General features: G+C 44.5%; 2 protein-coding genes and 1 long non-coding RNA gene across 4 annotated transcripts; 2 read left to right on the top strand and 1 right to left on the bottom strand.

The window, feature by feature from the left end:
- Positions 1-30,862: 30,862 nt before the first annotated feature.
- Positions 30,863-73,885, top strand: Xpot (exportin for tRNA). Of its 2 annotated transcripts, XM_041667689.1 has the most exons (26): positions 30,863-31,255; positions 34,808-34,941; positions 39,634-39,716; positions 41,443-41,499; positions 41,942-42,011; positions 42,866-43,084; positions 44,577-44,761; positions 44,860-45,028; positions 47,274-47,312; positions 47,433-47,510; positions 48,678-48,716; positions 49,442-49,504; positions 50,916-51,040; positions 51,588-51,732; positions 51,967-52,086; positions 52,337-52,431; positions 53,080-53,149; positions 53,892-54,130; positions 54,978-55,263; positions 57,083-57,272; positions 58,343-58,459; positions 58,611-58,726; positions 60,201-60,248; positions 66,176-66,247; positions 68,830-68,886; positions 71,101-73,885. In XM_041667689.1, the coding sequence occupies exons 2-26, from the start codon at positions 34,882-34,884 to the stop codon at positions 71,125-71,127; spliced, it is 2,769 nt and encodes a 922-aa protein (XP_041523623.1). In that variant the 5' UTR covers positions 30,863-31,255; positions 34,808-34,881; the 3' UTR covers positions 71,128-73,885. The 2 variants fall into 2 exon arrangements, with proteins under 2 accessions (XP_041523623.1, XP_041523615.1); XM_041667681.1 differs by having other exon boundaries at positions 30,864-31,255; positions 47,274-47,510.
- LOC121458417 lies at positions 60,254-70,357 on the bottom strand. Its single transcript, XR_005975839.1, has 3 exons — positions 70,296-70,357; positions 68,965-69,030; positions 60,254-60,372 (listed from the first exon to the last, which is right to left on the bottom strand). It is a non-coding gene; the product is annotated as an uncharacterized LOC121458417 (long non-coding RNA).
- A 961-nt stretch (positions 73,886-74,846) lies between the features above and the next one.
- Tbk1 (TANK binding kinase 1) lies at positions 74,847-114,554 on the top strand. The gene is made up of 21 exons (XM_041673278.1): positions 74,847-74,944; positions 77,982-78,097; positions 82,420-82,560; positions 85,721-85,850; positions 89,127-89,308; positions 91,386-91,546; positions 94,906-95,016; positions 97,140-97,319; positions 99,079-99,275; positions 101,006-101,064; positions 101,410-101,501; positions 104,041-104,142; positions 105,792-105,870; positions 107,827-107,948; positions 108,043-108,119; positions 108,743-108,782; positions 109,468-109,569; positions 109,679-109,775; positions 110,238-110,344; positions 110,532-110,603; positions 113,766-114,554. Exons 2-21 carry the CDS (start codon positions 78,011-78,013, stop codon positions 113,815-113,817), a joined length of 2,190 nt encoding a protein of 729 aa, XP_041529212.1. The 5' UTR covers positions 74,847-74,944; positions 77,982-78,010; the 3' UTR covers positions 113,818-114,554.
- Positions 114,555-143,317: the final 28,763 nt, after the last annotated feature.

Raw genomic sequence — 143,317 nt, 5'->3', positions numbered from 1 at the left:
AAAGAACAAGGAAGAAGGAAGCTTCTGTATTTTTGTCTCTTTGTCCTTGCTCTCTGCAGTAAGTCCATCTCTCCTGTTCATGAGGCATTCCTTCACTGGTGTTAGACCTTGCTTGGGGATCTCAGTGTACACTGAAGTACAGCAGCTCTCTGGGTCTCATCAGCGACTGCTGAGACATTCAGGTTCCTATACAGAAGAACTGCGTGTGCTTGTACTTCCCATCAGAAGAACACATGTGTAGGACAAGCTGGACCTCTGCTTGTGAGCCATTAATATAAATAGCCCTTAATATGTATGTTTGTGCATTCGTGGATGTAGGCTGTGTGTCTGTATGTGTGCCTGTGTGCATGTATGTGTGTCTCTCTGTGTGTGCACAGGTATTATTTCCAGTAGTTCGGTTCCTTGGCAAACACTGACTAAACTTGGCAATTTGGTCTACTCTTAGTTTTCTTTGAACCACATTCTGTCACTGACAGCTCACCAATTGGAAAAACTGTCTGACCAGTGAACTCTGTTGCCCTGTTGTCTCCTCGGGTGTCTTTGCCTTCTTTCTTCTTGCTGTGATAGAAAACTGACGAAAAATGTCTTCAGAAATGCAGACATTTCTTTCGTCTTGCAGATTAATGTCCACCATGAAGGGAAGCCAGGGCGGAAACTCAGAAAGCAACCTGGAGGCAGGAACAGAAGCAGAGGTCATGGCAGAGGTCATGGAGGAACACTGCATACTGGATTGCTCCTCATGGCCTACCCAGCTTGCTTTTTTCTACCACCCAAAGTGATCAGTGCTTGGTGGCCCTGCACACAGAGGGCCATCCTTCCCAAATCAAGCCCTGATACAGAAAACATGCCACCTATTTGCCTTCAGGCCACTCTGATGAAGGCATTTTCTCCACAATGGTTACCCTTCCCAACTGACCTTCTTTGTATCAAGTTGAAGACAATGAAAGAGAGAGAGAGAGAGAAAGGGGGGTGGGAGGGAGGGAGGAAGGGAGGAAGGAAGGAAAGAAGGATATAGGGAAAGAGATGCACGGAACCATGCCATTTTTTAAAAATATGAATGCTGGGTTTCCACTTTAGGTCCCTGTGCTTTCTCAGCAGGTAGCACACTGATGGCCATCTCCCTATCTTCGATCTGTGTTGTTTTCAGGGTCCACCACCATGCACAGGGACAGTGATGTAAGCATTCCCACTGCTGTCCATAGTAATGGAATGGATGTGTAGGCTGATTCCTGTGTGAACAATTTTAACAGTGTTGTCCTTTGTCCATGAACCTTCCATTTCTACATCAACTGACTTTCCTTGTCGTTTTAGCTCCATGGTATGATTCCTGCTGTCTTACCCATTGCAGACATTTCCCCAAGAATTTCTGTAGAGGAGATAAGGTCCACTGTGGAGAGCAGGGATAAGGCATGTAGCAGAATCGATGACTGTTTGAATGACTGTATCTGTGTATTTTCCTGCTGATGTGCTTTTAAGTTGATGCTCTCATCTGGATTCCTCCCTGTGCATGGCTGGTGTGCAGCTGTGTGGCTAGTTCCTTCCATGTGACCTGTGTTGGCCTTGTGTGTGTGTGTGTGTGTGTGAGAGAGAGAGAGAGAGAGAGAGAGAGAGAGAGAGAGAGAGAGAGAGAGACTTTGCTGAATTGCTTACTAGCTCTAAAAATGTTCTGTCAATTCCTCAGAATTTTCCTACACATATTGATTGGTCATTATGGTAGTTTGATAGAAATGGGCACCCACAGGGTGTGGCATTGTTAGGAGTTGTGGCTTTGTTGGAACAGGTGTGGCCTTGTTGAAAGATGTGTGTCAGTGTGGAGGTGAGCTTTGAGGACTTTGTTGCTAAAATTACACAAGTGTGTAACACACCATTGTGATGGAGGAAGGTCATTGGCTAATAAAGGAACTGCCCTGGCCCATTTTATTGGTTAGAAGATAGGTGGGAGGAGAAAACAGAACATGATACTGGGAGGAAGAGGAAGTGAGCTCAGAGACTTGACAGCTCTCCTCTAGGGAGCAGACGCCTGAGAGAGACGCCATGCCCCGCTCCCGGGATGAAGCTCCGACCCAGGATGGACATAGGCTAGAATCTTCCCGGTAAGACTGGTTCTCACAGATTATTAGAGATGGGTTGATCGGGATGTGAGAATTAGCCTGTAAGTGCTAGAGCTAAAGGGCCAAGCAGTGATTAAAAGGATATAGTGTCCGTGTAATTATTTCGGGGCATAGGCTAGCCGAGCAGGTGGCTGGGGTGCTGGGAACGCAGCCCCGCCGCCCCCATTACTACACCATTGCTTATGTCACCTGCTTATCAAGATGTGGAACTCTCAGCTCCTTCTGCAGCACGATGTCTGCCTGCATGCTGCCATTGCCACCCACCATGATGATAAGGGACTAAACTTCCAAAGTGCAAGCCAGCTCCAGATAAATGTTTTCTTCTGAGTGTTGCTGTGGCCATGGTGTCTCTTCACAGCAACAACAACCCTGACAAAGACAGTGAAGGATGAGTTCACTTGTTCGCTCTGCCCGTGTGTAGGGAGAACAACTAGACCACTGCCGTCAATCACTTCTGGCTACTGTGCCTCTCTGTCCTCTGTGCTGGACAGTCATCCATTGTTCTACAGGGAAGCCTGTCTCCAACTGCAGCCTTAGTGGGCCTTCCCTCAGGCTGGCTAGTGCATCCTTGGGTAACTGAGTCGTGAGAGACCCTGGCCATGCCAGCTCTGTGACTAGATGATATCGACAGCTCACTTCTTCTTGAAGAGACCTGGACAAGCCTGATGTATATAACCTTTCACCAAGTCACATGCCTAGGTGGCCAGTGATGTGGAGTGTGTGTGCGCATGGATGTGTGTCTGTGCCTGTACGTGTGTGTGTGTGTGTGTGTGTGTGTGTGTGTGCAGATGTGTTCATGTGTGTCTGTCTCCTGATGAGAGCCCAGATGAGCTGCTCTACACCCTGAAAGGGCCCTGCCTCCACTCAGTGCCCTCTAAGTGGTCGAAGGCTCTCACATGCCCAGCATGAGGCCCACAGTGAGCCATTTGTGATGCTGATCTCTACTGGTGTCCTGTGGAGGGTTTGTCTGTGCACAGTGAACAGTGAGACTGCATCCAATCCATTGCCCACAGGCTAACGTGAACAATGTCCATGGGCTCCACCTTGTCATTTGTTGATGCCTCCAGAATTGTGGAAAGCCTTGAAATTCTTTATAAAAATGATGTTTAAACATGTTGGGGGGGGGTGCGACATTGTCACAAGGTGCGCTGAGTGTGTACGCACAGCTCAGGGTTCAGGGTTGGTGAAAACGATGAGCACCATTACAGTTAAGATGACGTCACCCTTCTCTGCATGGCCCTGCTGTCTGTTAGGACAATAGTAGCCCAGGGAGAAGGGGAAACTATGTCTGTGACCCCTAGTGTGTCAGAGCTCAGAAATTATGTTCCTAACTGTTAGGGGCACCACTGAGCACAGGACTGCCCATTCACACTTGTATCCTTTTTCTTGCCACTAGATTTTGTAGTGATATTTTCTTTGTGTTTTAACAAACAAAGCTTCCTAGAAGATCAGACTGCAGTGCTAAGCCACTAGAGGCCAAGGAATGGTAGCACACTCCTTTACTCCCAGGACTCTGGAGACAGACACAGAGGGATCTCTGTTGGTTCAAGGCCACCCTGGGCTACACGTGATTATCTGTCTAAAAGAGAAACAGAGCTGACATTAAGGCAATCCCAGCACTTGGGTTCCCATGCCTTTAATCCCAGCACTAGGGAGGTGGACTGGCGGAGACAGGAGTGATATGGCTGGGCAGAAATAGGAATATAAGGCAGGAGGAGACAGGAACTCAGTGCCGTCTGAAGCCGTCTGAAGCAGTCTGAGGTCAGTCTGAGGACAGGATCACCCTCTTGGCATGAGCAGTGGTAGAGGTAAGAACCCTCTGGTGGTTGGCCGCTCTGCTTCTCTGATCTTCAGCATCAACCCCTATACCTGACTCTGAGTTCTGATTGTTAAGATCAACTGGAGTCTGTGCTCCAGCAGTCACTTGTCCATTTTCTGCCACACCCGCGGATTGATTTTCCCTGTTGCCAGGATGGCCTGCCAGGGTCCTCCTCCCAGGACTGACCTGTTCGGCTCTGGGCTGTACTTATAAGTTGACCCGAGTAGACTGTATCACATTGGGGAATAGATATCCTGTCCCAGAACCCATGACTTAAAATGAGGAAGAAAATTTTTATTAATAATAAACATTAAACAACAATATAACAATGAAAAGTTATCCAAAATTAACAAAGAGTTAAACGAAACTGTCATGGACATTTTCCCTATATAGAGGAGCAGAGCTTCTGCGTGCAGGTGGAACTCCGTAGGTAATTTGCTTCTCTAAATACACATCATCATCAGGCAGTGGGACAACAGGCACAGCTGCAGGTGTGTGCCCTGCCGCTACGATATGGATGATGACATCTACTGAATCAGCTCGTGTGTGTTTAAGCTGCTCTGGTCCATCCTCGGGCAGAGTTGGTCCCCCTACTGCCGAATCTGCGATCTCAGTGTCCTCTTTGTGTGTCAGGTCTCCCCGTGGCCCTGCCACAGAAGGTGGTGTAGGTGGTGTAGGACGCAGCTTCTCTTGGATCTCTGTGGCATGTGGCATCGGGGCTAATAATTTTTCTGCCCTGCAGAACCTGCAATCTAAGGACAGAAAGAGATGGACCATTAGTGGAGTCAGCCTAGAAGCTTCCAGGATGGGGTGACCTTCCCAGAGGTGGCCTTGCGGGTCACACAAGGCCTGATCATGCCAGAGAATCCCCACTCCCCTCTCCCTACAAAAATACGTATATCTGACTGCTGTCCTGTAGATGCTTTGGACTTTGTTTTTATTTTCTCTTTGGCAGCCCACGACTAAGCTCCCAAATAAATACACGGAGATGTAGTACTTCTCATGAATGGACGGCCTTAGTGTAGCTTGTGTCCATTCGGCTTTCCTAACTTAAATTATCCTGTCTAAACGTTTTCCCTCTGGGCATTTTACCTTTATTTATTCAATATATCCTTCTTTTTTCATTACTTCGTGGATGGCTCTATTCCTGTGTGACTGAGCAGTTGTGTGGCTGTGTGACTGTGTAACTATGTGGCTGTGTGGCTGTTTGACTGTGTGACTGTGTGGTTGTGTGACTGTGTGACTGTGTGACTGTGTGACTGTGTGGTTGTGTGACTGTGTAGCCGTGTGGTTGTGTGGCTGTGTGACTGTGTGGCTGTGTAGCTGTGTGGCTGTGTAGCCGTGTGGTTGTGTGACTGTGTGGTTGTGTGACTGTGTAGCTGTGTGACTGTGTAGCTGTGTGGCTGTGTGGTTGGCTCCTGGCCTCCTTTTCTCCTCCTCCTTTTCATTTTCTCACTCCTTGCTCTCCTCCCTAGTTTTCTTATCTCTTCTCTCTTCCCACCAGCCCCACCAATTTCTCTCTGCTTACCATTGAGCTTCTTATTAGATCAATCAGGTGTTTCAGGCAGGCAAGGTAACAAGGCTTTATAGAGTTAAACAGATGCAACATAAAAGATAGAAACCACATCTTGGCATCATTAAACAAATTCTACAGCATAAACGAATGTAACACATCTTAAACTAATATTCCACAACAGTGTTCAACTCTACATCCAGGTCAAGGCTTCTGCAGAATTCCCTGGTGGAACCCAACACTGAAACTTCCTCCAGCCTTCCGAGGTACCTACTTCTGGCCTCCTCATCGTCCACAAGCATTCGCTTGGACTCCTGAGCCTCCAGCTGTGACAAGAGCTTCAGGATCTCTACTTGGTAGAACTTAAGAGGCAAGTTCCAACACAGGAAGTCCACAAGGGTCTTCAGGGTCACCTGATCCGGAGCCACCCGAAAATCCTGTGGCATTTTGTGTATCCAATGGATCAGAAAGAGTAGAATGTCTCTGTAGGAAAGAGCGGGTTAGCAGGAAGTAGAGTCAGAAGCCCAGCTGGCCTCCCTTCACCAGCACAGGAGCGGTCCCTCAGATGAGGAAAAGGCTCCTCCCCCCATGTGCTTCTGGTTCTAGGAGTGAGGACTCTGTGGAGAGGGCCCCAGACACTTGCTGTGCCTTGGAAGACAGAAGGGCTAACTGGACTGCACTGTGGTGGGGATGGATTCCCCTCGGGCCCTTGAGCTCTGGCCTTCCTTCTGCTCCTCAGAACCAAGGCTATCACTGAAGATCTCGGTTTCTCCACCTGCACATGAAGTCTCTGGTACCATTTTTTATGGGGATCCCGAGAGGAAGGTGACCAATAACGGCTTAGTCCCCAAGCCGAGCCAACCCTGACCTCCCGCTCTGCAGCTGGGCCCTTACCTCCCTTGTCACCCAAAGCCCACTCACCTCTTTCTGTAATAATTCTTCAGAGAGACAACCTGGAAAGGTTCATACCTGTGGCATTTTATGAGGGTGTCACTGCTAATGTCATAATTCCCCAACCCACCCAGAGATCTAAAGGGAGCTCTTAAATCCCGTATAGGAATAGAAGCTAGGGAGTGGGTTGGAGTGCAGGGGGCTCTTTCTACTCTTCTGACTTCCATGCTGAGGGCCTGGGAATGTGCCTCTGGTCACAGACCTTTAAGGTCATGAACTCAATGGCTGGATTCCAAGCTGCCCCTTTTCAGGGTTCTTGGGTTTATAGGGTTTCCTTGGGCCCCTGCAGGGATCCTTTCTGGCTCCATTTTTCCCATATAACCTTATCCCGTAGAGCCTTCTTTGCAAATGGGAAAAAAAGCCTTTGCTCAAGGCGTAAGAAAGAGTAGTGTTTGACACTACTCGGGTAAATATCACAAACTCGATTCCTCTCCTTGCCCTCAATCTATGCCATGTTAGTCAGAAGCGGCAGGCAGGAGAATAACTCTACCAGGACACAGTTGTACTTTTCCTGGAGAACACACAGCCCTGGAGAAGAGCAGTGTCCTCCTATAACCAAACCAAGAGTTGAGGGGGTCAGAACTCAGGTGTAGTCACTCACAGAATCACGTTGGTTATCAATTCCAGCACCTCCCGGGTGGAGGCAAAAACAGGATACACAGCAAGGAAAGCACTGATGAAATCATACTTCCCTTTTTCAGAGCTTTCGGGAGGTAGGACACGACTTTCTTTATAAAGTCTGGATGTCTGTAGTCATATTTCAGCGGTTTAAATAGGCGGTCCAGGTCCTCTTGACCCTGAGGAAGGACCAAGAAAGGAAGGAGCTCTAAATGTGGAAACTCTGACAGGCAGCAACAACCCATCACCACACACTGAGAAGAAAAGTGGGCGTAAAGAATGTTCCCCAGTGTTCTCACAGGATCACACCCCAAGCAGGATTGCAGTGGATTAGGGGGACCAGAAAGGACTCCTGCTCCAGGCTGGCCTGTCTTACCGGGCTTTTCCTGGTCGAAGATGACCAGACGTGTGTGAGAAGACACACCAAACGTCCCCAAAGTTGGCCAAGGTGACCATCTTTTCTGCGGCCTAAGCCATGAGATTTCCTAGAGCAGGAAAACATCCTCACTCATCGAGTGTCTCAGGACAAGTGACTCAGCCTCAACTGTGAGGCATCTACCAGTCTCTGGTTACCTGGCAACCCCAATGCCAGGTTACATCTGGACCATTGTGAGGAAAGTGAGGTCACTTTCTGGACCCCTCCAGCCTGAGCCTCCTGCACACAGGCTTTCTCTAGAACTGGCCAGGGCTGCCAGCTGCTCTCCTTCTGCCTTGGCGTGTGTACAGTGTGTCACAGAGACATTCAATGCTCGTAGCTCCTAGTTGTTGGAACTCTTTGGGGAAGGATTAAGATGTGTGGTTTTGTTGGACTAAGTGTATCACTGGGAGTAATCCCTGAGGTTTCAAAAGCCCATTCAAAACAAGACACGCCATAGACCAACTTGATAATCCAATGAGTTTCCCAAGATCAGTTCCAAGAGCACGGGTGAAGGGTTACAGGAGCAGGGACCCCTTGAAGGCAGCCGAGTCACTGCATAGCCCATCACCGACTGGGTGCTGACTCTCAAAAGCTGCAACTGTGGTGGTCTTAGTGCACCTGCACACGGCCAGCCAGGGCAGGGTCGCTTTGCCACCAAATTGGAAACTCTAAAAGAAATGGACAATTTTCTTCATAGATATCACTTACCAAAGTTAAATCAAGATCAGATACATGATTTAAATAGCCCTATAACCCCTAGAGATATAGAAGCAGTCACTAGAAAACTTCTGACCAAAAAAAAGCCCAGAGTCAGATGGTATTAGCATAGAATTCTATGAAACTTTTAAAGAGGAGTTAATGCCAATATCCCTCAAATTATTCCACAAAATAGAAACAGAAGGAACACTTCCCGATTCATTTCATGAGGATACAGTTTCTCTGATACCCAAACCACATAAAGACTCAACAAAGAGAATTACAGACCAATTTCTCTCACGACCATCGATGCAAAAATAGTCAATAAAATACTTGTAAACTGAATCCAAGAACACATCAAAAACATCATCCACCATGATAAAGCAGACTGCATCCCAGAGATACATAGATGGTTCAATAGACAAAAAGCAGTATATGTAATCAACTATGCAAAAAAAAAAACCACTGGGAAAAAACTCACAGGATTATCTCATTAGTAAAGGCCTTTGGCAAAAATTCAACACTCATTCATGATAAAAGTATTGAAGAGAGTAGGGATACAAGGGATATACCTAAACATAATAACGGCGGTTTACAGCCAGTCTATAAACTTCAACATCAAATATAAGTCTCCATCATCAGATTAAATGGAGAGAAATCCAAAGCAATTCCACTGAAATCGGGAACAGGACTGGGTTATCCGTTCCCTCCATATGCATTCAAAATAGTACTTGAAGTTCTAGCTAGAGCAATAGAAACACTGAAGGAGGTAAGGGGTATACAAATTAGAAAGGAAGAATCAAAGTATCGTTATTTGAAGATGATATGATAGTATACATAAGTTATCCTAAAATAGTTACCAGGGAACTCCTATTGCTGATAAAAACTTTCACAAATGTGTCCGGAACCAAGATTAGCTAACGGCTAAGGACATGTCAATAGGACAAACAACAGCCTACAGAATGAGAAAGAGCTTCACCAGACAAGACCAGGCTAAATGTCTCAAATGTGGCAGGATCTCTCAGCATAGCGCTAACAAGAAGCATGAAGTAAACAAACTACCTGCACATCAGGAAATTTAAAAAAAGAACAGAAAATCAGTGGGTGATTATAAGTTATAATGGAAATCCTGAGGAAAGGATACTTCTTTTAAAGAAAAAAATCCTCCTCCCATGCTCGTGTTTTCCAATTCATTACCTTTCCACACTACAGGGAAGCTGGCAGGAGACTGCTCTCCTCACCCTGGGTTTCCAGGTGAGTCCCAGAGGGTGCTGCAGACACCACATACTGAGCAGGATCCTTCCAAACAAAATCATCACAAGAGCTCCTCCCAGTCCCTGGTGCCCAGCATCTGAGGCCAAGCCGCTCAAGCAAGGGCAGCATGGTGGCTGTGCCCTCCCACTCCTCGCGGGCTGGAGTGAGGCCACTGTTACCTCCATCGCGGCAGCGACCCAAGGCCATGACCTCTTCAGGAATCTGGGGTTCTAAGCATCTGATGCCACTTAGAGCAGGTCAAAGGTCTTGCTGTGGAGCAGGTCAAAGGAAGGCAAAGAAGAGATGGAAGACATTGCAATATAGATTTTGTTGTTGTCTCACAGAGGGGTAACAGGGCACGCTTAGACTGACTTGGCCTTAAAAAGAAAATTGTAACTTTAATTATCCCTCTTTTCTAACTGCCTTTTGCCTTTGGGCTTTTTACCTTTTTTTATTAAATTTATCCTCCTTTCGTACTTCCGTAGATGGCTGTGTGGCTAGCCCCTGGCATCCGCCTCTCCTCCTTTTCCTTTTCCTGCTTCTTGCTCTCTTCCCTGATTTTCTCCTCTTGTTATCTCTTCTCAACAGCCACACCTATTTCTCCCTCGTGCCTACCTTTTGGCCTTTCAGATTTTTATTAGATCAATCAGGCGTTCGAGGCAGACAAAGTAACACAGCTTTACAGAATTAAGCAAATGCAACATGAAAGAATGCAACCCATCTTTGCATCATTAAACAAACGTTCCATGGCATAAACAAATATGACACACCTTAAACTAATACTGCACAACAGTGTCCAACTCTGCTCCCAGGTCAAGGCTTCTGGAGAATTCTCTACTGGAACTCATCACTGAAACTACCTCCTATCTTCCCCATGCACCTACCTCTGGCCTCCTCAGCCCCTTCATGCGTTTCCTGGGACTCCTGCTCCTCCAGCTGGGATATCAGCTTCTGGATGTGGAGGTGGAGGTTGGAAAACGGGATGCTGTGCCACAGGTAGACCAAAAGCTTCGTCAGGATGACGTGGTCTGGAGAGTTCCTAATATCTTGTGGCATTTTTTTGCATCCAGAGTGCCAGAACGAATTGTATGGTGCTGCGGAAGGGGCAGGTCGGTGGGAACTAGAGTGGAAGCCTGGCCGCCCTTCACCAGCACAGCTGTGGTCCCTCAGATGAGGAAAAGGCTCCTCCAAATCCAGGGTCTGTGTGGATGCTCATAGCTCCTGTTATCACCAAAGGCCATGCTCCCTACCTGGAAGATGTCCTGGAAAGCGGGTCAGAAGCCACACTCACCAGTCCTTCACACTGCACATGTGTCTGTCATCAGGAGCTCCGCCATGATCAAGATGTCCCTATGAGCAGGACCCCTGTGGTGGCCACTGGTCATAGAGAATTCTATGGCTGCTGGCCTTGTGAAGGCAGAACTCGTTGTCAGGCCTGGCAAGGACTACTTACCTTCCCACGCTGGAGCAGAACAATGTTAATGTAAGGTCAAATGTAAGTTATAAATCCCTCCACGAGATGGGAAGATAATGCTGGATTCTTGGATCAGGAGATGGGACCAGCATGAGAAGCCTGGATGGAGGAGGCAATGAATGTAAAGATACAGGAGTCATCAGATCGGCCATAGGGCATGTCAGACAGGAGAAGAAGACTCCTCGTAATGATGAAGCCACCATTCTCTTCTGCCACACCCTTCAGCAGTGGCCCAGGACAGAAAACCCTTTCCAGGGCCACCTCACACTTCTCTAGGTTGATCCATGCCAGAAACCTTGAGCGCAAGGTCTTTCCCACTCACGGCTGGCAATAAACCAGAGTTTATACTCTGATCTGCAGGAGACATTTTTTCCTGGTCTTACTTCTTCTAGACCTCTGACCCAGTGACACAGCCATTTCTCCTGATTCATACCCAGGTCAGCTCCTCAGGACAGACCTCCCCTCTCTTCAGGTCCTCTCATTTCCTCCTCTCCACCTCCCTTCCTGCTGTTCCTCCCCTGTTATCTCCCTTCTGCCATCTCCACTGGCTTTGTGGTTCCTGCAGTTCTTCCCAAAGATAGACAGAAAGCAGTTTGGAGGTGATGGAGGCATCACAGAGGAGTGAGGCCTGAGACCTGTGTGCGAGTCTGTCCTGCTGAGAGAGGCAGCCCTTTTAGATGCTGTGGAAGCCTGGCCCCACAGGAACCATGAAACAAGTGAGGTGGACCTTCGTTGGGCTGATGCTACTTACGACTTCGTAGGGATGTCCAACAACATACAGGGGCGGCTGTGAAGTGAAGCACTGGGAAGATGGTAGCTGAGATGCTACAGCTGGAGGGTAGATACTAGAACCTGTAGCCCTGATATACCGCTGCACAGGACACAGAATTCTAATCTGAATTCTTCCTGTTACACACCAAGACAGTATTTCAAATGGGCCATTACACTTTCCCCAACTAAAACCCCAAAGAATAACGAAAGTGCCTCTCTTAGTGACTCTGACAGACAGGACTTACAGGCCTGCCCTTTTCTTCTGCCACACCCTAACTTCGTAGGTAAGGATAGGATGCTACTCCCAAGGCAGCATCCCACTTGTGTGCCTTGACACATGCTAGGAATCACCAGAGCAGGCCCTCTCCTCCAAATTGCTGGCTCTTCCTAGCCCCCTCCCAATATGCACATCAGGGGAGGTTTGTTCCTCCTCTAGCTTGTCCAGGGCCCCTGTCACAGGTCAACACACCCATCTCTTTTGTGTTACTTTGTAGATAGGAAATTCCTCAAGACAGACTGTATTTCTTACTCTACACCAACTCCCATTTCCCCTTTCCTGTCTTGAACCTGTTTCTCAATAAGTCCCGTTTATCTACTTTCTCCCACCCACCCTCAGAGGACTTACAGAGGTCTTGCTGTCCTTTCCAAAATACACTCACAGAATAAGTGTTGGAATGGTTATAATGACCAAGAAGATGAGCAGCCTAGATTGGGACAGAGGCATTCCTGTTTGTAGAGGCAGCTGTTTAACATGCAGTGTGAGTGGTCCTACCAGCACAACCAAAGCTAGGGAGGTAGAGGGTCACTGGGTGGATGTCCCATATGACCATCTGTTTGTACAGCAACAGTGCTGGAGCTGGAATAACCTGAAGGAGATGCACACTCGTAACCCAGACGCAATAGCTGGAGGATGGATGCAGGAGCCTGTTGCCCTGGTTAGAGGGAGCAGGCATGCTGGAGATCTGTCTGGGCTCCCTTCTGTGGCAGTCACTCCTCACTAGGGCTGGAATTCTATTGGGCCATTTCAATTTCGACACTTCAAAGAGAAGGAAACTTGAAAGCACCTCTGTTAGTGACTTTGACAGATAAATGTTCAGTGCCATGGTTCTCCTGATTCCTCTATTCTCAGCCAAACTCTGCTCCCTTCGTTGCTACTCTGGGTCCCCATGCTGTGCTATCTTCTTTAACTCCAAATTCCAGGCAAGTACATGAACAGAGAGCTGTGGAATTGTGACATCTATTGTGCTAGACATCTTAAATTCTGTGCCCTCTGAGTGGGTATAACTTGTCATTTTAAATGATATTAAAGTAACATATTGAAAAGACAATGCAGGAATTCATCTGGGTGACCAAACCAACTGTGCTCCTTGTAGGACTCCATTATCCTCTCTTGATGTGGGATTGCCCTCTGTATGCTGTGATTACCATTAATGAATAAAGAAACTGCTTTGGACCTATAGCAGGGCAGAACAGAGGTAGGCGGGGAAAACTAAACTGAATGCTGGGAGGAAGAAGGCAGAGTCAGGGAGAAGCCATAGAGCCACCTGAGACAGACGTGCTGAAACTTTGCTGGTAGGCCATGACCTCGTGATGATGCACAGATTAATGGAGATGGGTTAAATTAAGATGTAAGAGTTAGCCAAAAAGAAGCTAGAACTGATGGGCCAAGCAGCAATTTAATTAATACAGTTTCTGTGTGGTTATTTCAAGAGTCTGGGCGGCTAGGAAACTAACAAGTAGCCTCTTACTACTAATTGGTTCACCAACATGGTCAACTAAAATCCACTTAAAACCTGAGAGAGCCTGAAAAGTAGGCAAAAAAAGAACAGAGTTTAGCACAGTTTCTTGGTAGCCACAATTTTTTTTTTCTAGATGGGCTTGTGGTGAGCAGGGTTGTTGCAGCTACTTTAAGAGGTGTGTAAAAACTGTGTGGCTTCTTTAAAAAAAACAAAGCAGCAGCTTCCTGGCTTGCCAGCACAACCAGGTCTAACTCTTTCTCAGGAGGTCCAGCTATGGAGCATTTAAATAGGTTCTGTGAGCAGCATGTTACAAACTCCTTAATGGCTCGACATAGACCTGCTGCATACTTGGAACTGGGACAGTGTGCACAGATTGCAGAGGCATTGAACATAGCTTCATCATGCTGGACTGGGTGGAGCAATCAGGCCCTAGCCACACCATTTAGCATTTTTTAAAAAAGCATTTCTGACCAAAAAATGATTACACATACACAATAGGACAGATTCAGACATAAAAGAACTCTAAATGAGTCACAGTGTTGGGTGAATATACATAGGCTTCGGAGAGAGGAAAAAAAGAGTACAGAGAGTTATAAAAAGAAATAAATGGTGGGGCAGTGGTGGTGCACTCCTTTAATCCCAGCACTCGGGAGGCAGAGGCAGGCGGATCTCTGTGAGTTCGAGGCCAGCTTGGTCTACAAGAGCTAGTTCCAGGACAGAAACCAAAAAGCTACAGAGAAACCTTGTCTCAAAAATCAAAAAAAGAAAGAAAGAAAGAAAGAAAAGGTTTTAAAAATAAACAAAACAAAGTCTTGAAAGAGACAGTACAGTCATAGATTAAAGGAGTAAAGATAATAAAATAAATATTAAAAAGTAATAGAATAAAACAATAATAAGCCACATAAAGATAGAAAATACCCAAAGTATTTCTGGATTCTGTATATTATTGTGGTTTCTTTGAATTTTTTGACTGCAGAGGGACATTTGGTTCTGGGGATTGCTAAACTAAACCAACTTATATACCTTAAAGGTATCTTGATTTCAAAATATGAATCTAAGGATATGTTGCTTTGGAAAAGAGGTTCTTCTTTTGTTTCCACAGAAGATGAGAACCTGAGGAATCCTTCCAGACTAATGTGATTGATGGACCAAAACCCCCTGAAAGGTTGCCAAGAATACCCCCAAAAATACTTCACCCCCAAAAAAGCAGGAAGCAGTTTAGAAAGAACTACGTCCATATTCTGAAATATTGTTTATAAATGTTTCCTCACATTTAAAGGGGGATATGCTATCAAGGTTTGCATTGGTATAGATCTTGGTTTATTGATACAAATTTAAAGTCAATTCTGTTATATGTATATTTCTGACCTTGGTTAAAGTATTGTGTGTGCAGCTCTTTTAAAATGTAATGTAATAGGCAATCAACTATAATAGTCAAATGTGTAGTCATGTTAGTTTTCATATATATATATATGAAATATATATATATATATATATATATTTCAGTTGATAGGGATGCTTCAAACCTTTCAGAGTCCTTTGGAATATGGCATTTAAAATATTTAAGAACTTAGGCCTTTTCATGACAATGAGACACATCTGCTCCTAGCAGCACCTATTATTTCAAGAGGAAGACAGGCATTGAAGAGGCTCCTTGTGAACTTTGCTAGCCATTTGGGCATGAAACTGTTCTTGCCTGAACTGCTTAATGGGTTACTATATGAACTGGACATGCAGGACCCACAGAAAAATGACTGCTAAACTTGTCTAAAGGAAAAACAGTCCTTCAGGGTTCCTACTTCATCAAAGATTCTGCCAGAGGATACAGAAAAAAAAGCAACTGAAGAACTGTCAATTGAGGCAAAATATTTTTTCAAATATCCCGCTTCATGGAAAAGTCTGCCAGATGCTATGTGTCTGTAGGCTAAAGATAGATGCCCCAATGTTATAGAAGAACTTTGGGTGACTATCGAGGCAGCAAGATGTCTCTGTCAACTCTAGAAACTCTAGAGTTTTAGAAGTTGCTTACAGTGCACTTCCTGCTAACTGAGGCAATAATTATCCTTCTGGGGTCTTTAATAAAGTTAAAAATTAGATAGTTATAATTTTCCATAGTTATGATAAAAGATAAAGTAGATATAAATATTGTAACTGTAATCTTGCTTGATAATAGTTTTGTATATGTAATTTTACTATGTTAAAGTTAGAATCTTCCTTATTTGGACAGAAAAGGGAATATGGTACGAGAAGTCCTTCTGTATATGTGCTGCTTTTATTGGTTAATGAATAAAGAGGCTTCTTGGACCTAAGACAGGGCAGAATAGAGAAAGGCGGGAATTCCAAGCAGAGATAGAAGAGAAAAGAAGGCAGGGTCAGGGAGATGTCATGTAGCTGCCAAAGGAGACAGACACCAGAACTTTATCCAGTAAGCCACAGCCTTGTGGCAATACACAGAAAAATAAAAATGGGTTAATTTAAGATATAAGAGTTAATTATGAAAAAGTCTAAGCTAATAGAGAAAGCAAAGTTGTAATCCATATAGTTTCTGTGTTATTATTCGGGTCTGAGTGGCCAGGAAGCAAACGAGCAGTCTCCTTCTAGAAGCAAACCTTAATCCAAGGATGCAAAGCCAGTAAACTGGAAATGATCTTTTCCAATCTCACCAACTATAGCAAGGGACCTCAAGTGTTTCAGTAGCTCATGAAACCGAGGGAAAGGAAGCTGTCGAACTCTTTTCATAAAAGGAGTATTACCCTAAAATTTTAACTATATAAGACAGTTTTAAAAGATCCTACTTTCTGACAATATCCCTGAGTGACAGAGTGGAAAATTATGAATGAGAGTAATAGATAGCACACATCAATTTCAGCACCATTTTAATAAGATCAACTTCATGATGGTGTCTCTAACCAGGAACACTGAAGATTCATCCACGTACAAAATTGTAAAAGAACATAACATACATACAACATTGAGGTAAATCCTATAATCAGACTTCAAAGGAATGAAATGCCTTTTTCAGAAAAAAAAACCAACTTGAAACTAGAGAAAATGTTACTATAAACTTGCAAGTTCAACAAACACAAGAATCACATTTTGTTTCCTACAGTCATGAGCAAGAAGGGACGAAGCCTTTGTATAATGGGAAGTAGATGTCAAATTCAATGGATTGAGAAGTGAAATACAGCAGATAAATATGACCAAAGTAGAGTATAGGCAGATATCAAAGTCATGGCCAAATTCCTTATTTATACAGTTAATGTATTCCACTAAATATGTAAAATACACAAGAACACAGCCAAAAATGACAAAGAAAACAATTTGATAAAAGGAAAATAAGTTGAAATGAAGAAAAAGGATGAACAGGAAAAATTAACAATTAAAAATTTAAAAAAACATTCTGCAGGTCACAGAAGATAAATAAATGATACCAGGAAATTGATCAAAACATGTCTAACACCAAAAATTCATCAAAAGGATAAAAATTGATATACACCCTTTAATAATAAAGCTAAACTGGTCTCAGTTCACTAATTAATGACTATCAGACTAAGTGAGAGAACAGGATTCTGTAACATGAGGGGGCCTGCTTGTTGGGGTTTCTGTCCCGCCTGGTACCCCACAGCCGGCAAGCCCCAAAGGAAGCCACACGGAGATCTCCATAAGTTATAAAGCTGATTGGCCCGTTAGCTCAGGCTTCTTAGTAGCTTTATCACTATATTAACCCATTATTCTGATCTATGTTAGCCATGTGGCTCAGTACCTTTCTCCACTGGGAAGATTACATGTTGCTCCTTCAGTGGTCTGGACTGGACTGGGAGGAATGGGCTTCCTCCTTTTCAGCATTCTCCTGTTCTCCTTGCCCTGCCTCTACTTCTTGCCTGGTTGACCCGCCTATCCTTCCTGCCTGGCCAATCAGTGTTTTATTAAAATACATGATTGACAGAATATAGACAATTCTCCTGCACCAGGATTCATCTTTTTGCTTCCTCCAAGAAACATGTCTAATCAAGAGAAATAGACAAACCCTTAGGGTTAACGATGAGAAAAAGTACCCCAAGCAAATGGAGCCAGGAAACAAACAGATGTAGCTATTTTATCATCTGACAAAACAGATTTCAAACTAAAACTAATCAGAAGAGATAAAGAAGGCCACATCATATCTAACATACCAAGCAGGATACTGCAATTCTAAACCCATCCACCAAATACAGGTATCCCCACCTTCATAAAACAAACACTATTAAATGTAAAGCTACAGATTAGCCCAATACAGTGATAGTGGGAGGCGTCAATAATGCACCCTCATCTACAAGCAGGTCATGCAGACAAATACACACAGAGGCACTGGAGTTAAATAACATTATAAACCAAATGGACCTAACAGACATCTACAGAACAGTCCAAACTTTGAAGAATGCACATTCCTCTCACAACTCGTTGTACTTTGTGTAATATAGAGCACGCAGTAGGACACAAAGCAAGCCTTAGAGAATATAGGAAAACAGGTAACAGCCCATGTTCTAGATCACCACGAAATAAAGCGGGGCATCAAGAGTGAGGGAAATGCAGAAAGTAGTCTAAACACAGTACCGAGTGAACAGGATTCCACACTGACTGCCTTAGGACCGGGCTTGCTGACTGGTGAGCCCCAAGGATCCTCTCATCTCTGTTTCCTACCCACCACCACGTCCAGCTTTTCTTTGATGTAATGTGGGTTCTGGGAATCAAACTTGGATCCTCATGTTTGCATGGCAGGTATTTTACCAACTGAGCTACCTCCTTAGACCCCAGTTATCAGGATAAATCGAAACATCTTGATAATTATTTCCCATGGTCTATACAGTGGATAAACAACTCCAGAATGAAGGCCGTGTGTGCACCTCTTCTGGACCTTCGAAGCCACCCAGCTGATCAATTTCAACAACTGCAGAGAGGCTGGGATGGCGCCAGGCCAGGCGCAAATCATCTGAGAGCATCTGTAGCCCCTTCAGCACCTGACTCAGCCCTCTGTGACCGTTTGGAAACTCAGTGGGACTTACAAATAAAGCACACGTGAAATACTACCTCCAGCTTGTGTTTCATATCTAGCTGAGTCCCAGTTAACAACAAGCCTTTATTCTGGCTCCCCCGGTGAAACAGGAAGAATTTAAGCAGTAAAAATCCCTCATGTGCCATAAGTGTCAGAGATTACTCATGATTCTTAGAAAGACTAAATGCAGCTAAGAACCTCGTTGTCCCGGTCTCTCTGCCCGGTGATCGTGTCGTCTGTTTGGAGAGAGGGGCCAACCTATATGGTAATGCTCCGCACTGCACTCACAGGATTCCCCCTGAACCTGTGGTCACACAGAAATTTATTACAGATTGCAGTGGGATCTCCCAGTGTCTCCTGACGAAAACATCAACTAGTGACCTTGTGTGTCTCGCTTCCCTCCCTGAGGAGTTAACACATAGTGTTGTAGATAAGAAGACCATGTAGACTTACACATGTGGTTTTATTTAAATAGTACTTGTGATCTATAGTAAGATATACTAATGGATTAAAAATGTTTGATAGTTTTTAATACCACTCTAGATTTAATTTACAACAGCACCGGTAATACTGAAGATAACAGATACTCTTCTTTATAAAACAAAAAAGCTCCTTTCTACTCTGACTTACACACTCCCTCCAGACATTAATGGATTCAAAAGTATTTTACATACTTCAGTTGCCAAGATTACACCACATTCACGCCCCTTGTCCTCCTCATAACGATTTTAATGTGTTAAGAATATACAGGGATGAAAGCATCCATCTTCTAACAGTGTCTTAGTGAATAAAATCTAAGTACTGAAGCTCTGGGTTTGTACAATCATTTATTTGCCTTCTGCAGTGCACTGATTTGCAGACTCAGGCATCTTCCACCCAGCACCGACCCATGCATTTGTGTATCCATGCACACATCTGTCCACAACCATGCACACCTCCATCAGCCCACGCCACAAACCATCCATCCCCCATCCATCCACCCACACACCTATCTACCCATCCCCCTAACTCTCCATCCTCTTCACTGTCTCCCCAACCACCTACTCATTTATCCACATACCCAACTGTCCATCTGCCCACTCACCTCCCAGCCACCCCTCCATCTGTCCATCTGCCCACTCACCTCCCCAGCCACACCTCCATCTGTCCATCTGCCCACTCACCTCCCAGCCACCCCTCCATCTTTACATCTGCCTAAGAATATACCATGAGAATAAAGCATGCCAGATACTCAGCTAACACACGTGGAACACCAAAACTGGGAATGATTTGAGACAACCTCAAAGTCAGGAGCTGTAATCTTAGCATGAAATTTATGGGCATTAAATATGCTATTAAATTCCGTTCTCCATTCGCTTTAGTAAATGCTTTTTTTTTAAAGATTTATTTATTATGTACACAGTGTTCAGCCTCCATGCCTGAAGGCCAGAAGAGGGCGCCAGATCTCATTACAGATGATTGAGAGCCACCATGTGGTTGCTGGGAATTGAACTCAGGACCTCCGGAAGAGCAGTCAGTGCCCTTAACCACTGAGCCATCTCTCCAGCCCCTAGTAAATGCTTTTAAAACTGAAAACCAAATACTTAAAATTCGTCTTTGTTCTGTTTGTAATATATTGTATTAGAATCAAGTTGGATGTAAATTTTAGACTAGATCAATTTTGCCGAAAAGATACCCTAAAGGTAATCTAAATTGGATTTTATCCATTTTCCATTCTTTTCAAGCTTACATAATGCATTGAACAAAACCTTTCTCACTAGCTATAAAAAAAAACCAAACTAAAACTAACTTGTTGATGGACAACCAACAACTGATAAGCTCATGAACATTTGTGAATCATGCCCTAAAAACAACAGGTGTTCAGTAAATGTTTCAATAAATCAACATTTGAGAGATTACTTTCACTGTGCAATCTTGCCACAGTTTAGATAATATGTGTTGGCAATTCAAGTTATAGGATGGGCCAAATAGTTTTGATGTGCCTGTAAAGCATCTTTGTCTCTATCTGTCTCCTTCTGGAGTTGGTGGTGTTTCTCTCATTCCTTCTCAGTGTTTGCTCAAGGTGTCCTCGGTATTTAGTAGGTGAGAACTTCAGCTACTATAAGACTTTAAGACAATCCTAGCTGGGCTATGGTGGCGCACGCCTTTAATCCCAGCACTCAGGAGGCAGAGGCAGGTGGATCTCTGTGAGTTCGAGACCAGCCTGGTCTACAGAGCTAGTTTCAGGACAGGCTCCAAAGCCACAGAGAAACCCTGTTTCAAAAAACCAAAAAAAAAAGAAAAAAAGACAATCCTGAAGCCATTTTTGACAATTCCGAATCCTCTCAGCCTCTGTGCCATAGTGCTTCCCCTCCTCCCCTGGGAACCAAGGACCTAACAGCTACACTCGCACGTACTCAGTTCCTGAACAATTACCCATAACCCATATACGTATGTTTTGGTTCGGTCCCCTGGGAAACAGGGTCAAAATGACCTCTTACCTCATCTGATCTGGCAACAGCTCTCCAGTCAATTATTGGTAATAGCCCTTTTGAATAAGCCAATCAGAATAGTCAAAGAACAACCTCCCTTGCTTCTGTGGCCCCTTTAAAAGTAGACTACCAGCTATTCGAGGTCTCTCAGCTTCCCGAATGCTGGGGGACCCTGTCATGACAGAATTAATAAAATCCTCATGCTTTTGCATTGGCTGTGGTGTGTGAGGTAGTCTCTGGGGGCGACTCCTCCTCGGTGTTTGGACGCTAGAGTCCAACACAGCAAAGCCCAGCTGTCCTAAAGTTATGTTGAGAGAGGACATCACAAGTGGAGTGTGAATTTCCCTCATGAGTTCATGTGTGTTCATCAAGGAGTTTGTGTCCCAAAACACCTACATTCAAATTTACCTTTGGATGAAATTCAAATGAAGATATGCTTAACCCACCCTCCTTGATGCATGGTTAAACATAAGTACATTCACTAAACAGGCTCGGTGTCTGTGCATAGCATTATCAACCCTGTGATGGAACGGAAATCACGGAGTCTGTGACTTGTATATGAAGATTCACCTTCTCCTCCACTGGACTCCATCAATTATATTTGGTCTCTGATTAGAGTGAATGATGGTTTGTAATTTTGTCAGTGATTTTAATGACAGTCAGAAGAAGTATGGTTACTCTAGTCATCAAATTCACATCAAATGTTCCCCATTCAATATTCTATAATGAACATTATGTGAAGGGTACAAATAAATATTTCCTTTGGCACATATTGCAATCCCATCAAGGCCAGGCCCCTCCCATTAGGACATCCAACCACCAGGTACCACCCACAGAATACTCTAATTGCCCTAATGGCTAAACCCATCCCCCACCGAACAGAGTAAAAGTTCACCCAAGTTCAGGACTTGAAATCTCCACCCTGGAAAAATGGGCTCCCTCCTCCAGAAACTGTCCAAGCCCTGTCTTCTGCTCAGTTCTGTTGTTTCTCGCCCAAGCTGAGGCAGCCACCTTCCTACCTGGCTCCCAATAAATCTCTTGTGTGAGGTTTGTTGTGCAGTATAACTTTGGGGTGCTCCTAGGCTCACAACTGCCAGGATGTCTTTCTCTTCAGCACTGTAACACTTATATTGGTTCCATGATTTGGATAAGTTCTCCTGATGCCTGTGTTTCCCCTTGGGGCCTCACACTGGGACCCTTTCCCTCATCTCCAGTCCACTCTCAGAAGGCTTGCTTTCTGGCTCAGGGATCACTCTGCACCCCATCCACCAGCAGCAATTAGGAAGTTTCCCCTTTGCCTGGTGTAAACGTTTCCCTGAGTCTGACGAAGTGACTGCTGAGGGTCTGGCACACCCTGCTATTCTTGGATGCAGAGGTACCCCCAGAGATGGCCTTGAAGGCTCCAGGTGGCCCTCTTGACCTGACCATATCCCCCCACCCTTGGCGGTATAATCCTGCAGGTTCTTTAGGCCAAGCTGGGCTACTGCTCCCCTTTTTGCCCTCCTCTCCCACATTCCCATTGGAGCTGCCTGTAACACACAGGTCCCGAGACTTTTGTGACTCTATTCTCCAACCCTTACCTGTGGATGAGACCCCACCCACCCAACCAACCAAATGGAGGTCACTTTCTGTCCTCACCTTGATCCCAGGGGCTGAGTTTGGCAAGGCTAAGCCCGTGACTCTCATCTCTAAGCCATCTTTATTCTCAGCTTACTATGATTTGGTTATGCAAGGATTCAGATGTCTTTTAAGTGTGAGTGGTGCCTTTTTTAGGGTTTCTATTGATGTGAAGAGACACCATGACCATGGCAACTCATATAAAGGAAAACCTTTAATTGAGGGGCAGCTCATAGTCTTAGATGTATGGTCCATTTTCATGGTGGTACATGATGGCATGCAGGAAGACATGATGGGACATGATGGGACATGATGGCATGCGGGAAGGCATGATGGGACATGATGGGACATGATGGCATGCGGGAAGGCATGATGGGACATGGTGGGACATGATGGCATGCGGGAAGGCATGATGGGACATGGTGGGACATGATGGCATGCGGGAAGGCATGATGCTGGAGAGACAGCTGAGGGTTTTATACCTAGCAGGCAACAGTAAATGAACTGAGACACTGGGTGTGGCTTGAGCATATACGAGACCTCAAAGCCCACCTCCAAAGTAACAAGCTTTCTCCAACAAGGTCACACCCACTCCAACAAAGCCACACCTCCTGATAGTGCCATTCCTTTGGGGCAATTTCCTTTAAAACCCCCACAGGTGGCATTACACTGTTCCTCTCTGCTGTCCCCTTTCAACTAAAAGCTGGCTCTGGAGCTGGGATGTGACTCCTCCTCCTCTAGACCCAAGCATGCTTGTTTAAGGATTTCCTCCAAAATTTCTGTCCCATATTAGGCGAGCCACCTGCCTATGTGACAGAAAAAGGAGCAAAACAAAAAAAGGGACAAAATATTCACAAAGGAGGCTGTTGCTGTTCATCTCATACTCTTCTGCAGTTGGTTCAAGTCTTTAAAACTTTTGCTAAGGTATAAACCTGAATGCAAGATTTGTAAGCATATTGGGTATGATTAAAAAAACTATAAAATCTGGGTCCCAGCAGCTTTATTACAGGCCAAACTGGTCCTAGAACCCCAGAGAAGACACTGCCCACTGCCTGCTAGACCTTTAATGTAGGGTTAAGACAGCCCCTTTAGGGGGCGGGGTTGGCCTCGGGCGAATGCCTGCCAATAAATGGGCGCACAGAGAGGCGGCTTGGCCCTTTTTTTTCCTCCCTACCTCCTGTACTACGCTGGAACTTCGGTTCTGTAAGTTTATCATTAAAGTGGTAAATATTCTTTGATATCTGCATTGCATTTATTTTGCGCGGATACACTTTAAGTTCTGTCCAACAACCACAAACTGCACCCCAACCCCTTGGCTCCATATCCTGACCTAATAATACTTTGGGGGAAGTTTCTGGCTTTACCAGAAACCAGGCAGGATCTAGGAACCACAGGCAGCACCTCCTCTCTTGGGCTCCAAATCCAGGCCTACAAATTCAGAAGCAGACTTTAGCTTTACCAAAGCAAAAGCTTGAACTAGGGACGCCAACCCCAGCAGCCAGACTGGAGGCCAGATTGGTCATAGAGACCCCAGAGGTCAGACCATCTAGGAACCTCAGACTGGACCCTCTCCTCTTGGCTCCATATCCTGATCTACAACTCTGGAAGAAGACTTTGGCTTTACAGAGGCCAGAAGACCAGAGAGAAAGGAGAATCAAGGAACATGTTACATGGGTGATGTAACAAAGACAAATGCAGGAATCAGCACCTACATCTATAATCACCCCAAATCCAGGAGAAGAACACAATAGCAGAAAGGGCAATATGGCATCAACAGAGCTGAACCATCCTACAACAGCAATATCTGAACAATCCAACACAGCTAAACCACAAATCACAGCCCTCAAAGTAGCTTATTGGAGAGATGGCTCAGCGGTTAAGAGCACTGACTGCTCTTCCAGAGGTCCTGAGTTCAATCCCCAGCAACCACATGATTGATGGTTCACAACCATCTATAATAGGATCTGGTGCCCTCTTCTGGCAGAACACTGTATACTTAATAAATACTTAATAAAATCTTTAAAAAGGGGGGGGGAAGCAACATCAAAAAAGGAGAAAAAGAAGAAGGAGGAGGAGGAGGAGGAAAAGGAGGAGGAGGAGAAGAAAAGGAGGAAAACATGCATATAAAGGTAAAAGAGGGTAGGGTTAGTCAAGCTCAGGTGTGCTCTGTGTGGCAAACACCTGTAGAGTCTGCTGCAGAACACTGCACACATTGCCCGTGCATGCCCTCATCTGGATTACCTATGTCTCAAAACGACTACTGTCCTTGTTTTCAGTCCATTTTCTTAACTTCCAACACGACAATCAATGTTAAAATCCAGCCATATTCAAACTTAACATGAAATCTTGGTACATTTCTTCCCTCCCGCCAAGCAAAATCGAGTTTTTCTCATGTTGTTTTAATTCAGACTATTATGAAGGTAGCCTGTAAGGCCTCTCTCTACTCCTCAGGGAGGTGTTTTCTGCCTTTTAGCCAGCTGAGGGCAGCACAAATACTCGGAGGCTGGATCAGGGAAGAAAACACTGCCACATCTCTTGGGGGTTACTAGGTCCCCCGAAAGTAGAAGAGAACCCTTGTCTCTGAGGGTTCTCGTGGTTGACCAAACTAAGGCCCAGCACCACCTCAGCCCCAGCAGACACCCTCGCTTCTGCTTCCCTGGCCACCCATACACACTCTGGTTAAGATGAGCTCTCCTTTCCAGAGCCAACAGCACAGCTCTCAGAGCCAGCTCTGCAGTCCTCCCATGACAAGTGAGCCCCATGCCAGCATCTCCTGGTGTAGAGAGACCAAGAGATAATCTCAGAACTAACACCACGGCAGCTGTTAATCTTGCCTCCAGTCTGTGGTGTGGTCCCTCTGAGTCTCTGTACCAAATGAGATGTTCTCTCACAAAACAAAACAAAATAAAATAAAAAAATCAATCCAAAAGTCCAGAACTAACTGTAGGAAATCAGACTACCAAGTGTTAAAACTGTGGAAATGGGTAACTACTGAGGGACACAAATACACAAAAGAAAATCAAATGACACAGAATAACCCCAAGGACAAGCATAAGAAAGCAAAATGAGGCATGTGACTGAAGAAAACAGTGGAACAGACAAAAAGATACGCCTAAAATCATGGTGCCAGAAATAATGAGAAAGAGAAATTCATGGGTGAAAGAAATAGTTAAAAGAGCCATTGAAGCCGGGCAGTGGTGGCGCACGCCTTTAATCCCAGCACTCTGGAGGCAGAGGCAGGCGGATTTCTGTGAGTTCGAGGCCAGCCTGGTCTACAAGAGCTAGTTCCAGGACAGGCTCTAAAACTACAGGGAAACCCTGTCTCGAAAAACAAAACAAAAGAGCCCTGTCTCAAAAAACAAAACAAAACAAAAGAGCTGTTGAAAGAAATGTATAAGAAAACTGGCCATTGAGTGGGTGTGGTGGCTAATCTTGGCTGTCAACTAATCTAGAATCAATTGAAACTCAAGCAGCCTGGGGGGATTTTCCTTATTGGATCTTCTGAGGTTGGGAAGACCCACACAAAATCTGGGCCACACCTTTTGATGGCAGCCCTCATAAAAGCAGTTGGAAAAAGGAAGTTTTTGCTTTTTTGCCTGCTTGCCCTCACTATTGCTAGTAAGTTAATTTATCCTGTTGCTAAACGTTCCTTCTATAGGGCTGGAGAAATGGCTCAGTGGTTAAGAGCACTGACTGCTCTTCCAGAGGTCCTGAGTTCAATTCCCAGCAACCACATGGTGGGTGGCTCACAACCATCTGTAATGAGATCTGGCGTCCCCTTCTGGCACACGGGCACACACGGAAGGAATGCTGTACACATAATAAATAAATCTTAAAAAAAAATTCCTTCTATAGTATTAGAACCTACCTCTTTGGGATTCCTGTATGGATGGAAAACCAGCAGCTCTCTGGGAATTCCCAGGGATTTCAGCACCAGGTCAGGACTGCTGAGACATCCACCTACTGAATTCCTGGCCTTCCTATAGGAGACAGCCATCATTGGACTACCTGGACCACAGCCTAGAAGCCACTCGAGTAAATCCCCTCTACACACCTACATTTTATACACACATAGTGTGTTTCCATCCTATCACCTCTATTCCTTTAGAGACACATAGGATCCTCTCTAGTTGGAGACCTTCCAACATGTCCTTAGTTACTCTGAAATAATGAGTTTAGCAATCTGGAAGGGGATTTTGCAGTTCCACTTGAACTATCAGAAAGGACCGATGTTACTAAATAAATTTAATTGTAGATAAGCTATAGACAAGTACTGTATAATGCTTACTAAAGTTCCCACAAAAATGAGTTTGTAAGTGAAAGAGCAAATGTAGTCACAATAGACTGAATTTTTAAAAATAGGTAGTGGCCAGGTGGTGGCGGCGCACACCTTTAACCCCAGCACTTGGGAGGCAGACAGGCAGATCTATGTGAGTTCCAGGCCAGCCTGGTCTACAAAGCAAATTCCAGGACAGGCTCCACAGCTACTGAGAAACCCTGTCTTGAAAAACCAACAACCAACAAACAAACCAACAACAAAAAGAATGAGGCAGTGAAATCTGCTCTGCAGTCACTCACATTAGGCTTAGCGCTAGGTAAGTTGTTTTACAGCTAAAGCAACAATTCACTTAACAACACATTTGTACTGGAATAAGGGGCTGGCACAGTGCTAGACTCAGGACACACTGAAACAGACAGGAAAGCAAAGCCAAGCCTGGCATTTTAAGACATAAAAAAAAATTAATTCGTGGGGGGAGGGGTGCCATATGTGTGGACACAAGCAGTGGCCATTGGTTTTGAATCTCCCTGAAGTTGAAGTCACAAGGGGTTGTGAGTCACCTGACATGGGTGCCGGGAATCAAATTCAGGCCTTCTGGAAGAGTAATACGACCTTTTTTCTTCTTTTTTTTTTGATTTTTTGAGATAAACTCTGTATTGCCTTGACTGTCCTGGATCTTAGACCATGCTGCCTCTACCTCCCACGTGCTAGAATTAAAGGTGTGAGTCACCACCACCATCTACCCCCACCTGTAGTATGAATTTCTAATTGTTTCTCCACCTTGCCAGCCTCAGTGAGGCCTGACATTTCAAACAGTTCAAGGCTATAAAAGAAATGCTGTATCTCAAACCGGTCAGCTGTTGTATAGGAATATCCTCTTGGGGCAAACAGTGGCGTCCTTGCAAAAGGTCATAGCAGGTAAGGCCTGGAGACTCCCATACCCAGCCAGTCCTTACCACCTGTTGCAAGCACCTCTGTTAGAACTGCACCTGACCTAGGGGCGGCAGTCCATTTTTGTGGCTACCTCCAGAGAAGCCATCATCCCGGATAGGTAAAGACTTTCGGTGCAGTCTTTTTTAGGGGAGAGGAACACCCTCATTCTAGTAAGTTATCCTTCACTCATGCTCTGTAAGTAAGCCCAATAAACTCACTGGTTCCCAGAGCGAACTCTGGTGGGATCTAGGTGGGCTTGTCCTTAGACTCTTAAGAAGATGGGGTAGACTCTGCTTAACACTCCCCCAGGAAAGAATTTTAGTGACTTCAATAAATAAATGCAGCTGTTAAACGGTTACATCAATTTTATTCTTCTCTTTCCATTCCCCTCCTTACTCCATTCCCAAGTTTTATAAGCTTTTCCGTGATACTAGGGCAGTGGTTCTCTACCTTCCTCATGTTGTGGTGACCCCAAAGTTATTTTCATTGTTCACTTCCCAAGTCTAATTTTGCTACTGTTATGAATTGTAATGTAAATAACTGTGTTTTCCAAAGGTCTTAGGGGACTCCTTTGAAATGGTCATCCAACCCCCCTTCCCAAAGGGGTCATGATCCACCGGTTAAGAACCACATGCTGGGCTGGAGAGATGGCTCAGTGGTTAAGAGCATTGCCTGTTCTTCCAAAGGTCCTGAGTTCAATTCCCAGCAACCACATGGTGGCTCACAACCATCTGTAATGAGGTCTGGTGCCCTCTTCTGGCCTGCAGACATACACACAGAATATTGTATTCATGATAAATAAATATAAGAATTTTTTTAAAAAAAAAAACCTTAATGAATTTTAAGAACCCCTGTGCTAGGGATTGACCTTAGGGTGGTGGATCTGAGGCAAGCACACTGTCACTGAGCTGTATCTCCAGACTTCTTTATTTCCTTTTTAAGATGGGTATAGCTATTTTGTCCTGGCTGGCCTTGAATTTGAGATCCTCCTGCCTTAGCTTCCCAAGCAGCTTGGATCACTGGCTTGCAGTACAAGGCAGATCTGCCTGTCCTTCATCCAGCCTATATTTAGGTTACTGAATAATGAGATATTAACTCTAAATGTTGAGCTAGATTTAGTGATGCACACCTTTGATTTCAGCACTCGGGAGGCAGAGGTAGGCAGATCTCTGTGAGTTCCAGGACAGCCTGGTCTACAGAGTGAGTTCCAGGACAGCCAGAGTTACATAGTGAAACACTGTCTTTAAAAAACAAAATCTAGGCTGGGTGGTGGTGGCGCACGCCTTTAATCCCAGCACTCGGGAGGCAGAGGCAGGCGGATCTCTGTAAATTCGAGGCCAGCCTGGTCTACAAGAGCTAGTTCCAGGACAGGCACCAAAAACTACAGAGAAACCCTGTCTTGAAAAAACAAAAAAAAAACAAAAAACAAAAAAACCCCTACATGTTGACATCACTGTGTTGCTTCCTCTGGGATTAACATCTTTCAATACAGACACAAGGTATTAAAGGGGAGTTGAAACATTCCATCCAGTAAACTCTAAGCTCAGGAAGTGAACAACTCAAAGGTTTCAATGTGTCTTTAAGTCATCTGTTCCTGTAAGTAAACTAAAAGTAAAAGTCACCGGTTCCCCAAGCTAGACTTTTCCCTGTATCCCATCTGAGGTGAGGAATGTTTGCTCCCGTGTCCCCACGAACAGTGCCACAGAAGCTATGTCTAACACATGTACTAACAATCCTTACAATAGCCAGACCTGGTGGCTTCTTGGAACCCCAGCACTCTGGAGCTAGAGGCAAGAGATTCATCTCAGGTGAGAAGGCAGCAAGCTTCAGGCTAACCAGAGCTACATAGTGACCAACTGTCTCTAAATAAAGAAAGACAAACCAAACTGAGATGGACTTAGTAACACACCTGAAGCCAACAATAATGGAGGATCAGGCTTCGGATTCAGATCCAAGCAGCTGGAGTTGCTCCCACAAAGTAACAGTAACTTGGGGTCAAATAAAAAAAGTAACATTTTGAGACAAGCACAGAACCTAAGCACTAGACTTCTTAGGAATACTTTCTGTTTCCTTTTTTTTTTTTTTCTTTCCTGAGACACGGTTTCCTCTGTAGCTTTGGAGCCTGTCCTGGAACTAGCTCTTGTAAACCAGGCTGGCCTCGAACTCACAGAGATCCGCCTGCCTCTGCCTCCCGAGTACTGGGATTAAATGCATGCGCCACCACCACCCAGTTTGTTTTTGTTTTCTCGGTATAATCCTGGCCAGGTTGGATTTGAACTCACAGAGATCTCTCTGCCTCCCAAGTGCTGGGATTAAAGGTGTGAGCCTCCATCACCGAAATGCTTTCCTTTTTTTTATTTTTTATTTTATTTTTTATTTTTTTGGTTTTTCGAGACAGGGTTTCTCTGTGGTTTTGGAGCCTGTCCTGGAACTAGCTCTTGTAGACCAGGCTGGTCTCGAACTCACAGAAATCCGCCTGCCTCTGCCTCCCGAGTGCTGGGATTAAAGGCGTGCGCCACCACCGCCCGGCGAAATGCTTTCCTTTTTGAGGGCAAGATTAGAAACACATAAGCGTGGTGACTCAGGCCTTTAATTCCAGGGATTTAGGAATTTGAGGGTGGTGAATTGCTAGAGTTTAGGCTAGCCCAGGTTAAATTAAAAAAACAAACAAAAAACCAAACCGAGTGACCAGCCTGGGCTAGAGTGTGATCCTGAGTCAAAAGCATAACCAGTAAGTTAAAATAAAGTGAATTTTAAAAAGTTGTCAGCCCTCAACAGATCCTCAAACTTCTGGACTCTGGACAACCCAGGTCACGGAACTGAACAACTGACTCAACACGTGGTTTAAACCACATCCACTCTCCGATCTCGGGAGCTCAGTACTCTAAGCCGTCCACCACCTGACCAGTCCTTTCTGGAAGACATCGAGCGTCCTTCTGGCCGCTGCTCAGGCAGGTCCCAACGAGGCCGGTCATTAAACAACCGAGAGGACCTCAGTAACCTGCGCCGAGGACGGCCGGATGCGCTCTCCCGACATGCACCACAGCCCCGCCGACCACGCCCCCACCCCACCCCCTGCGAGCTCCAGGGAGCACGTGCGCGGTCCGCCGCCTGGAAGCGACCCTTGCGCGCGCGTTGCATGCTGGGAGTTGTAGTCCCCGGGGTCCCAGCCCGCGGGCGGCCGGCTTGCTTGCTCCATGAGGCTGCTGCTGGCGCCGGTCCGCGCGGCACGACGCGGGGGGCGTGCCTCGCGCTGACTCAGCGGCGGCGTTAGCGGGCCCCTGCGCAGTTTTCCTTCCAAGGCCGCCAACCCCGCCCGCCGGCTTGCCAACCTGCCCGCCCCGCTCCGCGCCACGCAGGAGAAGGCGCCCGGGGACGCCGAGCGAGCGCCGAGAGGAGCGCGGCCCGGGCCAGCTCCGGCGCTAGCGCTGCGGCTCGTAGTGGAGGACTACAGCGACAAGGACGAGGGCCCGCTCGCCGTCCTCCCTGCGTGCGCCGCCGCTCCTTGCGGCTGGCCGGCCCTCGGGAGTGCCGGCGAGGAAGAGATATTGGAGTGATGGTGACTGGAGGCTGGGGGCGGAGGGCCGGGGACCCTGCGTGACCGGACGGGCCGGGCTTGGGGTTGGGGGCCAGAGGTGGCGGCCACGTCCCGAGTGAGTGGCTGCCGGTTGCCGGGTGTTTCATCACCCGAGTGGCCACGAGGCTTCGCCCAGGGAGGGATGGGGCAAAGGATAGGGGCGAGGCCGGCCTCGGAGGCTGCCCCCCGACCCCGGGATTCATGTTACTTTCGGAGTGTGTTTCAGCTGTGGAGACCTCAAGTTGATACGCTCCCCGCCCCAGGACAAATAAGAGGAAAAAAGTGTTATTTCTGCGTAGTAATTTGCCAGCACGGACAGCCCTTTTCCCCCTCTTTGCTTCTTTACAGTCCTGCAGCAGTGGAGAAGCGTGATGTTTTCCTGTAACCTGAAAAACGAGTACTTTTTGAAAGCCTTAATTAGTTGTTACTGGGGGAAGTTACGTTGTATTGAAGCGACTTGTCAACTTGATGTAAAAAGGCTGGAAAGATTAAGTCAGTCTCAAACACGCTTAAGTAGGTGTGGAGGAATTTTCCACATTGTTTGATTCTTGACGGCTAAGGAAAAATTATGGCTTCATAGTTTAAGTGTATTTCTCGCGCCCCCCCCCCCACCTTTGCAGGTCGTATAAAATGTTACCATATTGTAACAGTGTTTAAGTCTGTAAGGCTCTGTGGGTCAGAATACTAAGCGTCCTCTCCCGGGCTTTATTAGGAAGCTGTTACGCTTTAGCACTAAGGGTAGCTTTTCAGTGCTTTGTTCACAGATTGGTGAACATTTTATTTTGATCACCCTAGTGCTTTTCCTGAACGTGTTAGATGGCGAGGGTTTGTGAGGGATTCCCTCTCTGTGGACAACTGTAACACGTTTGCTTAGGGTTTTTCTGTTGATCATGTGTTTCCGTGGGGCCTCTTTTTTTTTTTTGTTCTCTCTCTTGTCAAGATTAGACTGAAATGGCAGTTTTTCCCAAAGCAGTGGATAATTGAAAGGAACTTTTAGAAGGTTTCTCAATCGGGTTCATAGCAATTTTTAAACTAACTTTTCTCTCTGAGCATTTATAAGAGGAATAATACTTTACTTTTCCTGGTGGAACAATTTTGCTTTCCCATCTCTTCAAAATACCATTCTAGTTTAAGAATGCTTCCACTAGTTCATCCTGTGTGCCTGCCTCTGAATTTATAAGATTTGGAGGCATGCTTTGCCTACACCGTAGTCTTTAGGACTTTGCCTCTTTTCCTCTGATAGAAAGGAATGAATACTTCTGTTTTCTGTGTGGCCTCAATTTTTGTTTTGTTTTTGAGACAAAAATCTCACTGTAACTCTAGCTAGCCAGATAATCTGTATGTAGATACACCAGGCTAGCTTTGAAGTCTCAGAGATCCTGTGCCTCTACACCCCCCTCCCCCCACCCCCCAGCAATGAGATTAGAAGGTATGTGCTACCTTGACTTTTTTGTCGTTGTTGTCCGGTTTGGTTTGGCTTAGCTTTTTTTTTTTTTTTTTTTTTTTTTGAGATAGTTTCTCAGGTTGGTTGCCTTGGGACTCGCTCTGTAGACCAGTCTGGTCTTGAACTCACCCAAGATCTGCCTGCCTCTCCAGTGCTGGGATTAAAGCCGTGAGCTACCACCACCCCAGCTAGTTTTTGTTTTTTAATGACAAGAATTGGAATATAAATCTACGGCTTCAAATTTACATTTATGTATTTACCTTGTATGTATGTATACAGGTGTGTATGCGTGCTTACACAGGGAGGAGTCAGTTCTCTTCTTTCACCACGTGGATCTAGGGAACCATCGAGCCATTTCCCTGCTTCAAATTCAGAACTTTTAAAACCCAAACCCTGCATTTTTAAATTCCAGGAGCACAGTGATGCATATTTCACAGTCCTTGTTTTTGACCGTCAATGAGAGAAAACTAGCTGACAGTCGCAACATAGCAGAGTTTGTAAGGGGGATCTCATCCAGTTTGGTAGGGTCAGCGCATGGGCGATCTGTAAGTTGCCATGTGAAGGCCTTGCAGGGTTTTACCACGAGGCTGGAAAGAGCAAGTGCACACAAAGATGAGTACAAGGCCACTTGAGAGCCGGCAGTACGGTGTCGTATTCTGCAGCATGGTAGGCTTGGTTGTTCAGAAGTGTTTGGATCTAATCCTGTGGACAGTTGGGTTTAGATCACCTTGCTGTGGTCTGCTGGCTGGCTGTGAGTGGTGAGAGAAGAGGCTGGCCTTTCTTCCCAAGGCTCTCAGGATCTTCTATTCTGATTTTGATTCCAAAAATACCACGGAAAACAGGAATGTATAGGGACCCTGCACCCTGGCTTTGATGTTACTAAAGGGCTGCACAGGACGCCCGTTCATCTCTTGGTCTTTTTAAGTTCTAGTTAGCTGTAATAATTTAAAAATAGATGAATAAAAAACCTTTATAGCTTTGGAATAGTAATGTAAGGCCCAATTTCCCTACCTTCACAGTGTTCTAGAAAATGTAATTTGTGTGTTTGATGTGTCTGTATGTGCTTATAAGTGTGCAGTTGGAAGCCAATATCAATATCAGGTGGCTTCCCCCTTAATTTTCACAACATACTTATTTTTTGACAATTTCACAAATGTCCATACTGCCTTCTATTTCTCTGTCTCCCACCCTTGTAAACACTCCCATCACACCTTTTTTTGAGGCAGGGTCTTACTGAACCTGGAGTTCAGTAGTTTGACTTGAGTAGCTGGCCAGACAGCTTTGAGGATCTGCCTGGTATTTTTCCCCACCTCTCTAACTCTGCCACACCTAGCTTTTACCTAGGTTCTGGGGAGTCACTTTATCCAGGTTAGGGAGCACTTTTCCATCCGCGAGAGCATAGTGTTCGCATGGCTTTAAGTTTGTTCCGTGTGCATAGAGAAAAGCATCTTGTGTATCAGAGAACTGTCTTTGGGGGCTTCCCAGGTTCTAGTTTGAGAATACTAGATTTTTGTATTGTGAAGTAGATTGCTTTCCAGGGATTTAGGGGAGAGGAAAGCAGGTGTGGGCCCGGGGAGGGGGGGGTGCGTTCTAAAGTGAGGGAGGTCATTTACGAAGTATTTCTAGCATTGGCTGGCAAGAGCAGAGACCTGTGAAAGGCAGAATTAAGTCATTGTTCAATGTTAAATAACTGGTTTTTCGCTCTTGAGCCCTTTCTTGTAACTTCTCTAGCCCTACTTGTAGACAGTCCAGTAAGGGCTTTAAACTCTGCGGCCTGCCATCCTAATTGTTTTAAGAGATGTCTTATGATCATATCTGAGAGTAGGGAACCTCTCCTTTCCCCAGGCACAATGTGGGGCAGACAGCCCAGCACTGCACGCATCCTTTCTTGGCTGGCGAGCTTTGCAGGTAGTAGCACCTGAGAGCCTTAATGGCGTGCTTGTTATACTCCCCAAAATTAGCCCCTGGTGGTGCCGAGGGTCGGGCCTGCTCTGGTCTGGTGAGATGTAGGCTCCCTTGACTCTTCAGAGCTGTGTCTTTTCAGCCACTTCTTACATCCCAGGTAACCATCTTTTGTTTTCTGTGTGCAGACGATTGTGGATTCTTCTGTGGGATTAGAAGCCACGTCAATTGTGATTGGAAAACTCCAGGAATAACGGCAGACATGGATGAACAGGCTCTTTTAGGGCTAAATCCAAATGCTGATTCCGACTTTAGACAGAGGGTAAGTCCGTCGATTTAGTTGTTCTTCAGAGCATGCTACACAAATGTGCATTGGAGGACTTAAACAGAAAACACATCTGACCTGAGTGAGCCTTAATACATCTTGACAGATTTGAGGTGAGTGTGTGCTGATATTGAAACATCAGGTGTTGTGATTGATTTCTGTTGAATTGGCTGAACCAGCATGTTGAAACCTGACGTGTGAAGGCAGGTCCTTGTGCAACACCCGGCCTTTCTTTTGTTGTAAAGCCATAAGGCAATTAGTTACAAGGGCAGAGAACTCTTGCCATCTCCTAGTGCACATAAGGCAATTAGTTACAAGGGCAGAGAACTCTTGCAGTCTCCTAGTGCACACTCACAATTAGTTACGAGGGCAGAGAACTCTTGCCATCTCCTAGTGCACATAAGCCAATTAGTTACAAGGGCAGAGAACTCTTGCAGTCTCCTAGTGCACACTCACAATTAGTTACAAGGGCAGAGAACTCTTGCCATCTCCTAGTGCATACTCACTACTTTCCCATTGCTGGCCCGGATTGTAAGTTGCTTTTCCTGTGTTGGGGACAGCTGCCTCCTTGCTGTGTAGTCGTTGCATACTGGAAACAAGCAGTTTTGATATGCCACATCTTAAGTGATATGAACCGATTTTGTAACAGGAAATCCACTAGGAAGGAGATGCTGGCATACTTGGTAAATGTAAACAATTAACCCTAATGTAGCCGGTGAGTCTCATAAGGACTTCAGCTGAGTGATGAAAGAAGACACTGAAGAACAAGCCTTTAATTAGTGCTTAGAGACGCGAGTGCTCTGAAGTTTAGGAGCAGAGGAAGGAGGGGTTTTTCTTTCTTCTTACTCCGAGTAGCAAAGAAGAGAGCTTGCTGTAAGTGAGCTAAAAGTTAACCTCACCTAGCATTACAGCTGTATTTGTTTTGCTTTTAAGTAGTAGAAACTTCTTTTAAAGTGGTTTTAAAAAGAGAACAAACCTCCTAAGCAGTTTCTGATGATATGATCTATGTCTCTGCTGATAGATAAGTAACTAACCCTTCAAGTATGGCAAATAATGGGAATCTAGATGTGAGTATCTCAGAAACCTAGAAGTCCAGGCTTTTTATATATAAATGGTTTTGTTTTCATAGGGATTTAAACCATCTGCTTTCAGAGGAGCTGAAACATTGCAGTCTGACCTTTAGCCTACTTTGATGTTGCAAGCTGATTATAATTAAAAGCTTTTGGCTGTTTTATATGTATTGGGTGATTGGGGGTTTGTTTGTGGTTTGTTTTAATAATATTTTTATTGATTATTTGGAAATTTCACATCATGAACTCCCAGCAGTCCTCTCAGGTCTGCCCCGCAAAACCACCTCCCTGCAAAAAAAAAAAGGGGGGGGGGGGAGTCCAATTTGTGTTGCCCATATACTCACTGGAACATGGTCAAGCTCCCCGTAGCCAGCCCCTGAGAGAAAATTTGTCCTTACCCACCAGTACCCACTCCAAACGCTGTCAACTGTGAAAAGCTACACTTTAGCATCCTTATCGTGATTTTTTTTTTTTTTTTTTTTGGTTTTTTTTCGAGACAGGGTTTCTCTGTGGTTTTGGAGCCTGTCCTGGAACTAGCTCTTGTAGACCAGGCTGGCCTCGAACTCCCAGAGATCCGCCTGCCTCTGCCTCCCGAGTGCTGGGATTAAAGATGTGCGCCACCACCGCCCGACGATTTTTTTTTTTTATTGATTGGTTAAGAATTTCACATCAAGGAGAGAGGCAGGGAGGGGAGCAGAGAAAATGTAGAGCTCAATAAATATCAATAAAAAAAAATAAAGGACGAGGGCACTGTGAAAAAGAAATTTCACATCATGCACCCCAGTCCCTTCATATCTGCCGTTCACCCCTGCAGTGCCCACAAAAGAAAACTAAAAGAAATTTTTAATTAATTGAAAGCAAACAAACGCACCTGTGTCTTTCCCGCCTCTGCATCACCTCCCCATTCACCTTAGTGGCGTTGGGAGCCGCCCGTCACATGTGCCGTGCACGTCGTGAAGTCTCCTCCTTTGTCCAAGCAGCTCTACGGCAAGTGTAGCTTTTGGTGGCTTCCTGTCTAGGCTGTTACCTGGGAATTGAGCCTAAGCAAGGACTCTACTGCTGAGTTTTACTCTAGTTTTTTGTTTTATGAGAACAACTTTCACTAAACCCCAGAGGTTTTAGCGGAGCTGTCTTGCAAGCACCGTTCAGTTTGTTTCTGGCAGCATCTTCCTGTGTCCCCTGGCCTGGCGCGGTACTCACCGCGAACTGTCAGCCGTCTCTTCTTCGTGTCCGCTGGAGTCGCTGCAGCAGTCCACCGCCACTGGCCTTTCTTCAGAGCAGCTGTTACTGTGCCCCTGGCATATGTGTCAGTGTGGGGACAACTTTGTGGAAAATGTCTGTCTTCCCACTTTTCTGTGGGTTCCAGGATCGTCTCCAATCACAGACAGGAAGCACTTTTCACCTGCTGAGCAGTCTCCCCGTCCCTTTTCTCTGCTTTCATTTGTTTGTTGGACTTGTTGGACTGGGGATGGGCAGAGTCGGGGGTTAGTTTTTTCATGTATTTATTTGGTGGGCTGAGAGCTTTGTGAACCTGCCATGGTGTGCGTGTTCGTGTTCAGGGGACAACTTGAAGAAGTCTGCTTCTGCTTCCTCTACCATGTGGGCTCTAGGAATCAAAATTCATGCACTGAGCTATCTTGCTAGCTCTGTTATTTTTGTTTTGTTTGAGACTGAAGACAGGATGTAGGCCAAGCAAGCTCTGGATTAGCCATGTTGAGGACGGCATTGCATTTCTGATTTCCTCTTTCAGCCTCCTGTGTTCTGGAATTGTAGGTGTGCACCGCGTGTCTGACACTTTCTGTTGGATGTTTTGTTGTTTGTGTTAGGCAAAAACTGACGCTGCCCAGGATAGTCGCCAACTTTTGGCAAACCTACATTGATTTTTGAGTCCTGGGATTGTAGGCATACGTACGTCAGCATGTCGAGTTCCTATCCTTATTTTTTAATATATTCTTTTTTAATTCTGTTAGTTTTGTTTGTTCTCGTTTTTGGAGACAGTTTCTCTGTGTGACCCTGCCTGTTCTGGAACTCACTGTAGACCAGACTGGCCTTGAACACATAGATACACCTGCCTCTGCTTCCCAGGTGCAGGAATTAAAGGAGTGTGCCACCTCCTGGATTCTGTTAATTTTTAAATTCCAATAGTCAACATTTTAAAAAATAACTGTGCAGGTGTGTGTGTTGTGGGGCAGGGGAGTGATTATCGTGGCACTTGCATGGAGTCTGTTCTTTTCCTGAGTTCCAGGAATTGAACTCAGGTGCCTTTTTCCTGCTGAGCCATCTTAACATCTTACCAGAGACCAAAATGGAAAGAGTTCTAGTTATTCCCTCCCTCTTCCCAGGCTCAGACACCCAATTTAGCTTAAAACCTTTTGTTGAATTTATTTTGAGACAGGGTCTCACTTATCTCCCCCCCACCCCCAGCCTCAAAAGGTAGCTGAAAATGACCTTGAACTTTGGTACCACTAAGACAAACACCGCCCCACCTCATTTCTGTTGTGCCTAGGATTTATCCTGGGGCTCCTAGCTAGCCAAGAACTCTACCTTCTGAGCTGTGTGCCTAGCCCTTGCTGTTGTTAAAAAAAATAATATATTAGCCGGGCGGTGGTGGCGCACGTCTTTAATCCCAGCACTCGGGAGGCAGAGGCAGGCGGATCTCTGTGAGTTCGAGACCAGCCTGGTCTACAAGAGCTAGTTCCAGGACAGGCTCCAAAACCACATAGAAACCTTGTCTCGAAAAATCAAAAAAAAAAAAAAATATATTAATGAGGGTTTTAGCCGATGAGCCCCGCCCCTTACTTGTGAGTGAAATAATAGCAGCAGTGTAATGATGCCATTTGCCCTGTGTCCTAGCTCCTGAAATGTTCACAGTGGTAGTCATAGGTTTTGTAGAAACTCTGACATTGCCAAGGATTTTAGGGTCACCCAAGACTGCTCTTCACTGCAGTTGTGGCTCCAGACCATCTGTACTGCTGCTGAATCAAGGACTACCAAGTTTCTCACAGATTTGATAATTGGCTATAGGAAGGCAATGTACTTAATAGTGTCAGTTTGATATAATTCATACAACTCAGAAACAGGCAAATGGAAGAGTTGCCTAGAAGGGTCAAGGGTTTCCGTACCTTCGTGTCTCCTTCCAGCACCAGGAAGTATTCACCAGCTTAGAAGGTAGAGATTTTAAAAGAGGTTGGCACCTCCCTCCCCTCTCACCCATCCTAGATTAGTCGTTGGCCAGAAAGTTTTGTGTTTTATTTTGTTTAGCATTTATTCATCCTGGGAGGCCATGTGTGCTCTGTGCACCCTTCAGAGACCCTCTTATGACTGTGTATACCTTGACAGTGTTGCATTTGGTGAACCCTTGGGCTTTTCTTCTGTCTTCTTCATTGCACCATCTCCTTTACCATAAGGAAATTGTTTTAAGTGTCTGTTAAATGGTCACTGATCTATTTTGGGGGAACCATCTGGACTTTGCACATATTCAGAAGCCTGATTGGATGTTTTTGCTGACGTATTAAACCCAAATCGTTGTTGATCATTGGTTTACCCTGCCCTTTGTTTAGTATGCATAGGGCATCTGAATTCAGAATGAACCGTGTTGCTTTGTTTTGCAATCTTTCAGGCCCTGGCTTATTTTGAGCAGTTAAAGATTTCCCCGGATGCTTGGCAGGTGTGCGCAGAGGCTCTGGCACAGAAGACGCACAGGTAAAGACGGAGTCTCCATGTTGTCTAGAAGCATTGATGTTTCCAGAAAGTGAGACATTTTAGTTTTTCCTTTGGGAAGTATTTTCACAAAACATTTTGTGATTTGCCTTTTAGAAAAACTATTAGTAGCATGAAAAGAGAAAAATAGGAAACCAATTTTTGAGCCAATTCAGAATTGATTTTTCAGTAAAACTATCCTTTTTTTAAATTTTATTTATTTTTATTTTATTGGTGTTTTCCTTGTATGTGTGCGTGAGGAGTTAGAGACAGTTGTGAGCTGCTATGTGGGTGCCGGGAACTGAACCCAGGTCCTCTGTAAGAGCAGTCAGTGCTCTTAACTGCTGAACCATCTCTTCAGCCCAAACTATCCTTTTCTTTATATGTATTGTGCACTGGTATAGGTTACACTGAACTTGTTCTTATCTTACTGTTTGTTGGAAGTTGGTGAAGGAGGTGACCATTAGTGATATATATCTTATTCAAAAGCTTTCACTTAGAGTATATCACTCTTCAGTTACTATCCCTTGTCTAGACCAAGGTCTTGTTGATGACTTCCATAGTCCACCCTGTGTGCTTCCAGCAGACCTCTGAGGAGAAGTCAGGAAGGGTCAGGAAGGGTGAAAGTGGGTCTTACAGTATTTCCCTCCAGCTCTGTATTGCTGTTGACCGAGGCCACATACCACGCTGAAAAGGCTTGCCCCTGCGGTGTGACTTTGCCGTAGTCTCTCTGAAGCAGCAGGCGCAGTTTCATGGAAATAGGAACGTGTATACCCATTTCATCATTAGTTAAGTTAGCTTCTTAGGAAGGACGGAAAATGGGCATAGTGAAGCTTGTGGAAAACAGTGAGCTCGCAGAGCACAGGCAGCTCGCTGATGGGAGCAGCCGCGCGGGTCTTTAGTGACGCCTCTGGCGGGAGCTGCTGGTGTGCTGGCCCCAATCCTGTTTGGCTGCAGCCTGGTTGCGTTTACTGGGACTGTTTTTCCTGAACACCTTAGGGTGTCCTCACACACAGCCTGCCTCACTCACCATCTGTCTGGACTCCTAAGGAATTCTGTTAGAATTGTAGGCTATGTTACCCCTAGAGGGAGTTAGAAATAGGTAGTGGACTGCTGTTGGGTCCTCCTCCCATCCTACAAAGGTGGGTTTCTTTATCCTTTAGTTCTTGTGTGAACTTTGAGGTGACCTGAGTCCCTCTACCCTCTTTATTTTGTATTTGCCTATAAGAGAATCAGACTAATAATGCTTAAGTTTCAAGTAAGCCATGCCTGGCATCTTTGGTTTGGTCAGCCTTTGTTGCTGTTTGTCAGCAACTTCCTGACCATTATCAAATACAGCACAGAGGTTGTTCCAGGGACCTTGACTCCATATTAGCATTGGGGCAGGGGCCTCTACGAGCACTGTGTTTAGGGTAGGGTGTGTATTAGAGCACATGGTCGTGTTGTTTAGAAAATGGAACAGACTGCCACATGTTGGGAATTGTATTTAGAGCTCTCTTAACCCTTTAAATCCAGGATTTGGGCCTATGGCTGATTGGTAAAGCCTTTGCCTGGAATTCATGAGGCCCTGAGTTAGGTACCTAGTACAATAGTAAAAATAAGTAAAATAGAATTGATAAATAGAAAGCCAGGCAAGCAGCCTCGCTTTAAAAACTTCACGGTTGTTACTAGCATTTTGCCATTGTTTTCCCTGATTTATTTTCTGATTATCTATTTTTTTCTTTTACAGTGATGATCACATAAAGTTTTTCTGCTTCCAAGTATTAGAACATCAAGTTAAATACAAGTACGTCTTTCCATTGTTTTTAATCTCCAAGATTTGTTGGAACAGGCGTGTCTAATTTTTCTGTTCTTGAGGAAATCAAAATATATATAGATAGTAAACGATCAGTGTAGTCATTATATCTGGGCTGTGAATGTGTTTTCATTTATTTAGACCGAGCTAGCTAGTCTACAAGCTTATTCTGTAGACCACAGACTTCGGTGCATGGTTGTTTAAGAAATCACATAACTGTCATCTGTTTGAGCGTGAACTGAGCTGCAGATCTGAGCTCGCTGACTGGCCTGTCTGGCAGGCTTGTCTGTGCATTCTTCACAACTGTGCTAATGGACTTTGCCATGCATTTTAGGAAACCAGGTGCCGGAATGCTGTAAAATTCCCTTTTGATAGATGAATTTGCATTCAAAGCCACAGACGGCAATGTAGTCACTGTTTATCTCTTTACCAGGTACTCAGAACTCAGCACAGCTCAGCAGCAGCTGATCAGGGAGACGCTCCTGTCATGGCTTCAGGCTCAGGTAATCCGTTCATTTCATTCTATTGTCGCTAGAGTATTTTCCTTTAAGATCCAGCCAAAGAAAAACAACTGGATATTTTTCTTAGAAATTTTATGATCTGGGTGGCGGTGGTGGTGCACGCCTTTAATCCCTGCACTCGAGAGGCAGGGGCAGGGAGATCTCTGAGTTTGAGTCCAGCCTGGTCCACAGAGTTAATTCCAGGACAGCTAGGGCTACACAGAGAAACCCTGTCTTGAAAAACAAAAGGCAAAAAGAGAAAAAGAAATGAACTGTTAAAATTCTGTTCATGGAGCTTAGTAAAGGAGATCTCTTGGTCCATCCCTGTATCTCAGTACTCAGGAAGCAGAGGCAGGAAGATTGGTGTTTTGAAGCCAGCCTGGAGTTTGAACAAGTTAAAGGCCAACTTGAGCTGCATAGGAGACCTTGTCACATAAAAATAAGGCATTGGCTGGGCCTGGCGCCTCAAACCTTTGATCCCACACAGGCAGGAAGTTGAGTGGATCCCTTCGACTGAGGCCAACCTGGGCTACAAAAGACCCTGACTCAGAACAGGCATGCTCTCCCATCCCTGGTGGTACTGGGGGTTAAGAAAGGCCTGGGTAGAATCCTTAAATGGCATACAGTTTTATCCCCAACACTGAGAGAAATATAAATTCGTAGAGGCAGCCATTATTCACTTGCTCATCATGTGACTGGTTACTTGCACGGATGGGTAATTTTGCAGTTTGCTGTGTTGCCGCTAATCTGGGCAATATTGAAGTTTAATTGGGTTTTTGCCAACTAATGGTAAATAGAAAAACTAGTGTGCTTTTGAATAGTTTGGATTTAATTTCATGGATATTTCTCTTTGCCAGATGCTGAATCCCCAACCAGAGAAGACCTTTATACGAAACAAAGCAGCCCAAGTCTTCGCCTTGCTTTTTGTTACAGAGTATCTCACTAAATGGCCCAAGTTTTTTTTTGACATTCTCTCAGTCGTGGACCTAAACCCAAGGGGCGTGGATCTGTACCTGCGCATCCTCATGGCCATTGATTCGGAGTTGGTGGACCGTGATGTAGTTCACACGTCAGAGGCAAGTAACTTCAGGCTGACTGGTTCTTAGTGTGTGCTTTGTAGGGGAACAAGCATATGATGAGAGGACAGAGAGTCTTATATTGTTTCATTTGTAGGAAACAAGCATATGATGAGAGGACAGAGAGTCTTACATTGTTTCGTTTGCTTCCCCGCCCCCTACAAGATGAGGTTTCTCTGCTTAGCTCCGACTGTCCTGGAACTCGGAACTCGCAGAGATCTGCCTGCCTCTGCCTCCCAAGAGCTGGATTAAAGGCCTGCATCACCATGCCCGGCTGGCTCTTTTGCCTGTTCTTTGTGTGTGTGTGTGGGGGGGGGGCGGGGTTCAAGACAAGGTTTTGCTGTAGCTTTGGAGCCTGTCCTGGAACTAGCTCTTGTAGCCCAGGCTGGCCTCGAACTCACAGAGATCTGTCTGCCTCTGCCTCCCGAGTGCTGAGATTAAAGGCGTGTGCCACCACTGCCCAGCACTTTTGCCTGTTCTTAAATTACAAATGTACCTCACATCTTGAATTTGCTGACAATGAAATTTAACCCCTCCCACCACCGAAATTAGAACATTCCATTATTTTTAAAACTAAGCCACTGTTGTCACCAGTGAAGTACGTGTTTGTTTTCTCATAGTTCCTGTGAAATGTCATCCATTCTGAGTGCTTCTGAACAAGTGTAAAGGCTTATGAGTGTAGATGTCGGGGCCACGCCAGTCGTGTGCCCAAGCCCTCCATCTGGGTTTATGCGTCTAGACATCTCCTTTGCCTTTTGTTTCTTTGCTTGTTGTTAAGTAGTGCTAGTAATGTATTGGAGTGTTTCATCACTGACGAATAGTCTTTATAGCTGAGGCACAGCCTTAATCAAGCTGTATCCTACAGTAAGTAATAGGAAGCACTGGTTATGGGGTGCAGGAGGCCCGGGGTTTGATCTCTACCACTTCAGTATAGAAGTGCTTAATAAAGAGTGTGGGAAGTTAACTGGCTGTCTCTAGCACTTGGAAATGGGGTTAGGAGGCCTCAAGTTTAAAACCATCCTGAGTTACTTATGAGAACTTTGTCTCATTAAAAAAAAACACAACAGAACCTGGAAACAATAAAGCTGTATTTTAAATTGAAAAAAAAAAACACAACAGAAACACCACTGGAAATAGCTCTAAATGTTTATAATATTTTAAAACTATAACTACTGTACATATAAGTCGTTTTTTCTAAATGTTTAAGAATCATTTTTGTCTAATATTTGGAGATAATTTCACATGCTTAAGATTTCTAAGCAATGCTTATTTATAGTTTTATTTAATGAATTAAGTCTGGCACCAAGGAATAGAACGGAAAAAGGAAACACAAAGAATCACAGGATGTAATTTTAGAGCAGATAAATAGGAAGCCATGGTCAGGACTGTTAACAAGCCTGGAGGTTTCATGTAGAGGAAATTACTGTGTGCAACTGAACTTGGACGTCTAGCTCTGTCTCACAATCTTCCTTGTCTTTTGTGTTTTTTTTAGGAGGCTCGCAGGAATACTCTGATAAAAGATACCATGAGAGAACAGTGCATTCCAAATCTGGTGGAGTCGTGGTACCAGATTCTACACAATTACCAGTATACCAATTCAGAAGTGCTGTGCCAGTGCCTTGAAGTAGTTGGGGCTTACGTCTCTTGGATAGACTTATCCCTCATAGCCAATGATAGGTGCGTACACCTGTAATTCCTAAACTAAAGATTGGAGAGTTGGTGTCTAAAACTTGTGAGCTGAAAATGCTATAAAATCTTTATCCCCCCGTCACTAGGTTTATAAATATGCTGCTGAGTCACATGTCCGTAGAAGTTCTGCGGGAGGAGGCCTGCGACTGTTTATTTGAGATCGTGAATAAAGGGATGGACCCTGTGGAGAAGATGAAGCTGGTAGAGTCCTTGTGTCGAGTCCTGCAGACTGCCGGGTTTTTCAGCATTGACCAGGTCAGTGGATTTCTTCCCTCTGAATTTTGAGGGATGTCCTTGAACTAATAGTAAACCACTATATTCTGAGAGTTCCAATATTGTGTGATGTTTTCGCTCTTTTGACTTTTTGGAGGGGCCCACCACCCAACTCCTAAATAAATCACACATGGAGGCTTATTAGTTATGAATGCTCAGCCTGTCCTGGCTAATTTCTTGTCAGCTTTCCTTATTTTTATTATCCCGGCTACCTTTTGTCTCTGGGCTTTTATCTTTATTTCTGTATATCTTATTTTCCTTCTTACTCCATGGCTGTCTGGGTTGCTGGCCCCTGATCTCCTCCTCTCCTTGTTCTCTTGCTCTTCTTCCTCCTTTCTCCTGTTTATACACTCTGCCTGCCAGTCCTACCTGTCCTTGCTTCTGCCACGATACCGACTGTTCATCTCTTGATTAGGACCATCGGGTGTTTTAGATAGCTTCACAGAGTTAAACAAATGCAGCATAAATAAAAGTCACACACCTGAAAACAATATTCCCCAACCCCCCCCCCCCCCAACTAATATCTGTGGCATTTTCTTTGCACATTTGGTTACACCCATTCTGACACTTAACAGTCAGAGTGGTGTGTGCACTTTGCAAGTTTACAGTGTTGATCGTGCCCTGAGTAGCAAATCCACCATTTACATTACAGAACATTTGACCTTTGACCCAGGTTAGTCCTAGTAACCATAAAAGCTTCATTTTCATCATTGACTTGAATTTTAATGTAATTTTTCACATTTTATGTGTATGTGTGTTTTATCTACATGGCTGTGCTTGCATCATTTGTATGCCTGGTGCCCAAGGACACCAGAAGAGGGGATCAGAGCCTCTGGGACTGGGGTTAAGGTGGTTTTAGGCTGCCCTGTGGGTGTAGGTGCTCAGGAAGAGCAAAAGCTCTGAGCCCTTTCTCCCACTCGTTTGAGACTGATGGGTCTCAGTGTGGTGAGGTAGTCATTTAGATAATATGAAGACTTTTTGTTCGTGTGTGTGTGTGTGTGTGTGTGTGTGTGTGTGGTAGAAATGGAGGCAAGGCGTGGTACTAGCACTGTCGCCGAGCCCCGCCGAGCCTGTGGCAGCACTTCAGATTTAGCTACGGCTGTGTGTGCTCCAGTGCTAGAGTGCACATGGGCACCTACCAGGTGGGTCCGAGGATGGACCTCGGGTTGTCAGGCTTGGTGGCAGTCCTGCCAGGCCCTAAGATGTCTTGTATTGGTGATAATGTCAGTAATATGGTTCTTGTAGATTCCTTCTTCGTGCACCAAAGGTTTGGTTACCTTCTTCTGCCTTACTTAGTGTCTAGGTCTTTTAAGAAGAGGAAATCTAAAATAGTGAAAGTCGAGCCTTTGTCTGTGGGAGAGGAGCTCATGGATAACTAATAATCGGGAAGGCTATAGCATTGGCAGTGACTCAGGCGGGCCGCTCTGATAGCAGCCCGTGTCTTCGTAGGGACGTAGAGGCCGAAGTCAGAAAGTTGGGAAACGACTGTTTTCAGCCATTCCTCAGGCAGTGCAGCAGCACCGACGTCACAGAACGGCGCCTCCTGCGCTGGACAGTTAGGAAAGGCAGCTCGGAAACGTCTCTTTTACTTAAGGTCTTTCTTGTTTTCCTCCCTCCCTTCCTCCCTCCCTTTTTGGGTAATACTCACAGCACTGTCCTCATTAGAATAGCAGTTATAGGCATGGTTGAGAACACTGGCTGCTTCTCCAGCGTCTGAAACTGCAGTTCCTGAACTCCAGTGCCCTCTTCTGGCCTCCGAGCACTAGACACATATGTGGCACAGATATGTGTGCAAAACACCATGCGAAATATTTCTTTAACCAAAAAACAACATAGTTGCTTTTAGAGTACTATATTGGCTAATAATGGTAGCAGAAAAATTCATATTCTGATCATTTTACTGTCATAATGACAGAATTGATAGCTGTTGTCTTAACATTGAGCCCTGGGGGCCAGCAAAATGCTCAGCAGATAAAATCCCTTACCTTGAGGTCCTTACGACCGGAGTTTCATTCCTGAAAGCCCTGGTGGAAGGGGAAGACTGGCTCCTGAAAATGGCGCCCACACACGCCCACGCTAACCCCTCCCTGTCATAACCGATTACATAGTATTTTTTTTTTTTAAGATTGAGCCTTGTGATTGGCACTACATTCTTGCTAAAGTTCAAGGGCTTTCCTCTTCCCCAAGGTAGGTGGTTATAATTGTGGTCTTTGCTTACTGCTCATAGGAAGAAGATTTGGACTTCGTGGCCAGGTTTTCTAAGCTGGTAAATGGAATGGGACAGTCCTTAATAGTTAGCTGGACTAAATTAATTAAGAATGGGGCTGTCAAGAATGCTCAAGAGGCACTCGAAGCTATCGAGACAAAAGTTCCACTTATGTTACAGCTGCTAGTTCATGAGGATGATGATATCTCCTCCAACATTATTGGGTTTTGTTACGATTATCTGCATATTTTGAAACAGGTGAGTCATCATGTTCATTTTGTCTAGTAGATATTTAAAGAGCTGTTAAAAATGGAGAATAAGAAAAAGAAAACAATCTCATATTCCATGTTCCAAGACAGAGAGATATATAGATATATACTGTTACTTATTTACTGGCTTTCTTCTTTGTAGTTTTTATTTATTTATTTATTTTACGTAAAAAATATAGACAAAATGTGAGTAAGTTCTGAAATACACTAACCTGGACTTGGTGAGCCATACTTATGATCCCAGCACTTAGAATGGGGAAAGGGTTCAGGCCATCGTCTGCGTCACAGCAGGTTCAAGACTAGCCACAAGCAACCTGAGACCCTTGCCTCAGAAGATACAATACATTCATGAGGCATAAATGTGGTCTGGGATTACTCTTGTTTTCTGTGTGTTCCTTTAAACCTGTGTGTTTCTGAACACAGCAACAACTTGTTAAACTCATTGCTGACAGCTGCTTCCCAGTAACAACACAAAGTGTGATGGTGAAGGTTCCCGTAGTGCAGTGTGCGGTGTTCTGAAGACTAGTTGCTTCTCATTATGACATTAAATGAAAGATCATTCCTGTTTTTGTTAGTTTTTATCAATTATATTTAATTATATCGAGGCTTTCTTCATTCTTAGATATGTAATTTTGTATGCAGAAGGTTTTTAGGGTTGCAGGAGCTATGATCATTGTTTTAAGAAACTAAGCATGGTCAAGCATGTCTTTAATCTCAGTTGTCGGTGGGGCAGAGGCAAATCTCTGAGTTTCAGGCCAGCGTGGTCTGTATAGTGAGTTCCAGGCTAACCATAGCTACATACTTAGACCCTGCCTCAAAACAGCAAAAACATCCTTTACTGCCTTAGAGCTTAATTCTTTTCTAAATACAGGATAAACAATTTAATCAGTCAGATCAATCAAGTTATTTACTAGACATGATATTATTACATCTGAAGTTAGGAATTGACTGGTTGCTATCAAACTACTCAGCAAGAATTTGTGTGTTTTATTTTTTTATGCTGGAGATTAGACCCAGGGGTGCTGGGGAAATTTCTACCCTGTCATTGTACCACCAGCTCCTTTGTGTGTTGTTTTAGAAGATACTGATTGCTTAGAAAAAAATTGATAAGCAAGTATAACATTAAAAATAAATTATTGTTTATTTTTATTTTAAGCTTTCAGTGCTCTCAGATCAGCAAAAAGCTAATATAGAGGTAAGTGGCTTCTTTAAACCGATGATTGATTTTTCTTCCCCCAAATCAGTGCCTTTACTGGGGTTCTTCACCAGACTGTGGGTGAGGGGGTTTCTTAAGTGAGCAGAGACAGCTCCAAGGCAGCTGCATCCTTGAGAGCCCACCCAGCTTTGGGTGCTAACTCCTCTGCACAGTGTATTGGATAATCTTTTCCCAGCAGTCCTTCATGAGTGGATAGCCCTGGGGGGCGGGGCTTAGTGAATTTGTTGAGTTTTAGGGACTTGTGATTTGTTTGTTTCCTGAGTATCGGGTAGCCTTCCTCCATGAAGGACTGTTTTAACTCAGGTTTGTACCCACCACTCCGCCCTTGCCATCCTACCACCTCCTCCTCATGAGATTCCCTGAGCCTTGGAGTGAGTAGTATAGATGCCCATCTAAAGCAGATCAATCTGATCAATTCTTTTTTTTAAATTTATTTTTATTATTTTATGTGTATTGGCGTTTTGCCCGCATGTATATGTCTGTGTGAGGATGTCAGATCTTGTAATTACAGACAGTTGCAAGCTGCCATGCAAGTGCTGGGATTTGAACCCAGGTCCTCTGGAAGGGCAAGTCAGTGCTCTTTAACCGCGGAGCCATCTCTCCAGCACTGACCTGATCAATTCTTTGTCTGAAGCCTACTTTGAAATGTAGCTCAACTTTTAGATTAAAAAGAACAATTAACAAATGTTTCCTTTTTAATTTAGGCAATCATGTTGGCCGTTATGAAAAAATTGACTTATGATGAAGAATATAACTTTGAAAATGAAGTAAGTAATTTTACATCAAAGAACTGGTTTTAATTTTATTGTTTGTTTGCATTAAATTAGTATTTTATATTTTAGTTTGAGACCCTTTTAAAATGAGAAATAGTGTTTTAAATCAATCTTGTTTTTACTGATGTATATTAATGTCAGTTTGGGGTAACACTCATGGAAACCTGAAACCTTCACTATAAGAGGTTGGAGAGGCAACTGGTTTGGTCAAGTGCTTGCTGTGTAAGCATTAACATTAGGATTGATGGTTGTAGACAGCTGGATTTGGTAGTGCCTGCTTGTAATTCAGAGCTAGGAAGGTGGGAAGGTAGACCTCGGGGACTCCCTTGTGCATTTGCAGCCAGCCTTGCCTAGGCGTTGAGTCCCGTGTCTTAATGACGAAGATGGATAGCTTCTGAAGGCAGTACCTGAGGTTGACCTCTTGTCTGCTCATAAGCTCTCGTACATACAGAATCTTGTAAACTGGCCTTGGTGGCCTATGCCTGAAACCCTTGCAGTTGGCAGCCTTAGGCAAGAAGATTGCCATAACTGTTGAGCCAGCCTGGGCTACATACTGGGTTACAAAGTGAGACCTTGTCTCAAAAGAAACAGAAGGGAGAGGCAGGCGGATCTCGAGGCCAGCCTGGTCTACAAGAGCTAGTTCTGGGACGGGCACCAAAGCTACAGAGAAACCCTGTCTCGAAAAACAAAAACAAAAAAAAAACAACAGAAGGGAACCTGGGATATAGCTCAGTGGGATAGCCTTTGCTTGCTGCGTGCAGGCCCTAGATTATATCTATAGCAGTCCAAAGAAAGAAAAATAATATTTATTAACATTGAGCTTACACCTGACATATTATTGATGATCTTCTCTCATGGTGCTGGGTGAGGCTCAGTCTGGAGGGGTGAGGGTGAAACTCAGCTCATCTAAGTGTCCGGAGTCACAGGACTGCTTCCCGTGTGTCCTGGACACTGGGGCCTGAGTTGCTGAGGTGTGTGCTGTGGAAGGATAATAGAGATGATAACCAGCACACTGGCCCCAGTCCTCACACTGTTTGCACGTAGGGCCCATGCTGGCTGTGTTCTCAGCCCTGTCCCCTCCTTAGACTGTGTGTGACCCAGGCCTTTGTTAGGATTGCAGGTTAGTGAGCAGGAAGGGATGTGCTACTGAGCATTTGTGATTTTTCTATCCAAAGATAAAAGATAGGAGTTAACTGATCGTTTATGTAAATTTATTGGTTGTTCTTTTGAGGGTAGGCCAGGGTGTTGCATTGGAGGTCCGAGGACTGCCTTGGTCGGTTCCTCCTCCCTCTCCTGGCTGCAGGTAAGGAGAGCAGCTGTCAGCTCTGGCGTCAGTGTTCCTAACCTGCGCCATCTTGATGCTGCACTTAAACCATTAAGACCAAGCTTTTAACTTGTGTTGTAGGGTGAAGATGAAGCCATGTTTGTAGAGTACAGAAAACAGCTGAAGTTGCTGTTGGACAGGCTCGCTCAGGTGTCCCCGGAGCTAGTGCTGGCTTCCGTTCGCAGAGTGTTGAGTGCCACACTGCAGTAAGTTCTGCTGTTAGAGTAAGGCTCCTCTTGTGTGGGGGTGGTGTGCAGCAAATGAGTCACGCAGCGTCCATCGCGCCTTATGTCCCTGCAGTTTGTTTTGCTCCGTAGTTTACTTGTGTCTACCTCTGGCATAAATTTACATTGCTTGACAAAAAGGGTTTGACTTTTTAACTCATTCAGGACATTTCTAAGAATGGTTTTTAGTAGCTCGTCCGTTTAGTATACTTATGAAACTGCAATACACGCAGTCAATGTACTTCAGCCATCTTTCCCCCCCACACACAATGTTACTTCCCGCTGGGTTGGTAGCCAGTGGGTTTCATTACGGATGGTTACAGGAGTGGACAACCCACCAGTGGGTTTCATTACGGATGGTTACAGGAGTGGACAGCCCACCAGTGGGTTTCATTACGGATGGTTACAGGAGTGGACAACCCACCAGTGGCTGTACCACTGAAACGGTTCTGGTGGTGCGTTCCTGTCCTGAGTATCAGGAGTTATCTAAAGTTTATGTCAGATGTCACATACTTCTGTGCCTTGGTAGGAATTGGCAGACTACACGCTTCATGGAGGTTGAAGTGGCAGTAAGATTGCTGTACATGTTGGCAGAAGCTCTCCCAGTGTCACATGGTGCTCACTTCTCAGGTGACGTTTCAAAAGCTAGTGCTTTGCAGGACATGATGCGAACGGTAGGTACACCAAGGGTCCTTTACTGTGAAAGATGTGCTCTGTGTGTTGTGCTGTGGGCTCGTGGGTTCTTAGTTGTAGGCACACCAAGGGTCCTTTACTGTGACCTGATGTGCTCTGTGTGTTGTGTTGTGGGCTCTTGGGTTCTTAATCGTTAGAGCTTGGTGTGTTTTTATGGAGGGAATTATGGATGTTTCAGTAAACAAAAATGGGTCTCTTCATTTTTCCCTTTCCAGTTGGTGACATCTGGTGTCAGCTCCTATCAGCACACGTCCGTGACTCTGGAGTTCTTTGAAACTGTTGTTCGATATGAGAAGTTTTTCACTGTTGAACCTCAGCACATTCCGTGTGTACTAGTAAGTGTGTTTCACTCAGTTTTTGATGATCAGATAGTGTTCTGTCCTTGTTCTCTAACTTTTCTCAGAGTCAGAAGTTTAAAGTTGGGTGACAGTTTATGTAAGTCCAGTGCTTAGGAGCTGTGTGTGATGTGCCATTCCTCCTTACTCCTGGCCCCACCCAGAACTACAACTGGGTGTGAGCAGAAATGCAGTATTGACAATGAAATGCTTGAATCAGAACAGAAACGATCACTGTCTCTTTCTTCAGATGGCTTTCTTAGACCACAGGGGTCTGTGGCATTCCAGTGCTAAAGTCCGGAGCAGAACTGCCTACCTGTTTTCTAGATTTGTCAAGTCTCTCAAGTAAGTATTGGCTTTCAGCGCTCTTGTGGAGTGTGTACTTGGGGGCTGCTGGGGAAGAGGTGGTTCCTCCTGCACCGGCTTCTTTCCCTGCTGACTGACCAGTTACTGTAGTCAGCCTTGTTTGCATATTTTTATGCGACTTCATGTATTGGTATATTGTTTTATAGGTTCTATGCATTGAGTGTGTGATGTGTAAGGGATACAGCCTTCCCACTATGGGATCAAGGTATCACCCTCAAGCCATCATGTTTGCAAGGCACATGCATTTCATTGCTGTGCCATCCCCCTAGGCTAGCGTTTCTGTTTATTTGTTTGGTCCCAGAGAGTCTCTGTCTACCTACCACGTACTGGGAGTATAGGCTTGCAACGTGATGCCCATCTTGCACGTACATTTTTAACCTAATCTGCTATCTGTAGTACCTTTATAAGTACTTTTCTTTTAATGTGAAAAGTACTTAAGTAGCATTCTCTTGGCAATACTTCACTACAGAGCAGGTGAACTTTTTAAATTGCTCATATGCTAATTTTAGTAATCAGATTGGCTAACATAAAACTGAGCCTTGGTCCCTTCTCTTTTAAAAGGAGGGTTGATATTTTAGCAGCTCGTGAGCACATTACTTACCTTGTTTTCTTCTTGATTTCATTCAGTAAACAAATGAACCCTTTCATTGAGGATATTTTGAATAGAATACAAGATCTATTAACTCTTTCTCCACCTGTAAGTATCTGCTGGGTGTCTTCCCCAGGTATCAACAATACCTATGCCTCTCGGGCCCCAATTGTGTTTAACTAGTGTGTGGGGGGGGTGGTGCGTGTGCACAGTTTATTTGGATCTGTTCACCAAGGTTGTTTTGATGACAAGCATATCAGTAATAGAAGGACTTTACAGTGTGAAGTATGTTCTAATTTCTCTGTAGTGTTAAATGTAGCTGAAATTTAATGGAAGAGAAGAAACTCACCTTGTAGATTAGTCTGTGATGACATCGTACTTGTCATTGTCGGGGCCACTTAACACTAAAGTTCTTGTCTCAGACTGGAGTCAGTGTCACTTCACTAAAAGGACTTAAGTTGAGATAGTTTATAAGTACATTCTGATATACATGTATATTTTGTTTTGGTGGGTTGGTTTGTGTGTGTGTATATGTGTGTGTGTGTGTGTGTGTGTGTGTGTGTACACACACACACACACATATTTTTTGAAACAAGGCTTTTCTGTGTAACAAGCCCTGGCTGTCCTAGAACTCACATTGTAGAGCAGGCTGACCTTGAGGTCCTCCTGCCTCTGCCTCCCCTGCACTGGGATTAAAGGCATGTGCCACCACCATCTGTCTTTATGAATGCTTGGTATATGAGCCAATGTGGTAGATTATATTTCCTCTCTCTCTTGTGCTTATTCTTTATTAAGTTAAATGAGAGGCACTAAAATGTAAACATGCAGATAAGACAAAATTCCCTTCCAGGAGAATGGTTACCAGTCCTTGCTGAGCAGTGACGACCAACTCTTCATTTACGAAGCAGCGGGCGCACTGATTGTTAGCAGTGACTACCCAGCAGAGAACAAGCGGGCCTTAATGAAGGACCTCTTGACGCCGCTGATGGAGAGGTTCAAGGTTCTCTTGGAAAAACTGATGATGGCGCAAGATGAAGAGAGGCAAGCGTCTCTTGCAGATAGTCTCAGCCATGCAGTGGGATTTGCCAGGTGAGCCCAAATGCAATTAAAATTAAAAAATGTGTGTCTGCATAGGCAGAGCCTCTGCTGTGGGTCTTTTTAGCATGGACACACTAAACTGTTTTCGAAGCTGAATTCCTCTGGTTGTCTAAACCCTTGTCTCTCCAGTAAGTTAAGCTGTAGCTAGCAAAGAGGCTAGGTCATTTGCTAGCTGTGTGTTTACCAGGAAGACTATCACTAACACTCCTGCTTCTGACTTCAGTGTAAATCAGTCTTGTTTTTCAGGAGGTTAGCCTAAGTGTCTGTGTAAAATAGCATATGGCGACATTGTGGTTTAGTATTGGTCTCCTCAAGACAAGGTCCTGAGACTGCTTGGATGTTACACTGTGTCCCAAAGACCACCACGCAGCCATTTACTTCTTTTCTGTATTGAAATGATTGCTAATAAAGTTATATTACACCATACACTTCAGTGCAGGAACCAGGCCTCGGGTGATAGGAATCACCTGACCATGAATGGGAGGGATTAGGTTGGTTCCTAAATTTAGTGAGTACTGCATACAGATTACCTAATGGCTTAGTCATAGTAAATACATTTTTTTCCTGAAGATATCAGGATTTTAGAGAAGCAGATAGACTCAGATTGTGTTAACTACTTCTTACTTGTTTAATTTATTTCACATTTGTTCTGTGATGACATCTGGAAGCATCATTTTCCCACAGCCATTAACTAAGGAGGGAAGTTAATATTGATGTAGGAAATAATTGCTGCCTTAGTGTTTGTTGACAATTTGCCATCTGTTGCGCATTGTATCTTTAATACTCTGAACTTTAAAGAAGAAAACTAAACTTGACTGTCTGGGTTTTGGTCACATAGTCGAACCAGCAAGGCTTTCAGCAACAAGCAGACTGTGAAGCAGTGCGGCTGCTCCGAGGTTTATCTGGACTGTCTCCAGACGTTCTTGCCGGCCCTCAGCTGCCCTTTACAGAAGGACACTCTGAGGAGCGGGGTTCGCACTTTCCTTCATCGCATGATCATTTGCCTGGAGGAGGAGGTTCTTCCGTTCATCCCGTCTGCCTCAGAGCACATGCTCAAAGACTGTGAAGCAAAAGACCTCCAGGAGCTCATTCCACTCATCAACCAGATTACGGCCAAGTTCAAGGTACCGAACCCTGAGAGTCCTAGGACTCTGGTGACGGACGCATCCTCTGCAGACCTAAACTAGACGTGCGCATCTGGGTGTGGTGGAGGTGGGGTTGGCCTCCACCACATTTCACAGTGTTTGTTAATACACGGTCTGTTACTAAGCTTGGATCGGAGCTCATTGATAGGGTTGCCTGGCTGTCCGGTAGGCCCCGGTGGGCCTCCCCATTTTCGGTGCACACAGCCATTCCCAGCTTCTCATTACAGAAGACTGGGATTCAGACTCAGGTCCTCAACTGTGTGTAGGAAGTTCTTTGCAGGCCAAGCCCTCCTCAGCCCCACCTTTGCCTTGTAAATAACCCTGAGTTACCTGGTTACTTTGGTCATGGAGTGTCTAACATTCTGAATAACCTACTGTCTGCCCCACAGGTAAGGCGAGGGAGATTTCTAAGTTGAAAAAAGTAATTTTTTTATGTGTATGAGTGTGTTGCCTGCATGCTTGTAAGTGCACCGTGTGCATGACTGGTCTAAAGGATCACCTGGAACTGGAGGTACAGGACATGGAGTTGGCATGCCTCCATGTGGGTGCTGGGAAAAGGACCTAGGTCCTTTGCAAAAGCAGCAAGATGGCTTAATCACTAAGCCACCTCTACGGCCTCCAAGTAGATGTTTTAATACAAACATTAATCACTGTAGTGGGAGAAAAGTACCAGGGAAAGCAGGTGAACCTGGTTCTGAGTCTGGCTGTGAACACGTGGCACCGGAACAAGAAAGAGTCTAGAAGTAATCCAGGGAATTAAAATAGGCATGAACTGGTTAGGGAGAAAGGCCAGCACTTGCACAAGGCTTTCTGAGTTCAAACTCTGCCCTGAATGATTTTGGATGTCGCTTTATATTCCTCATTTTATGTATTTTTATATGATAAAAATTCTGCCTTACAGAAGAGGAAACTGGGGCCTAGATAGGTTAAGGAACTTAACTAATGGAAGTCACATATGTTAGTTTAATTACAAAGATAAGGCTTTGAATTTTATTTTAGAATTTTTTCCCTTAGAAACTTAAATCTTAAAATATTTCTTGGCCAACTTTGATCATGATCACTTGTTATTTTATTTCAATTTTTTTCATTTTTCATGGATGCACATGCATGCCAAAGCATGGAGATCAGTTTTTTCTTTCCATCTTTTCATGGTTTCTGGGGGCTGAACGCAGGTCACTAGGCTTGCACAGTAAGTAACTTTACCTGCTGAACCATCTTGCTGACTGACCCACAACCAAAATTCTAAGATAGAAGTTGAACTTTTTTGGTTTTTGGAGACAGGGTTTCTCTGTGTTAGCATTGTAGCCTGTCCTGGAACTTGCTCTATAGACCAAGCTGGCCTGGAACTCCACCTGCCTCTGCCTCCCAAGTGCTGGGATTAAAGACCATCACCACAGCCAAGCAAGTTGAACTTAAGATTCGCTTTTATGTGTATGGTGTGTGGCCGGAACACGTGCTGTGCACCATATGCATGCACTGCCTGGAGAATCCAGAAGAGGGCGTCAGAGTCCTTGGAACAGAAGTTACTGATGGTTGCATTGCCATGTGTATGCTGGGAACGTAATCCAGGTCCTCTAGAAGAGCAGCCAGTGCTCGTAACCCCTGGGCAATCTCTTCAGCCCCGTGCATGTTGAATTTAATCTTGAGTCTTTGGGTAGTGTATCTGTTTTAAATTTGCTAGGTTGTAAATTCCCTCCCTAGAGAGCACAGAAAGACTTTTTAACACACTCTTTCTGAAGCCTCGCGGTACTGTTTTTCATCACTTCCAGGGTGCAGTAACAGATGTTCTTTTTTCCAGATTCAGGTGTCCCCATTTTTACAGCAGATGTTCATGCCCCTGCTTCATGCCATTTTTGAAGTGCTGCTACGACCAGCAGAAGACAACGACCAGTCAGCTGCGCTGGAGAAGCAGATGCTGAGGAGGAGTTACTTCGCCTTCCTGCAAACAGTCACTGGCAGCGGAATGAGCGAAGTGATTGCCAATCAAGGTAGGGATGCACGCCATGCCTCGTGTCTGCTGAGGTCCCTGTCACAGTTGTGCACCCTGTGGTCAACGTGAGTGGAAGTAAACACCAAACTGTGATGAGGGTGTGGTCTGGTGGCCCTATGGTTGTCCAGCACTTTAAGAATAGAAATGAGTTGCATGCATGTAAAGCACCTTACAAGTAGTTTGTATTCAGTTTCTCTTGAATTGCTGGTGAGCAGCGTAGTGAGCATGTACCAAAATTGCCTGACACTTGAGTCTTCCTGGCTAGTTGGCCATCTTATAACTGAAAGTAGAACTAGCCAACCATAGTGGTTGTTATTGCACTTATCTGGGGGACTGAGGCAGGACAGTGAAGTGCACAGTATCGGGGCCAGCCTCACCAACTAGAGCCAGCCCTTTTCTTTACAAGGGAAGAGGAGTAACCTGGGCATAGTGAGTGTCTTCACTACTCTATTAGCGAAGACACTAATTACTAATCGGTTACACTGTGATGAGACACCGTGGCAAAGACAACTTAAAATAAAGACCTTATTGTTGCTTACAGTTTTGAAGGGTAAGTCCATGGCAGTCATGGCGGGGGCACGACAGCAGGCACGGTGCTGGAGAGCAGCTGAGAGAACAGGCACAAGGCAGAGAGAGCTGACTGAGAATACGGGGAGCTTTGGAAACCTCAAACCCAACCAGTAACTCCCTTCTACCAACAAGGCCATGCTTCCTAATTCTTCCTAAACAGTCCACCAGCTGGGGACCAGGCTTTCAAATATATGAGTCTAGGGGTCCATTCTCATTCAAACCACCACATAGAGCCTTTAATTCCAGTATTGGTGTGGCACAGGCAGGCAGACATCTATGAGTTCGAGGCCAGCCTGGTCTATTCAGCAAGGTTCAAGATAAACAAATGGATGAATAAATAAAATTCAGCAGAGCAGGATATTAAAGGAGTCCTCGGTGCTTAGCATTTAGGTGGTTGGTTAATAAAAGAGGTGAAGACATTTTATCACTGCTGTAATGTGCTTTGATTAGTGTGTATTTTGAAATGCGTGCTTCAGGTTGTTTTTTCTTTTCTTCCAGGTGCAGAGAATGTAGAACGTGTGCTGGTTACTGTTATTCAAGGAGCCGTTGAGTATCCAGATCCGATTGCACAGAAGACATGTTTTATCATTCTCTCAAAGCTGGTGGAGCTCTGGGGTGAGATGAAGTTTTGTTTTCATTTTGTGGAGATTTTATCCTGACCTCCCTCCACCCCCAGCCTTGGACTCAAACCCAAGGCCTCTTTTCCTTTATGTGGACTGAGTGACTTTCTTTTTAAACAAGGTGAAAATTTGGATTCTCTTGGCAGGAGGCAAAGATGGACCAGTGGGATTTGCTGACTTTGTTTATAAGCACATTGTCCCTGCGTGTTTCCTGGCCCCTCTAAAGCAGACCTTTGACCTGGCTGATGCGCAGACCGTGTTGGTAAGCACCTAAGTCTGTCTACCATGCACAGATCTTGTAGAAGCTTCTCTAATGACAGGCTGATTTTTTTTGGTTTTTTTTTTTTTTGTTTTTCAAGACAGGGTTTCTCTGTGGTTTTGGAGCCTGTCCTGGAACTAGCACTTGTAGACCGGGCTGGCCTCGAACACACAGAGATCCACCTGCCTCTGCCTTCCGAGTGCTGGGATTAAAGGCGTGCGCCACCAACACGCGTGTCTTTATGGATTGTTTTTATATATCCATAATGACTTCAAATTAGGATTCATTGAGTTATTTGTTCTGGAGACAGAACAAGGATGTCACACATTTGGTCGGTCATCCCTCCTCTTTGTCGTTTCCCCCTTTTCTTTATCTTTCTCACTCTCTCCTTTCTTTCCTCTTCCCTCTTCAGTTTTCTGTCTTTTCCTTCCTCCTCACTTGGGTTTTGCTGTGTAGCCGTAGCTGGCCAGGATCTCACTGTGTACACCAGACTTCCCTTAAACATGTAGCCAATCCTCATGCCCTACTCTGGGGCTTCCCCTGTGATTAAGAGTATTAATAAACAATTTTCTTTTTGTGTGATGGGTCCCAGATACCATCATCTGTAGGGTTAAGCTAGCCCCTTTAGGGGGCGCCACCAACAAACAGCCAAAAGCTGTGTTAAACTCTGTTTTTTTTCTGTGATAAAAATTAAGCTCTCTCAGGTTTTACGTGGAGTTCATTAGCACGTTGGGTGCCACCCGGCCGCCGCACAGCTAGCTTTACCCGAAATAATTACACGGAAACTGTGTTCTTTTAAACATCGCTTGGCCCACTAGCTCTAGTCTCTTAACCCATTTCTAATAATCTATGTAGCACCACGAGGTGCGCTTACCAGGAAAGATTTCGCATGTCTGACCTGGTGGCTGGCTGCATTGCATCTGCCCAGGAGAGAGCTGCATGGTGTCTCTGAGCTCACTTCCTCTTTCTCCCAGCATTCTGTTCTGTTTACTCCTCCCACCTATGTTTTAACCTATGAGGGCCAAGCAGTTTCTTTTTGCTTAACCAATGAAATCAACAGATTGCTATATGACACTCCCACATCAGTCATCGGAGCACTTCGTGTGAGAGTTCTTTCCTCACCTCTCATTGGTTTATTAAAAGCCATACTACATTAGGGCTGCACTTTGTATTTTTTTCCTTTTTCTTTTCATGTCTATGGGTGTTTGCTTCCATGTATGTCTACATGCCGTGTGCTTGCCTGGTGCCTCCCGAGGCCAGAGAGGGAGTCAGATCCCCTGGGACTAGAGTCACAGTTGCCTGTGAGCCACTGTGTGGGTGCTGGTTCTCAGGAAGAGCAGCCCCGAGTCCTCCCTGCAGTCTCCAGTGATTTGTGTTTTGCTTTCTTCTGTGCAGATTTTCCTTGCGGTAGCTTGGAGGTGGGAGGGTTTGTAATGAAGAACTGCCCATATTAAAATCTGAAGCTTGTTTTTTGCAGGCGCTTTCTGAGTGTGCTGTGACTCTGAAAACAATTCATCTCAAACGGGTAAGGTTCACAGTCCTTGCTCCTTCCCTCAGTTTATCCCGTATTTGCTCTGCTTTCCGTTGGCTCTGACTTATGCTTGAAAGCTGTGTTTTCTGAAAGGTGACTTCAGGACTGATTGTTGTGGCTGTGGAAGGGAATGAGTGAAAGTAGCAGTGACTGTTGCTGCCTTCACATTGTGGGTCACAAGATAATTTCAGTATTCAATTTGTACAGCCAGATGTCTGTGCCCTGTTTGTTCTGGGTCTGTGTGTATATGTGCAGGCCAGATGTGCCTGTGGGGGAGAAGTCTTGTGCCAGCCAGAGGTCAGCCTCAGGTGTACTGGATCTGGGGCTCCTTGCTGGACTAAGCTGGCAGGGCATTCCAGGGAACCGTGGTTTCTGCCTCCCTAGCACAGGAGTTAGAAGCATCCCTTAGCATGTGGGCTTTTGTAATTAAGGTAGGTGTTGGGGTGCTTAGCCAACTGAGTTATTACTCTAGCCTTTAATGTACACATGTGTGTATGTGTCTATATGTATATATGAACATATGTATATATTTGGTTCAAGATGAGGTTTCTCTGTGTAACAATCCTGGCTGTTCTGGAATTCGATTTGTACACCAGGTTGGCCTTGAACTCACAGAGATCCTCCTGCCTCGGCCTCCCATGTGCTAGGATTAAAGGCCTGCACCACCACGCCTGGCTAATGGATTTATTTTTTATTTGCTAATTTACTGTTTTATTGGTTTGTTGAGACAGGATTTCATACTGTGGCCCAAGCAATTCTTTTGCCTCAGCCTCTCACATTTACAGATAGGATTAGAGACTTCTGTTACTTGTAAATACCAAGTTCTTTCTGGGCAGTCTCATTTTATGTATAGTTTATAACTAACTTTAGGTATTTTCAGATAACTTGAATTAGTTCCCAACATTTAAAAATAAGTACCTTTTTTTCTTTTTCAAAAATTCCTGTTTTCTTCTTCTGACCCAGCACAGACCTGCGTTTCCTGAGCTGCAGTTAACTGCAGAGTAGCTCATTCCCTGTTTCCGTAAAAGAACGAGACAGCAGCACTTTCGCTTCTCTGAGCTTGAGTCTTTTTCTTCTAGTGGAAGGCTGGCGGTTCTCAGTCCCACAGCGTGCGCCACCATGCATGGCACCTGTGCTTCCCTAGGTAGGGTCAGGGCTGCTGTTTGCACGGAAAAGGGCGTAGGATGAATCCCCTGCTGCGGAATATTATTGAACTGTGTAAAGGTGTGTTAAGTTGTTTCTGGCTTTTGTCAGCGATGAAAAGATGTGGTACATTTGTTTGATTAAATAAAATTAACCTGGGTTCAGGAGGTTGAGCAACAACTAACTGACAGAAGAGGTAACAAGGGTTCTTTAGTGGGGGCTAAGCAGAAGGATGGCCCATTTTTAGGGAGAGGAAGATGCCAGGGGCCAGCCACACAACCAGTCACAGAGGAAAAAGGAAAGAAAAGTATAGAGAATGAAGAAAGGTAAAAGCACAGACACAAAAGATAGATGGAATAGAAATAAGCTGGATAGAAATAAGCAAGCTAAGGCCAGACATTTATAAGTAAGACTAGGCTTCTGTGTGTTTATTTGGAAGCTGGATGCGGGCCCCCAAAGAGTTTGGAAACACACAGACACCCTACAATTTCCGCTATTTATGGCGCTAAGAATCAAGGGAAAACAATGTATAAATAACATTCAGTAGTTTAAATAGGCATTTTAATGGGTATATAAAATAGTAGAGGATTCAGACTGCCTAGCTGAACAGTAAGCATGCCATAGAAAGAGGTGTAGTGTTTCTGCTAGGTCTTGGACAGATGTGCGTTGGTTGGACTGACTTTCTGGACAGAGCATGGTGTGTGAGGACAACAGGTGTCCATGATGGATCTGGTGGAAGACTGGACTTAGCCCTTCCCAATTATGCATATAGGCAGAAGCAATAGCTTAAAAATGCAATGGGGATAAATGTTAGAAGCTGTGTTGTTGAATTGAATGGCCGGGTGGTTGTGGTGTGGGTAGCTGGGTAGGAGAGACGGTCAGGAAACTGTTGGGAGTACGAGCGATATATGCTTAGAACTAAATGCTGACTTTGGCATCCTTACCGTTAGTCTGTCAGAATCTATAAGATCAGGAACAAAAGAACTTTGCCTAAAGCAGCAGCAAAGAAATACCCAGAAAAAGAGGCAGCTTCAACAGGCAGAGTACGTGCTGTCCTGCAGAGGACTGTATCCCTTCACTCATGTGGGAAGGCCCTCGAGTGGGCTGTACCTCTAGCTCAAGGGATCCAGTGTCTCTAGACACACACACTCATTCAGTCACTGAAAACACACACACATAATCAAAAATAACTTAAAAATGAGAGTGCTACCTGTGGGTTTCACCACAGTTAGGCTGTTGTGAAAGGTAAGGGCAGAGAGTCATGATGGGAGACGCTTGAGAGTTGGGACGAGGGACGAGAAGCAGTGTAAAATGGTGATCTGAAGCAGTGCTTTCAATCCATATTAGTAAAAGTTCTAATTCAAACACTTTTGCTTGGTTCTGCTTCCTGGTTTTGTGGCGAGAGGACTTCTTTTTTGGATTCAGTCTATTTGGTGTTCTGCACGCTTCTTGTATCTTCATAGGCATATCTTTCTTTAGGTAGGGAAAGTTGTCTTCTATGATTTTGTTAAATAAAGTTTCTGTGCCTTTGAGTTGAATTTCTTCTTCTGTACCTATTATTCTTAGATTTGGTCTTTTCATGGTGTCCCATATTTCCTGGATATTTTGGGTTAAGCTTTTATTAGATTTAATGTTTTCTTTAACTGATGAGTCTATGTCCTCTGTTGTATCTTGAGATTCTCTTGTCCATTTCTTGTATTCTGCTGTTCATGCTTGTGTTTGTGGTTCCTGATCTTTTTCTCATGATTTCTGTTTCTATAATTCCTTCAGCTTGTGTTCTCTTTATTGTTTCTATTTCAATTTTGAAGTCCTGAATAGTTTCTTTTATATGTTTGATTTCTTTTTCTTGGTTTTCTTTAAGTGATTTGCTGATACCTTCCAATTCTTTGTCTTTCCCTCAAATTCTTTAAGGGAATTTCTCTTTTCATCTTTAAGAATTTCAAACATTCTTCTGAAGTTATTTTTTAGGTCATTTTGTTCTGGTTCATCCATATTTGGTTGTTCAGGTCTTGCTGTTGTAGGGTCTTTAGGTTTTACTGGTGTTGTGTTGCTCTTTGTGGTGTAGTGTGTGATCTTACCTTTTCTACTCATCTTTTCCTCTAATAGGTGTGGTTGAGATTCTGAATGTTAAATAATCTTCTAGGTGCCAGTGAATCCAAAGCTCAGATGGTTGTTCCTCGTGGTACAGTGTCACAGTTCTAGTTACCCCGTTGGTTACTCTTGTTCCTGGAGATAGCTCAGCGCTCCTGTGCCTTGCTTTGCTTCTTGCAGTTTGCTGTCTCAATACTACTTTGGCCTAGGTTGCTGGCTTTGCCCTGATTCTGTAAATCCTGGTCTGGATCCCCTCCTGCAGAAGTCCCTGGCTTGGAGTTGAACCTGTTCTGGTGGAGATCGCTGGCTCAGTCCTGATCCACCAGTGTCCTGGGACTGGATTGGCTTCCAGGACTGGATTTGCTCTTGGCTTCTGCTCCTGGTGGAGCTTGTTTCCTCAGGCCCTCTCTGTCTTAGGTAGCTGGTTCTGAGCCTCTCCTGTGGAATTTGTTGCCCAAGATGGAGTTCCTTGCCTTGGGGCAGATGTGGCCTAGGTTACTAGCTTTGATCTGTGTCTGTAAATCCTGGTCTGGATTCCCCTCCTGCAGAAGTCCCTGGTTTGGAGTTGGGCCTGGAAAGGTTTCTGGCTCTGGTCTACTGCCTCAGAGGTCCCAGGCTCACTACACCCGGACCCACAGAGGACCTGCTTACTCCCTCAGAGGTCCCAGACTCACACTCAGACCTGCAGAGGTTCCAGGTTCCTGCCTATTCCCTTTGATGTCCCAGACCAATGCCCGGACACTTGTTTCTGGTTTTGAATATTAGAATACAATCTACTTTTCCAAATACCCTTGTTTTGTGTTTTAAAAAGAAGTTAATTTATTTCTCTCTCCTTGTCTTCTCTCTCTCTCTCTCTCTCTCTCTCTCTCTCGTGCGCACAATACAGGCGTATGGGAATGGCAGTCAGTGTGTTGGAAATAAGCAGAATGGGTAGACTAACGGAAAGGTGTGAGACGCCAACTGAGAAACCCTTCAGAACCAATGTAGTGTTCATTCCCCACAGCTGACAGATTCTCTCTGAGGGGTCGGGAAGTTGAGACCTGGCCCATTTAGGTCGAGGGCCAGGAGTCAGAGCAGACAGGAAAGGAGAAGGACTGGTAAGCAGAGGAGAGGACAGTGGAGGAAAGCGGCCTCACTCTGCAGCCAGGCTGGCACCATACTCAGAGCAGTCCTTGCGCTCGAGCCTCCCCAGGGCTAGCTGTGAACCACTGCTTTTGTTTAGTGATTTACTTCCAGGTTGGAACCATCTATTTACTAAAGCCCTTAAAAGTTATCAAATGCAGGCCAGGGAAGATGGCTCAGCCATCGGACGCTTACTGTGCAAGTGCAAGGACCTGTGTTTAGGTCTTCGGCACCCACAAAATAACCAGGCATGGCTATGCACATCTGTAATCTCGGGGCGGGGGTGGGGGATGTAGACAGGTGGATCACCTCTGGAGTTTACTCCCAAATTGGCCAACTCCAGATTCAATGAGCAACCCTGTCTGAGAAATAAGGCAGAGAGCAGTGTATAAAGACAGCCAGCACCAGTCTCTGGCCTCCAAGTGGTCACGCACAAGTTATCAAAAGCCAGGAAATTAATTGCGCTTCTTTTCCTAAGTGTTGGATTTGTTCAATATTTTTTATGGCTTAATCTCAAAAATTCATTGCTAGGCGGTGTAGAGAGGGGCTGCAGGCCAGCCTGCTTTTTGTCCTGCCCAGCTCCTGCACGGCTAGCTTTACACCCGAAATAACAACACACAAATTGTATTCATTTAAACACTGCGTGGCCCATTAGCTCTAGTCTCTTACTGGCTAACTCTCATATCTTGCTTTAACCCAAATCTAATAATCTGTGTAGCACCACGAGGTGGTTGCTTACCAGGAAGATTCTAGTGTACGTCCATCTTAGGCTGGAGCTTCATCACATCTGGCTCAGAGAGGAGAGGCATGGCGATAGCCTAACTCTCTCCCAGCATTCTGTTCTGTTTACTCTGCCTACCTAATTTCCTGTCCTATCAAGGGCCAAGGCAGTTTCTTTATTAACCAATGAAATCAACTCAAAACAGAAGACCATCCCACATCAAGGGGGAAGCGATTTTCAAAGTGTCTCCTGGATTCCTTGGTTGTAGTTGGAAGCGGGTAGGGCCCAGAGATTGGCGGGGTCCTCTTGCTCCACTGAGTTTACCAAGGCTGACTTCAGAAGGTTCACATGTGGGTGTGCTAGGAAATGGTCACCTGACAGCAGTGGCTTCCTCTTCCCTGCTGTGTTGGGGAAGGAAAGTGAACTGCACTGCTTTTAGAACATCAGTTTTTTCTGGCACCACCTCAGCCTTCCCTCCATGCCCTCATGATCTGTGTTCTGTTCACTGGCAGATTGATAGTATTGCCCTTTGCTGTGGTTCTTCAGTGCTCAGATGTGGCTGTATACAATCTTTGTTGTATATTATGTATTACATAATATATTGTTTGTATATAATGTGCACAGATATTTTTATGGGTCATCAAATCTATCCAGTAACTTAATTTTTCAGATGGAGAACTGGGGACTTAGAGCAGTTAGTTTAAGTTGGCATAGAGTCAGGTTTCAAATGAAGACAGTCTGATCTAGAGCCTGTGTTCTTTCCCTAATACTGTACCGCCTTTGGGTGGGAGTGCTGATCTAATCTCTTCGTGTTATTAGTGCCCAGTTGTCTTTTCATCTGCAGGGCCCTGAATGTGTGCAGTACCTTCAACAAGAGTACCTGCCCTCCTTACAGGTCTCTCCAGAAATAATTCAGGTAAGAGCTCCCCTAACAGATTTCACTGGGAATTTTATTAAATAAATGTGAGTGTATACTTCAAATCTAAATTTTAATTCAAAAAAGTCAGATAGTTATTCGGGAAGTTAGGGTGCATTTAACTTATTTTGCTGTCAGTAGCCTAGAATCTAAAGTAATCCATGAAACTGAATGAGAACAATTTTATGTGTTCATTCTCACTGATCTCCAATACAATTTACCTTCCTACCATTCAGTGACAGGCCACAATAATAGTAACATTGTCTGTAACCACACCTAATAGAAAGCACATTTGTATGTCAGAAATACCGTCCACCTCCCCTGAGGCCTCTGTTTCGGGCCTCTGGCTCAACAGCTGAGCTAGAGTGACTGGTCCACAAGCCCAGGTGTCCTGCTGCTGCCACTCCCGCCGTGCTGGGGTTCCAGGGACATGCCACCATTGGGTTCTGAGGTTCAGTCTCTGGTGCTTCCCAGATGAGGAATCCCCCAACCTGATGTCACATATATTTTCATGGCATATTGGTTGGAAATACTTAGAAATAATTATTTGTGGGTCGGGCAGTCGTAGTGCACACCCTTAATCCCAGCACTTGGGAGACAGAGGCAGGTGGATCTATGTGAGTCCAAGGCCAGCCCAGTCTACAAAGCAAGTTCCAGGACAGCTAAGACTTTTACACAGAGAAACCCTGACTCGAAAAATGGGGGGAAAGGGAAATATTTGTGTGTGTGTCTCTATTTTGAAATTATGAGTATTTGAGTAGTGCTGCTTATGTTGTTACCTAGGAAGATACCAAGTTTTGTTAAAATCCGAGTTCATGGGGCTCGGTGTAGCTCACAACCACCTGTAAGTCCAGTTCCAGGGGCTCCAGTGCCCCCTTCTAGCCTCTAAGGGCTTGGGGTGCACATAAACTCATGCAAGCCCATATACATAAGAACAAATAGAGCCTTTTAAAAACCAAAGCTCATTACACTTCCTTTCTTTTCCAATTCTGAAGTATTGTGTGCTTTTGAGGGTGGGAGGAATGTTCAGGCAGGCAAGGGAGCCCTGCATGCAGTTCTGCCATTTAAGAGATTAGGGCAGGGTCTGGATTGGAACCTGCGTGATTTTAAGTGAGTCCGGCCCAGCTGGGGCTGCCGAGTGACAAGCAAACCGAAGAAGAAAGAAGACGTGCTATCGCTTGCCAGCAGTGATCATAGCGTATGAAGAAGACGTGCTATAGATTGCCAGCAGTGATCATAGCGTATGAAGAAGACGTGCTATAGATTGCCAGCAGTGATCATAGCATATGAAGACATGCTATCACTTGCCAGCAGTGATCACAGCACATAAAGACTTTGTTCTGGCAAGCATGTACTTCAGTGGTAGTACGTTTGCTTGCCTATCATGTTCAAGACCTTGGGTTCAAAGGGAAATGAAAGTGGCAAAGAAAAAAGAAAGAGGTAACAAGGAAGGGGAAAAAAAACAAAAGAACTTTTGCCCAGGTTTGTCTCAAGGTTTTGTTTTTTTGGGATTTTTGTTGTTGTTGTTGGGTTTTTTTACTTTATTTATTTATTTATTGGTTTTTCAAGACAGGGTTTCTCTGTGCCTTTGGAACCTGTCCTGGAACTAGCTCTTATAGACCAGGCTGGCCTTGAACTCACAGAAATCCACCTGCCTCTGCCTCCCGAGTGCTGGGGTTAAGGGTGCTCCACCACTGCCCGGCTTTGTGTCAAGTTTTTGATGTTTAAGTCTGAGGTTGTGTTTTGAGGTGGGCGGCTAGAACGTTACTGTGTACTTTGACATTTGACAAAGTGTAACAGCACATACGTTGTTCAGCAGCTTCCCACACTTCTTGTGCTGTGGTACATGCAACCAGTGAAGCTTTTTCAAGTTTTATTTTATTGCTTTAAGACAGTGCATAGAGTGTACCTACTGTGTGGTATTGTTAATTAAAGAATAGTGTTGTTTATACAGCATTAGATAGGCCTCTAGAAAATTCATTTTACATCATTTAGATTTGTTTTTTGTCTTTTGATTTTGATGTATTACAGCTCATGAAAATCAAGTCAAACCAATTCTCACTACCAAAGGTTACATAAGGGATTTTCAAATATTACACCCAGACAAGTTGCTCTTTCATTTTCTCTGAGTCATCAGGGCAAAAGAAATCAAAACCAGTGTATTATCTCAGACTTGGTAGGTTGGTCGCCAGCAGACGAAACAGCCGAACCCCTAAAGTAGTAAGATTCACCAAATCAGAAAGCTTAATGGCAGCTGTAGGGCCAGAAAGACAGTGTTGAGTGGGCACAGGGTGAGAAGAGCTGTGAGATCTGCCGCATGCAGGTCTGCGCCATACTGTGCATGGTGAGCTGTGTTTATTCCCACAGTTTAAAACAAGAGGCTTATTATGAATTAATTAATAATTTGAGTTATACCTACTGTGCTGTATTGTTAAGTAAGGAATAATGTTGTGTTTATACAGCATTAGATAGATCTCTAGAAAATTTATTGAACTATATTATATATCATGTTGAATTATATCATAGCTTGAATTAAAGAGATTTTCCTATTTCTCTTCCCTTTCTTTCCCCACCTCCCCCAGGAGTTCTGTCAAGCTCTTCAGCAGCCTGATGCTAAAGTTTTTAAAAATTACCTAAAGGTGGGTATTTGGGGAATGTCCCTGTCTTTACTCAGTGAGGTGACGTTAGAGGGTATATAGTCTGACAAACTCACTCACCTTGGCATCGCTTTGCCCTAAGAAGATGGAATTGCAGAAGTTTTTGTGACTCTCCTTTGAGCTAAACTGTTGGAAAAAAGATATTTGAAATGAGATATTTGCACCAATTGTCTAAACATCCTGAACATATTGGAATGCAAATGCCAGAGTTTGGGTTTTCTTGTTTTATACTTTTATGATGTCATTAAACGGGTACTAGAGGATGGGAAGAACAAGAAGTTTTGAGAGACACTTTCATATTAAGTTGAAAGGACCTAAAAATACAAAAGCAGATGTATAAATTATTTAATTTCATTTTGAAACATTTGAATGTATAGCAAACAAAAGATACCCCTTGGATATAACCAGCAAGGCTGTTTTTTACATTCAAAAGTTTTAAATATTATAAGTAAATAAACTTAAACACCTCAGTTGGTACTGATACCAGTGATCCCTGCACTTGGAAGATGGAGGTAGGAGGATAACAATTAATGGTCAGCCTCTGCTACCTAGTGAGACCCTGCCTAATAGAACACTTGGAGATTCCTTCCTCATACTTAAAAAGACTGTACCAGCACAGATGACTTTTCCCTGCCCAAGGGACTCAATCACAGTCTGCTGGAGCCAGAACTGTTTCTGCTTTGTAGCAAAGCCCTGTATACTACATTTCTGGCTAACAAGTTACAAGTGAGTGGCTCCCTGGCTCAAGTTAGTAGAATTCTTAAATCGAGAGCTGGAGATACAGGTGGAGCACTTGCCTAACATGTACAAGACCCTGGGTACAATTTCTAACATCAAAAAACATAACATAAACTAAACTAAAGAGAATTTATGTCAAAAGCATTTGCTATCTTTTTTGATTCTGACATCATCCCTTGTCAGTTATCAGCATAAAGGGATTTTTTTTTTTTTTAATTTTCTTTTTGGGAGGAAAAAAGGAAAGTGCCTGTGAAAATGACTGGATCTGACTTGGTTGGTAGCAGGAAGTCCTGGGGCCCCGTGGAAGGCTCGTGCTTGGGTTCCTTGGTTCTTATGTGCTGGCTGGCTGACTCGGCTTCTCAGTGGCAGAGAGCGGTGTCTCGGTGCTAGCATTTTCTTCTGACTGGAAACAATCTCTGTGTCCTTTCTCCTTATGATTCCTCCCTGTTCTTTTGGATGGCTTCTGCTATCTCAGTGTTCCTTTCCTTGGTATAGCTTGGCTGATCTATCAAGTATTTCTTCGTACAGTGTTCTTACTGGAAATGCTGTTTACTAAGACAAGTTCATGCTTCTTATCTGGGGTTTCCGTGTTCTGATGGCAGATCATGTTTCTATTTCTCTTGTTAGAATCATCTTTGCTGTTCCCGGCTTACCTTTACCATGCTCTGTTCTGGCCATTCTGGTGACGTGACAGATACCATGGCCAAAGGTTCATCCCAGCTTACAGGTCACAGTCCTCATGAGCATGCTCTGGACAGCAATTTGAAGCCACAACCACCTAAGAGCACTGCTTGCTGGCTCGTCACAGGCTAAAAGTAGCTAGTTTTCTTACACAGTCCAAGGCCGCCTACTAAGAGAATGGTGTTGCCCACAGTTGGCTGGTCCAGCCTCTTTTAATTAACAGTCAAGACACTGTCCCACAGGCCAGATTGATGTGGGAAGTTCCTCAATTGAGACTCCTTCACTGGGGGCCCAAGGCTATGTCATCTTGACAGTAAAAGCTAAGACAGTCTTCTTGGAAGGCTTTTTTCTGCTCATTCAGGGTCGTTCTTAGCACTTTTTGGTTTTGGTTTATTTTGAGACAGGATCTCTATTATGTAGCCCAGGCTAGCTTGGAATTCACTGTCTCTTGCTTTGGCCTCCCAACTCTTGGGACTCTTAGGTGTGAGTTACCATGCCCACCCTTCCTCTCACCTAACTTGTCAGGTGAACCCAGACATCTAGGTCTTAGGAATATGAAGTCTTTTAAGGCTTAGGATTTCTGTCTTGTCTTTGACTTTTTTCTTCCTTAAATTTAACTTTCCACTGTTAATTTTACCAGTAAATAAAAAGCTGCCAAAACCTATATCTTGTTGCTCATAGCAGTGTTGTTTTTTTACCAAGCGGGGACTGGCATTCAGAGACCTGAAAGAGCTATCTTGCCTGACACTTGTGCTGTTTTTCAACACTGTTTTGCAGGTGTTCTTCCAGAGAGCAAAGCCCTGAGGACTGGATTCCCTGTCCTGTGTCATGACCAGGAGTCCCAGCTAATAATTTATAAAGAAGCCGTTTTTGTGTGCCATTCACATCCGTCTTTTAACATCGTTTAGAGTGTACTGCTGTGATGTGGGACTTATGTAAATGGGTGTAATTTTTCCCTAAATGCAGGTATGTGGCAATTGCCTGCATGCCAGTTTAAACTGTTTATAAGACATAGCTTTATCCTAGTACCTTAATTTTTTCTTTATATGAAACTCTAAAGTTCTTTATAAAAAAAACTATAGCAGTGGGAAACTGACTCTAACAATTGAATGTAAAGTTGGAAATGTTCAGTTTTATGTGTGCAGACACAAACTATGGGGTAACAATCAAAACGTAATTTTTTTCTGTAGATAGCCATTACATTTCTTTATAAACTGTTTCAATGCCAGTGGGTGTTCTATAAGAGAATGGGTTCCTAAATTAGTTGGTTTAAAAGTAGGTGCTGGTGTTACACATTTTTTATAAAAAATAAATTTTACATAGTGAAATATACCAAGTCTTTTCCAGAATTATTATAAATAGCCTCATTTTCCCAGCATAATCTCTCTGATTTCCCACCTAAAGGTTTGCAGACATGAATGTGGACGCCTTATTTCATTGACTGTATCCTTAAAGGTCACTCAACGGAAGTCTGTTAAGTTAGTCTTTTAAATGCACTAGAAACAGGCTCTGTGAATCTATGATAGGATTATAAATCCCAATGTTTTTCTATGATATTAGGTATTCATAGAGCATAATAAGTACACTTGGATTTTTGTTTGTTTGTTTGTTTGTTTGTTTGTTTTTGCCTTGAGACAGGGTCTCACTATATAGACCAGACTGGCTTCAAATTCAGAGATCTGCCTGTCTCTGCCTCCTAGCTGCTGGGATTAAAGGTGTGAACCACCAGGTCTGACCACTTGTGTGTTTGATTTTGTAGTCAGTTACTGCTTGATTACTACAAGTACTGCTGTGTGCTACAGGAGAAGGAGGGCTGGAACAGAGGGACAGGACTGCAGACACTGAAGGCCTGGGTCTCACTCCCAAGCATGGAGAGTCCTGGGTGCCCTCCTCAGCACTGCATAAAAGTAAAGGAGCATCTGAGGAGCAGGCCGTCCTCAGATGCATCGTGAGTTTGAGGCCAACCTAGGCCACATGAGAACCTGCCTAAAATTGTAGTAAACAGAAGCCTGCTGGCTTTGAGAGGGAGTTGTGAGTGCATTTCTTAGTGGCAGAATGCTCGCTTGAGGATCCAGTACCACAGAACAGGGAAGAAACAAAAAGATTTCAGGAGGGATTTGTGACCATAGATTCCCTAAAATCTTTTTAAAATGTGTGAGTGTGTGTGTGATATTCAGTGTGTTTTCATCTGTATGGGGTGGGTGGGGGTTGATAAGAACCCTCTTTATTGAGAGCATCTTCCACTGAACCTGGAGCTGTTTAGCTAGGTTGGCTGGCCCATGAGACACAGTCCTCAGTTCCCAGCGTTTATGTGGGTACTGGGGCAGGTCCTCATTCTCATTCAACCATTTACCTGCTGAGCGCCCTCCCCCCCATTTTACTCTAAATTGTGCACAGGAATCTTTTTCTGATTTAAGTCCACAAGAAATAGCATTTCCTACATTATAAAATAAAGGCAGTAAAATTGACAGCTAGGAATAGTCTTTTATTGAATGATAAAAATAGATTAGTGAAGTGTATATAACACTTCAGGAAATAATGGGTTTTTAAAAATGGGAAAGTGGGCCAGGTTTGGTAGCTTATGCTTATAATCACAGCCTTTAGAGGATGCTAGGGCCAGTCTGGGCTAGAATGAGACTTGGTTTCAAAAACAAAAACAACAACAACAACAAAAACAAGACAAGCAAAACTGGGGTTTTCCTGTGCACTCTGAGATGCAGTGGCATCTGTCGCAACAGTGTGATTGTGCAAGGTGTTGTAGTTAGGAGCACCTCAGAGTAGTGAAGATTTGTGTACTGTGGACTCGGGACCCACACACCACTCACCAGTAACTGATTTTAGGACCTTGAACAAGTTAAATGACTTCTTCCTGCCTTGGTTTCCCCCTCAGAAATGGGGAAAATAATGGTAGCTACCTCATAACTTGTTAAGAATTCAATGAGTTAAAACATAGGCCTCAGTATTAACTTGTATTATTGTACTATTGAGCCCACACATGGCTCTCTAAAGCCCTAAAATAGATTCACATGTGTTTAGACCTAAGGAATCAGAGTGTTTAAGTAAGGAACTTCATGTCAATGTAATCATGTATAAGAATGCTCATCTTCATTCCTTGAGGTTACCGCCATGATAGGAGACTGTTCCCGTCATTCATTAAGTACCTTATTTTTAAAAGCAAGCTAGTGAATCTCATTTGTTACAGGTGAGAAAACAGGCGAAAGACATGGGTTTTATGGTGCCTGATTTATGGTCCTGTGCCTAACCGTTTGTTTCAGTCTCGATGCTTGCTAATGGGATCACAGGTGGCTTGACTTTAAGAAAGTACTATGTGGTATTTTAGTGTGTATCACTTATGTGGTAAACATGTGAAGTCCTTTGGCTTACTCATATTTCCTCCATAATTTTTGAGCTGTGGGTTTTTCTGTTGGCAGAAACTTGGATGCTCATGTCGTCAGAACTGAAATAGGTTTTAATTGTAAGCAGAAAATGCATTTGCTGTTAGAATGATTTCATTGCCTAAACTGTTTAAAATTCTAATAAAATAACTTTGTTTTTAAGAACTCATTGGGTTGGGCTTTTTTTGATCGCCATTGTGCATTTGATGAAAACGGGCCTATGGAGTTTCAGGTCAGAAGTGGGGACTTCATCCCCTTCCTTATCTGTTCCTGGGGGTGTCTTCCTTCATCATTCTGCTCTGGGACCCACTCTCCTTCCCCCCCCCCCCCCCCCCAGAACTTACACCTTCCGTCTGTGGGGCCCAGGGCAACCTGGCTGCATACAATAGGGCCAAGGCAGGCAGCACCTGTTCCGGGAAAAGCCATAAGCTGACACCACCCAGGGAGGGCCAGCGTGTAAAGGGAAGTACCTGATGTACCAACCATTAGATAAGGTCACCGGATGTCCTGGAGCCCAGGACTCACCTACTCCCCTTTTGCCGAGACCCCTAGACAGATGTCTGCCAATCACCCCAACTACTACTATGATAAGAACCCTACCCCGACTGGGCTTGGCGCACTCTGTTCTGCTCTCATCAGCTACGTTGGGGAGACGGAGAGTCCAAGCTTAAGCTTGCTTGAATAAAGGATTTTTGCTTTCACATACGAGTGCGGACTCGTGATTTTTGGGGGACCCCACGATATGGGCGTAATACCGTCCACTGGAGTCTGCCTTGAGCAGAATCTGATCATAGCACTGGTTTAGCGCTTTTAAGTTTCAGTGTTTAAATTCTCCAGTATTACCCAAAACCAGAATGGACATTATGAACTGATACTTGCTCATGCCGCCAAGTGATGTTTAAAACACAAACCTGCCTCCCAGTCAGATATCTACTCGGCGAAAGCCCTCAGGACCAGCATTCTGCCCACCTGTGACTGGTCAGAGCGGTGCCGAGTTCCCTTAGCTCCACCCGCGGGGCGAGCGCGGTCGCCACAGGGCACTGCAGCCAGCGAAGCTCGGCCCGGCCGCCGCGGCCCCGTAGGCCCGCAGGAGTACGCACGCGCAGGCGCGCCCCGCCGCCGCCGTCGGTCACGTGCTCCGTGGCCCGGACTGGCGAAGCCGGAAGTAGCCTGGGGCGCGAGAAGGCCCCGGAGCTGCGGGCTGTGCGCGGCGGAGACTCGGCTGGGTAAGAGGGATCGGGCGAGGTCGGCGGGGTCGGGCGGAGCGGGCTGGCGCCCCCGGGAGTCGGGGAGGCAGGCGGGTGCTGAGTCAGTGCGGGGCCGCGGCCCGGAGGGGTCCCGCAGCCTCGCGCTCGCCCCGGCTGGGCCCTGGCGGCGGGGCAGAAGGGCTGCCCAGCCCGGAGCTGACTCCCGGCTCGCACCCTTGGCCCAGCTGACACGTTTTAAATGGACTGGCAACTGAACAGACGTCCTCAAAGGTTGACTCACCCGAGGCTACCAGTACGAGACTTTTTTTTTTTTATGTACACAGGCAAAATTGCAAATTCCCGTGTTTTCTAGTTTCTCTTTGACCTGACTTTTGGATTTATTTGCCTCATCCGTTTCCCCGGTATTATCTGTCGGTCGCCCCAAGAGAAGGTGTCCCCGAGAACTGTCAAATGCATAATCAAAACCCGACCTTTTCCACTCTGGAACCTCTACTATGTATCGAATAAATGGTTGACGTGAGGTAGAGTTTGGAAATCCTGGAACTTTGTCCGCACGCCGTGCCACCAAACCTGTTTTATCCTTGGTAACTTTCGTTTTAAACAATTAAAGGAAGTAGACTGGCAACTGCGTCAGCAATAATGTACTTGTTGAACGCCAGTTTATATGCTTGTCAAAATTCGGGGAGCCTCTGGTGGGTGTGCTGAGTCATGCATTTAGTTGTAGGGGGGTTGTTGGAAGAAAGTTTGAAACCATCACTGTCGTGGACCCGTCTTTGTATATTGGTATATAGAGGGCAGGTAAGCTGCTAAGCGTATTTTCAGTTACCCACTAGATACATACAAGTACTTGATACTGTCTTTCATTTAGTTACCTGGCAACAAGATAACAACTAGGGAAAGTTTTCCATACATATTTGGGTTTACTGTAGTAATAGGGGCGGCGGGGCTGCCTTCCCAGCACCCCGGCACCCTGGCTAGCTTATGCCCCGAAATAACAACACACAAACTGTATTCATTTAATCACTGCTTGGCCCATTTCTATCTAGCCTCTTCTAGGCTAATTCTCACATATTAATTGAGCCCATTTCTAATCATCTGTGTTGCGCCCCTAGGTGCGCTTACGGGGAAGATTCTATCCTATGTCCATCCTGGGTCGGAGCTTCATAGCATGCGTCTGCCCAGGAGCCAGGAGCATGGCGTCTCTCTGAGGCGTCTGCTCCCTAGAGGAGAGCTGTCGAGTCTGTGAGCTCACTTCCTCTTCCTCCCAGCATTCTGTTCTGTTTTCTCCACCCACCTATGTTCTAAGCTATGAGGCCAAGCAGTTTGTTTATTAATCAATGAAATCAACAGATTGATATATGACACTCCCACATCAGTTTACCACCTCTTGAATGAAATGCAATAACTGGTAAATGCATTTATTACTTATGAAAATGGAGTCTTTTTCTCTCTCACACACAGGACATCCATCCAGCGAGTGAGTGCTATTCTTATTGCTTACTTTCAAATAGATTGGATGGGCAATTACTTATCTAAATTATACAGGTGATAAAATTATAAAGATATCTAGTAGAAGAGATTGGTGAAACGTGGACCCTTGGCCATTTTTTATGTTCCTAACCATCCTTGGATGACTGGAATGCTAACTTTTTGGAAATGGATGGTAAGATTTTTGTGCTCTGAACTTACAGCAGGCTTGAAGGAGTCTGACATGTCTAGTGTTGGTGCCATTTTTTTTAATTGCATGGCTTTCCCATGTTAAAAGGACAAGTCACTGTTGGTGCTTCTTAAGACTTGGTCATATGACTGGGCGTTAGTGGCCTTTAATCCCAGCACTCAGTTAGCAGAGGCAAGTGGATCTCTGTGAGTTTAAGACCAACCTGGTCTATGAGAGTTAGTTCCAGGATAGGCTCCAAAGCTACAGAGAAACCCTGTCTAAAAAAATAAATAAATAAAATTAAAAAAAGACTTGGTCATATGTACTTGATATGTGGCCGCTTTTTAATGTTTTTTACATTTTATTTATTGTGTGTGCTTATGCATGTTGTAGCACAGATAGTCCTTTCCTTCTGCCACATGGGTTCCAGGACTGAACTTGGATTGCCAGCGTTGGCAGTAAGCCCCTCTGCCCACTGAGCCATTTATTTCGCTAGCCCAGGAACCTATCCTTAAACAGTGGCCGAGGAGTTACTGACTTTTCAGGAATAATAAGTTTTGTACTTCTCAATCACAGTTTCTCTGTAGATGAAATTTTGCATTATGGAACTATTACATAGTGATGATTGTTTTTTGTTAGTATTGTACTAATTTCTTTAATTTGCCTCTGAATATTTGGGAGGCGAAGGCAGAAAGATTGCAGGTTCAAGGCCATTGTGGGTTATATGAGACCCTGTGTCAATTTTTTTTTGTAAGTCAATGATTAATCTTTTGGAACAGTTGGTGGAAATAAGTAGTCAATTTACTCTAATTGGCAGAGACAATATTAGATAATTAAGGGATTTTTTTTTTAATTCTGAGATGCAAACTAAATTGAATATCTGAAGAAAAAAGGCCCAGCATGGGGGTGTTGGAGAGATGGCTCAGTGTTGAAGAGGGTGGGAGTTGAGCTCCCAGCACCACAGCAAGTGGTTCACAACGGCCTCTAACCCAAGCTCCTGGGGTCCGAGGCCCTCTCACCTCCTTCAGCATCACACGCACAGATCCACACACATCCACAAAAGTCCCGTCATTCTGGAGGCCAAGGAGAAAACCAGGCTGGGTTATATAGAGAGCTCAAAGCTAGGCTGGGAAATATGGTAACACTATCTCCAAAGCATAACAAAAACAACTGATTGTGTGTCGGTGGGTTAATATCGTGGGGCTTTTTTCCTGTAGTGCCCACACAGTGTTTCATCCTCTAATGTGTTAGGTTCATCTTAACACTGGACTCTTAATGCAGTTCTGCTTGGCAGTAAATAATAATAGGCCTACTTCAGACTAGGTGTGGCTGGCATTTGTTTCTTGGCTGTGTTTATTTCGTTAACAGCACACATACAAAACTCTTCTTTCCCCTCAGCGTGAGGAGAAGCGCCCGAGCGAGCCGAGATGCAGAGCACGTCTAACCATCTGTGGCTCTTGTCTGATATCCTAGGCCAGGGGGCCACTGCAAATGTCTTCCGAGGAAGACATAAGGTACGTACAGTGCTGTCCCTGTTTTCCTCGCTTCGTTTCCCTCTGACCAGCACATTTATATGAAAACCTTTGGCTTTGTGATGTTGACTTCTTGGAGGGGGGAGGGGATGTCAAAAGAAAAGGGATTTTTATGATTTTTGTGATTATTTAAGATTTAGTTTGTTTGGGGGCAGTGCTAGCGTTTATGCATATACAGAATGGAAAAAACTGGAAGTTGATTGGAAAGTGTTTCTGCCTTCCTACTTAACTTCCCAATGGTGGGAGAGATGGTGGATAGGCAGATGCCACAGAATCACCCACGGGTGATTCTCATCTGCTCAACCAAGGGCTCATGCTGTCTCTAAAATAGCATGCTACACAGTAGATTGGAGTGAAAAGAGATTCTCAACATGGAAACCAGAGTTAGTAGGCTGTGTCCTAGTGTGAGACATTCTGACCCTGGGAGAAGTGGGAGTGGGATTAAAAGGATTCCAGCAGCAGGTCAAGAACCCAAACAGTTGTAGTGGAGGATAAATTAGGGATAACCACTAGAATAATTTAAAATGAAGAAATCGAAGATAAACGTGAAAAAGGCTGGAAAAATAATCAAGTAAGGATTTCTTTTACCGGTCAAATAATGACTGATTTTTTGGCACTTTGAATTTATTTGAGTGATGTTCGGAGTTGTAATTGTTATTTTCAGATAGAGGAATGCTGAACGTCTTAGTAGGGAGGACTCTTCTATTTTCTTTGAGACGAGCATGCGTGGATGAGAATATGGTTATAAACAACTGTGTGGCTCATAAAGAATGAATCATAACTGGCACATGGGTGGCTTTTAGCAGTTTCCTCCTGACTATGGACTGTGCAGGGGCTCTGGGTCTTTATTTAAGTTCACTTTGCACATGCTTGGATATTTCTTTGCTAGACGAGAGTAGCAGAGTTTAGTGTTGAAAGCACATCTGACCTTCTGCCCTCCTTTGTTTCAATTACTGAACTGGTTATTTTGTGTCAGGCGCTATGGTGGGCCTGGAGTTGTTAAATTGTAACTAGTGAGCAGCGCCCGCACACCACAAGTTTGATTTTGTATGGAAGTGCCTTTAGAAAGGATATAAGTTGGAAACTAAATGACAGTCAGTAGTGATAGTTTGGTTGACTTGTGTTTAAAGTGCTGGCGTTACTAGAGAGTTTATGTCCTCTGGTCCTGTGCCCTACTTAGGCACTCGGTATGCTTTGTGTAAGTGCCTAGGCATGGCCAATCCTCTGAAATGTTCATTGAATGAAAGAATAAATGGATAAAGTCAGATTAGATCCCCTAAGGCAGCATAAAGTCCTTAAAGAAACAAAGGTGCACTTTTAAAAATATATTGTAGAAACCTAAAATAACAGATTTGAGGAGGATAAGAATGGACCTAAGAGGTTCCTATGATCCAGTTTATTATTTAGTCATTAATCCCTCCAGAGATATATTTCCAGAAACTATGATTGTTCTTAGTGACATCAGTGTCAACTTCAAGTATCTAAGACTGTACTAAAAAACAGGATTGTAACTGAAAGTTTCTCTCTTCTGCCTGCTAGTTCCTGAATAACCACTCTGAGGCTTAATATTAATTGCAAACTGTTTGGCCGATGTCTCAGGCTTCTTTTTTATTTATTTATTTATTTATTATATATACAACATTCTGTCTGTGTGTATGTCTGCAGGCCAGAAGAGGGCACCAGACCTCATTACAGATGGTTGTGAGCCACCATGTGGTTGCCGGGAATTGAACTCAGGACCTTTGGAAGAGCAGGCAATGCTCTTAACCACTGAGCCATCTCTCCAGCCCTGTCTCAGGCTTCTTACTGGCCAACTCTGCACATAACTTAACCCATTTCTAATAATCCATGCATCGTCACGTGCCCTGTGGCTTACTGGGAATGCTCTGGCATCTTACTCTGGTGGCTGTGTGACTCCGCCTTCTTTCTCTCTCTAGCTCTGCTTGGATTTCCCTCCCACCTAGCTATATTCTGCCCTGCCATAGGCCAAGGCAGCTTCTTTATTAACCAGTGGTAATAAAATATTCACAGCGTTTGGAGGGACATCACAGGATGTGGGGTGTGGCTGAGAGATGGCTCAGTGGTGAAGAGCACAGGACCTGAGTCCAGTTCCCAGCACCCAGTGTCTCACACAGGTGGCTCACAGCTGCCTGTAACTCCAGCTCCAGGGGACCTGGTGCCTCCGCTCTCCACAGGCATCTGCACACACTCAAGTGCCCATGATAGAAACAGGAAAATTAGTGGTGAAGGTACTGGCTGTTCTCACAGAGGGTTTGGTGACAGCATCCACACGGCAGCTCACCATAGTTTGTACCCATTTACAGAATTATGCTTTCTTCTGCCCTTCAAGAACACCAGCAAACACATAGCATACATGCATGTAAAACATGAATGCTCATTAAAAAAATATAATAATAAAAAATAAAAATAATTTTTAAAAAATCCTGCTTCCCCTTTAAAGCTTTTTTGATGATGATATTCACCCTTTTGTGTATTGCTAGGATACCATGCTCTTAAATGTACTGTTATTAAAAGCATACCACTTATTTAATCTTTAAGGCAGTTTTATTTACAGATGTGTGGTCTATGTGTACAGGCACACTGCCATTGCATACATAGTGGAGGTCAGAGGGCGACTTTGATTCTGGGGATCGAACTCAGGTCATCAGGCTTGCTCGACAAGTGCTTTTATCCACTGAGCCATCACTGTGTTCCTTAGCTTAATTTTTCTTATTAAAGTTGTCACTAGCTACTGTTATATCAGATGGAATATATGGGCATGATAACCGTGGTCAAGGTGATGAGAGGTGGCTTGAAGGAACTCTTATAACTTTGATTTGTGGCAGTGGATGGCAGGTGATAAGCAGAAAGGGTACATTCCCATGTTCCAGTTCCCTCACAGATGTGGTAGACTACAGGCCTTTCCACAGTGCTGACCCTGATTACCCTGGGCACATTGCTACGTTGTATTGTTTCCACTTCTTGTTCCTCTGTTAGAAACCTCCCATTTGATCTGGCAAATGGCTCGGAGGTCAAGGCCATTGCCACCAGGTGTAACAACTTAAGTCTGATCCTCAGGTCGTGGTGGAAAGAGAAAACTGGCTGCTGCATACTGCCCTACCCATACCCATACCTATCACATACCCGTCACACCCACAGTAAAATAAAGAACTGTAACCAAATGTTCTTAGGGAAAACAATCTGTTAGACTGAGTGTGAGATAATTGTAAGGAAATATACATTTCTTTGTACTTGGTGTGACTTGGGCAGTGGGGGTCATTTAGACTCGGTGGTTCAAATTTCCATATAAACAGGATTATTGGCAACAGAAAATGGTTTTAAAGATGGTGCTTCTGTGCTGAGAGGAGGAGGACAGTTGGATCTCTGTCCAAAGGAGAGCACCAATTCAGGGACCTGACCTGTCCTTCAGCAAACCATGCTTGAACCCCCAAGGAGAACTGTCTTTGAGGAAATTGAGCTTGAATAAATGGGGAAGTGAAGCTGAATGCGGAAAGGCTGGGGCTAGCCACCAGGGGAAGCTTTCTGGTTCTGGGGGCTGAAAGGAATTGTGGGGTGGGGGCTGGATGAGTTCAGAGAAAGGTTAGTTTTGTACTCCTAAAAAGCTGCGGTTGCGTCTGTGAGAACGCATGTCATCATGTCCTAAGCACTGGAGAAAGGGCTGCAGGGATTCTGCAGCGTGTCATGCCAGTAGATCCTTGCTCCCCAGAGGTGGCTGACGAAGGAACACACTGCCCCCACCCTGACATCTAGGTGTGCTTGGCAGCAGTGGCCTGATCCAACTAGGAAGTCCACTTTACCCTGCAGCAGCATGGTCCAGCCAGGAAGTCCACTCTGACCTCGATTCTCAGGCTCCTGTTTATCAACACAGACATTAACATAGCCAGTGACAAAATGTCTGAAAATTGAATTGCATAGCTTTGATAATGTTGATAACGGTTTGGCAGGCAGAGTATGATTTTCCACCTATTTGTTCTTATTTGCAAATGTTTGGCTTTGGGAAATCGTTGGGGTTTCAGTTTCCTTTCCTTGTCCAGAAGTTTCCCTTTGACACTGGAGCTGCTTCCTTCTGCTATGTGAATACTGTTTTTGCCACTAGTGTACCGTTGGTAAGTTCTGTTCATAACGTCAAAAACAGTGACCTTTGGGGAATTCCAAATTTTTTGCCTTTTAGATTTGGGAGCTCTGGTCTCAGAGCTTGCTTGGTCTGAAGGATGCAGAGTGCTGAGAATACAGATTGCTATAGCATGTTAGTGGCTAACTCCTTCTTTTCCTCTGTCTTTTAGAAAACTGGTGATTTATATGCTGTCAAAGTATTTAATAACATAAGCTTCCTTCGCCCAGTGGATGTTCAAATGAGAGAATTTGAAGTATTAAAAAAACTCAACCACAAAAACATTGTCAAATTATTTGCTATTGAAGAGGAGGTAAGTATCTAAGGTTGCCCTTGTGTATTAGTAGTTCCCACTCAGAAGACAGGATCTAGCAAAGGGGTCACAAACATCATGTAACCAAGTGTTCTATTCCCAGCATTTCAGTAGCCAGAGAATAGAAACAAAGTGTCAAGAATGAGAACAGAAAAGGGCATAAGGAGATGTGTGAATATGATCCCTCATGTTATATACAAAAAAAGGAAAAGAAAAATAAGCTGAAGTAAAGTCCACATAATTATAGAAAGAACAAGGACTGGCGAGATGCTCAGCAGTGAAGAGAACTTGCTGCTCTTCAGAGGACCAGGGTTCAGTTCCCAGCATCCACAGCAGGCAGCTCACAGCCACCTGTGACCCCAGGTTTGGAAGATCCAATGCTCTAAAGAATTGATATTAGAGAACATGGCAAAAATTAAATACATCATTAGGAAAAGTATTCTAGAAATACTCTACAAATAATGAAATAGTGATCTTTTTACTTTTAGACATGGATATTCAACAAAGATCTTCTCTTAAAATATTAAATTATATATTCTTTACAGTTCATTCTTAATGATTATTTCTTAGGGTTGATCAGGTATGAATTAAAGTTTCATGCATTAAAATGTGAATTGGTATCAGGATGTTATAGTAAAGACTGATTGAAAAGCTAAGTCGTTAAAATGTGTAGTAGCTAATGAATGTTCAGGATTGGCTCAGAACTCCCCAAGACAAAGTTCTCAACACAAAGCCAGGCATAGTGGTGCAAGTCTTTGACCTTAGCACTTGGGACACTGAGTCAGAAGAATTTCTGCAAAAGCCAGACGAGCCTAGGCTGCAGAGTGTCTGACATTATCTCAGAAAACAAAGATAGCAACAGAAAAAGAGAGCAGCCTTCCAAACTGCCAAGGCTGTGGAAGCCCTCACTGCAAAGGACTCTGTCACAGTGCAAAAAACATAGTCCACAGTGCCGCCCTCACCTCCGACACCAGCCGAACAGGGGTGTCCAAGGCAACTCTTCCTACAAACCACAAGTATCAGGAGTTCTTTGACATTTGATAATTTCAATTATCAAATGGATGGTGAGTCACAGGACCCAGAAAAGTCCCATGCTTTTTATTGTATAATAGCACAAAGATACAAATTAGAGCAGCCACGGCAGGGTAGACTGTGAGCTGATTCCAGGCATAGACATGTTACCCCGAAAGACCACCCAAGCCTTTGGTGGAAGATATTTCTTCTGTTCGTTTGTTTAGTTTTTTGATTTTTCGAAATAGGGTTTCTCTGTGTTAACTGTGGCTGTCCTGGAACTCACTCTGCAGACCAGGCTGGCCTTGAACCCACAGAGATCCACCTGCCTCTGCCTCCTGAGTGCTGGGATTAAAAGGATCATGTTCTGCCTGCATGACTGCATGGCAGACCCTTGGTCTCTACTTCTTCTTCAAGTCAGAACACGTATTCTGTTTTAAAGCCTCCATAAAAATCACATTGCTTGCTGTGATCTTAGGAAAATCAGGGGTTCAGGGAGAGCCTGAACTGTGCAGTAAGAATATGTCTTGATTTCTTTTTCTTTTTTAAAGTGTAATCTAAACACTCAGGATGCTGAGACATGAGACAGGAGGATTGCTGGTTTTAGGCTAGTCTGGACTGTAATGTACCTTATCTAGGTTTTAAAAGAAAAGAGAAATTGGCTAAAGTCCTGGATCAAAAACACTTCTTTCAAACAGATTTCAAGGGCCATAGGTTATTTCCAAAAGAGAAAATTAGCTGATCGTGGTGGCAACACACATAGAATTTTTGTTTTATAATTATTTCTCTTTTCATGACTACTGAACAGAGAAAATAAAATACATTATGGAAGTATTTGGGGGCTGTGTTAAAAAAGTTTTAAAGAATCAAGAATTAATACTAGATTTTATTCAAATTTTAGTATTAGATTTTAAATTTTATTCAAAATTACAGATTTCTAAAAAATGGTATATATCATATGATCACTGTATATTATGTAGTTCAATGAGGTTTCTTCTTTTTATAAAACTGTTATATTAGCTGGGTGGCGGTGGCGCATGCCTTTAATCCTAGCACTGGGGAGGCAGAGGCAGGTGGATCTCTGTGAATTCGAGGCCAACCTGGTCTATAAGAACTAGTTCCAGGACGGGGTCCAGAAAAGCTACAGAGAAACCCTGTCTCAAATACCCAAAAGCAAAAAAAAAAAAAAAAAAAAAAAAAAAAAGAAAAGAAAAGAAAAAAGAAATGGCTGTTATAATAATGACATTTGAAATGGCTGAGATGGGAATGAGCAAACCAGAACTTTACTGAGACCCAACCATTCTGCTATCCAGTTTTGTTTCTTTTTTCCTTTTCTTTAAATTTTGTTTTTATTTTTAGTTATGTGTATATGTGTACGTTACTGGCGTAGATACCCTTTCAAGCCAGAAGGCGGCATTGGATCCCTTGGAGTGGATTGCAGGCAGCCACCGGTGAGCTGCCTGACATGGGTGATGGGAACTGAACTCGGGTCCTCTGGAAGAGCAGTATATGCTCTTAACCACTGAGCCATCTCTCCAGCTCACCCATTGCTGGAGACTCCATTCCTTGAAGTAAAAGTAGTTATCATAAGGAGATTTCCCTGAGTATGTTGTTGTGCAGAAGAAACGAAATGATTTGAAGAAAAACATTCAACAGTGCGTCCATGATCTTGTGGTTCAGTTTCAGCTAGTCGTCACTGGTTTGACTTTCAAACAAACTCCACTTTAGTTTATATATAATATAATATGTCTGTATATTAAGTTTTGGGTTTTTTTTGTATATGTATGCTCACATGTGTTCCAGTGCCTGGGGAGAATAAAAAACATTGGTGGATGCCTGGGGCTGGAGTTACAGGCGGTTGTGAGACACCCCGTCTGAGTGCTGGGAGCTGAACTCAGTTCTTCTGGAAGAGCAGAAGTGCTTGTAACTGCTGAACTCTGTCCAGCCCCCGCACACACTTTATTAAACAGAAACTGGAAGCTGCTTATTATATAAACATAGCATTTATCAGTACTGGAGTCACAGTGATTTTGTCATTGCAGCACATCCTGCCTTTGAATAGGGTCAGGCAAGCAAGTGCTGCCCTGGAATCAGATCTGGTCTTGATTGTTTTCCCATTGATTCTCAGTCAGTGACGTTTGTTTTGCAGACAACGACAAGACATAAAGTCCTTATTATGGAATTCTGTCCTTGTGGGAGTTTATACACTGTTTTAGAGGAGCCATCCAATGCATATGGACTACCGGAATCGGAATTTTTAATTGTTTTACGAGATGTGGGTATGTTTATTTATATGGTTCTTACATGTTTATTTATATTGTTTCAAACATATATTACTTAAAGATTAGATTGAAAAATTTATTTCCTGCATTCAAAGCAAAAGACTTTTATACATGTTTTCTTAGAAATCACATCAAAAGCACAAGCACCTAAAAGAAAAGTTAGATAAATTAGACTTTATCACCATTAAAAAATTATTTCAGGGCTGGAGAGACGGCTCAGCTGCTAAGATCCCTGGCTGCTCTTTTAGAGGACACGGTCAGTTTCCAGCAGCTCGTAAGCATGTGTAACTCCAGCCTCCACAGGCCCCGGGCATGCATTTGATGCACAGATACACATGCAGGCAAAACACACATGTATAAAATAAATAAAAATTTAAAAGCCACAGCTAATTTGAGACAATAACTGGAAAAGAGAGCCCATGGGACATAAGAGTTTTTGTAGGTCACATATAAGATATCTTGTTCAGACACCCTACCAAAAATAGTTTTAAAATTTGTCAGAGGACTTGACCAGACATTGATAGACAGATGGCCAGTGAGTGCATTAAACAGTGTCAGCATCATTAATTTCTAAGGAAGTTGTATTGAAGAGCCACTTCCTACCAGAAGATGGACAAATTGAATACTAAGAACCAGCACTGGCAAGTGGAGAGTGGGGTCTGTGTGTGCTGCTGCAGCAGGGCTATAGAGTGGTCCAGCCCTGAGGAAATAGTTCAGCAGCTCCTCCACACTGCAGCAGTTCTGACGGGCACACCCAAAGAGTTAAAACACATCCACATGACAGTTTTACATATCTGTGTTTGTTGTAGCATTATTTGTAATAACCAATAAATAAAATCAGGACAACGCAAATACCCATCAACTGACAAATGGATTAAGATGTACATCCATAGAATGGAATATTACTCATTCATAAAAAGAGATGAAGCCACGTATGGTGGGGCAAGTCTGTATCCCAGCATGTGGGAGGTAGTGATAGAAAGGTCAGGAGTACAAGGGTGTCTGTCCTCTGCTACATGCCAAGTTCAGGACAAACCGCCACTACATGAGACTTCCCCACCCAAAAACCTCAGTGTGTGTGTGTGTGTGTCTCTATCTTCTTTCTCTGTGTGTCTCTCTATCTTCATCTTCTCTCTCTCTCTCTCTCTCTCTCTCTCTCTCTCTCTCTCTCTCTCTCGCACACACGCACACACACATACACATGACATGCTTACTGTTATAGTTTGATTCTTCTTGTTGCAATAAACATGACCAGAAGCAACTGGGGAGGAAAGGGTTTGTTTGGCTTATGCTTCCTGATCACAGTCCATCATTGAGGGAGCAAAAACCAAAAGCGGGAGCCAAAGCAGAAACTGAGGAGGAAGAACACTGCAGACTGGTTTGTTCCTCAGGCTCATTTTCAGTCACTTTTCTTATACCTCCCAGGCCACCTGTCCCAGGGTGGCACTGCCCACAGTGAACTGGGCCCTTCCACATCACTCAGCAATCAGAAAATACCACAGATGTGGCTAAATGTCTGATGGAGGCATTTACCAACTGAGGTAACTCCAGTTTGTGTCAAGCTGGCAGAAACTAATCACACATACTGTGTGATAGTTAGCATGTAATTGACCCCCATGAGCTGGTTTTATCCTATAGAGGATTACAGCTAAGAGATTGCATGAATTTCAGAAGAGACTTTGAGCATTGCACTTTTCAATATTGCTGAGACTGTGAAAGACGACGGGGACTTTGAAGTTGGACTAAATGCATTTTGCTTTATGATATTGTTATACATCTGTGGGGGCTGGGAAGTGGAATGTGGTGGTTTGAATGTAATTGGCCCCCATAAACTCCTAGGGAGTAGCACTGTAGGGAACTGTGGCCTTGTTGAAGTAGCTGCATCACTGTGGGGTGGGCTTTGAGGTCTCTTTTGCTTAAGCTTTGCTCGGTGTCACAGACCACTTCCTGTTGCCTTCTCATCAAGATGCAGCCAGCACCATGTCTATCTACACGCTGCTATGCTACCAGCCATGATGATAATGGACTGACCCTCTGAAAATGTAAACGAGCCACCCTAATGAAACTTAAAAAGTTTCCTTTATAAGAATTTCTGTGGTTATGGTGTCTCTTCACAGCAATAGAGACCCTAACTAAGACACATACATTAAAAAAAAAAGTCTTAATTGAAAAGGGAAAATGAAATTTTGATAATGCTAAAATGTGAGTGAATCTTGAAAGAAACAAGAGACAAAAGATCACAGGGTCATGTAATCCCACTCACGTGAAATGTACAATACAGGACAAAAAGCCGCTGAATGAGCGTGCTCAGAGGACAGAATATGAGAGTGCCTGCTAGTGCCTGCGGGGCTGCTCTAACCCTCAGAGAGAAAGTTGTCGCTCGGAGCATGATAAAACTGTGCTGGTGCTGATGTCAAGAGTTGTACAACTCTATTAAGAACTATTGAATGATATACTTTTTAAAAATGAGTGGTAAGTCATAATAAATACACACACACATATTTCATTTATCCTATTATTTTTTTAAAAGACAAGTAACACCTTCTTGGAAAGAAGTAGTCAAATGTTTGAGGAGGCCCAAATGTAGTAAGTGCCTTAATCTCATCTGGTGACCCTGCCTGTCAGCCCCGGCGGTGTTAATGTGCTAACTCCAGCAGTGTCAATGCCTTTGCCCTTAAGAACATGGACTGAAGCGGGCGGTGGTGCACGCCTGTAATCCCCGCACTCGGGAGGCAGAGGAGGCGGATCTCTGGGAGTTCGAGGCCAGCCTGGTCTACAGAGCTAGTTCCGGGAAGGGCACCAAAGCTACAGAGAAACCCTGTCTCGAAAAAAAAAAAAAAAAGAAAAAAAAAAGAACCATGAGACTGTACATATGCATACTTGTGCATGGGGTATGTGTGCATGTGGGTATTTGTGGAAGAGGAATCTCTTTCTTAGAATAAAAGGACATGGGCTAGAGAGATGGCTTAATGGTTAAGAGCACTGACTGCTGCTCTTCCAGAGGTCCTGAGTTCAATTCCCAGCAACCACATAGTGGCTCACAACCATCTGCAATGAGATCTGGTACCCTGGCCTGCAAGGATACATGCAGGCAGAATACTATAGACATAATAAAAAAATGAATCTTAAAAAAATAAAATAAAAGGGCATTGAGCCAACTTGTACAAAACCTTAAGTCTGAGTGAATATGAATGTCATATCTGTGAATTTGAGTCGTGTGTACACACAGAGGCTTCCATCACAATTTCCTGTATTTTGTGTTTGTTGTTGAAGTGGGTGGAATGAATCACCTCCGAGAGAATGGCATCGTGCACCGTGACATCAAGCCGGGCAATATCATGCGTGTCATAGGGGAGGATGGGCAGTCTGTGTACAAACTCACAGACTTCGGTGCTGCTAGAGAACTGGAGGACGATGAGCAGTTTGTGTCTTTGTATGGCACAGAAGAGTACTTGGTAAGTCACATATTACTAGAAATTTCATTTTAATGACATGATAGATGTATTATTACACATGGGGTGATTGGTCACAGTCTGTAAAATAGTATGTCATTTTTATGACAAAAGATTCCATTTTCTGTTCAAATGAGTATGGTGTAAAAGAAAGGAACTAAGAAATGCTTTCTAAGTATACTGTCATTTTCTCTTGGACAGTCTCAGAGGCTGTTCTAGTTGTAGTAACTCACAGCTTTGATCCCAGCTCTTAAGAGGCAGAAGAAAGAGAATGGGTACAAGTTCAAGGCCAGCCAGGTCTACATACAACATTCCAGGACATCCATGGCTGTATAATGAAACCCTGTCTCAAAACAAAAAAGCCAGCAACAAAAACTCTTGGTTGTTTTATAGCTATATACTAATACAATGCACCTGGAGTTTTTTTTTGGGGGGGGGTTGTTTTATTAACTATGTGACTTGGCATTTTGCCTGCATGTATTTCTATGTGAAGGTATCATTTCCCTGGAATTGAAGTTACAGACATTCATGAGCCGCCATGTGGGTGATGGCAGTTTAACCCAGCTTTGGAAAAGTGGCCAGGCTCTTAACTGCTGAGCCATCCCTCCTGCCCCAATGCAATGGATTTGTATTAAAAACAAAGGCATCTGAAAACTTGAGAAACATCTGGCCAGGCAGGGCCCAGTTTGGGCTCAGTGCACTGAGGACTGGGCAGTTTTGCTTTGGTGGGAAGTAACAACTGAGTAATTGCTGAAAAGGAGCATGGGACACTTCAGGGTGGTTAAGTTTTAAATTTTCATTACATTTATTTATGGGGTGGGGCATGCGTGTGCTGTGACACCCCTGTAGAAGTCAGGACAGCTGTAGTAGTCACCACTCCCTTTCACCATGTTGGTCCCAGGGACTGAAGTCAGGGGTCGTCAGGGTTGGTTACAGGTACCTTTACCCACTGAGCCATCTCACCAGCCCAGGATTTATTAAACCTTTTATTTGTTCTGGGGGCCAGGGTCTGATGTAACAAAGGTTCGTCACAATCTTGATATGTAGCTGAGGCTGGCCTTTCTGAGAGCTGGAATTACAAGTGTGGACCACTAAACCCATGCAGAGCTGTGTTGGCAATGGTGCTGGTGTGTGTGTGTACATATGTGTATGTGTGCATGTATGTAGACATGCTCGTGCACACACACATGCGTTCATGGGTTTTATATGTATGAGCAGGTGGTGGGTATAGGCAGAGACAGGAGGACAACCTGACGTGTCATCCTCAAGAATACCATGCATCTTTTTAGAGACAGGGTTTCACTGTCCTGGAGTCTGTCAATTAGCCGATGCTAACGGGACTAGAGCCTGCGCCTCTCCTTCTCCAGCTCTGGGATTACGTACACATACCACCTTGCCTAGCATTTTTATGTTATTATTTGTTTGATTAGGTTTCTTAAATGGAAGGTATTTCTTTAAACAGAGACATGATCCAGTAAAGAGGGGAATACTGATGCATAAAATAAAGGGATAATAGTGAGTAAGCATTGACTTCTGGAATTGGTGAGATCACATGATGGCGTAGCACAAACACAAAGTTAGCCTTCGATGGGAGTGAGATTTTTGTAACTGAACAAGAGGCCTGACCGCTGCACAGGCTCACTCAGTGAGTCAGTGTTTGGAAGGGCCTAACAGAGTGGTGATCTGATTATAGCAGCTTTCTCCAACTACGGACTGAGGTTATGAAATTTGAGGATCAAACAAAATGGTATCAGGAGTTTAAGATAAGAGGGGAAGTTATGCATAGCCTGTTACTTTCCTTTCCCCTCAGAGGTTTGAGGGGTGCACCCAGGTGTGCTTGTGGAGATCAGAGGTCAAGGGTAAGTGTCTAGCTGTTTTTGAGATGGTCTCTTGCTGGACCAGGACCCCAACAACTGGCTAGATTGACTGGTCAGCAAGACCCAAGGTCCTCCTACATCCACTCCCCACCTCGGGGCTCCAGGCAGGTTCCACCGTGCCAGCTTTTTACACGGCCTTTGCTGTGAATCTGAACTAGGTCCTCGTGTATATAAGACATAAGTTCATAACATTTCTGTTTTAGCATCCTGACATGTATGAGAGAGCCGTACTAAGAAAAGATCATCAGAAGAAGTACGGGGCTACAGTTGATCTCTGGAGTATTGGAGTGACATTTTACCATGCAGCTACCGGATCGCTGCCATTTAGACCATTTGAGGGGCCTCGCAGGAATAAGGAAGTGATGTAAGTGCTTGTTCCATCCAAAGGGAGACATCATTTTTAATGTATATTATCTTGTTTCTCCATAAGTTTGAGAAAATGAAATTGAAAATGGCTTTTTCTGATACTTGATGCTACCCAAATTTTACTAAGAATGCAGCCTTCTAAGAGTGTTGGCATAGTTATCTAAATCATGTTTAAATGTCCACAAAGTAAACCTAATATCTAGTCTTGGGTTCGGTGTTACCTCCATGTCCCTGAGATTTACTTTAGCATGCTTCATTTCTTTAGTCCACTTTGTGTTTGTCACTTTTTCTCCATGCAGCTGAAAAAAATAATACCAGTATAATTCTGTAGAGAAAAACAACCAAAGAAATTTTTTTAATTAATTTTATTTTTTTAATTTTGTGTGCATTGGTGTTTTGCTTTAATGTATGTCTGTGTGAGTTTGTCAGATTCCCTGGAACTAGAGTTACAGACAGTTATAAGCTGCCATGTGGGTGCTGGGAATTGAACCCATGTCCTCTGGAAAAGAAGCCAGTGCTCCTAACCTGTGAGCCATCTCTGTAGCCCCAGGACCAAGGAAATTTAATTCCAACCTTCCATTGAACTGATTGACTATCTTAAAAATAACATTTTGGCAGTAATTTTGTCACAGGTTCCATCCAGAGATAAACCTGGTAGTGTAGTATACAGTTTAAAATTTTTATTTTATGTGTGTAAGTGTTGAAGATTGAAGAGGCCAGAAGATTGCCTGGAACTGAAGTTAAAATGGTTGTGAACTGTTGCGTGGTTGCTGGGATCTAACCCAGGTCCTCTGGAAGAGCAGTCAGTGCTCTTAACTGCTGAGCCCTCTCTCCAGCCCTGGTATTGTATGCATTTATACGCTGCCATATTATTGGGGAAATGAGCAATGCAGTCACTAATAGTAAACAAAGAAAAAGAAAAAGTAGAGAAATTTCTGGAGTGAAATTTATTATGTAATTCATCTGTACACTGTGTGTGTTTGGGTCTCTATTGCTGTGGTAAAACTCCAGAACATAAAGCAGTTTGGGGAGGGAAGGGTTTATTTCATCTTACAGCTTGTAGTCCATCAACCCAGGAAGTCAGGGCAACAACGCAAGGCAGGATCCTAGAGGCAGGAGCTAATGCAGAGGCCATGGAGGGGTGCTGCTCACTGGCTTTCTCCTTCTGGCTTGTTCAGTCTGCTTTCCTTAACCCTTCAGGACCACCCTCCTAGGGTTGACACCACCCCAGTGAGCTAGGCCTCCTTTGTTAATTGTTAATCAAGAAAATGCCTTGCAGATTTGCCTGTAGGCCAGTGTTACAGAAAGGCATTTTCTCTGTTAAGATTTCCTCTATCCAGATGTCAAGGTTTGTGTCAAGTTGACAAGAAACAACCAACACACTGTGCTTCACTTCATTTTAAAAGAAATTGTCAAAGCCATTATGCCGCATCCCTGAGTGTTGGAATTGTGTGTATAGCCACCATCCCAGCTTATCCACGTGCATGTGATTCAAAGTAATCACAGCTGTAAAATTAGAGTCTTCATCTCAGAAAATTGGGGAAGAAGCATGTTCTTCCTTTTGTTGTTTTAAGGAAGTAAATAAAACAAGCTCGGATAAAACGGTGCTTCTGCTAAAGCTTGCACATTTGCATGCACGCTAGTGAGCTACAACATGTGCGTTTGTGCATCGAGAAGACATCCGCTAATTGCACTAAGATGTTGCAGTGCCCGCCTGAGCCTGCTTTACAACAGTGCCCTTTTTATTAAAACCCTCCTTTAGCAAAGGCCAGGTCTCCTTTCGTTTCCTCCTTAAACGTAAGTTGTCCTGACACGTACACACGTCTGTGTTCACAAATACATTTTAAAGCAGTGACAACTTTAGCTGTTCTAAAAGTGGATGAAATAAATTAAAGTCTGCTGCTTGTAAGAAAGGAAACATGATTCACAAGCCACCCAACAACTCTGCATGATCACTCTGTGGGCACCTGTACAATACTGGGATATCTCTGTTTGTATAGAACACACCTCTGTGCAAGCACTGATAGCGATATTTAGTGTTACCTTGGCATCATTAATGACCGTCCGACTGTATCGGTGAGTGGTGCACTCCTCCCGGCACAGCCATGGTATCTTGGCATTATTAATGACCGTCCGACTGTATCGGTGAGTGGTACACTCCTCCCAGTAGAGCTGCATTGCACCTGCATCAAATTTGCACATGATTAAGGTTCACATGTGAATCTTGTAAAGATTAAGCTCTTGAAGAATTTGCACACCTTAGCAATGCTGTCATTAATTCTCTTCACTGCTCTTCTGCATTAACTTCACATCTCTTTTTATTCCTCCAGAACTGGACCCAGCACATGTGAGCACTCCTTATTTTTCTCAAATTATTTGGTTTTTTGAGTCAGGGTTTCTCTTTGTAGCTATGGCTGTTGTCCTGGAACTCGCTCTGTAGACCAGGCTGGCATCAAACTCAGAGATCTGCCTGCCTCTGTCTCCTGAGTGCTGGGATTAAAGGTGTTTGCCACCACTGCCTGGCTAATTTCTTTATTTTAAAGTATTTCTTGAGGCAGAGGTTAAGGCTGCTTCTGTAGAGAAAGCAGTAGTCTGCATCTGTCTTACTGGTTGGGTCTAGTTTTTAAAAAATACTTTGGTGTGCCCAGAGCACATTTGTTTAGATGATAAACTGAAACTGATAAGACAGAATACTGTTGACTGTAAGAAGGTACTGCCAATTGATGCTGGATGCTTTTGTTCGGATACAGGTGTTCTTAAGAGCACAGCATGGCGGAGACTGAGAGTCCTGCTGCCCTGACTTATCCACATCTCCCTGTCCCCAGCTTCCCCAGCCAGCCTGGCTGTTGCACATGTTTATATCGCTCTCATCAGCTTGGCTTTTCATTTCATGCATCTGTTCCTACGTGTGTGTTACTTTTTGACTATGAAGAGGGTTTTTCTGATACTGTGCTATGTATAGTTTTAGCTCCCTCTTAAAAAAAAGTAATTCCATGACTCATTTTGCAGTAATATTATAGTCTGCTTGGCTGTAATTATCTGGTTAAAAAAGATTAGGATTTATTTTATAGTCTAGAGATTTCAGTGATAAAGCTTTTTTGTGTTGCTCATTTTTCAGATGGAAAAAATAATGTTTTTTGTTGTGAACATAAATGCTGTTCACTCCGGGCTCCCAAATTAAAATTTGTTATGACATAGAGATAGTATCCCTACAACCACCATTCCACTTCAGTCAGTCCGAGTCACAGGGTTTTGCTTGTCCGTCAGTCCCACAGTCTGCTCTCGCAAGCACTCAATGTGCAGCAGAGGACACAGTGCATCACGACCTGCTTATCTTACTCTGCTGCTCCTCCCCAGGTACAAAATCATCACTGGAAAGCCTTCTGGTGCCATATCTGGAGTACAGAAAGCAGAAAATGGGCCAATTGACTGGAGCGGAGACATGCCTGTTTCTTGTAGTCTTTCTCGGTGAGTGTACCTAATTCTTAACCTTTGACATCTTGTGTTTAATCTCTTGGTTGCCTAAAAGTCACAAACACATTCAAATATTTAAGCATATTTTTAGTGCTGGCTTTCTTTCTGTTGGTTTGTTTTTTTGAAGCAGGGTCTTGCTATGTAGCCCAGGCTAGCCTTGAACTCCATATGTAGCCCAGACTGATAATTCTCCTGCCTCAATGTCCCACATGCAGGGATAACGGGCAGGGACTCTCCCACTGTTGGCTCTTTAGTTTTTAGTGGAGTTTTATTTCGATTTTTTAATTTGCATTTGGGGGTGATGTAAACATTCTGAACTTTGGGGATAGTTTCCTAACGATAGAAGGCATGTGTTCTTAAGATTGGTTCTCACTTGTCTTGAAATTCTTTGCAATGTAGGGCTCATACAAAGGACTTTGATACTGATGGCCACGAATAGTGGTGTAGCTAGGAGTAATATTTTCCTGGTGGTGGTGGTGCACTCAGTAGCAGCACAAACCTTTAATCCCAGCACTCGGGAGGCAGAGGCTGGCAGATCTCTATGAGTTCGAGGCCAGCCTGGTCTACAGAGTGAGTTCCAGGGCAGCTAGTGCTACACAGAGAAATCCTATCTTGAAAAACCAAAACGGGGAAAAGGTAAAACCAAAAAAAAAAAAAAAAAAAAAAAACCAAAACCACCAAGTTTAATATTCTCCTTACTTTGAAAAAGTATTCAGGTTATTAAAAGAGTAAAAAATAAGTATTTCTGGGCTGGCCATAGTGAGATGAACCTTTAATCCTAACACTTGGGAGACAGAGGCAGGAGGGTCTTTGTGAGTCCCAGGACAACCATAGAATAGCTCAAAAAAATACCAGAAAAGGGCTGGAGAGATGGTTCAGTGGTTAGGAGCTTTACCTGCTCTTCTAGAGGTCCTGAGTTCAATTCCCAGCAACCACATGGTGGCTCACAACCATCTGCAGTGAGACTTGATGCCCTCTTCTGGCCTGCAGAGATACATGCAGGCAGAATACTGTATACATAATAAATAAATAATTTTTAAAAAATACCAAAAAAAAAAAAAGAAAAATAAGCATATATAGTGCTTTTTCCAGCATTTCAGATGTTTACAGGATCTTTCATAATTGATCAGTCAGAACTCTATTATATTGTCAGATTGTCCCAAAGAAAGGATTAATAATGTCAAATTGAAAGTATCTGGGCAATGTGGTAACACACTTTTAAACCCAGCACTCTGAAAGCAGAAGCAAGAGCATCAGCACAGGTTCAAAGCTAGCCTGGGCTACATAGCTCTAGGATGGCCAGAACTGCATAGCAGTGAGTCCCTGACTCAAAAAAAAAGTTTCAAACTAACTAAAAATACTGGGTGGTAGTTCCTGCCTGTGACCCCATGAGGTTTGAGGCCATCCTGGGCTACATAATGAGTTTCAGGGTACCCTGAACTACACAGTGAGACTACCTCAACTGCCCCATCCCCAGCTCCTGGGGAGGGAGCAATACCCTAAGTTTCATTATTTTACTTTTTTGGAAAACATTTTCTGAAAGTAAACTCGTGTAACTAGATTTGCCAAAAGACACATGCTGTGTTGGAGAGTACAGCTTTACAGACACAGCGATTCGTGTTATAGTCGGTGGCAGAACATTACACTGACGGGAGCCTGGCAGAATGTAACGGCTCAGGCCGGGGTCCTGTGCTAGTTGTTGGTATATTGCTGAGTCAGTGCTGTCGTGGTCTGAGCTACAGACAGACTAAAGCAGACCTCATCCACAGCAGCTGTTAGCATAGAAGTCTTTCATCAGAATTACTAGGTTTGAAAAGGTGCTTTTCGTGATTTTTGTTTATGTCAAATGGTAAAGATTTTAAGTACCTCAAGGGAGCAGTGAAGACCTCTAAGGAAAAGAACTAACCATTCTTCTAACTGTCAGGACTGGAGGGAGATGGGGGGGTGGGGGCGGACACTGAGACCACAGAACAATGCGTGACTAAGCATTCAAATACAGGAGCCTCTGGAGACCTCTCTTATTCAGACCCCATGCAATTCCTTGATTTGTGTTTTCTTTGTATCTTGTGGCTCTGTGCTGTGGCTCTCTCCAGGTAACTTTGTAAATACTGTTGTAGGGGTCTTCAGACACTGCTTACCCCAGTTCTTGCAAACATCCTTGAAGCTGACCAAGAAAAGTGCTGGGGTTTTGACCAGTTCTTCGCAGAGACTAGTGATGTCCTTCACCGAATGATAATCCACGTTTTCTCGCTGCAGCAGATGACAGCACATAAGATTTATATTCATAGCTATAATACGTAAGTGCTTCTGTGTTCTTCTCCCGTCTATGTGTTGTGTAATATAATAAACATCTCAGCCAGGAGAACAAATGGAAAAGATGCCTTACTGTCATCAACAGCACCCATGTCTCGGAAAAACTAACTTTAAATGCTTAGTGAATTCCTGGTCACTAATTGGAAGTAAACCCTTTTACTTTTTTCTTAATACACAGATAAGTTTTACTGTGAACTTACAGAGCTTAATCTATGACTTCTTTCAAGTACCGTGTACTGGTAAAAATGAGCTGCTTTATTGAAAGTATACCCTCTTTAAAAACAAGAGTGCTGGACGGTGGTGGTGAACGCCTTTAATACCAGCACTTGGGAGGAAGAGGCTGTTGAATCTCTTGTGAGTTCAAAGCCAGCCTGGTCCGTAAAGCGAGTTCCAGGACAGCCAGGGCTGTTACACAGAGAAACCGTGTCTCTAAAACAAAAACAGCCTAAGTTTTAAATATAATGGAATTTCTAAATTTAGTATAGCTTAATTTACATAATTAGCATGAAAACTTTATGGATACTGAAGAAATAGTCAACATTTGTTTTGCATAAATAAAAATACAAGGTGATATTTTAAAAACTTATGTAATAAGATTACACATGACTAAATATTCACCTGAGTGTAAAACTTGGGAAGGAGTTAGATGGATTGTATCAAAGTAACCATAGGTAGTGGTGGCAGCTTACTGTGTTGCATGGTGCTGCCATTGAGTCCAGCCCTCTGCTGAGTTACGTCTTACAACCACGTGTGAATTCTACAGGGATGTCAGAGTAGGATCAAGAAGCTGTGTGGGCGTTCTTGGGAGATATGGGCAGGAGGATCACCACAAGTTCAAAGCCAGCCTGGTCCACATAGACAGCTCTGGGCTGACCAGTGTTATATAGTGAGACCTTGCCTCAAAACACAGCCTCCCCCCCCAAATTAAGAATCAGATTCATACTTTGTGCCTTAGTCTGTTCAACAAAATTTATATAACAGTCTTGCTATCTCAAAATCCATGAAAGGGGGACTGGAGAGTTGGCTCAATGGTTAAGAGCACTGAAGAGGACTAGGTTTGATTTCCAGTACCCACGTGGTGACTCACAATTGTCTGTAACCCTTAATTCCAGGGGTGGGAAATGTTTGCTTATCCTGCATGAGGCCTTGACTTCAACCACAAGCACCAAAGACTGAAAATAAAAAGAATATAGTTTACACAAAATATTCAGATATTAATAACCTAATAACTAGATCTAATACAACATAAACAAAATATAACCTTAGATTATTTTGTCATATTCTGGTTCTTTATAGCCTGAATCAACTGACATCATTGTTGTGGACATGCACTTGAGTTTAAAACAGCACCCAAGTCAGCAGCTTCAGGCAGAGCCACATCTCACTGTTGGCCGCCTTTGAGCGTGTGGACCTATTCAAGGGGACTTTACCTTTTCCCCGAAAACATGATTTTGAAAATACTCTAATTTCTAAGAATGTTTAACAAAAGTTTTATAGTTGTGTTTCAGGTCCTGTTCTTGGCTCTGCATATTTATGTCACTTGATCTTCAATATAAAGAGACATGATAGGGTCAGGTTTTATGGAGTTCCCATTTTAGTACGTCTTTAGTGTCCACACTAACAAGCGAGGGCTTAGAAGACGTGTTCAGTCGTAGAACACTTGCAGAGGAGTGTTGCTGACATGCAGGTTTGACCTCCAATTCCATCAGCATCTGTCATCCTTTCTTAACTTCCCTCACACAGTGCTGCTGTATTCCATGAACTGGTATATAAGCAAACTAAAATTAATTCTGCAAATCAAGAACTTATCTATGAAGGACGACGCTTAGTCCTAGAACTTGGAAGACTAGCCCAGCATTTCCCTAAAACCACAGAGGAGAACCCTATCTTTGTCGTAAGCCGGGAACCCCTAAGTACCATAGGACTGAAATACGAGAAAAGTAAGTTGTGATCTTTGTCATGTCCTCACTGGCCACTAAATCAAACGTCTGTCGCTGGAAAACTGATGCTCATTTTTATAAAATTGATACTGATTTTAATGTAAACTATAAATATTAAAATTTCATAAATTAGTTTATAAAGATTGCAAAATTGAAAAGCCTCATAATTTTTCTTCTATTTTGCCTCAGCATCTCAGCATTTTGTTTTGTGGAGTGTTAGTTTGTCATGCTTTACTGTAAGTGTTTGTAGTGTTTGGTAACTCCCAAAATAACATTCCTATCATAAAGTTCAGAAAGTATTTACTCTATCCAGTGTATGTAGGACATTCTGCCATTCTTTAGAATTTAAGAAAAAATTAGATCGAAATCTTTGAAATTTTTTAAATTGTTTGTCCTTCTGGTGGGGAAAAAGGACTTATCCAGAATTTTGAATCCATGTTGAGTTCATATTAATATTAAACTTCAATATTAAGTTTAGATTGAAAGACAGTGTAGAGTTCATTGTGTTAGAATATATTTAAGAAACAAAAAAAAAATGAGGCTTGGGGCTAGAGAGATGGCTCAAAGGTTAAGAGCACTGACTGCTCTTGCAGAGGTTTCTGAGTTCAAGTCCCAGCAACCACAGGGTGGCTCAGAGCCATCTATCATGAGATCTGGTGCCCTCTTCTAGCCTGCAGCAAACATGCAGGCAGAATGCTGCATATATAATAAAATAAATAAATAAATCTTTTTTAAAGAATGAGGCTGGCGAGATGGCTCAGTGGGTAAAGGTGCTTATTCTGGAAGCCTGACACCTGAGTTCAATCCCAGAGCCCGTGCGAAGGTGGGAGAGAACCAACTCCATACAGTTGTTCCATGACATCTACATTATACCATAGCATGTATGCACATAATAAAAAGGAAGGAATAAAACACTTGAAAAATATTTGAGGTTAACTGGGCAGTGGCGGCACACACCTTTAATCCCAGCACTCTGAAGGCAGAGGCCAGTGGATCTCTGTGAATTCAAGGCCAGCCTGGTCTACAGAGTGAATTCTAGCACAGGCTCCAAAACTACTCAGAGAAACCTGTCTCAAAAAACCAAGAAAGAAAAAAGAAACATTGGAGGTGGCTGTTAGGAAATGAGCATTCTAAGTGCACGAAAGGAGGGCCTGGAATCTGTTCCACACTATCACCTTGAGTCAAGGTCTCTCACTGAATCTGGACCGCTCCTTTGTTTTTGTTTTTTGTTGTTTCTAGGCTGGCTGATCAGCAAACTCTGGGAATCTGCCCATGTCTACCTCCTCAGTGGTAGGGTCACAGGCTCAACCAGCCACTCCCAGCTTTTTACATGAGTGCTGGATCTGAACTTAGGGCTCACGATTGCACATCAAGTTCTCTTACTCTTACCCACTGAGTCATCTCCCAGCCTTCCTTTTTCTTTTTTTTTTTTCTTTCTTTATTTTTTTTTTTCTCTGTAGTTTTGGAGACTGTCCTGGAACTAGCTTTTGTAGACCAGGTTGGCCTCAAACTCACAGACATCCGCCTGCCTCTGTCTCCCAAGTGCTGGGATTAATTAAAGGCGTGCACTACCACTGCCCGGCCCAGCCTTTCTTTTAAAGCTAGGGAAAGTGCCTTAGAAGATTGACTCCTGTGTGTTTAATTTAACCATTCTGCTTGCCGTAGAAAGAATAAAATCGTGTATCCACACATATTTGTTTCTAATTTAAGTTTTTTACTTCATATTTCAGTTTCCCTACCTAAAGTGCATCCACGTTATGATTTAGATGGTGATGCTAGCATGGCCAAGGTTAGTATCTTGTTGAATTACCAGTAGTGGAAATAAGAATGGTATTGTGTTCTGTGTGCCTTAGGAAAATATTTAAAGTATTATCCAGTCCACATTGTTTTACAATCTAGTTTCCTTTCTTAAACTCAGTAAGAGGAAATTCTCTCCATTAAAACATGCTTATATAATGTCAAGAATTGAAATATTTATTACAGTTACATATGTCTAGCTTTTAGACAGTGGTAATTTATTTACCTGATGGAAATATGAAAGCCTTTGGAATATGGAAATATGGCTGCTTTTGTGTGACAGTTTCTCTTACCTTGTCCACTCTCAGCACCAAACACTACCTTTCTTTCTCATCAGGCAGTGACGGGCGTCGTGTGTTACGCCTGTAGAATTGCCAGTACCTTGCTGCTCTATCAGGAATTAATGCGGAAGGGGATACGGTGGTTGATGTAAGTAACAGACTGCAATCTGAAATGCATCCTTCCCACTGACCTCACTAACCTGGCCGTGCCGCCTCACTGACCGCTGCCACTGCAGCAGCTAGGGCCACAGCTTGATTCTGCTGCACCACGTTTGCCTCACGCTGTTTGTAGAACAGTCGGCATTATTTCTGTTGAGACCTCCAGGGTAAACAGTCTGAGTTTCAAACCCACACAGCTCCGTGTAAAGTGTATAGTCCTCCTTCAAAGACCTTGACACGGGTTCATTGCTCTCTTGGGCGACGTTGACATTGACATAATTAAAGCAGTGATAATTTGTACATTTCAGTTGCGCAGGTCAGAGCCTTCCAGTGTGGTACAGAGTGATGCAGCCATCCCTGCTGAGCTTCGACCATTGCATCACCTCACAAGTGCCCAGCAGCTCCTACCCCACCCTCCAACCTTAGACCATTGCATCACCTCACAAGTGCCCAGCAGCTCCTACCCCCACCCCCTAACCTTAGACCATTGCATCACCTCACAAGTGCCCAGCAGCTCCTACCCCACCCTCCAACCTTAGACCATTGCATCACCTCACAAGTGCCCAGCAGCTCCTACCCCCACCCCCTAACCTTAGACATCACTAATACACCATAGCTATGCCTATTGCAGACATTGCGTACGTGGATGCACACCTGTGTATATACTCATCTTGACAAGCAGACTAAACTTTTTTTTTTACTAATCATCTCATACAGTTATTCTCAAACAAAACATTGATCTAATGAAGTGTTGTCACCCTAGAAATTACCTTAAGAAATACAAGTCTTAGACTGAGGATGTAGTTTAAGGTGGTCAAGTGCTCACTTTGCAAGAATGAAGACTTGAGTTCAACCCCATTTTTTATTAAACAAAGGAGGTGGAGGCACAGTGTCAGAGGCTTGTAACCCACCACTGAGAAGGCAGAGACAGAGTCACTCAGCCTGGCTGGCAAGTCCCAAGTCTCAGAGGAAGACCCTTCTGAAAAAGAAAGATGGCACTTGAGAAAAGCCACCGCTTGGCCTCTGGCTTCCTCTCCTCTCTCTCTCTCTCTCTCTCTCTCTCTCTCTCTCTCTCTCTCTCTCATGCATGCACGCACACATGGAAGATGTGTGTGATTTGGGTCTTTTTTTAACCGTCTATGGCTCATGGAGGTCATCTTTCTATCTGGTAAGAGTAAATGCATCTCATTTGAGAACCATGCTGTTGATGTGCCCATGTCAACTGCGTTCTGCAGATGCAGTGAGACCTGGTACCGAAGGACACCAGGAATGCTCTCCCAGGCTCACCTCACTGTAGGTCCTGGGAACCTAATGCTTGAACAGCCCATATAAGCTTACAAAGACATGTGTGTCCCTGCAGCGTTCTTACTCCTGAGCCAGAGGCTCACTGTGTAGCCCAGACTGTTGTCAAATTCATGATCGTCCAGCCTCCACCTCACAAGTGCTGGAACCACAGGCATTTTGCTACCTCAGCTGGCTCTTGGTGTTTAGGTTTCTTTCCTGTGGCTAGTGTTGTGTCAAACAAAAATACAGCCTTGTGCTTGTGATGACTTTCAACCTGGTCTGGCCTCTATTTCTAAACCTGGTTTTCTGTCTCCACTAAGAAGCTTTGTGCTGGGAATGGCTTAGTGCCAGGGTGACTTAGTGCTGGGATGGCTTAGTGCCCTAAAAGCTTAGTTAGTGCTGGCCTGGTTTAGCACCAGAGGATGCCTTAGTTAGCACTAGGATAGCTTAGTTAGTGCTAGAATGGTTTAGTTAGTGCCAGGAAGGCTTAGTTAGTGCCGGGATGGCTTAAGTGGTGAAACTGGTTCTTGGCATTTCTAGAAGAAATCTAAATGCACCAAATACAAACAGCATTTGTTTTTTCTGTTTTTCTGTCCCTGGTTCAGTGGTGTTAATTTGCTATTGCTTAAGTTTAAAAAGCCTTTTTCATGTAATCACAGTGTCAGGTTTTTTTTAAGGGTCTGTCATATGTTAGACTTCCTTGGCCACATGTGATGTCTTCCTTGTCTTTCATATGAATCTCTCTAAAGGCCACAAGTACAGATTTTAGACCTTGTTTGCTGGTCACTGTTGTACCCTTCCATTAGCTGTATGTAATTCACAGTGCCATGCTCTTCAGAGATCACACATGCTGCTATAATAGCAATTCACTGTAATAACAAATATTACACAACTTGTTTCTGTGACTATAGTTTTTGCTCCTTAATGTATTTTTAATGCCGTGGGTTTCTACAGTTTTGACCTAATTAGTGATGACAGCCTGCAAGTGTAGCTGCCCCAGGTGTGTAGGAGTCATACAAGCGCTTTTGCTTTGTTGTTGTTGTTGTTGTTGTTTTTAACTGAACCCCCTACAAGAGGGTAACAGACTGGCTAGAGTACTACCTGGCACAGATATGCTTTTAATAGTACCCTAAAAAATGTGATTTGGCACTTAAAGTTTATCAAATGTGTTTGAAGTAGGATGTCAGTCTAATTAGTGGTAGTCCAAAAATAGTATTTAACTAATAGGATAACATTATTTTTAGTGAATTGGTGAGAGATGATTACAATGAAACTGTTCACAAGAAGACAGAAGTTGTGATCACGTTGGATTTCTGCATCCGAAACATTGAAAAGACTGTGAAAGTGTGAGTAGAGTCGTCGCAGACTGACCTCTATCTTAATCACCCCCAGCACGGCGGGAACAGTGTGCCGAGGGTTTTTCTTTATGCAGCAGCCCTGGATTCGTGGCTGCTCCATCTCAACAGGGAGAACATCAGGTTTCTTATAAGGAATTAACACCATCATTTTGATGGCATTTCCAACACCTTTTCTGAGTGGCAGGCAGTGGGAGGTAGAACTATCTCTTATCTCTCTTAGGAAGCAGAGATGAACAGGAAATATAAAACTTCCATCAAAGCCGGGCGGTGGTGGTGCATGCCTTTAATCCCAGCACACAGGAGGCAGAGGCAGGTGGATCTCTATGAGTTGAGGCCAGCCTGGTCTACAAGAGCTAGTTCCAGGACAGGATCCAAAGCTACAGAGAAACCCTGTCTTAAAAAATCAAAAAAAAAAAAAAAAGAAAGAAAGAAAGAAAGAAAGAAAATCTTCCATCAACTAAGCAAGTAAGAAGTGGCAGCTGAAACAGCCTTTGGGTAGTATTTTGGGAATTTTAGGAACAACTTTTTGAGGGGCCACTGAGATGGTTGAGTGGGTAAAGGTGCTCTCTGCACAGTGTAGTAACTCGAGTCCTATCTCCAGATAGGCTGGAGGAGAGTACAGATCCATTTTCTTCTGACCTCCGTATGCATGCTGTGGCATGCACAGCCCATGCACACGCACACACTCACACCATTAATAAGTTTTATTTAAAAAAAAAAAAAAACTGCAGCCGGGCAATGGTGGCGCACGCCTTTAATCCCAGCACTCGGGAGGCAGAGGCTCTGTGAGTTCGAGACCAGCCTGGTCTACAGAGCTAGTTCCGGGACAGGCTCCAAAGCTACAGAGAAACCCTGTCTCGGAAAAAAAAAAAACAAAAAACAAAAAAAAAAAACACTACAGAATTTTAGCAGTGACTTTCAATTTATTCTTGTTATTCTTCTGTCTGCTAAAGTATACATTTTTTAATATGCATATATAATTCTAAAATCTGGTATTTTCACCATTATCCTGACATAACATGATTTGAAATTCACTTCCTTCTCTACTTTTTCCTAATCTGCACATGTATATTGGAAGTACACAGTATATAATGGAAGTACACAGTATACAATATGTACTGATTCTCGGTATGCAGTCCCAGATTCCCAGTAGAGATTCTGGTCGTGTCAAAGCATGATATCGGAGCCCCTGCTGTTCCTCCACAGTTCATCCCATGACTAAGATCACTACTAAGTAACTATGAAGTGTATAGCATATACAGTGTGGATCCATAGCACAAGGGCAGGGTCTGTCCTGGGCTGGACGAGTAATTGGCATGTAACTTCATTATACTCAGATGGTGTGAAACTTAAAATATAGGAAATGCTAGTAGAATTTTCCACAAAATAATCTCTGACTACCATTGACCACTGGCACCTGCAGCCACCTGAAACAAAAACCACAGATAGAGGAGGAATATCTGTGTAGGAGACGCCTCCTTTAGGAAGGCAGCAAAGGTTTCTTAGAATCTCTTACCATATAGACCTTGACTAAGTTTTTTATTAAGTGATTATAGTAATAAAATTCACTTCATAAACTACCTCTAGAAATCTATATTTGTTACTCTTATTTGTTTTCTGATGTGTTTTTCATACAGATATGAAAAGTTGATGAAAATTAACCTAGAAACAGCAGAGTTGGGTGAAATTTCAGACATACACACCAAATTGTTGAGAGTAAGTATTGGTGAATCGTGACAGTTACAGGGTGGACCATAACCTGTTCTCTGCTGGTGAGAGCTCATGTCTGCGCTTCCTGAGAAAAGTGTCACTTCCAAAGCTCTATGGAGAAAAGAGACTGTGTATGTGTAGGCTTGATATGATTATATCTTATTCTATATGTATTCTTAACAATATATATGATAAACAATTATATTTTATTCTATATATATTCTTAGATATACACATACACCATATCTGCCATTCAGTTCTTTGTGCTATTTCCAAATGCTTTCCGTATTTTCAGCACATGTGAATTTTATCTCTCCTAACTCCCATCCCACATTTTCTGCATTTTTTGTTTTTAACCCTTCATGCTGTCATGTAATAATGGATGTTCATAATTGGTTCTTTAACATGCAGTCAAACATTGGTGATTAAACTTGCTTAGAAATGACTGCAAATTCAGAAACATCAGATCTCTTTGAAAAGTAAAGGATTGGGAATCCTTCGGCAGTGGGTCATTTCTATAACTAGAAAAGACAGTAAGGACACAAGTTTGCTGAACACAAAATAGATGTCAGAATGGATTTCTCTTTAATGCAGAAGTCCACACAGTTATGTACTGTGGGAGCTGATTACCGACTCCCGGGCTGCCTGTTTACCCAGACACTCCTGATGGGCTGGATAAGGCCTTTCAAAAAGACCTAAATTATTTTCAAGTTATGCATATATATGTGCTGCTCTGTGCATGTGTGTACAGGTATCCCTGCCTTGATGCCCTTGAAGCTGGAGTTGGAGGCAGTTGTGAGCCACCTGATGTAGGTGCCAGTCCTCTGGAAGAACAGTAGTAGGTGCTCTTTAACTGCTGAGCCTTCTCTCCAGCCATCATAAGGCCTTTAGTAGTTCTTTTGTAGTTTTGGTTTCTCTGTCTCAAAAATTGTCAGCTTCTTTATCTCATCAGTTAAATAAAGGCAGAACTATGTGTTCCTGCAAGCCTGTAGCATTTAAGGGATTCATAAGGTGGAAGCTAGGATATAAAGGAGGGCCCAAAAGACAGCTCAGCAGATAGAGACACTTGTTGCCATGCCTAACGCCCTGAGCCAATTCCCAGAATCCTCCAAACAGAAACTCCACAAATTGTCTGACCACCACACATACACTGTGCCATGTCTGCACCCATTCACACAAAGAAAGAAACTGGAATTAAATTTTTTTTTATAAATAAGGAAATCTGAGGGCAGGGATTGAATAGCTTGCTTGGTAGGACCTGAGCTCCATCCCCAGAAGCCGTGTGATGTGCACAGCCAGTAACCACAGTGCTAGAACGCTCCCTGGGATTTACTGCCAACCGCTCAGCCCAGTCAGTCGTGGGTTTTGCCCTACTCATGCATGTACCCGCTGCACACAGACAGGGAACGCGGTAACAGCCTGCTCCTCTTTCCATAGTGGACTGATCTTTAGTTGTTCTTGTCCATGGTTTTAGATCTAGAACAGTGGTTTTCCAAAGAATGAATCACGATGAGTAACGGACTATGAAGTTTAGTGCTTGCGGTCGGTGGCATCCTTAGAGAGGATAGAAAATGTCAGAGCGCATCACATACTACAGCTCTCTGCCCCGTGAATAAAACTTTCACTTTACTTACTCACACACTTTAAATGATACTTAAAACATTGGGAACATTTTTAGGAGATAAAGTTATTTAAAAGTCAGAAACGATTCACTTGCTTGAGTGAATCCTTAGCATAGAAGTTCTAATTTTAAAATAGCACATATGCCTACCACCACTCCCCCCCCCAAACAACAACAACAAAAACAGTAACTAAAGGTGTTTGTGAGTATCCTGCAGCAGTCAGCAGAATGGCGCATTCAACAGCAGGATCAGCCTCACCTGAAACCAGGAGAAACAGTGGAGACCCTTAGACCAAGCCTCCCATGGTTGGCATTCTGACCTAACCCGTTGCTGTGTTTAGCTCTCCAGTTCCCAGGGGACCATAGAGAGCGGCCTTCAGGACATTGACAGCAGGCTGTCTCCAGGGGGGTCGCTGGCAGACACCTGGGCCCATCAGGAAGGCACTCATCCCAAGGACAGAAAGTAGGTTTCAGCCTTGGGGGATTTTCTGTTCCTGTTAACTGTCCTTTGTTGCATCAATCCCAATAATTTACTTGGGTTTTTCTTCCTTACATAGTGTAGAAAAACTGCAAGTCCTGTTAAATTGCATCACAGAGATTTACTATCAGTTCAAAAAGGACAAGGCAGAGCGCAGTAAGTAACGTTTGCTGTCCCTTCATCTCGCGTGGGCTCCTGAGTGTGGGTGCAGTAAGTAACGTTTGCTGTCCCTTCATCTCGCGTGGGCTCCTGAGTGTGGGTGCAGTAAGTAACGTTTGCTGTTCCTTCATCTCGCGTGGGCTCCTGAGTGTGGGCGGAGCAGCACACCTGTGCCGTTTAAGGCGGCTGCTTAACAGGATGTGGGGGGAAGGCTGATGAACCAAAAGTTAGTGCCAGCCAACCTTTCCCACTCCCCAAATTAAGGCCACGAACCCTCGATCTTCTGGAGGCCTGGCCGGCAGCACACAGGGCTCCTGGTGGCCTGGGGACAGAAGTAGGCAGCTTGTCTGACATTGCTGCCCTATGCTGCCCAGGCCGCTCTTTTTAAAGAGAAACTAGAGATGTGAGCTTTACTAGAAATATCCTGGCTTAAATGTTGATAGTTAATTTTCATTTTTAAATCATAACTTCATACTAACCAAATTAAAGTGTAAATGAGCCATATGTAGCCCGTGGGCCCCAAAACTTTGATGCCCACTTCAAACTCTTAGCCCTTTGGAAGCAGTAATCTCCAGGGAGCTCAGCTCTGCATTAACAGAAGTGCGCTCTTCCGTTTTCAGGACTCGCTTATAATGAAGAGCAGATCCACAAGTTTGATAAGTAAGTATCCAGGCTGGGTTAAAACCGGTTCTTTTCGCTGCTTATCTGTAATATCTTTATTTCTTGTTAAAGTTGGGATTAGTTACAGGTTCCACTGTGGGTCCACATTGTTCAAGCCCACTCATATGGTTCCTGGTTGGGAGGGCCCTAGGACAGAAGAATGGCTGAGAGAAAGGCCCAGTTCTGCTCACTCAGCTGTCTCTGCCTCCATGCCGTGCTTACAGATGGCAGTGAGGAGGGCTCCTGAGGCCAGCACAGCCCTTAACTAACTCCAGCCAATAGGTATTGGGGCTGGAGATGGCTCAGTGGTTAAAAGCACTGGCTGCTCTTCAGAGGACGCGAAGTCAGTGCCCAGCACCCACATCAGGTGGTTCACAACCACCTGTGCTACGGCTCCAAATCCACAATAATTCTAAAACAAACAAAAAAAAAAAACAAAAAAAACATGAATTTCATGTATTTCAAGTGGTTTTTTGTTTGTCTATTTTGACTTTCGAGTCAGGGTTTCTCTGCATAACCCTGGCTGTCCTGGAACTCGCTCTGTAGGTGAAGGTGGCCTTGAACTCAGAGAGTCCCCATGTGCTGTTATGAAAGACGTGTGTCACTGTGCCTGGCTTGAAGTGTTTTTAATCAGAGGTAGAAATTGTGAGGTTATTTTAAGCCTCATGTTTTTTCTAATTTGCAGACAAAAACTGTATTACCATGCAACAAAAGCAATGAGCCACTTTACAGAAGAGTGTGTTAAGAAGTACGAAGCTTTTCTGGATAAGTCAGAAGACTGGATGCGGTAAGGAGGCTGCAGTGGGGCCGGGAGGCCGGCTGTGCAGTGCACTGTGTGCTATGTTTCAGTGGCAGTCCAGGAGGCTGCTTGCTGACAGGCTCTTACTGGTTTTCAGAAAGATGTTTCTTCTGAGGAAACAGCTGTTATCTCTAACTAATCAGTGCTTTGATACCGAAGAGGAAGTGTCCAAGTATCAAGACTACACTAACGAGGTACAGCCCTGAAGTGGGGTGGAGGAAAGAGCTTTTCTGTGAGAGGACTGCGTAGTATGGTCCTGATCACGACTGCAGGGGACAACTCTGGGGTGCGGTTCTCTTCCCCAGCGTGTGGGCTCCAGGGTGGCTCGGGTCGACAGGCTGCTCACCGTCTCTCCCTCGCTCACTTTGCTTCCAGATGTTGAACAGTTGAAACACCTGATAATTCATCTTTGATTGTTTGTAAGGAAAATTGCTTTAGAGGGTGTTGGCTTCAATACTTAGCACTGATGTCTTTGAAACAGGAACTCAAAAACTGTATTGGGCTGTAGACTAGTGGTTAAGCGCCTGCCCAGAGTGCATGAAGTTTCCCACGCCCCTGCAGAGTCGGTGTGGGGAGTCCAGCCTTCCTGAAGCGCTAAGTGGTCCTTGATTGGCAGTATGTGCCTTGTCTAGAGACACCTTTGCTTTATGTTACAGTTACAAGAAACTCTGCCTCAGAAACTGCTTGCAGCCTCTAGTGGAGCCAAGCACGCCATGACCCCAATTTACCCCAGTTCTAACACTTTAGTGGAGATGACTCTCGGGTAAGCAACTTTGTTGGAATTTGGAATAGCGCTGCTTATTCTCATTCCAGTTTGCAATCTTGTTCTCACATCTCAAAATTCTCGATGTTTACTGTGCATGGTGTTATTTCATGACGGCTTAGATTACACAACTAAAACGCTGCAAATTAATTCTCAGATGTTGAGCGTCTTTGCTTTATCCCCCTAGTATGAAGAAATTGAAGGAAGAGATGGAAGGCGTGGTTAAGGAGCTGGCTGAGAACAATCATATTTTAGAACGGTGAGTGGCGTGGGCTTGGCTGGCGATGTGGCTGCAGGTGGATCAGAACATCTCTGCTTCTTTGTCCTTCTCTGTTCGGAAGGTGTAGTGATGAGACAGGCAAGGGACATCTTGGCCCTTACTCTTCCTTCTCGGTGTGATGGGAAACTTGTGATGCCCTTTGGCATTGGTTTTTGTTGTTACTGTTTTGTTTTTGACAGGATCCCACTCTGTAGCCCTGGTTATCCTGGGACTCACAGAGCTCCACCTGCCTCTGCCTCTGCCTCTGCGCCATCACGCCTGCTTACTTGACTCTGCACAGGGATCTTTGTCACTTGATTTTCCCATTTGGGCCTTCACAGTTGCCCAGACAACAGTACTGGGGCTGAGAGGTCTCCAAGGCCACTACACACCTTTTATTACTGAGGAGGAAAGCAAAGTTCTGTCCTAAGGAATGTGCTTGTCTTAACACTGTACAGTTCATGCTGAGGAATGGCACTGGGAAAACATCTCCCGTAATTAAACTAAGAGCAGAAACTGCATTCTCAATGAAGTCAGTACAGTTCATGATATCACAGTCTCAGATCCGAGCCACGCCCTGCAGACAGGGCTCATGGGTGCATGGTAAGATGCCTGCTGGTGTTCAGGGCTTCAGAGGAGTTGTGTCCTGCAGTTCCAGCTGTCAGAACACCTCAGCTTCACTTGACTTTTTTTTGGTTGCTGTGTATTCAGAAGCCTTTGGCTGTGCTAATTTTTCATGACTCCTCCCCCGTCCACACATACATTCACTTGCATGAGTGAAATGTTTGGAACCAGAAGTGTTTGAGGCTCCTGAATTTTTCCAGATAATGAAATGTGGGCCCAGCATGGGGGGGGGGGGGGGTTGCGTATGTCCCTTATACACAGCCAGATGCAGGCCCAGCACGTGGGGTGTTCTGTATGTCCCTTATACACAGCCAGATGCAGGCCCAGCACGGGGGGGTGTTCCGTATGTCCCTTATACACATAAGCTGAAAGTAATTTTATACAAAGTTTGCTATGCCTGCATTATAAATGCATCTTGTCACAAGAGGTCAGAATTTTTATTTTGTGCCTCTTGTCAGTGCTCAAAAGTTTCAAGTTTTGAATTATTTCAGATTTTAAGATTCAGGGTGTTGCAGGGCGGTGGTGGCGCACGCCTTTAATCCCAGCACTCGGGAGGCAGAGGCAGGCGGATCTCTGTGAGTTCAGAGACCAGCCTGGTCTACAAGAGCTAGTTCCAGGACAGGCTCCAAAACCAAAGAGAAACCCTGTCTCGAAAAAAGCAAAAAAAAAAAAAAAAAAAAAAAGATTCAGGGTGTTTGATTTGTAATGAAAGCCAGGGCAGCAGAGAATATTGTACAACCTATATACATAGATATCCTGGTTTTACTTCTAGGAGTTTTTGTATCTGAAATCATTCTGACTCAGTTTTCCCTCTAAATGTCCCATGCTGCTCCAGGGACACCACTTGCTACCTCTTGAAACATGAATTCTTACAGGCTCACTTTTTTGCTTCCCCTTGACTAGTTTGGTACTCTTCACAAGGCTTCCTGTCTCCCTCATCCAGACTTCCCTTCTGAAGCTGCAGTGGTAACCTGTTAGCTTGGCTCTGCAAGCACAGTCCTGGTATTTACAGCCAGAAAGCCAGAAGAATCTTCTAAAATACTGATATGATCATGTTCCCCCCCCCCCCCCTTGCCTTAAAAACTTCTAGCCAGGTGTGATGTCTTTAATCCCAACACCGTAGAGGCAGGGACATGGGGATCTCTGTGAGCTCAAGGCCAGCCTGGTATAAATAACCAGGGCTACACAGAGAAAACCTGTCTCCTCCCCCCACAAAAAAAAAAAAAAAGAAAGAAGAAGAAGAAAGAAAGAAAAAGGAAAAAATTTCTAAGGCTCTGTTACAGGAAGTACAGGCTACATCCATGTCTGCACTGAGGAAGATGTGGTGTCTTGGTTGTAGCCTATGCACCAGCATTACTGCCTTCTACCCGAGAGTAACGCCCTGCAGCCAGGCTCCTTCCCTCGCTCGCCCTGGAGAGCGCCATTCCCAACTCTGTGTTTCAACCTTTAAACCTAACCCCTCACTCAGAAGAGAATCTCTAATTCTTATAACACTTTTTAAAGTACATCACTTCCCATTCTCTCTTAAAAAATGTTTTCCAGGTTAGGGAACTGGTACTTGCTACAAGCCTGACAGCCCACATGCTAGAAAGACCTAACTCCTCCACGCAAGCACCATGGTGCGTGTGTGCAGGGTGCACACACGATAAATACATGGGATTTTCAAAATATATTTTCTTGAACATTTTATTTATTATTTTTACATGTTTCATTGTTTTGTCTGCATGTATGTCTGTGAATCACTTGCATACAGTGCTCCCAGGGGCCAGAAAAGGGGCTGGATTCCTTGGACCTGAACTTGTAGATGGCTGTGAGCCACCATGTCAGTACTGGGACCAGCCCGGGTGCTCTGGAGAACCTGCTGAGCTAGCTCTCCAGCCCCAAGATATGGGTTTGTTTTTGTTGTTGTTTTGTTTTTTTGAGACAGGGTTTCTCTGTACAGCCCTGACTGCCATGGAACTCACTGTGTTGACCAGGGTGGCCTTAAACTCACAGAGATCCACCTGCCTCTGCCTCCCAAGTGTTGGGAGTAAAGATGTGTGCCACCACCGCCCAGCCTTGTTTTTGTTATTAAGCTTCCCCAAGCCACTGAATTGTATTTCTTCATATAATAATGCCCCTCATTTTCAGTATGACATAGAACAAATTATAGTTGCTTAAATTATTTAAAGACAAGCCTGGCAGCTTGAACTAAGTCCACAAACCGTGGTAAAAGTGCAGGAGAGAACAGGCTCCAAAGTTGTCCTCTGACCTCTAGCTATGTGCCCATTAATAATAAATAATAGTATAATGATAATAATAACAATAAAACATTCTTCTGAAATTTTATTTCTATTGTGCAAATTATATTTTATTCTGTAATTCTTCTCTGGAGTCAGGAATTTCTCTGGCTATGAGAAACTGGCATACAGCTCATTGGTAGAGTTCTTGCCCAGCTTGTGTGAGGGTCCTGTATTCCATCCTCAGGATACGGGGACCCCAGAGAGCAAATGAGTAGATCTGCTGAAGTTTTCTTTTTTCTCGTTTTGTATGTTTTAGGTTTGGTGCTTTAACAATGGATGGTGGCCTCCGCAATGTGGACTGTCTTTAGTTCTAGGAACTCTGGGAAGTTCTGGTTTGCACAAGAAGTAACACTGGGTAATGAAATGAGCACCTTTATTGGTGGTTCTTATTTCTACAATTCAGTATTTGATGAGGTCATGTAAATATGTACAGTTTGTAAATATAAAAATATATATATATATAAATTTTTGGCTGCTGTTCAGATGTAATTTTGCCTTTTAAAAACATTTGTAAGTCCTCAAGGCAGACTGACCTCAGTGAGCTGCAGAAGAAAGCCATGACCAGCCGATGCTTTGGGATGCTGTCCCCAGTGCTTCAAGTGAGGCTGGAGACGTCTACTGCTTGGTGCCTACGGAAAATATTTTTTAAATTGGCATCCTTAAAACTCAGAAAGGACTGGTAGTGGAGACCTTTGTGAAGGGTGGAGTGGTGGCTTTTGTGATGGAACAGAGCCGACCCACTGCTGACCAGGGCCAAGTCCTCGACACAGATGAAGTGGCATTATTTTATTTTACGAGGTGCCCAGATCTCCGTTCTCCTCGTATGTCTAATTTCAGGTGAATTATTGAGCAAAAAAATTTAAAGTGAACTCATTGTTTAAACTTTGTTTTTTCTTTGCTCATAAATGTGTAATTGTCATTCAGATTCTAGTATCATTTCAATTGTTTTAAGCTGTACATTTCTGTACTTTAATTCTGTTAACTATTTCATGAAATATTCTGCTTACTATTTCATGAAAAAAATAAATTTCTCAATTTTAATTAAGCTTGTGTGCTTTCGTATCTCTGGTTAGTGAAACAAAATGAGGTGTTATTGTCTGTTTAAACCAGGGAACTGACTGTCCCACCACTGGGCCACGTCCCACCACTGGGTCATGTCCCACCACTAGGCCACATCCCACCACTGGGTCACATGACACACGGGTCTAGCCACGTCCCACCACTGGGTCACATGACACCACTGGGCTAGCCACGTCCCACCACTGGGTCACATGACACCACTGGGCTAGCCACGTCCCACCACTGAGCTACATCTTCGGTCCACAAGTTACCCTGAAGGGAGCCAGTCTCATGGTGATGGGAAATTATTCTCGGAATATTGATGTGGGGTAGCACTGTCCCTCTTAGAAGCTTCATGTTGTACAAAATGAAAGGCAGTGTTGTCCTTGAGAAGCCTACCCGGAGCTCTGGGCTGAAGAAGTAACTTCATCTAGAAATTTGTCTGTCCGTGACGATTTTGATTGGCTTGGGTTTTGGTTTGTCAGATTGCTGAAGGACAGTTAGGCAGGACCTCTGAGCTCTGAAAGACATTTGGGCAAGGCAGCAAACAACTGTAACCCAGAATTGAACTGAATTAGCATTTTAGGTCGCTGATGGGCTATTCCAGCCGTTTCCAGTGTCACCTACCCCAGTGGATGTAAGAGGCAATGCTTGCACTACTTAGAACAGTTAGGTGGCGTTTGGTCCTGAATAAGCCAAAGGCGTATTTAGGCCCACGTCCCCTTCTTCCCTGAAGCTGGCCATTCCAGAGGCTGAGGACAGTCACTGGAGCAACACAGGCACGGTCCTGTCTAGGGCCAGCAAAATGGCTCAGTGGGTTACAGCGCTCTATTCCAAGCCTTATCTGAGCTCTGTCCCCAGGTGGGAGGACAGAACTAGCTCCCATCACTTATCCTCTGACCACACAGCCACCATGCACACATGCCCACAAGGTAGGTAAATCAAATAAAAGCAGAACTTGTGAAGAGACACTGTTGAAACATTCAAAGAGATGCTTAGGACCATTGTTTTAACCAGGCACACACCTTTAATCCAGTACTCAGGAGGCAGAGGCAGGCACATCTCTGAATCTGAGGCCAGCCTGGTCTATAAAGCAAGATCCAGGACAACTAGGGCTACATAATGAGAACCTGTCTCAAAAAACAATGTAAAAAAAAAAAGTATGTGTAATTTTAGCTAGAATCTCTTCCCCATATCACTTTGGAAGAACAATGTACCTGAAAAAGCCTTAAACTTGCAGTTTCTTAAATCCATGTTTTATTTACATGTTAGTGGTAAGGTGCCCACAGAGGCAACAGGCTTAGCTCTCCTGGAGCTGGAGTTACAGCAATGATGAGCCATTTGACAGGGGTGCTGGGAACTGGACTCTGGTCCTCTGGAAAAGCCGCAGGCACTCAACTGTGGGCCCATGCCTCCTGCCCCAGGCTTTTAGTTTACATGAATTTGTGACCCACTGATCACAGGACTGAAAACCCAAATCCCTAACATGTACTGAAAACAGATTAGGAATTAAAAGGATCTGATCTGAACTAACACTCAGCAGGGTAACAGCCGCTCTTGTTTGTCCTTGATGGAAATCAGACCCAAGCAGTTGCCATGGTAACATGCTGTTCTACCACGTGGCTTCCCTTGTTATTTTAAGGATAGCCCCCAGTAGTCAGTCTGGTTATTTTAGGAACCAAAAGGTGTGAGGAGAGGGACAAGCTTGTGTCTTTTGACTCAGGTAGAATGCATGAAGATTGTTAGGCATTGATGTCCACTGAACAGTGGCACACTCAGGAGGCAAAGGCAGAAGAAGAAGAAGAAGAAGAAGAAGAAGAAGAAGAAGAAGAAGAAGAGGAGGAGGAGGAGGAGGAGGAGGAGGAGGAGGAGGAGGAGGAGGAGGAAGAAGAAGAAGGAGTTTCTATAGCATTGTTTAACAAAAGAACACTAAAGACTAAAAGATTAAAACAGTTGGAAAAGTCTTGTTTGTTTGTTTTGTTTGTTTGTTTTGTGACAGGGTCTCTCAGTAGCTATGGAGCCTATGCTGGAACTCACTCTGTAAACCAGGTTGGCCTCAAACTCACAGAGATCCTTCTGCCTCTGTCTCCCAAGTGCTGGGATTAAAGGCGTGCGCCACCACCACCCGACAAAAGTCTTGTTCTTTTACACATTTCTAGACTCCTAAGAATCAGTCTACTTTCTATCTAGGATAAGTCCTTGCGAGGGTGGAAAACACACCAATCCAATGTGATCAAGGCTGTGGCACTAGGAGATAGACTGGCAGTGGTAACTCCTGAGGATCAATGGGCAAAGACAGGTCTGTTGGGTGCTGAGTCTGCAAATATGGCTCTTGGTCACTCCTCTGACAATAACGGATGAAGGAAGTCAAGCCTGCATCTGAACATTCTCACGGGTTGCATCAAGTTAGAGATTCCCGTATGTAAAACACCTTAAAATTCTCCGGAAAGCATCTAAATACAGTTTCTAGCTATGAGAGAGTATTTTTTTAAAATAGAAACTACAATTGTTTTTTTCTCTGCACTTTTTTTTAAAAGATTTATTTATTAAGTATACAACATTCTGCTTCCATGTATGCCCACATATCAGAAGAGGGTGCCAGATCTCATTATAGATGGTTGTGAGCCACCATGTGATGGCTGGGAATTGAACTCAGGACCTCTGGAAGAGCAGTCAGTGCTCTTAACCACTGAGCCATCTCTCCAGCCCTTCTCTGCACTTTTTAAAAAAATTATTTTATGTGTATTTGTATGTGTGTGTGTGTGTTTTGCACTACATTTGCAGTACCAACAGAAGCCAGAAAATGATACTGGATCCCCTGGAACTGGAATTACAGGTGGTTGTGAGCCACCACAAGGATGCTGGGAATTGAACCAGGTCCTGAAAGAGCAGCCAATGTTCTAACCACTGAGCAGTCTCTCCAGTCAACCCCACTGCGATTCATGCTGATGGCCCTTCACATAGACAAGGCCCAGACATATTTTCAGAAACAAAAACATATGTCACACATATACACTAAAGGTCACCAGAGGATACCAATCTGATTAGAACCTCAAATCTCACAAAACAAGTAATAAATCTCACACTGAAGGGCCAAGATGGAGTCGATGTTCAGAACAAAACCTGTGCTGCCGAAGGCAGAGGGGCCAAGGGCAGGGAATCTCCACATTATTACAGAGGCAAGAGGCTGAATCAGTCTCAGCCACCTCTCATGGTTCTGGTCCCATCAGCCTCAGCACAGGGAAGACAAGCCTGTAGAAGACCTCACACCCAAGGAACCATGGAAATAGGAGAGCTGGTGACAGTGAAACTTGATAAGTGAAGGAAAGTGAAGGAAAGCAAGGCTGTGTAGGGGCGTCCACATCCCATCCAGACTGGGAAGGCCACCCGGCTTGTTTTCTAGGAAACCACACAGCTACCTGAATGTGGAATGCCTAGTTGCAAAAGCCTTGTCTTCACAGGAATTGGAAATCAAGACTGCCTACTATGTCAAAGCCACTTAGCTGCCCAAGGCAAGAATGAGACGCCTCATCCTCGCAGTTATTTCAGCGGAAAGTCTCAGAATGCGTGCCCTAGGGCCATCTCTGGGGCTCAGTGGGACAACTCTCAGAATGCGTGCCACAGGGCCATACAAAGAAAAACATCTAATTGGGTGGCTAACAGATTTTTTTCTTTTTTTATTGATATTTATTGAGCTCTACATTTTTCTCTGCTCCCCTCCCTACCTTTTCCCTCCCTCCTTCAACCCTCCCCCAAGGTCCCCATCCTCCCAATTTACTCAGGAGATCTTTTTCTTTTTCTACTTTCTACTTCCCATGTAGATTAGATCTATGTAACTCTCTCTTAGTGTCCTCATTGTTGTCTAAATTCTCTGGGATTGCGGTTTGTAGGCTGGCTTTCTTTGCTTTATGTTTAAAAACCACGGATGCCCGGCGGTGGTAGCGCATGCCTTTAATCCAAGCACTCGGGAGGCAGAGGCAGGCGGATCTCTGTGAGTTTGAGACCAGCCTGGTCTACAAGAGCTAGTTCCAGGACAGGCTCCAAAACCACAGAGAAACCCTGTCTCAAAAAAACAATAAAAATAAAAAATAAAATAAACACCACCTATGAGTGAGTACGTGTGATAATTGTCTTTCTGGGTCTGGGTTACCTCACTCAAAATAATGTTTTCTAGCTCCATCCATTTTCCTGCAAAATTCAAGATGTCATTATTTTTTTCTGCTGTGTAGTACTCCATTGTGTAAATGTACCACATTTTCCTTATCCATTCTTCAGTCGAGGAGAATTTAGGTTGTTTCCAGGTTCTGGCTCTGACAAACAAAGTTGCTATGAACATAGTTGAGCACATGTCCTTGTGGCACGATTGAGCATCCTTTGGATCTATACCCAAAAGTGGTATTGCCGGGTCTTGAGGAAGGTTGTTTCCTAATTTTCTGAGAAGTTGCCACACTGACATCCAAAGGGGCTGTACCAGTTTGCTCTCCCACCAGCAATGCAGGAGTGTTCCCTTTGCCCTACATCCTTTCCAGCATAAGTTGTCTTCAGTATTTTTGATCTTGGCCATTCCAACAGGTGTAAGATGGAATCTCAGAGGTGTTTTGATTTGCATTTCTCTGATGACTAAGGATGTTGAACATTTTCTTAAGTGTCTTTCAGCCATTTTAGATTCCTCTGTTGAGAGTTCTCTGTTTAGGTCTCTACTCCATTTTTTTTTATTGGATTATGTGTTCTTCTGGTGTCCAATTTCTTGAGTTCTTTGTATATTTTGAAGATCAGACCTCTGTCTGATGTGGGGTTAGTGAAAATCTTTTCCCATTCTGTAAGCTGTCGTTTTGTCTTGTTGACCATGTTCTTTGCTTTACAGAAACTTTTCAGCTTCAGGAGGTCCCATTTATTAATTGTTTCTCTCAGTGTCTCTGCTGCTGGGGTTATATTTAGGAAGTGGTTCCCTGTGCCAATGTGTTCAAGTGTACTTCCCACTTTCTCTTCTATAAGGTTCAGTGTGGCTGGCTTTATGTTGAGGTCTTTGATCCTTTTGGACTTGAGTTTTGTGCATGGTGATAGATATGGGTCTATGTTCATTCTTCTACATGTTGATATCCAGTTATGCCAGCACCACTTGTTAAATATGCTTTCTTTTTTCCATTTGATTTTTTTTTTGCTTCTTTGTCAAAAATCAGGTGTTTGAACATGTGTGGATTAATATCCGGGTCTTCTATTCGGTTCCATTGGTCCTCCTGTCTGTTCTTATGTCAATACCAGGCTGTTTTCAGTACTGTAGCTCTGTATAGTAGAGTTTGAAGTCAGAGATTGTGATGCCTCCAGAATTTCTTTTATTGTACAGGATTGTTTTGGCTATCCTGGCTTTTTTTTTTCTTTTCCATATGAAGTTGAGTATCGTTCTTTCGAGGTCTTTGAAGAATTTTGCTGGGATTTTGATGGGCATTGCGTTGAATCTGTGGTGGCTTACAGTTTAGAGGTCTCGTCCATTATTGTCACAGCAGGACATTGTGGCATGCAGGCTGACATAGTGCTGGAGAAGGAGCTGAGAGTTCACAGCTTGATCCACAGGCAACAGGAAGTGAACTGTGATACTGGGCATAGCTTGAGCATAGGAGACCTCAAAGCCCACCTCCACAGTGACACACTTCCTCCAACAAGGCCACACCCGCTTCAACAAGGCCACACCTCCTAATGGTGCCACTCTTTAGGAGCTTATGGAGCCAATTACATTCAAACTACACCACAGATCAAACTAATTTGTTCCCTCTCATTAGTAACTGCTGAATTTTTAAAGAAACTCTCCATTTGATTTTAGAAATAGCATCCATTTGATACCCAGTCCCACTGAAAATGATTTTTTTTAAAGAAGATAGACAAGTTGGTTATTCAGTCGTCTCTCAGTATAGTTGCTCTTATTTTTACTCTATACACCTGGGTGTTTTGCCAGCATGTATGTAGGTGCCCGTGGAGGCCAGCAGAGGACACCTGATCCTCTGGAACTAGAGTCACCGATGGTTATTAGCACTGTGTGGGTGCCAGAATCAAACCCAGGCCCTTTGCAAGAGCAATGATGCTCTTAACTCTTGGACCAACTCTCTAGAACCATCACCCCAATACAGCTGTGATTTTTAATAATTAAATAACCATAAAATGTTATCCACAGTAATTTCATTATCCACAGTAATGAATGCAAACACTAATAATAAGTCAGAACATCTGATAGAATGCGGTTTAGCTCAGCGCATTGGGGGGCTGGCAGTACATTCGAAGGTCTCTGCTATTCACGGCCTTAAGGGTTCCCTGCTGAGGTGAGCGTGCAAAACTTGGCCCCCTTGTCTCCTTGGCAACACCCAAGGTCAAGGAGCACATTGAGGTTCCTCTGGCTGTACACAGTTAACCTTGCTGACTCAAGATCTCTGGACAATTCAGGCTGAGTCTGGGCCTGAGTTCCTACACTTCTCTCCCTCTTCACCTGGCAGTTTGCTCCTCAGCGCCCGGGACATTCAAAGGGCAATGTGGTCCAGACGGAGAGGATGACAAAGTAAACCAAAGTCCCATTGTGTGGTGTGGGCACTGCTCTTACTACACACACAATACAGAGGGCAATGTTGGCAGACCTTAGTCTGTAACTAGAAGCCCCCAAAGTCATAATACTGACTGCATGGATTTGTGATTTGAAGATTCCCCCCACCCTCTCTCAAATGACTTTTTCTAAACAGTATTAGCTCTCAGGGTGCTAGAAATTCAGTCCGGAGTAGCTGACAGGCACTGAAGGGGGCTAACTGCAGGAACCAGGAGCACTAACAGAAACTTGCCACAGTTTGGGGCGGTGGGTCTACAGGTCACATGTCAGAAATCTCCCAACCTCATTCTGCATTTTACGCTTTGTGAACTCTAGTCAAGGGCATTGTGGGTAAAAGGACTTGAGTCCTAGAACCAAACTGCCTTGAGCTTGATCCTGTCTAATACCTCTTAAGTTCCTCACTCACGGCTCCTGCCTTGTGGGCTGGTAGAGAAGACTGAGTTGAAAGGGAATATGCATTTATACATCAGAGCCCCACTCATGACAGTGTCAATGGATGTTCTCTTCTGTTTCTAGTTACAATGGTGTCTTATAGGAAGGTAGGTCATTTTAAATCCTTTAAAGCCAAAAATAAAAGAAGCCTAGCTATAAATTAAATAGAATTTGATGTTTATATCCCCAGATTCCCTGTTACTATTTCTGCTACATAAAAAGGCCCGAGGTCATAACTGAAAAGAGGCCATTGAGAATAAGAACTGACAAACAGAAGGTGATGGGTTGAATGGGAGTTGGCTGTGCAGGGCCCTCCACCACTGCTGCCATCACCATGGGATCAGCTGTGTTTGTTGACTGTGGGTGGTCCCTCACAGAGAAGGAGGGAGGCAGGAGGCCCTGAGCCCCTCACCTGGATGACGACGCCCTGAGTCCCTCACCTGGATGACGACGCCCTGAGCCCCTCACCTGGATGACGACGCCCTGAGCCCCTCACCTGGATGACGACGCCCTGAGCCCCTCACCTGGATGAGCCCTCACCTGGATTTTTGTTTTTAATATGTATTTATTTACTTTGTATACAATATTCTGTCTGTGTGTATGTCTGCAGGCTGGAAGAGGGTTGGTTGTGAGCCACCATGTGGTTGCCTGGAATTGAACTCAGGACCTTTGGAAGAGCAGGCAATGCTCTTAACCACTGAGCCATCTCTCCAGACCCCTCACCTGGATTTCTAACCACTCCTCCCAACCAGTCTTCTGCAGTTCTGCCCAGAGTGCAGTGGCCTTGGCGTCTTGGGGAGGGGCCAGAGCATATGAACTCCATCTGCTCAGCAGTGGAAAGTCACCATCCCTGCTGGGCGCACACTTTCCAGTAAGGTCTGTTTAAGACCACACCTGCTCCCACCCGTAACCCTCCCCCATGCTCTGTGAGCAGCTCTCTCATAATCTTACTGGTTCTCCAGGGTGAACGTCAGTGAGATTGAAATTCTCTTTGTCACAGGGACCTTAGGGAGGGAGGGGATTAATGTTTTGTGGTCGCCCACTACCAAGGATTAAAATTCTCAAGGCGGATATAGGTACAACCTCTGCATGGTGGTTTGAATAGCAATGGTCCCCACAGACTCCTGTGTTTGAATGCTTGCTCATCAGGGAGAGGAACTATTAGGAGGTGTAGCTTTGTTCAGAGGAAGTGTATCACTGGGGGTGAGGTTTTGCTGGTTTCAGATGCTCAACCTAGACCCAGTGTCTCTCTTCCTGCTGCCTATGGATCCAGATGTAGAACGCTCAGCGACCTCTCCATCACCTTGTCTGCTTGCATACCGCCATGCTTCCCGCCATGATGACAGACTAAACCTCTGAACCGAAAGCCACCCCCAATTAAATGTTTTCATTTATAAGAATTGCTGTGGTCATGGTGTTTCTTCACAGAGATAGAAACACTAAGACATTCTGGGGAGTCGACATTAAAATCTTAGAATAGAGAGGTTTGTGTCTACAGACTCCAAGGAGCTAGAGATGACCTTCTTCTGAGTAAGGGAAAGTAGTGTCAAGTGCTTGACCAGGATTCCCAAAGTCTCCGGGTGTATCTTTCTGAAGAAAAAGGTTGGCAAGCAGGGAAATGAAATATGGATTAAGCCACGTGCTGTGTCCTCTGCTGAAGATGGCCTACAGGGACATTCATAGAAGACTGGAGACTAAGACACCTGAACTCGTATGGTCTGTCCAGATGCAAAGACTTAGACACTTCCACGGGCCCAAGAACTAGGCTCTGTATCACTTGACTGCCACTCTGAAGGACACTTCTGACACTTGTAACCAGTACAATAGTGATGGGGAGTTGTGCCCTAAACCAGTTATAGCGCCAAAGTAACAGAGAGATGAGGTTAGGGCAGGCAGGACTGAGAAATGGCCTCCAATGGGGAGGCTGAGATCAGGGTCCCAATCCAGTTATGACATTCTGGTTACTGCTCTACCTTCTCCACGACCAGCCCCATGCAGTATGTCCCCAGTTCTGGGAGGAACATGATTGACACAAAGGCCCTAAAGAGGGCAAATCCTCCTAGGCCAGACCCGAAGTTAGGAAGTCTCTTTTAATGTTGACAGTCTTTTTTGTTTCTTTGTTTTAAGACAGAGTCTCTCCACTCGGGAGGCAGAGGCAGGCGGATCTCTTTGAGTTCGAGGACAGCCTGGTCTACAAGAGGTAGTTCCAGGACAGGCACCAAAAGCTTCAGAGAAACCCTGTCTCAAAAATAAAAAAAAAGAAAGAAAAAAGACAGGGTAGGGTCTCTCTGTGTGGCCCTGGCTCTCTTGGAATTTGCTCTGTAGACCAGACTGGCCTCTAACTCAGAGATGCACCTGTGTCTGCCTTCCGAGTGCTGGGATTAACGGAGTGCACCACCACCACCACCACCAAACTCAACATTGACAGTCTTAACCTAATGATCTGATGCTGAAAAATGACGTATGGATCCTGTAGAAGAAGCCTGTGTGTTTTTGTAGAAGCTTCCTTCCACGAACCTTCTTGCCTGTTTTTTTTTTTTTTGTGTGTGTGTGTGTGTGTGTGTGTGTGTGTGTGTGTGTATGACATCATCACACTGGATAGCTGCCAGCATCTGTACTGAAACTCTGTGACCAGCATGGGGACATTGTTGCAAAGTAGCTCCTTCAGGGAACACACAGATCTTAAAGTCCATAGAAAGTCTTTATAGCCAGCTGGTGGCTACACAGGGAGCTTGCCCAGATCATGCAGCACCAAGCCATACCTAATTCTTGGGTTTTAAAGCACAATCCTGGGTTGACCTATTTCAATGAACAAAATCAGTTAGCAAAAAGCTGACCGACAGAAACCGAAAAGCAAGCTTAGTACATTTGGGAACTTCCCCAGCCCTATCCTGGAACCATTGACTCAACCTTTGTTCCTTTTTTGGCAAGGATCACTGTCTCCATGTTGGATTCCAAGGCTTGAATGGACTTCTACCACGGCATCATTCATGCTAAGGGCTGGCTGCCTGTTAAGAGTCTGAGCTTGTAATTTCAGCACTTAGAGGGCTGAGGAAGTAAGAATACATGTTCAAGCCAGCCTGGGTTGTAGAGCAAGTCCTTGTCTTTAAAAATAAATGGATAAGATGAAGAAATGTGTTAGGGCCCTTCCCCAAATGATAGGATCCGTCCCACCTCCTGGCTTGGTTGAGTCAGAGCAATGGGGTGAAGTTGACTTATAAAACTCTTACAGCCTAATCTCACACTTATGAGTTCTTAAAAAACAAAAGCAAACAAACAAACAAACAACTCCAGGGGTCTGGAGAGATGACTCAGCAGTTAACAGCACTTATTGCTCTTGCAAAGGACAAGGGTTCAATTCCCAGCATCCACATGGTGGCTCACAAACATATTTATACCTCCAGTTCCAGGGGATCTGGTACTCTCTTCTGACCTTCCTGGACACCAAGGTGAACCTACAGACATGTAGGCAAACACACATAAAATAAAATGAATAAATCTAATAGCAACTCCCAAACATTACAAATAAACTCAGGCTCAGAAGGTGGCTCGCTCACCAAAGTGTTTGCCATGCAAGCATGAGGGCCTTGGTTCAGCTCTGGCACAAGCATGTCAAAGCTGGGGGTGGCAGCACATACCTATAATCTCAAGGGTGGAAGGGTGGAGGCAAGCACCCCCCGGACATGCTGATCAGCCAGGCTAGCCAAATCGGTAACATTCAGACTCAGTGAACGGTTGGTTCTGTCTCAAAAATAAGGTGGACAGCAGCTAAAGAAGACACCTAATGCCAACTTCTGCCCTTCACACACACTTACACATGAGCGTGTACACATATGAACATCACATGCACACAGCTCAGTGGTTAAGCATGTGCATAGCACGTGGAAGTCCCACAGCTCAATCCGTAGCATCATACTAGAGACATGCAATAAAACAGCAAACTTTCTGGAAGTCCTGAAAATGAATAACCACCCTTGGAGATGCCCTGGGCATTGTTCTCCAGACAGATCTGGATAGAGAACTCAAAGGAGACCACCCTGGAAAATGCCACAGGCACTGTGGTGAGGAGGGGTCTTCAGGCACAGAACCAACCCACCTCACTCCCGCTGCCCTCTTTTGTCTCTCTCCCTTCCTTCCCCTTCCCTTGGCATATAAAATAAAAAGCAGAAATCTAGTAGCGTTTCTGATCCCCAGATGTCAAACCCACAGGGAATTTTCATCTGGGCTCCTACTGAGGACTTGCGGGGAATTGGCAGGGATCCAACTTAATGTCCTTCAACAATGAGGCACTGCCACCGTGGCGGGCCCCGGTGATGAAATGCATGGGTAAAATGTTTAAATCGCTCGCCATCGTCGTACCCCACCCCACCTTCCCACCAGGCTCCGCGTGCACACAGCAGCATAGAAACATTATACACATTTCTGACCCCAGATTCTTGATGTTAGCCATTTGAAGCTGCCAACTGTCTTGACTAGGGTTCCTGTTGCTGTGATGAACACCATGACCAAAGGAGGAGGAAAGGGTTTATTCAGTATACACCTCCACATCACCGTTCATCACCAAAGGAAGTCAGGGCAGGACTTCAAAGAGGGTAGGAACCTGGAGGCAGGAGCTGATGCAGAGGCCATGGAGGGGTGTTTATTACAGGCTTGCTCTTCATGACTTGCTCAGCCTGCTTTCTGACAGAACCCAGGACCACCAGCTCAGGGATAGCACCACCCTCAATGGGCTGGGCCCTCCCGCATTGATCACTAGTTAAGAAAAAAATGCCCTAGAGCCCCATCTTCTGGAGGCATTTTCTTAATTGAGGCTCCCTCCTCTCGGATGACTTTAGTTTGTGCCAAGTTGACACAAGACTAGCCAGTGTACCAACTCTCAAGTAGTTGATACGATCTGAATTCTTAGGCTTTTCACCGGGATGATTGAGCATGATAGATTAGTTTGTTTGTTTTTCAAGACAGGATTTGTCTGTAGCTTTGGAGTCTGTCCTGGAACTCACTCTGTAGACCAGGCTGGTCTCAAACTTAAGGAGATCTGCCTGCCTCTGCCTCCCGAGTGCGGGGATTAAAAGTGTGCACCACCGCTGCCCAGCAAGCGCTGTAGATTATTTTCAGGTGTGTGACTTTTGTTTCTGTTGCTTTTGTTTAACTCTGTGAAGCGGTGCTACTGTGCCTTCCTAAAATACCTGGTGGCCTAATAAAGAGCTGAACGACCAATAGCGAGGCAGGAGAGAGAAACAGGCGGGGCTGGCAGGCAGAGAGGCTAAATATGAGGTGAAATCTAGGTTAAAAGGATCTAGGAATGAGCCAGGAGGAGGACTTCAGGGTCCAGGCACCCAGCCGCCCATCTAGCCAGACACGGAGTAAGAAGGAAAGAAAAGGTATACAGGAATGGAGAAAGATAAAAGCCCCAAAGCCAAAGATATATGGGACAATTTAAATTAAGAAAAGCTGGCAAGAAACAAGCCAAGCTAAGGCTGGGTATTCACAACTAAGAATAAGCCTTCAAGTACAATATATTTGGAGCTGGGTGGTGGGCCCCCCAAAAGCCTACAGAGTTAATCAACTGACAACTATCGAGGTTTTGTTTGTTTGTTTTTTTGATAGTGACTGGAAGCTGTGGACCAGGGGCAGGCCAAACCAGCAGAGGAAGGAGCTGTCCATCCACCTCATCCCTGAAACCAGCAAAGGAAGGAACTGTCCACCTACCTCATCTCTGAAGCCATCCTGTCAGGAGTGGACACCCGCCTCTTGTTTTCTGCTAAAGAAGTTGGGAGTTTAGATGTTTGCCTGTCTCCGGGGGTGGAGCAGGCTGTTATTTGTGAGGTAGGGTATGCAGCCCAGGCTGACCTCAGACTCAAATTCCTCCTGCTTACAGGAGGTTGTGAGGGGCCCTGTGAGTTCTGGAAATCCATCCCGGGTCCTCTGCAAGAGCAACGAATGCTCTTAATCTCTGAGCCCCCACTCCAGCCCACGGTAAGCACTCTCAACCTCTGAGCCCTCGCTCCAGCCCACAGTAAGCACTCTCAATCTCTGAGCCCTCACTCCAGCCCACGGTAAGCACTCTCAACCTCTGAGCCCTCACTCCAGCCCACGGTAAGCACTCTCAATCTCTGAGCCCTCACTCCAGCCCACGGTAAGCACTCTCAACCTCTGAGCCCTCGCTCCAGCCCACGGTAAGCACTCTTACTCACTGAGCCATTTACCAGCCCCAGCCCGACTCTGCAACAGCTCGATCCCCACTGCTTTGTGACTCAACCACTCACACACTCCCACTTCTTCTGAGCCTCTTTCAGCCATCTGTCTGGACATGTGCAGAGTCATGGTGGAGCCCTGCTTGGTTTAGAAGAGGAAATGGTATTCAGGGAGCAGTGCGAGCTGAGATAAAGGGGCCCTGGGGTAGCAGTGTGAGCTGGGGTACATGGGCACGCAGGTAGCAGTGCCGACATGGGGTAACGGGCACGCAGGTTAATAGGCACGCAGGTAGCAGTGCGAGTTGGGATACATGGGCATGCAGGTTACAGTGTGAACATGGATGAGATTCCTACAGACTGAGGGTTTGTTTGCTTCTGCCTTCCTGAGTCTACTCTCTCTTGCACCTGCTTTGGAGTTTATTGCGTTACTGCCAGTGGGATCAGAACTCCTGCCAGGACAGATGTGAGAATCAAGGTGTCATCGAACGTGTCATTGAGGCTGTGATATACCTAGAAGGAAAGGTGAGGCTGGGCCTGGGGTCTCCTCAGGAGACTGAGGGAGGCAGGAAGAGTTCAAGTTCAAAGGCCTAATAATTGTAGATTATTTTCAGGTGTGTGACTTTTGTCACAGAGTAAATTCAAGGTCAGCCTGGGCAACTCAGACCTGTCTCAGAATAAAAATTAAAGAAGGGCTGGGGATGAAGCTCGGTGCTAGATTGTTTGGGTAGCAAGCTTGAGACCCTGAATCCACTCTCCAGTGCACCCTGTAAACTGGGCATGGTGGTTGTGAGGTGTACTTTTGTTGACATCTTGACCTAATGAAGTTGTTTAGCTCAGGTTGGCCTGTGTGCAAGCCCGTGACAGGTTCCCTAAACTGGATGAATCAAGGCAGAAGGCCCGCTCTGTATGTAGGTGGCTCCATTCCTGGATGTGGGTGGCTCCATTCCTGGATGTGGTTGGTCGTCTTAGTTAGGTATCTATTGCCAGAATAAAATACTGAAAGCAGCTTGGGGAGGGAGGGAGGGGCTTATAGCTTGCATGTTCCAGGTCACAGCCCCTTGAGGGGAGCCAAGGCAGGAAGATGGAGAAAAGGCTGAAGCTGAGACCCCAGAGGAGCACTGCTTACTGGCTTGCTTGGCCAGGGCCACCTGCCTGAAGTGGCAACACCCACAGTGGGTTGGGCCCTCCCATGCCAATCACGGGCCGGTCTTGAGGAGGCATTTTCTCAACTGAGCAGCCCTCTTTACAGATAACTCAAGTTGACAGGAAGGGGAGGGCAGGCGAGCTCCACCAGGACAGCAGTGAGCCGAGCACCTAGAAGCATGCATGCATGCATGCGTTTCTCTCTGCTTCCAGGACAGCAGTGAGCAGAGCACCTAGAAGCATGCATGCATGCATGCGTTTCTCTCTGCTTCCAGGACAGCAGTGAGCAGAGCACCTAGAAGCAAGAATGCATGCATTCCTCTCTGCTTCCGGTTCCTGCCTTGGCTTTCCAGCAATGAAAGGCTGTAACTCACAACTGTGAGCTAACTAAACCCTTTCTTCCCTAAGCTGCTGTTGCCTGGATGTTTTACCACCAAGTCTCATGAGTTTGGTCTCTAGGAGGGATGGAACTAGGGCCTGCTGCACAAGCTGTCCTTGGACTGCCATACAAGTGTTGTGACACACACACACATATATGCACAGAGACCAATCAGTCACTGTAAAAGAAATAAAAATTAAATTAGAAGCTCTTATTTCCCACCAAATCCAGTATGTCCCAAACACCAGTTAGCATCAGGACACGCTGGTCTAATGAAACTCGGTTCAGGCAACTGAGGCCCAGAGAGGCTTCAGATGGTCACGCAGGGGTCCTCAGGAAGGCCCGAGTGGAAGAGCTTAGGTTTCTGTTCTAGCCAGGCCAGGTCTCTATTCCACGCCAAAGCTGCCGCTCTGGCGACACTCTTTAAAGGCCGTTTGAAATGTTCTGAAAGCGGACGTCCTTTGGTGAGCCCCACCCAAGGAGACCGGAATAAGCTTGAATCAGCTCTAGAGGAGTCCTCCTGTCAGCCTGCAACAGAAAGGGCAGGTGACGGCTCATGGTCACCTCACTTCACCCTGCCACCCTGAGTCAGCGTTCACAGCAAGGCCCGGGGGTGTGGGGGTGTTGGTAGCCTCACAAGCCTGACCTGGGGCCCTTATTCTTTCTGAGTCTGAGTTCCCTCGACTGTAACATTCAGATAGGCTTGTTGAAAAAATAAACGGTATCAAGAGAAAGCGGTTCATACAGCAGCTACTGCTCATGCGCACATCCAGCTGAGAGAATCCGATTCATACAGTGGTGCTGGTCACGCACACGTCTGCCTGACGGTGCCTGTCCTTAGACCAGTGGTTCTTTTTTTTTTTTTTTTTTTTTTTTTGGTTTTTCGACACAGGGTTTCTCTGTGGTTTTGGAGCCTGTCCTGGAACTAGCTCTTGTAGACCAGGCTGGTCTCGAACTCACAGAGATCCACCTGCCTCTGCCTCCCGAGTGCTGGGATTAAAGGCGTGTGCCACCACCGCCCAGCAGACCAGTGGTTCTTAACCTGTGGGTCGCAACCCGCAGGGGGTTTCTAACAATATTTTCACAGGGGCCGCCTATGACCACTGGAAAACACAGATATTCACATTACAATTCACAACAGTAGCAAAATTATAGTTATGAAGTCGCAATAAAATAACTTTATGGTCAGGGATCAGCACAACATGAGGAACTGTGCCAAAGGGTCTCAGAGGAAGGTGAGAACCACAGGTTTAGACTGCACAAGGCAGGAGGTGAAAGCTGATTAACTTTTTGTTTGTTTTTGAAGGCAGAGTTTCTCTGTGTAGCCCTGGCTGTCCTGGAACTCGCTCTGTAAACCAGGCTGGTCTTGAACTCAGAGATCCTCCTGCCTCTGCCTCCCAAGAGCTAGGATTGAAGATGCAGCTGAGAAGGAACCAACCAGGCATGGAAAAGCCTATATTGAGAGGGATGTTTTTAAATGTCTCACTCTAGTCTTGTTTCCATGGTTCTCTCTCCTTAACGAAAACTGCAATTACTTTCCAAAAGTCAGTTTTTCAAGAAATCACATGCATTAAGCTGACCTTCCTTGGGGAGACACTTGTCTTCCTGCAGAGAGTCCGTGAGTGAACACGTGACCCTTGTCATTGTAGCCGGCACTTTATCTAAACTGATGCTTAATTTTTGGAGAGAGGGTCTCACCACGTAAGCCAGGCTGTTCTCATGCTCACAAAGATCTACCTGCTCTGCCTCCTGAGTGCTGGGATTCAAGTATAGATTATGTAAGACTTAAGTCAGGTTAAAATATCCATCTCCGGAAACATTTATCCTTCTCTTATGGTGAAAACATTCATAATTCCGTCTCTTGGCTTTTGGAAATACATAGTATGTGGTTCACAGTCACCCTGTTGGTCACCAGAACACCAGAACACCCTGCTTCTCTCTGACTGCAATTTAGAGCCAGTCTCTCCCAACTGCCCTGCTTCCACAATCCCCAGATTCTGGTAACCGCTCTTCTGGGTGTCTATGAAATTAATGTTTTATATTTTACATTTGAATGAGACATGCGGTCTTTTCTTTCTGTGGCTGGCTTACTTAATTAAGGATAGAATTTCATTATTCTTTATGGTTGACTAGTATCTGTTGTATACATGTGGGCCATCTTTTCTTTATCCATTCATTAGTTCATGGGCTTTTATCTTTCTTTCTTTCTTTCTTTTGCTATTATAAACAGTGCAGCAGTGAACACAGTAAGCAATTATCACTGTAAAGTACTAGTTTCGTTTCCTTAGATATATATACTTATCTCTTATTGCTATAGCAAAATACCCTGATGAAAGTTTAAGGGAGGAAGGGAGGTTTCTTCCGGCTCACAGTTCAAGGTACAGTTCATCATTGCAGGAACTTGAGGTTCTGGGTCACACGGTGTTCATAGTCAGTAAGAGAAAGTCCTCTCCTTATGCAGTCCAGGACCAAGCCTAAGGAATGGTACTGCTGTAATGGCAAAAGTAAAACACTGCAGGTCCCAAATGGCTGCAGCGGGCAGTGAGCCATGAGACCATGCCACAGGTCTTCAAAGTCGCTGGTCAGGGGCAGGGAGCCACGTGGCAGGCTATGCAAGAGGCAGATGGATAGGCACACCATGCAGAGTGAGGTTGGATATTTATTTAGTGGGTTATGGAAGGGAAGGGGAGAAGGGAGAAGAGCAGAGAGAGAGAGAAGTGGGGAGGAGGGAGATGGTGTAGGAGGGTCTTTTATGTGTTGCTTTTATTGGTTAAATAAAGAGACTGCCTTGGCCTTTTGATAGGACAGCAGCTTAGATAGGTGGAATAGACAGAACAGAATTCTGGGAGGAAGAAGGCTGTGTGGCAGACGCCATGGCTCTCCTCTCTGAGGTGGACGCTGGTTAGACTCATGCTGGTAAGCCACAGTCAAGTGGCGATACACATTAATGGAGATGGGTTAAACTAATATGTGAGAACTAGCCAATAAGGGGCTGGAGACAATGGGCCAGGCAGTGTTTAAATAAATACAGTTTCCATGTAATTATTTCAGATGTAAGCTAACCGGGCTGCCGGATGCAGCGTGCCACACTCCTACTACAGATTTGGCTGGGAACCGGGGTGGTGGGAAGCAGCCCGCAGCTCCTTTTACAACACGGAGAGACAGAAGCTGCCTCTTTGAGAGGGAGACAGAAAAGGAAGGACTCAGGCTGGAAGCTGAAGATCAGCTGGCCTCCATGGATAGGGAGGGAGTGTGTGTGGCTTGTCTCTTAAAGGGACAGAGCAGACCATTACAGCTGCCTACTAGGGCAAGTCTCCCCATATTGGTAAACCTAATCAGAATAAAACCTCCCAGGAGCTGGAGCAATGGCTCAGGGGTTAATAGTACTGCCTACCCTTCCAAAGGACCTGAGTTCTGTTCCCAGCACTAGTACCAGGTGGCTAACAACTGCCTGTACCCAGGCCCAAGGAACCCTATGTTGTCGTCTGGACTCCTTGGACAGCTCCTCCTGATTCCCCCAACACACATAAATAAAAATTTTTAAAAGAGAAAGATCAACCCTCACAAGCATGCCCAGAGGCTTCCCTAACAAAAACAATTCCTTACAGGTGTTCTCGAAGGCTTGACTTTTCCACGCTTCTAGATCCTCCCATCAAGCTGATAATCACGTGACAACCACATGGCCCTAGAGGAAAATCACACAGCACTTCTGTGTTTAACTTTGTGGAGACACCGCCACACCACTCTCCAGAATGGCTGTCCTGGTTTACATTCTCGCCAACAGTGTACAAGGGCTCAGATTTCTCCATGTTGTCGCCAGCACCTGTCACCTTTGTCCTTTTGATACAAGCTGTTTTTATTGGAGCGTGGGGCACTGTCTCCTTGCGGATTTCATGTCTGTAGAGCAGCGGCATTGAACGTCTTTATCTGTCAGGTCTTACAGAAAGGTCCACTGGGGTCTCTTGCCTGCTTATCTGCTATTAGTGTCTGAGTTCCCTACATGCCCATGACAAACACACAGCTTGCAAACTGTCTCCCTCTGTACACTGCCTCTTCACTGTCGGCTGTTCCCTTTGCTGTGCCCAATCAACATTTCCTAACACCTTGACACATGGCATAAATCTGTCCAATGGAGCTATTAGGAAAACAAACACCCTCTTCTAGACCTGGGCTTAGACCTCCTGAGAGCCTTCTTATGTGACAGCCTTGTGTGTGTGTGTGTGTGTAGACGCAGTAACACTATATCACTTAGCCAATTTTAATTCCCTGTTTCAAGCAAGCCTCCTGCCTCAGCCTGCAAATACTCTGAGACTATAGGCATATACCATGCACCCAGGTACAGATAGCTTTGTTTTGATTTTTTTTGAAACAGTTTTGTGTATCTTAGGTTGACCCTGAACTCTATGTAGCTGAGGTTGACTTTGAACTTCAGACCCTCGTACCTGGGATTACAGACGTCCACCACCACACCAGTTTATGCGGTGATGCGATCCAGGGCTTCCTGTCTACCAGGCGAGCACTCTTTCAACTGAGCGACCGCCTCAGCTGAGTGTTCTTGATTTTCATGTTCAGTTTTTTTCAACTCTTTCCATTGAAGACTTGTGATTCTGGAATGGTGGTTTTGCTCCATGGCCTAGCAATCAGTTTTCAGTGCACACGCACGCATGCACAGGCGCGCGCACGCATGCACAGGCACGCGCACGCACACACATACAAACGCAATATGGATCTCTGCCTAAGGTGTGTTCATCCGGGTTCTCTAGAGGAACAGACTGAACAAATGACTCTGTGTTTATATAGATAAAGGGGATTTATGAGACTGACTTGCAGCCTGTGGTCCAGCTAGTCCGGCAAAGGCTGACTACCAACAGAAGGTCCAAGAATCCAATAATTGTTCAGCCCACGAGGGCTGGCTTTCTCAGCTGGTCTGCACTATACATCAGAATCCCGAGGAAGTGGGCTCTGCTGCCAGTGAAGGGATGGACTTGGCAGCGAGAGTGAGGGGAGCAAAGGGCAGAGTTTGCTTCTTCCGTGTTCTTTCTATACAGGCTGCCAGCAGAGAAGGTGGGGCCCGGATGAAAGGTGAATCCTCCCGCCTCAAAAGACTCAGGTTAGGGCTGGAGAGATGGCTCAGAGGTTAAGAGCACTGGCTGTTCTTCCAGAGGTCCTGAGTTCAATTCCCAGCAACCACATGGTGGCTGACAACCATCTGTACTGAGATCTGGCGCCCTCCTCTGGCATGTGGGCATACATCGAGGCAGAATGTTGTATACATAATAAATAAATAAATCTTAAAAAAAAAAGACTCAGGTTAGAAGTTGGTCTTCCCACTTCAAATGGTCTAATTAAGGAAAAAAAAAAATCCTTACAGTATACCCAGCCACTAGAGTTTAAGTTAATTCCAGATGTGGTTGACAACCAAGAATAGCCACCACAGGTGCCTTGAAGGTCTCTAGCTCTGTCCCCACAGCCTTATCCGTGGTGTCAGCATGGATAGGTTTATTAGTGTGCAAAGATGTCAGAGTTGCTGCCTCAGTGCCGAGTGGTCAGAGGATCCGCCCTTTTCCATTGAACTGCCCTTCTGCATTTGAAGTCGGTTGACCAACGAGTGTAGACTAGTTTCTGTACTCTCTAGTCTACAGAAGGGTGTGTTAAGTTTGGTTGGTTTGGGCTTGTTGTGATGGGGTCTCAGGTAGCTCAGGCAGATTCTGAAGGCCACTACGCAGCTGAGGATAGTCTTGAACTCATGACCCGCGGCTTGCGACACCACATTGGGTTGAAGACTGCACTTTGATGTTTTTATGAAAGTGGGTATAACATAAAATTTGCTGTTTTACCACCCCCCTTTTGAGAGACAGAGTCTGTTAGCCAAGGCTGATTGATCTCAGACGAGATCCACCCCCACCACCTCATCCCAGCCTGCTTCCATCCTAAGGGCTGGAATTACACATTTTAGCCATTTTAAATACAGGACACAATGGCACTAATCACATGAACACAATGCAATGCTATCATCAATCACTCCTATTTTTCCCAAAATGAACATTTTTTAAAAAACCATTTTTTTCAAACTTTGGAATTTTTAGTGCCACTTCCTAATTCTCTAGTTTTGTTTCAAGAGAAATGTTAGGGATGAAAAACAGCTCAACGGTAGAGAACTTGCCTAGCCTATGTAAGGCCCGCCGTTCAGTTCCCCGGGACCACAAAAATAAACTTAAAATTGCTGATGTTCCCAGAGAGGTGGGTCTGAGTCTTAAGGAAAGCAGGGCATTTCCAGGGCTCCCAGAGGTCCTGTAGAAGCATCACTCCTCTCAGAGAGGTGACAACTGAGACTCGGGGATCATGCCACTGAGTGACAGAGCCAGCTGAAGAAAAAAAAAAGAACTGCTATTTTTGTGCGGCTGGGGGATTTGACCAAATCCTCACAGCCTCCCTCTGTGAATCCGGCTTTGGTAAAATCCGCTTTCCTCACATTCGAAAATGTCTTCGGGGAGTAACCACGGGAGCAGAAGGCAGAGCTGGGACGGGAGTGGCAGTAGAAAAGGGTGGAGATGGCTCCTCTGAAGGAGAGCCTGCTGGGGCTCGGGGATGCTGAGCCAGGCCGCGCTCAGCGGCGCCCTCCTCTGGCACGAATTACAAACTGCATCGGAGCCAGGCCTTGAGCCTCGATGGTGCAGACGTGGAATCTCAGCTAGTTGAAGCAGAAGCCCAAGATCAAGGCCTGCCTGGGCTACAGAGCAAGTTCAAAGCTAGTTGTAGCAACATAGACCCAGTCTCAAAATGAAAAAAAAAAATTGTTTGCCTAGCCTCTAGCACGTACAAGGCTCAGTGAGTTCAACCTGGGGTACCATAAAAATGACCCGAATCAAGTGGGAACCATTTTCCTAGCTTACAAAAGAAATGGCTAAACGGTGAGAAGGTGTTAATAAAGTTGCCAAACATTAGCCAGTTCTAGGTGTGTGATTTCAGAGGTCTCTTAACTAGTATAGAAGAGGCACCTCTAATTAAACCACAGGTCTCCAGTCTTTTCCAATGTAGTTTATGGACGTAGGTGTGAAAGTACGGCAGCCCGGAGAGGAGAAGCTGAGCGCGCTAGCGGCCCGCTAAAAAAACAAACAGGGAGCCGGCACTGGAGGGACCCGGCCCCTGTCTGGTAGGCTCTGAGTCACACAGGTCAGTGGGGCTGGCCCGCTCAGCCTGTCACCCTCAGCTGTCTCTCAATGCTACACAGCCGGGCTGGGCTCCGCTCAGAGATGGGGACGGCAATATATAAGCTCTCAGACAAAATCAACTTTCAGGGGAAGAAGACCCACAGGCCCGGTAAGCTTTCCCCTCGTTTGAGATGACTGAGGGCCCCAGGACCACTGGGAGGGACCAGGGACCCACGTTGATTCAATTGTTTATACCTTTGATGTTGCAGGACCCAGCTGATTCTGGGGGCCAGGGATGAACCCTTCAGGCAGGCTTGCTGTTGGAGTTTCTCATCATCTGAGTTCGATTAGAAGTCGTTTCCCTAGGAAACTTTGTTCATGTAAGCTGAAATGCTTTCAAATGTTGCATGAGTCGAACAAAGGGTGGCCAGCACAGCCACGGGATAGCTCAGAGGGTCTGATTCCCAGTAACAGATGGAACGTGGACTCCAGCATTATTCTGACCAGTTATAAATATCAAGGACATGTGTTTTGCTGTTTAGGGTCTTCCTAAAAGGACACAAGAACGTTCAGGCTGTGACTCCAGGTTCTTAGCAAGCAAGGAAACATTTGGGTCCTGGCACTCGGCGGAAAATAGTGGGGGGAATGTACGCAGGTGCCGTAGCATCTCTGGAGAACGCCTAGAGGGGCTGGGGTTCCCTGGGTTTTCGGAAAACAGGGAGGCCCTGATTATCAGCAGATGTGCCTTGAAGTTTCAGCAGAAAGGAAATACTGAGATAAAGTAGGGCTGGGGAGGCCTGGTCCCAAGACTTGTAAAGTCCCTGCAAGATGTAAGTGCCTTGCAGGGTGTAGGGTGTGTGTGTGTGTGTGTGTGTGTGTGTGGTGAGAAAATGAGAGAGAAAGAGAGAGAGAGAGAGAGAGAGAGAGAGAGAGAAAGAGAGAGATTGAGAGATTGTTAAGGTGAAGAGGGTTGGAATGGCCTCAGAAAGGAAACCTATGACCTTGATCCATGGTCTGCTTTTTCTTGATGTGTACAGCAAGCTGCCAGACTTCATACTAAGCCATGACATATATCAGGGCTGCGTGTTCGCCGTGAGACCATCTTCCTGATGTTAGAGGCTCTTAGTCATTTATCTGGAACAGCTTGCCTTTAGAAAGCCCAGCCTGACTATTGTCACATCTGAGGCACAATGTTGTTGTTTTTCTTTTTTTTAAGATTTATTTATTTATTATGTATACAGTGTTCTCAGTACTCTGCCTCCATGTATGCCTGCAGGTCAGAAGAGGGCATCAGATCTCATTACAGATGGTTGTGAGCCACCATGTGGTTGCTGGGAATTGAACTCAGGACCTTTGGAAGAGCAGGCAATGCTCTTAACCACTGAGCCATCTCTCCAGCCCTTGTTTTTCTTTTGAGACAGGGTCTCACTATGCAGACCAAGTAAGCCTCGAACTCACAAATCCACCTGCCTGCGTCCTGAGTGATGGGATTCAAGGGGTGCACCACCACGCCCAGCACCATTTTTTTTTCTTCCCAAGACTGGATACTTCACGCGTCTCAGGTTGACCTCAAACTCACCTACAAGGATGACCTTGAACTTCTGTCCCCCCCTCCCCCCCTCTATTTCCTCAAGTGGGATTACAGGCAAGCACCATTGTGTCTTGTATATATGGTGCTGGGGTCAAATCCATGGCTTTATATATGCTAGACAAGTACTTGACCAACTGGGCTATGTTCCCAGCTGAGCACCACTGATTTGTATAAACAACATCATTTTATATCTGTTAGAATGGAAAATGCTGTAAATTATATTGAGCATGCCTTTCTTTGGAAGATGTATGCCATCTTACATGCGTTACAAAAAATACATATGTGTCTTTTAGGAAGCTGAGGGTGTGGCTTAGTTGGTAAAGGGCTTGCCTAGCATGCCCAAAATCCTGGATTCAATTACCAGCACTCCATACACAACGGACATGGGTACATACCTGTAGACCTGGAACATGGGAGGTGAAGTGGGAAGGAGCAGATAGTCAAGGTTCTCCTCGGCTACATATTAAGCAAGTTCGAGGCTATGTTGCAAAAGCACAAAACAAAAAGTGCCATTTAGTAAAGATAAAATTTATAGATAAGCCCAAGACCTTGGGTTTAGAAGACAAAGAAAAGCCCTTTGTCTCATAACTCAGTGCTCCTTAAAAGACCATTCCCAATCTATCAAAGCTACGTGCGTGGAAGGAGAGCTCAGCTTGCATCTTGCTCAGGGGTTGTGTTTGCTTCTTGCGAGTGTGTTAGGAGGAGAAGGTAGGTCTGTTGTGGACTCAACATCACAGAGATCAGAATTAGTCTTGAGTGAGGGAGAAAGTGTTTACTCTTGTTATGACAGCGCCCCTCTTAGGAAAATGCGGACTCTCACACAGCTGGCTAACTCGGTTCGTGTGTTGACTTTACTACCATGTAAGCAGATGTAAATAGCAAAATGATCAATTTAATCTGCTTCTCAGGATAGAACAGACAGCCTGCAACTGTTTTTTGTTTTTTAAGGTACATAGCTTTAGAAGGAGAATAATGTGAACCAAGGAATTCAAATCTTCATATATCCTATTCTATACAGAGTTGAAATACAGAATTCTGTATTTAAACTCCCACGGGGTGGGGGATAACAGGCAAAGAACTTTGTCCTTTCCCTCACGATACAACGTCCATATTTTCCTAATTACCAGCATGGCAGTATCCATGTTCTCTGTGAGCAGGGTCTCTTCTTAGTGTCCCCTGAGTCTCCGGGGAGATGCAGTCAGATTCCTCCCTTCTGCCTCATCTCTCTGTCCTTTTAAGACCAGTTTCTCTGCCTTCGACTTTCCCAGCACCTGGCCCCTTGTCTGTCTTCTCTGCTGTCACGATTTGCATTGCCAACCAAATTGTTTTCTTTAAAAACGAAAAAAGGAAGAAAGCACCTATTTCTATTTTTAATTTTTATTTATTTATTTATTTTTGGTTTTTCGAGACAGGGTTTCTCTGTGATTTTGGAGCCTGTCCTGGAACTAGCTCTTGTAGACCAGGCTGGTTTCGAACTCACAGAGATCCGCCTGCCTCTGCCTCCCAAGTGCTGGGATTAAAGGCGTGCGCCACCACCGCCCGGCTTTAATTTTTATTTTATATGTGTGAGTGTGTATGGGTTTGTATGTATGTGTACTTGATACCTGTGGAGTCCAGAAGGGGGCGTCAGGTCCCCAGGAACTGGGGTTCAGATGGTTGTGAGCTGCCATGCAGGTGCTGGGAATGTAGCTTATGTCTTCTGCAAGAGCAGCCAGGGCTCTTAACTCTTTCTTCCTCTCCCCAACCCCACTATTTTTATTTCCAAATGTATCTATGTCTGATTCTGTCTGTGAGTGCATGTACAGTTGATGACAAATCTGAAGTTGGAGTTATGGAGGGTTGTGAGCTAGCGCAGGGTACTGGAAGAGAACTCAGGTCCTCCACAAGTGCAGCGCGCAATCTTAATTGTCCAGCCACCCCCACTCCCATTGTTTCCTTGAAGCTCATTGGTCTGGACTTCCAGCCCTACCCTCCTCGTTTTTCTCCCTTATCCCTGGAAGCGCTCACCGCCCACCATCCTCTGAGCACCCCTCCACAGCAGCACTCCGCGAAAGTAAAAAACGGTCGCCACCGTGTCTGTAGTTCCTACTCTAAACCACGCCGACTGGCATCTCCAACTTTACGACATTGCAGCACGACACGGCTCAACAGGCACCCAACTGAGTCACAAAACAAACAAATAACTAATGTGTCTCAATGTTCTAAGTAGGTTTATGATTCAGTGTCCGCTCCATTCGTAGTTATGTTGGAGTGCTTGTGGCCAACAGGCTGCCTGATCGTATTAGGGTGGACTTGTCTGACTCTAAAACATACCCCAGTTCACCTGTGGGCTTGTGTTCTGCATATGTATGTGTTCACGTGACACAGGTGCATCAGGGTATGTGGAGGGTGACGTGCTGCAGTAGACAGACCTGGAAAATATTCTGCTGAGACAATGTTGCTAGACCAAAAAAAAAAGTGCCACATAGTACATATTTCACTTGTATAAAATATCTAGGTTAAACAAATCCGTACAGAAAGAAAATAAATTAATGGTTGCTACAGAAACGGGGATGGGAAGTACCCACCAACCATATATGAGTTAGGGGTTTTTTGTTTTGTTTTGTTTTTTTCTGGGAAGACAGACATGGATAAACCTTAGTGGCCATTGTTGCACACATATTTTAAAAACTGGATTTTGCTGTTTAAACTGTGAAGTTCATGTTATGTGAATTATGTTTCCAACATGGTTGTGAACACCTGTCATTCCAACACTGGGGTTGGGGAGGAGACGATACGATAAAGGGCTTGGGGCCAGGTCCTGGAGAGATGGCTCAGTGGTTAAGAGCACTAGCTGTTCTTCCAGAGGACCCATATGATGGCTCACCACCTGTAACTCCAGTTCCAGGGGATCTGATGTCTTCTTCCAGCCCGCATGACTACCAGGTACATATACATACATGTGATACCCATACACACAAAATACATTTAAAAAAAGCTTGAAATCAACCTAAGCTTCATATTGAGACTATATCTCAAAAACCAACCAAGCAATAAACCCAGCACACTGCTTTTACAAAAAATAATCAACAAAGTTATGACTGGATTTCATAGAAAGCCAAGATTTCCGAGAATTAAACAGTTCCGCATGTTTTCTGTTTCAGAGGGTAGATACACCTGCCACTCTCTCTGCCGAGACTTGCTACATCTGGACTGCCCACAGAACGGCAAGCGGCCCCGCTGCAGCTCTGTTTCTGAAGTCAGACACTACAGCAAAAGGGACAGTCAGGTGAGCAGAGACGTCAGTGGCGTGGGCAGCATTCTGAGTTTTAGGCCATCTGTCACTGCTGTGCCGGTGGAATGGCCCTGTGGCTTACCAAGGTGGCCTGGAGGAACAGATCTGTGTTCTCGCCTTATCGTTATGTCTTTCCTATTGAGCCAGAAGCTCAACTCCGAGCTATGGTTTTAGAACAGATGTGTGGCTTGTGCCATGGATTACCCAAAAGATTTGTTACAGAACACAAGGCTTTAATCTGCTTGATCGCTTGTATATCCAGGGTCAGTCATACTGAGAGGCATATGTCTGTGCTGCCAGAACATGGAATTTGAATTTGGGATGCTTGTTTTTTCTTATGTATTCATTACCTTTCTGTTGCTATACATATGTGACGAAGGCAACTTAAAGAAGGAAGGATTGGTTTTGGCTTCTGGTTCTGGGGGTTAGGGTCTATCGTAGTGAAGACACAAGCAGCAGGAATGGCAGCAAGTAGCGGGAATGGCGGTGGCGGGAATTGGATGCTGAGGCCTCCCATCCTGAACTGTAAGCAAGAAACAGAACAAACTTGAAGAGATTTCAGGGTCTTTAAGCTGCCAAAGCCACCTTCATATCTCTCTCTCTCTCTCTCTCTCTCTCTCTCTCTCTCTCTGTTTTCTGAGACAGGGTTTCTCTGTGAAATAGTCCTAGCTGCCCTGAAACTCGCTTTGTAGACCAGGTTGGCCTCGAACTCACAGAGATCCGCCTGCCTCTGCCTCCTGAGTGCTGGCATTAAGGTTGTGTGCAACTGCCGCCCATGTTCCATCTCTTAAACATGCCAAATCGCACCATCAACTGGAAACCAAATATTCTAATGCCTGAATTATGGAGGACAGTTCTCTTTTTAACCACCATACCATCTAACGATGAACCTAAGCATTGAGACCGTGCTGGAGTCCGACTCCTTGTGTGCCTTTCCAGTTAGGACAGTAGATGCACCCTGTCTGTGACAGACATGTTCCAAGTCCCCTCCCCCAGTGTACCAAATCATATATATATATATATATATATATATATATATATATATATAGCCTTTTTTAGTAATTAAGCATAATAACAGATTAATAATGACTAATAATAATACACAATGATAAATTCTTTTTTAAAATATTTATTCATTTATTATGTATACAACATTCTGCCTCCATGTATGCCTGCATGTCAGAAGAGAGCGCCAGATCTCATTATAGATGGCTGTGAGCCACCATGTGGTTGTTGGGAATTGAACTTAGGACCTCTGGAAGAGCAGCCAGTGCTCTTAACCACTGAGCCATTTCTCCAGCCCCCAATGATAAATTCTTTAAGGCAGGCATGGTGGGTATCTCAGGATTTCTTTTGCTGTGACACATGGCAAGAGTAATTCAGGCAGGAAATGGTTTATTTGGTTTCCATTGCTCATCATCAAAGGAAGCCGGGGCAGGAACCTGGAGGCGGGAGCTGATGCAGAGGCCATGGAGGAGTGCTGCTTACTGACTTGCTTTTGTGGCTTGCTCAGCTTGTTTTCTTTTCTTTTCTTATTGATTTTTATTAAGCACTACATTTTTCTCTGCTCTTCTCCCTGCCTCCCCCCCCCCCCCCCGCTTCAACCCTTTCCCAAGGTCCCCATGCTCCCAATTTACTCAGGAGATCTTGTCTTTTTCTACTTCCCATGTAGATTAGATCCATGTATGTCTCTCTTAGGATCCTCATTGTTGTCTAGGTTCTCTGGGATTGTGAATTGTTGGCTGGCTTTCTTTGCTTTATGTTTAAAAACCACCTATGAGTGACTACATGTGATAATTGTCTTTCTGTGTCTGGGTTACCTCACTCAAAATGATGTTTTCTAGCTCCATCCATTTTCCTGCAAAATTCAAGATGTCGTTATTTTTTTCTGCTGTGTAGTACTCCATTGTGTAAATATACCACATTTTCCTTATCTATTCTTTGGTCGAGGGGAATTTAGGTTGTTTCCAGGTTGTGGCTATGACAAACAATGCTGCTA

The sequence above is a fragment of the Microtus oregoni genome, unplaced genomic scaffold (genome assembly GCF_018167655.1).
Source record: "Microtus oregoni isolate MIOR12 unplaced genomic scaffold, Mior012 000001F_ref0000356, whole genome shotgun sequence".
NCBI classification, from domain to species: domain Eukaryota; kingdom Metazoa; phylum Chordata; class Mammalia; order Rodentia; family Cricetidae; genus Microtus; species Microtus oregoni.
Note: the sequence above shows the minus strand (reverse complement) of the source record. Positions and strands in the feature narration are given on the sequence as shown.

Coding starts and splice junctions, on each gene's coding strand:
- Tbk1 (XM_041673278.1), top strand. CDS start 78,011: ATGCAGAGCACGTCTAACCATCTGTGGCTCTTGTCTGATATCCTAGGC. Junction 101,065..101,409: donor GTGATGCTAGCATGGCCAAG/GTTAGTATCTTG, acceptor CTTTCTCATCAG/GCAGTGACGGGCGTCGTGTG. Junction 109,776..110,237: donor ATCAAGACTACACTAACGAG/GTACAGCCCTGA, acceptor TTTATGTTACAG/TTACAAGAAACTCTGCCTCA.
- Xpot (XM_041667681.1), top strand. CDS start 34,882: ATGGATGAACAGGCTCTTTTAGGGCTAAATCCAAATGCTGATTCCGAC. Junction 39,717..41,442: donor CTGGCACAGAAGACGCACAG/GTAAAGACGGAG, acceptor TTTCTTTTACAG/TGATGATCACATAAAGTTTT. Junction 68,887..71,100: donor TTTTTAAAAATTACCTAAAG/GTGGGTATTTGG, acceptor ACTGTTTTGCAG/GTGTTCTTCCAGAGAGCAAA.